Genomic DNA, 141,704 nt, shown 5'->3' with positions numbered 1-141,704 from the left:
GAATGTAACTTTACGGATCCCTTAGTCCATCAATTACGGGATGCACTATCTGTGATGGAGGGGTTGACTAATCTTGGGGGTGAAAACGCTTTCTTGACCCGTGTGCACTATTCGGGGCGTTTAAATACTTTAAAGAAAGTGCTAGTCACACACGTTTCAACTCCGCCACTTTTTGACAAGGAGATCATTCATGCTATTTGAAACAAGATAAGTTTTCATATTTATGATTATGCTTTATTTGTCTTATACGATTGTCCATGTGATAATGTAGGTCCAACATGATCTTTCCAATTCTTGTGCTGTCACTCTATTTGCAAAGAGAAATGGCTAAAACAAAATGAAATAGATGATCAGAAAGAAGCAAAAAATATCATCGTCAATGGCCAAGGCCAGTTTCCTCAAACTGGGCCTCTGTCTAACTAACCTGGCTTTCATTCAAATTGAGGATTGACAACAGATTCGGCTTCTTCTTGACCCAGGAAGGCATTTTTTATCTACACCAGCGTGGCTCTCTGAAGGTGACACGTGGCACTTTTGAGATCCAACGGTTGTGATCCTCACCTTTGTAATCCCAATCGTTGAATCTCGAAAATGCCACATGTTGCCTTCCACAACTACGCAGGTAAACAAAAACTCGTACGATGATCGTCTCTCGAATGGAAGACTTGCTCCAAGACTCACTTTTCTCTTCAAACAATCATGTTGGTTTTTAATTGGTTGCCCATGGATTCAAGAACGAGGTTTTCAAATAATGGAATTGAGGATTGCATATTCTAATCAAATCAACCAATTCAGCAGTCCTTTCTCATAAAATTACCATATGACTGACATCCTGAGAAGTTGCTCACAGTAATAGGTTGGGAGGAACTCTGACAAGAACCAAAATTAGGTTCACTTCCCATGTGAAAGTCCTAAAGTACCAGCAACATGGTTCCTCTCCCTTCGGATGAGATGTTATGGACCCAAGTACAAAACAGACCATTAACATAAAATATTCAACTGAAATAACTGACATCCAGTCCAGTAATAAGAACACAGAATAATCTGGGCAATTAAAAACCACGAAGAACATATATCTACCCAAAGAACAGGTTTGATCAACTACCACTGCTTCCTTGGGAGGTAGGTGCACAATAGGATCATACGTTCTTAATCAAACAATCATATTAAAACTCACAAATTGTCCAGGCTATTTTAACAGTCCGTACATATAGATTTCTTAAGATTGTGAGAATGAATAACTCTTTGTCTCTCTCAGAGACGGTTTATTAAGAATATATAAGATACAACTAAGAGGATACAAAAGGTATTTTACAAGACTAAGGGGGTATATGAGGAATTTCTCTAACACCCTCCCGCAAAGTCAAGGGTCCACATAGGAGCTTGAGTTTGGAACGCAAAAACTGAAAACGAGAAGTGCCTAAACTCTTTGTAAGAATATCGGCAAGTTGATCTGTAGTGGAGAGAAAACGAACAAGTAACTCCCCCTTGGCAACCCGATCACGAACAAAGTGAAAGTCAATCTCGATATGCTTCGTACGAGCATGAAAGATTGGGTTGGCGGAAAGATAAGTGGCCCCGATATTATCACACCATAAAGTGGGAGAGGAGGAGAGGTCTACGCCGATCTCACGTAGAAGAGAGTGAACCCAGGTAAGTTCAGTGGCTGCCATTGCAATAGCACGATATTCACTCTCGGTGCTAGAGCATGCAATAGTGCATTGCTTACGGGAACTGCCAAGAAATCAAATTATCTCCAAGATAGACTAGATACCCACCAGTGGACTTGCGATCATCTGGGCAATCAGCCCAATCAACATCAGAGTAAGCGTCCAGGGTGCATGTAGGAGATGGAGTTAAATGTAAACCATATAAAATGGTACCTTTAAGATATCGTAAAAGAACCTTTAGGGCAACCCATTTCTCATCAGTCGGTGACGCTAAAAATTGACACAACTTGTTGATGCTAAAGGAGAGATCCGGACGAGTGAGAGTAATATATTGAAGAGCGCCAACAAGACTACGATATAACAAAGGATCACCAAAGGGTTTACCACCGGTCTTGGTGAGAGGTGGATTGGTTGCCATTGGTGTCGAAAGAGGCTTAGCATCAGTCATCCCAGCCTTGAGAAGAAGATTGCTAATGTATCATTGTTGCGAAAGAAGATGCCCATTAGTCAAAGGAATAAGTTCAACTCCAAGAAAAAATCGAGCAGGACCAAGATCCTTTAAGGAAAATTCAGCAGATAGAGAAGTCATAAGCGAATCAATGCTTGTAGTAGAAGGCCCAAGTAAAAGAATATCATCGACATAAACCAAGATGTAGAGAAGGCCAGAGTGATCATGAGATGCATAAACAACAAGGAATCTGTTTTGGATCCATGAAAACCCAATTGTAAAAGGTGAGTGCTAAGCCTTTGAAACCAAGCGCGGGGAGCTTGTTTCAACCCATAGAGAGAACGTTGAAGTTTACACACAAAAGAGGAATAGCGTTGATCAACATATCCTGGCGGTTGCATCATATATACATCCTCATCTAAGGTCCCATGTAAAAAAGCATTATTAACATCCAATTGGCGAATATGCCAACCATGAGATACGACAAGAGAGAGGAGAATCCGAATAGTGGTAAGTTTTACTACCGGGCTAAAGGTCTCACCATAGTCCAGCCCATATTGTTGAGTAAATCCTTTTGCCACTAAGCGGGCATTATAGCGTTCAATAGACCCATCAGATTTTCTTTTAATGCGAAATAACCATTTGCAACCCACAACATGACCATCAGGCGGTGGAGGAGTCAAAACCCAGGTATGATTAGCAATTAGAGCATTAAACTCAACATCCATAGCAGTACGCCACTCTTGATACTTGACTACTTGTGAATAACAGGTGGCTCCAAAGTAGAAGGCCCAGCAACCATTAAAGCTAAGGGAAAAGGATGTTTGGTAGCAAACATATTAAAAGGCACCTTTGGAATTTGAGTGCCATCCCGAGAGCGGGTCACCATAGGGTGTGTCACACCCCACCCAGCCGGATCCGGCCATACCCGAATACCTGTGGGGGTGATACACCACGGGATCTAGGTTCAGTGACAATTCCATACAACACAAGATATAGCATAATAAAAGGACAAGAATAAATCAAGTTCAAGTATAAAGTTATCAAACTTTATTGATCAAAAGGTTACAGTCATCCATTATCTAAAATTAATCAAAATGGACATCAGAGTTTGAAGGAAGCATAGTTTATTGCAGCGGAAATTAAACTAAACTGATTCCCTAATGGAATCCAACCTCATAAAAATAGTCTTTGCACGGGCATAAAGCTCCATGCAAGTCTACATTTTCTTCAGTCACTCCTTCAAGAAAGCTTGCCAATGACGAATCCTCCACTTGGAAGGAATCCTCATAATCTACAGAATATTCTAATAGAAACAGACATATAAAAATGAGTGAGTTCAATAGAACTCAGTGAGGTCAACTCAACATCTTATCATACATTCATCCACAAGATTCCACATCATATCATGCATTCCTACACAAGATTCCACATCACACGTATAGCTTGAGTATCGATAATGTAATTAATGATAGTGATATGATGTATGAATAATTATGATATTATGTTCCTAACTCTATCATGAGGTTTCTATGGTAGACACGCATTAAATTTGTACACCAATCCTCTTTGGGCGGTCTCAGTCACTCTCCCTCAACAAGAGAAGTCTATTGGGTTCTCTGCGGTTGTTGGGTAAAGTCCTGTCAAGCCATGGTTGGGGTATAGGTCACCACTCTCTCACATCACCGTTTGGTATAAGATTGGCGCGTATCAAGGATAATCTTAGCCCAGTGCAAAGTCATACGGTCTCGTACTACATATGGTCCGGATATCTCCTCTCATGCCTAGTGCCCTTTTGGTTCAATACCTTTCCACCTACGAATGGAATCCTCAACGGGAGGCATCTGTTGGATCCCATTCCTTAACCCAATGGTCATCCACATATAATGGACAGGATGCTCTCCATGTCCTCTCACGGATCATTTCACCGGTCTTGAGCACCCAGGAGCCCTTATCTATTATATGCAACCCACCTCTCTATGATGATAGTGGGCCTGTTTGATGCTCAGGACTCAGCCACTAACATCACGAGTTAACCGGCTTCAATACCCCTGGCGGAAGGATAGTAGTAATCATGAGGTTACCTAGCCAAATACTTCTAGACACTTAGCATTCATGTACTTAAGTCTAGATGCATACTCATGTAAGTTCACTAGGGTAATGGGCGAACCCACAACCCTAGTTTGAAACATAAAATAAAAAGAGTAATTTAATTCAACATCATCCATATATCTTCATATCAATAATTTAGAATTTGAAAATAAAAGAAAACACTCCATCCATTCAATCTCATCCATCTCATACATTCTTATATTGTTTTCAAAGAATATTGAAAATAGAAGCAAAGATACTTGCTTACCTTTCATTCGTGCAAAGTCCCACACATAATCACAAGATAATAAATATTAAAGCAAGGCAATATATCAATAATGAAATTTAATTACATAATTAAACATGCAAGATAAGGTTAAGTATATTCCTCACCTTTTTAGTTAGCATAAGCTCTCCAAAGTCCCACAAAATCATACTTACGAGTTGGTGATTATAATCAAAATAAACCTAATTATGTAAGAGGATCATTAGACATAATTAGAAGTCAATTGGGTTTTAATAAAGTTCCCAAAATCACCCAACAAAAGCCTAATCTGCCAACTAGTTTCGAACCCACCTTTCTCAACCTAGTTTCGGCGAAAATCAAATTTTCACCATCGATTTGAAGTCGAATTGAAACGAAACTTTGGGAATGTCTAATTGGTAGCAATAGTGTCACATCCTCCCAGCCGGTACCCAATCTGGCATACCCGAGAGTGTGATCCACAGCCCGAAGATCAGGTATCGAGTAATCAACCTCCCACATAAACAATAACATAATCATGAACAATAATAATCGATGTGCGAAAGATAAACCATAGATCCAAATAAGGAAAGAATGAATCATATATAAATCAGAGTACTAAATATAATCAGAGTGTCTAAATCAGATAAGTAAAGTGAGGCGAAATCCCACTCTACAACCAGCGGAAATGTAGTTCTAAAAGAGAAGAAACAGAATAGAATCTAATCCCAATAGCAGGTACAAAAGGTAACTAAATTGTTCTCAATCTTATTGACAATATCCCTATAAGTATAAATCTCATAAATGGCACAAGGGCGCTTCCACTCTATGGTCGGACTAAGCATCGTACGGAGCATAACCACTCGCGGGATCTTCAGTGTAATTGTCGTAACCGCAATCACTTTCCTGGAGATATGCCTCTTCTCCTTGCGCTTCTTCATACGAGCAGTCATGATACTCAGAACCTGTAGAATAGTCTAACAAACATTGTACAATAAGGAATGAGTTTCAAAGAAACTCAGTAAGGCAGTTAAATCCATAATAACATAAATGGCAGGATTACAAAACAAACATATATGCAATGTGGTATGAGACAAACAATGAATGTATGAATCTAACTCTATGTATGCTGGTCTCTAATGGCAGACATGCTTTAAGTCATAACACCGTACTTCTTTAGGAAAGTCTCATTCACTCATCATCAGTTGGTAATGGTCCTTCATCCCTCAGGATATTCCATGGCTGGGGTATAGGTCACCACTCTCTCACATCACCATTGGTCTAAGTACCAACGCATGTCAGGGTAAAGCCTAGCCAAATGCAAGTCTTTTACTTAGTTACATCAAGTCAGATCCAGATACGTCCATTCCTCGCCCCTGGCGATCCTTTCCGGTATCCTTCACACTAGAGTCCTCATAGTCCCTGACTACGGACTCATCAACCCAATTGGTCATCCACATATGGTAAACGGGAAGCTCTCACGTCCTCTCACGGGTTGGTTACCGGTCTTGAGCGCCCGTGAGCCCAAGTCTATCCATATGCAACCCTACCGATAAATGGCCCCCAGAATGTGATTCCTATCCTCTCACGGGTTGGTTACCGGTCTTGAGCGCCCATGAATCCCCATTGCTACCACGGGTCGTTCGGTCTCAATACCCCTCCGATTAGGGTCTGACATAACGGGACATCCTAGCCAAACACTACTAGACATTCCTAAATATGTCATCCAACAGTTTAGGAAGGTGTCCAGAGGGCATCTCCGGAAACATCCCATAATATTCCCGTAGTAGTCCTAGGACAGAAGTGTCAAAAGGACACCTCTCCTTTCAAAACCATACTTAAGCATACACAAGCATCAATTCATAACATCACATATATGGTAACTTCATATATGGAAAGAAATCAATAATTACAATAAACTTGTATATAACTGGTAAGTAAATCATACATGAGTCAATTTAATATAAACAAGTAATGCTACTGATATCAAGACAGTACCACAGTAGTATAACATTATAAGAATCTAATTAAAGAAATAAATTAACAAGATTCAAATATAGAAACTAAGATATGCAATTTATGTTGTTAAGGAAGTAACCATCCTTACCTTTTATAACTTGCAAAGAAATCCTAAGATATCAAGTAAGATCTTGACAAACTTGAGAAGAAGGTCCTAAACAAGTGTATACAACATATTAGGAAAGATCCCTAACAGAAAAGATATCAAAACATCCAAAACAGACCAAATCTGGAGTTGGTGTACTCATTGGTCGATTGGATTGGTCTATCTTGTCCCGATCGACCAATCAGTCGACCAATGGAAACAGTGGCCTACAAAATCAGAGTTTTAAGAATAAAGAACCGAATTTGGTGGTTCAAAAGGGTACTAAACAAGGGGTAAACTACATTGGTAGTATCCTAACATATAGAGGACCTCAAAACACTAATCGAATCAAGTTTTCAAGTTACAAATTAGGAAACAAAAAGTTACCATAATTAGATCAATCATGGTTCTTGAAGAATTCAAGATAGAAATCATAGACAAGAACAATAGGAGAATGAACCATTGATTCTGATAAAGATATCATGGAAGGCATACTTAGATCTTCAAGAAAATAGACCTAAGAGCATAAATCTAAATAAGGAAACAAAACCTACCATAGATGTAACTTTCATGATTCTTGAAGAAAGCATGGTATGGTAGAAGAGAAACAACTAGAGATTGATAGATCATGGATCATGTAAAGAAAACACAACGATTGACTACTAACATGATCAATATAGTAGATCTAAGAAGATCAAAATTTAAATCAAAAGATGAACAAAGACAAGATCATGATTTGATCATGATTCCTTCAAAAGCTTGCAATGATCATGGTTAAGATCATCGCATTAGCCATTAATCCTTAGGAAGATCATGAGAGACAAGTTCAGAGATGTTTGCAACAGAGAATGCAGCATCTCCTCCACTGTCTCAACTCAAAAAGGAAAGAAAACAAGGATAAAGAAGAAGAAGAGAGTGTAAACATACCTTTTTGTGTAAGAACAAGAGTTTTGACGAAGATCCGTCAAGATAAACACCAAGGACGCAAGGGAGATGACTTGCAGAGGTCTTTGGTTCGTTCCAAAGAGTTTGGAGGCAGAAAATACGAAGTAGACTCGAGATTGGACTTAAATAGAGCAAGCAAGACCTAATTACCAAAGACAGAACCCATTGGTCGAGTGGATTGGTCGACTGGTCCACTCGACCAATGAGTCGACCAATCAGTTCAGCAACTTCTAAACAGGGAATTGAAGGCCCATATCAAATCCAACCCTAAAGAGGTTTTGCACACATACCAAGTGACTTACCTAATAGGTAGAAATGCCTTAAAACCATGATAGAGAGCACTCCAAGTCCAACAACTAATCCGATCTTCATCAAGATTCAGTTTCCAAAAATAGAACCTCATCATCAACACTCATGGATTCAAAGCCAGACACCAAGTCCTCCACTGGGATGGCCCAAAGCTGACTTCTTACTTTACTTCGGGTCACTGGACCTACAAATAACAAAGTTTTCGGGTCAAGGTTAGGGCTGGGTTTCACAAATAGGGTCCTAAAACTAAGCTTAAAGAAAAGGGTTTGATGAATCTTACCTTTCCTAACGATTCCGCAAAGATCCGGGTGCCGGCACGCTTTCGAATGGTTAGGAACCTTCTTCTCCCTTGGTTTCTCCTCCTCCTTAAGCCTCAGCCTCGTACTAGCAACATAAAATGCGAGTATGAGTGAAAGAGAGCTTCAAAATAGGGTTTAAAAGGGTAAAACCCGATTCTGCCCCGAACTAGGCTGGGGGCGGTCGACCGGTCGTTCAACTGGCCCGACCGACCTGTCCTGTTGAGGGGCCAAATGAAATACAAATTGAGAGATCTTTGGCTTGTTGGAAAGGTCTTTCGACGCTCTTCGTTTTGATACCTTATTTGCATCAATCGGATTCTCCATCACTGATCTATGGCCGTTCCAAGATCACCCTTTTTACATCATCATGATTAATCTTTTCTCTTCAATTAAACTTTAGGAGAGTTGATGAGTCATCACAAGAGTCATCCACCAACATTGGTTCCATTTCCAACCCTTCGGGCTCCACTTGAATGGCCCACATTTTCCGTCAACTCGAGGCCCGATTTTCTCGATTTTGAAGCCACGGGTTAAAGGGGTAGAAATATGGGGGATTTCACAAGGTGACATTGAGAAGAGGATCCAGTAGGTGCATGAACAGAATCCAAGGTTGCTTGAGTAGCATCAGTCACAAGAGGAGCCATAGTTACATGTTCGGTCAATGGGCCCTTAGGAACATCAGCAACAGTTTGGGACATAGTGGGCCTTATTACATGACTTGTAGAATTATCAAATCTAGTTCTAATTACATTACAATTAGAATGTCCAAATACAGGTTGAATTGCATCAATTTTAGAAGAAACAAGAGGCCCATTTGATGTGTGAATTTCTCTAATAGCAGAACCAGTAGCAGTTGTACTTGCAGATCTATGAGGCCGTGGAGATGCTTCCTGTGACTCAGAGGCTAAGTTGAAAGTAGACATATGAGAATGTGATCCAGAAACAGAAAAAGATGAGGAAGAGGAGGGAAAAAGAAAAGGAGCAGCAGGAAAAGAAGAAGAAGAAGATGATGTAGGAGGCATGGAAGACAAAAAATCTTGATGAAAAGGAAAAAGTAATTCATCAAAAACAACATGCCGAGAAACAATGACAGTTCTAGACACTGTGTTATAACAACGATAACCATGATGTTGAGAGCTATAGCCCACAAAAATACAAGGGGCAGAACGATACTAAAGTTTATGAGAATTGTATGGATGAAGCATAGGAAAACAACGACAACCAAAAGCCTTTAAAAAAAGATAATCAGGAGGACGTTGACGAAGACGAAAGAAAGGAGATATAAAACCAATAGCAGTAGAGGGTAATCGATTGATTAGATAAACAATAGAAGATAAAGCATCAGTCCAAAATTGAAGAGGCATACCAGCATGAGCTAATAAAGATAAACCAACCTCTACTATTTGACGATGTTTACGTTCAACCCTTCCATTTTGAGATGAAGTGTGAGGACATGAAAGCCTGTGACCAATACCAGAGGCTAAAAGAAAGTTTTTAAAACTGCGAAATTCACCCCCCAGTCAGTTTGAAGGAATTTAATAGAATGAGAAAGCTGATTTTCAACAGAAAGCTTAAAAATTTTAAAAGCATTCAATGCATCAGATTTATTAGCAAGAAAATACATCCAAGTATATCGGGTATAGTCATCTACGAAGGCAATGTAATATCTATGACCTTCTCTTGAGGAAACCCGAGAGGCTAAAAGAAAGTTTTTAAAACTACGAAATTCACCCCCCTAGTCAGTTTGAAGGAATTTAATAGAATGAGAAAGCTGATTTTCAACAGAAAGCTTAAAAATTTTAAAAGCATTCAATGCATCAGACTTATTAGCAAGAGAATACATCCAAGTATATCAGGTATAGTCATCTACAAAGGCAATGTAATATCTATGACCTTCTCTTGAGGAAACCCGAGAAGGTCCCCAAAGATCTGAGTACACTAATTGAAGCGGAGCAGTAGTACTAGTGGAACATCGAGAAAATGGCAAACAACAAGATTTTGCCAATTGACAAGAAGAACATACAGAATGAGATTTATTACCAACAGTAGGAAGGAGAAACTAAGAAATAAGTCGCTGAATCACAGCAGAGCCAGCATGCCCAAGCCGAATGTGCCAAAGATCACGAGTAGCCCTTTCAGGTGAGAGAGCAGTCACAGAAGATTGCATAGTTGGACTTCCAGAGAAAGTATAGACACCATCTTTAAGCTTGCCGGATAGCATGGTGTGGCCTGAGCACAGATCCTTTACAAGAAAATGATCAGTAAAGAATTCAACAGAAACATGATTATCAGTAGTCAACTTGCTAATAGAGAGCAAATTATGGGAAGCATGTGGGACATGTAGTACATTCTTGAGAACAAACTGAGAGGGAGATGAATTTAAAATAGCAGTACCAACATGTTGAATGGTCAAAAATGTTCCATCTCCAACACGAACCACCTCAGAACCTTGATAAACTGTAGGAGCAGATAACTGATGAAGATCAGGAGAGATGTGATGAGAGGCACCAGAGTCTGGAATCCACACAGAACTAGGTGAAGTTTGAAGAGCATAATGAGCTTGAGGAGTATAGGAATCAGGGGAATTGTGCTAGTAACAATTCTTGGCAGTATGACCAGGACGATCACATAATTGACATAATAAAGAAGGTCTACCAGAAGCACCACGATGAAATGGGCGAACAGAACCACCACGGCCAAAATTCATACGATTTTGAGAGCCAAAATAGGGACGCTGGTTATGACCACCAAAATTCTGGTGAGAAAAAGGCCGATTGTAACTATTACCCCCAAGATGCTGTCCAGAAGAAGAAGAAATATCAAGTGTTTCAGCCTGAGCAGAGACATTAGTCAGATCTGGAAGAGTAGCAGTTGATCGAATTTCTTCGCACAATAGTAGGCCATGTAGATCAGAGAAGGTAACCGATGTAGCACGAGTTGAAATTGATATTACAAAGGCCTAAAACTCAGGACCAAGACCACCAAGAACATAGAGAACCAAATCCTCATCTGAAACAGGATGATTTGCAAGAGCTAATGCATCAGCAATCTGTTTTACACGAAGAAGATAAGCAGTAACACTATCAGCAATCTGTTTTACAAGTTCTTCTTCAGTTGGGTGGAATCAGAACATGCAACAAGTGATGTTACTGTTGCTTCACCTCCCATGATGGATAATCTGATAAGATAACTTGGAAAAATATATAAACTTGCGAAATTGGGGGAACAACGAAAATGTCAGAAATAGAGAGAAAGAGGGTTTAGCTTCAATTGATGTCGAAAAGTTTAACTAAATCTGTCATCATATTCACCATCTTCAATCTAATTTAGAGATTTGCCTAAAAAAAGAACCTCGACTGCTTAACTCTTTCCCTTTCTACTTGACTTTCTCTACAATGACCATTGGAGGCATTCATAAGATAAATGTTGACTAAATACCAGAGAAGCAACACAATTAGCAGAACTAGGGTGGTTTCCCAGCGGTGTTTTTTTTTTTTTTGGGGGGGGGGGGGTATGAGATGCTGGATGGTTTCCGGAAATCGACCAGTGGTGGGGTAGTGGTAGGTGATCTCCAATAGGGTGAAGGAAGAAGATGGGAAAACATGAAATTTTGGTCATTTAACTTTTAAATCTTGAATCAAAGTAACCGTCACTCATGGTGTTAGACACCCCTAGACCTAGATTTGGGATCAAGAGGAAGAACTGATCATGTCGCTAACCAATCAAAAATAAAATCATATACTAATCTAGCAAGCATAAAGTACGGGGTCGAACTATATGGGGAACTAAAAGGCTAAGTCACTAAGATTGAATTCAACAAAACTAAATTTAAACTAAATCTACCAATTAATGCAAAAATGTTAACTATGAATATGTGAAGATCTTTGGGATTTCGAATCCCCAATGCTTTTCCCTAACCGATATAACTCTACAATTCAAAGTAAATTAGGAATGGTCTTCCTAGATATGCCCTATCTTTGCAAGACTATCGTCCTTCCCGGAAGCTTGGCACGCTTAATTCGCTGAGCTATAAGACATCTTTGGCTAGACTCAAACACAATCAACTAGAAGAGATAGAACAATCAAATTAATGAAATAAGCATGGTTCATCTACATCCCAAAGAAAGGGAACTAGCTACTCATTATCACAAAGTTCATAAGAAAAATAAAGATGAAACGTAGGGAGAGAGAGAGAGAGAGAGAGAGAGAGAGAGAGTTTTGGTCTTCTTCTTCAGCAATGAGAGATGAGAACCGTGTTCGCCGTCTTCTTCCCTTCTCTGTGGTTGGCTTCTCTTTTATGTCCCCCGCACACAATGAATCCCCTCTCTTTACCCGTCGATTTGACCTTTATTCTTTCAGATTTTGGAAACACTCAAAATTGGAAAGTTGTAGATATATATTTTCAATATCGTTCCATAGTGTCACACCCCACCCTCAGTCTCGGTTACCCGCCCGACAACCCGTGGGAGCGATCTGCCACAAGATCCAAGGTTTTAGTCTATCAACAATATTTAAGACAATTAAAGATAATCAAGAGCAAAGAATATTCAATAACTGAATTAAATGAATTACAGGAGTCCAAAATACTCCAATATCAAAGGAAAGAAATAAAGAATAAAGAATAAAACAAAAATGAGGGCAGTGGAATAATTCAAAAGTGTTTATATCAGTTTCTTTCCAGTTTGCTTTTCTAAGTCAATGAACTTAGACTCAAGTTTAATAAGGTGAGGGGTCCTCCAATTCTTCTCTAGTCTCTGTGCGAACTGCCTGACCACTTTTCGCCTCTGACCATCAACTGGTACGATAAGCGCTATCACATCCACCCAACCGGTACCCCATTTGGAATACCCGGGATGTGATCCACAGTCCAAGGATCAATGATCTGAGGTCCATGCCTCCCACATACACGGTAACACAATCATGAACAATAATAATCAATGGTAAAAACAGTTAATACTAAGTATCATGAATAACATAAGATTAACTAAATCAAAGTGCGGAATATAGATAATAATAGAGTGTGATCAAAATCATAAAGGGTGAGAAGGTGTGGTAGCCACCCTCTCAGAGCAGCGGAAAAGAAGTAAATCAAGTTAGTTACATATCCAAGTGTCACCAGAATAATTCAAAAACAAGTTAATTACAAAATCTAAGGTTCCACAAATACACCAGGGGAATGGGGCACTATGCTAGGGTTTCTTCTATACTAATGGTAGTCTCCTCAACAGTACGGATGAAGTAAACCCAACGCTGCCGCTCCCGCACAATTGTGGGGTTAACCCTGGTGCGGATAGTAATCCTCCTCGGCTCCAATATACGGATCCTCACCGACGCCACTACCCGGAGGGTAGTATGTGGAATCATAGTCCGCCTCATAAGAGGTGCCATCGTAATCTTCGGTACCTGGAATGTAATCTAAAACATTTGCACAAAAAGGAATGAGTTTGAAGAACTCAGCAAGGAAGTTATTCCATATTTAGAAATCATACACATTCAGAACATATAATAATGCAATGCGATATGGAACATATGATGCAGATATAAGCCTAACTCTATGAATGCTGGTCTCTAGGGTAGACATGCTTTAAGTCATAGCACCGTACTTCTCTGGGTCGTCAGTCACTCTCCCATTTCCATATCTTGGGAATGCCCGGGGAAGATCGGTAAAGTCATCAAAAAGTCGTGGTAAGGGGATCGGTCACCACTCTCTCACATCACTTGGTCAAGTACTGGCGCATGACACAGTAAAGCCTAGCCCAATGCAAGTCATCTACTCAGTCGGTCAAGTAAGATTCAGATATGTCCATTCCTCGCCCCCGGCGATCCTTTCCGGTATCCTTCACACTAGAGTCAGCGAAATCCCGGATTTCGGACTCATCAACCCTATTGGTCATCCACATATAGTAAACGGGAAGCTCTCACGTCCTCTCACGGATTGGTTACCGGTCTTGAGCGCCCGTGAGCCCAAGTCTATCCATATGCAACTCTACCAATAAATGGCCCCTTTCAGGTATCTGTAGCATGGTTTATGTCCCCTACCGGATTGGCTACCTGCCTAGAGCGCCCATCCAACCATACACTACCACGGGTTGTTCGGTCTCAATGCCCTTCCGATTCGGGTCTGACACGACAAGGATGAACCTAGCCACACAACTAGACAATCCTATGTATGTCATCCAATAGTTCGGGAGAGTGTCGATAGGCACCATCGGAGAACATCCCATACTATTCCCTCCGATGCCCAAGGACAGAAGTGTCAGTAGGACACCCCCCAAATCCCAAGTCATACGTAAGCAATCACACATCCAATCTCATCATTTCTCATGCATCCAATGCATATTCATAATAGTAATCAAATCATGATATTGAAACGAATCATTATAAACATAAGCAAATCAAAATGATAAAGTAACACAACAAGATTATAAAGATTTAAATGCTACTGTTCTAACACATATGTAATAGTCTCATAATGATTGAATGGAAATTTAGGGATTTCATTCTTTAAATAAAGCACAGATCAATATTTGATGACTTGTATGTTTATGGATATAACCATCCTTACCTTGGATGAATTGATGATGAATTGAGAATACCAAGAATAGTCCAATAGAATTGTTAAGGCCCTAAACAAACATCAATAATAAGTTAGAAAAGAAGTCGGGAAGATCGGATGTCATTTGGGTCAAAACTGACCAAGGTTGCTGTCAGCAACAACTTTGGTCGATGGTCTTGGTCAATGGTATCGACCAAAAGGATCGACCAAAATTGTCTTCGGGGCAGAATAGTGGATTTTGGAGATTTTGGTCCGAAATGAGTCTTCCGGTGTTCGGATCAATCTGAAACTTGGAGGTATACTTAACAACAGTAGTAGGACACTATAAATCAAGGAATTAACCCAATCCAATGGTCTAATTAAAAAGCCCCAATTTGAGCTATCAAGTTCAAGTGATAAACATCATGGCATGAGTTGGAATTGATTGCATTGATGAGGAATAGCATGCAATAGTTAGAGGAACTAATAGAAATTCGATTGGAATCATATGGCAATGTCAAACATGAACATAATACACTCTATAGCTCAGTTTGATATCAAATGGCATGATGTTAATAGGTAAATCATGGAATACATATGCTAGGCATGAGATATAAGCATAGCATCAATGAATAACTAAGGAAATCATGGATTAAACATGAGTAGGCACTTGGAGTGGTGGTTGCAAGGTTGCAGCACCATTCCAGATGTCTCATCAGCAAGGTGACAATAGAAAAGAGTAGAAAATGGTAGGGTAGAGAGTGGAATGAGGAGTCATACCTTAGTGTGGAAGATGAAGACAAGAATCAATGATAAACTAAGTGTCTTTGATGAGATACCCTTCACACTAACCAAGGAGCTGCTTTGGGAAGCTCTCCCCACGTTCCCAGGTGAGAAAATGATTGCAAAAGGCTCAAGGCTCGAGGTCATATTAAATAGAAAAGGAATATTCCATGGAATCATTAACTTGGCAGACTGGGATATTTTGGTCGATGGTCCTTGGTCGATGGTATCGACCAAAAGGATCGACCAAAATATTTCAAGCAGAAAACTCAAGTTTAGAATAGCAACTTCAAGTAGGGATTTGAAAGGATATACAAGGTCAAATTGAGTGAGGTTTTCTTCCACAATTCAATCAAGAAGTCTAGTTTCGGGGAATACCTTTGGATTGTGCACAGGAGGTCATTTGGTACATCAACCATATTAATCTTCTCCGATGCGCAGACTTTCGTTAAACACTGACAATGCATTTAAGCAAGGGGTATCATTGTCAATGTCCATGGGCTCGGTCTCCGAATCATGATCATCAATCAGAATGGTCCATAAATCTCTTCTTCCACCGCTTTGGGTCTTCGGACCTGAATACAACAATGGATCCGGGTCAGGGTCAAGGTTAGAATAGGGCTGGATATTACATTCTCCCCCCCTTAAAAGAATTTCGTACTCGAAATTGAAAGCGTACTTGTGCTTCCAAAGAGATGAGGAAACTTCTCCTTCATGTCTTCTTCTTTCTCCCATTAAGCTTCTTCAGGGGTATGGTTTTTCCATCGAATCTTCACCAGATGGATGGTGCGATTCCGCAACTGCTCGTCCTTTCTATCTAGGATCTCGGCTGGTCCTTCATCGTAAGAAAGATCGGCACTAAGTCCTTCGGGTGCTTGCTATAGTATGTGCTCCGGGTTTTCTAGGTATTTCCGAAGCATTGAAATATGGAACACATTGTGAACTCCAGCAAGTGACGGAGGCAAGGCCAAGCGGTATGCTACAGGTCCAACCCTTTCCAAAATCTCAAAAGGTCCAATGAAGCGGGGACTAAGCTTTCCCTTCACATTGAATCTCGTCACCCCTTTCATAGGTGATACTTTAAGGAAAACTTTCTCTCCAATTGGAAATTCTAAGTCGGTTCTTCTCTTGTCGGCATACGACTTCTGTCTAGATTGAGCAGACTTGATCCTTTCCCGAATCATGTCAACCATATAACTGGTAGCTTCAATCATCTCTGGACCTAAGACTTTTCTTTCACCAGTCTCAGTCCAATACAAGGGCGTTCTACAAGTGTTACCAGACAAAGCCTTAAACGGAGCCATGCCTATTGTCACTTGATAACTGTTGTTATAGGCAAACTCGACTAAGGCTAGGTGTTCATCCCAATTTCCACTTATGTCAACCACACAAGACCTAAGCATGTCTTAAAGAATATGAATTGTCCGCTCAGATTGTCCATCAGATTGTGGGTGATGAGCTTTACTCAGATTCAATTGGGTTCCTAAGGCTTTCTGCAGTCCATTCCAAAACCTTGAGGTGAACCTAGGGTCACAGTCCGAAACAATACTCACTGGCACTCCGTGTAGACGAACTACATTGTCCACATAAAGTCTAGCTAGCTTATCCAAAGAGTTGGTGATCTTCATAGGAATGAAATGGGCTGATTTAGTCAACCTATCAACAATCACCCACACAGTGTCATTTCCCTTACTCGTCCACGGCAAGCTAGTCACAAAGTCCATTGAGATATCTTCCCACTTCCAACTAGGAATAGGAAGGGGCTGAAGTAATCCAGATGGGGGTTGGCGAACAGCTTTCACACGTTGGCAAGTTTCACACCTGGCAACAAAGTCTTCAACGTCTGCTTTCAAACCATTCCACCAAAAATGTTCCCTTAAGTCCTTGTACATTTTGGTACTTCCAAGGTGTACTGTAAAGATGGACTGGTGTGCTTCTTTCAATATTTCCTTCTTGATTTCATCAACAACAGGCACACAGAGTCTACCTCTAAACAATAAGGTACCATCCATAGATGTACTAAAAGCAGGTCCATTTCTGAATTCGAGGCAATTTTATCAATCTTCTCTTTCAACTCTTGATCAGAACTTTGCAAGGCAACAATTCTATCTCTAAGGGAGGATCTTGCAGTCATGGCATAGAGAATACAATCCGAACCCTTAGGGACCACTTCCAAACCAAATCTTTCCATTGAGGACAACAAAGGCCGACTCAAAGCATTTAAATCCAACTCTTTTCTTTGACTCTTTCTACTAAGAGCATCCGCCACTACATTTGCTTTACCCGGGTGGTACTGGATGTCACAATCATAGTCAGAGACCAACTCCAACCATCTTCTCTGTCGCATATTCAGCTCCTTCTGGGTGAAGAAGCATTTCAAACTTTTATGATCCGTAAAGATGGCGATCTTCTCACCGTATAGATAGTGTCTCCAAATTTTCAAAGCAAATACAACAGCTGCAAGCTCTAAGTCATAAGTGGGGTAGTTCCGCTCATAATCCTTTAGTTGTCGAGAGGCATAAGCCACTACCTTTCCGTGTTGCATCAACACGCAGCCCAAACCAATTTTAGAAGCATCAGTGTAGACCGTCAATCCACCGGAACTATCAGGTATAGTCAGAACTGGGGCGCTTGTCAATCTAACTTTCAGCTCTTCGAAGTTCTTCTCACAAGAATCGGTCCAGACAAACTTCTCTTCTTTTCTAGTTAGCTTAGTCATAGGGGCAGCCAACCTAGAAAAGTTTTCAATGAATCTCCGGTAGTATCCTGCTAATCCAAGAAAACTTCTTATCTCAGTCATGGTCTTCGGTCTCTCCCAATCAGTAACAGTTTGGACTTTTTCTGGGTCAACACGAATACCCTCGGCTGAAACAACATGGCCAAGAAATACTACACTTGAGAGCCAGAAGTCACACTTGCTAAATTTAGCATAGAGTTTTTTTCTCTCAACCTTTGCAACGTGCAGTTCAGGTGCTCCGCATGCTCTTCCTCATTCTTTGAGTAAATCAAGATATCATCAATGAAAATGATTACAAATTTATCGAGTACATTGTAAAATACTCGGTTCATGAGGTCCATGAACACGGCAGGGGCATTAGTTAAGCCGAAAGGCATCACTTTAAATTCATAATGTCCGTACCTTGTTCTGAACGCTGTCTTAAGGATGTCACTTGACTTCACCTTCAGCTGGTGATATCCCGATCTCAAATCAATCTTTGAAAAGACACCAGCACCCTTCAACTGATCAAAAAGGTCATCAATCCGAGGCAAAGGGTATCTGTTCTTGATTGTTAGCTTGTTCAATTCCCGGTAGTCAATGCACAGACGCATACTACCATCTTTCTTCTTTACAAACAAGACCGGGGCTCCCCAAGGCGACACACTTGGCTGCACGAAACCTCTCTCTAAGAGTTCATTTAATTGAGTTTGCAACTCTTCGAGTTCGGTAGGTGCCATTCTGTAAGGGGCCTTGGATACAGGAGCCACTCCAAGAATTAAGTCTATAGAAAACTCAACTTCCCTATCAAGAGGCAAACCTGACAAGTCATCCTGAACAACATCAGGGAATTTACTGACAACTCTGACTTCTTCAAGTCTCTTCTTCTCTCTGACCTTGCTTCTAGACGAAGCATCTCCCAAAAAGGCATGGACTTGCATTAGAGTGGACAAGGTCTTCTTGCTAAATCTTCCCTTCTCTCCTTGAAATTCAAAAACTGAATTCTCTTCTACACGGAACTGAATCTTCTTTGAGGAGCATAAGATCACGGCATTGTAGAAGGTCAACCAGTCGATTCCCAAGATTACATCAAAATCTCTCATGTCAAACAATACAAGGTTTGCCTTCAGATTCCTTCCACAAATCAAAACAGAACAATCTTCTAACACTTTATCTAGTTTAGCAGCAGACCCAACATGGGTACAAATAGATAAATGACTAGATAAACATCGAGGTGTCAAGTTAGTTCTCAAGGCAAAAGTAGATGATATGAATGAATGTGATGCACCCGTATCAAATAATACAAATGCGGGAAGAGAAGCTACTAACAGAGTACCTGTTACAACATCGTGGCAGGGGTCTTGCTCGGTACCAGATATGCTAAACACTCTGCCAGAGGGAGGGGCAGAAGTAGCAGCAGGAGTACCCTTCACTACAGGAGCTTGAGGTTGCACGGACTTCTTGGGGCAGAAACGAGCATAATGGCCTGCTTGCTTGCAGAGGAAGCAAGTAGTATCTTTCGGTCCAATAGGAGCTGCAGCAGGGGGAGGTCTCTGATAAGCTGGTCTAGGAGTCACCATCCCAGGCCTAGGAGGATAAGTAGCTCCCTGAGGTCTGGCTCCACTGGACTGACCATAATAGCTCACAGGAAGGGAATTAGGATTCTGACCAAAATTTCTCGGCTGAAAGGCGGGTGCAGAATAAGGAGTAGGTCTAGCAAAACGCTGATCAGTGCGGTCCACAAATCCAGAAGGTCTAGGTTGCCAGGGATTCTGAACTCAAGCATTTTCCTTTTCATTTTCTTCAAGCTTCTTCGAGTTTTGAACCACCTGAGCATATCCTTCGAGAGGCAAGACAGTGAGGTATGCCTTAATAGAAGGTCGCAAACCCTTGAAAAACTTTTTCGCCTTGGCTTCTTTAGACTTAATAGATTCGGGGGCGAAGAAGAAAAGTTCTTCAAATTTCTGCTGATACTCAAGCACAGACAAAGTACCTTGTACTAAGGCCATGAACTCGGCCTCCTTTGCGTCCTTTACAGCTTCCGGAAAGTAGTTCTTGCAAAAAGCTTCCTTAAACTTCTCCCAGGTAACAACACCACCATTCAAGGTCTCAAGGATAGGCCTAGTGGAAGCCCACCATGCATCAGCTTCTTGCTGAAGCTTCTGCTCGGCAAACAACACTTTCTGAGCATCAGAACATTGCAAATGTCTGAAGGCCTTCTCCAACTCACGAAGCCACTTGTTCGGAAAGAGGGTGTCCTTGGTCACACCAGTAAAAGAAGGTACTTGTAACTTTAGGAAACTTTCCATCAAACGGGTGTGGGGTGTCCCGGTGAATCTTTCCATAAGAGGGGTTGCGGCTCCAGAAGTTCCAATTCCGGCACGGTTCTCATTGCGAAGGGTAGCAAAACCAGTCATCATTTGATTAAATTGGGCAGCCTGTTGTTGCATCATGTTGGTCATGACGCTGGTGATATCTCTAAAGCTTCCGATATCGAGGGCACCAGGAATGCCATTCGTGGTGTGGCTATCGTCCTGTGTCTGCTGATCAGAGCCCCCAGCAGGGGTTTCTTCGTTTCCGTTGCTTCCGGATCCGACGAAACAATTTCTAAGTAAGACCATTCTGCAAGGATCAAAGATAAGGATACCAAAATTTCAAATTTGACAAAGACAACTTGGCCAACGAATAGGATAACCAAATCATGGTTAGAATTTATCAATATAACAGTCAAATAAATCAGCATTGATCAAAATCCAAAGGAAATGAGTCAAAGAATCAAAAATTCCCAAAATAACCCAATGCAGAAAAATGATGAGTTTTGGTCAATGCTTCTTGGTCGATGGTATCGACCAAAAGGATCGACCAAAATAAATTCTGCGCGAAAATCAGATTTAAAGGGCCCACTTCTCATTTCATTTTCATTTCTCACTCAACCATTTCGAGTTTCGCTCTGGAGAAAGCGATTTTCTAGGGTTTTCAAAAGTGCTAGGACTTGATTCAAGGCTTCAATCATTCTTGATAATCTCACTTGATCATCTACACAAGTAAGTTCTCTTTCTTTTTCTCTTTTCTTGTAAACTTCATTCACCATTGTTGTGTTCTTCAATAAAACTGAATAATACTTGTAGCTAATGGTTAGAATCATACATATAAATGATTAGAAACATGTCTTCATAATTTTTCTAGTAAGATTAAGTTCCAAACACAAGATTGCATCTATTTTGGTTACCAAAACACTATTCATTTCACAAAAACTCAACTTTACAAGCACTTGTCTCATTTTCAAACCAAAAGGAATTTTGATATGAAACAAATTTCTACAACACTGATCTACTAGGGGAAAAGTGTTCCCACTCTCCATTCGGTCAAATTCCAATCTTTTTCAAAAATCACAAATGCAAGCCAAAAGAGGGATTTTTCTCTCTCTTACTTGCTGAATTTTCACTTTGAATATGCCAAAAAGATGAATTTTCAGCAATTAAAGTATTCTAGCATGCTTGTATAGGTCTTATGCATATGTTAGAATGATCAAATCAAAATTTCACCAAAATTGAATTTTCTGAAAATTTACGAAAATGCCCTTCATCTAACAATCACACACTGAGACTAATCCAAACGAGTTTCTTTCCTTGTTTCAACAGATCCACCATTCCTAGAGGAGGGAGACGAGTGGACAGGGGTAGAGGACTTGTTCCCCGGGCTGAGGTCATAGACGAGGAGCATTTCACTACTCCTATGGCGGAGTTTCTATACGAGCATTATTTCCATGATATACCGATCGAGCACGGACGATTGACAAATCATTATCTCCAACCGAAATTTGTTGGGCCCCACATGGTCCCACTTTATGCTCAACCAACTGATCAAGATCTCCGTTCAAATTTTGTTGGGCCCTACTTGTTCCAGTAGAGCAGTCCATGCTACTTGAAGGAGCTTTATCCAAATTCGAATTCAATTCCGAAAATTGTTTGGCCAACTGATCATTATCTCCAACTGAATTTTGTTGGGCCCCACATGGTCCCACTTAATTCTCAACCAACTGATCATTAACTCCATTCAAATTTTGTTGGGCCCCACTTGTTCCAACAAAGCAGTTCACGCTACTTGAAAGACTTGTAACCAACTTCGAATTCAATTGCTTGTTCAAAATCTTTTGAATTTGAAAAGGATCCGTTCCAAGTGAACTAGGGGTCTGCATTCGCACACCTACATTAGGAATCTCATCCACAGTAGGAATTTCTGCTGGAACTCTTGAAGGCTGCACCTGCGACTCATCCACCTTAGAAGAGAACTTACAGTGAAGACCCAAATGGCCTTCCCGATTACGCAAAGAACACCGCTGAATACCATCCTCAAAAATCACCTTCTGAAGAAAACAAAAAACTCGAACAGTCCCTGGTTCTAGACGCTTGATCTGAACCTCATTCGCACTAACAACATCAACCTCCAATTTGACCAAAACTCTAGCATAGTGACCAACAGATCCTTGACAAGTACGTCTATCAAGAGAAACAGGACGACCCACAGACTTTGCAATTGAAAGAAGCACTTTCTCATGCCAATACTCAAGAGGTAAATTAGGGAAATGAACCCAGACCAACTTACCCGCAGGTTGAGGAGACTGGATATTAAAATCCGGCTGCCATCACTGAAAATGAATGTATTGCTTACCTACATTCCAGAATCCTCTATGCCACACCTTAGTCATATCTGCCTCACTATGAAACTGAAAGATGATAAACCCTTTCCCCAAGGAATGCAAGATCACCCCCTTAGACAATTTCCAAGCGCCCCTAGCAATCTCTCGCAATTCATCCATGGTTGTGATGTGAAAATTTGCCCGTCCAATCAAAGAAAACCGGAATTGATTTCTTTGTAATTCATATTCCAGTTGTGGGATTACAATCCTACGAAACCCACACAACCATCCCTGACTCATGAAGATTGGGGAGCTCCCCCACTTCATTATCAAACCTTCTCCAATGAAAAATACAGCCCAAACCAATATAGTTATGTGGACCACACCGATGCATGGCAACATGCATTCTTCTTCCAAAATAAGCAAGATCGCCATTCTTGGTTTTTCTGCTTCAGCCACCAATTCCCCAAAATTACATGATTCCCCCATTGGTTCACCATCTGGTGGGTTACACTAGGACCCCTTGAAGCAATAATACCTGCAAACATTGTAGAAGCATTCACTATTTTCTACCAACACACCACAACTATCCCTACATGCCTGGATCTACTCAAGTTCCTTGTCCATTGCAATCTTGCATGGATCATGTACTGAGAATTTATCTTTGGTGAACGCACAAATGCCCAAAGCATGACTGACCCAAGTAATGAATGGACAATTTCATGTCTTGCTCGGGCCTATCATGTCAAATGGTGGGACAACTGCGACATTTCCAAATGCAGGACTCTTGCCCTTATCAAATCATTAATGGGGCTTGAATCAATCCCCACAATTTATCTAGCTTCATCCAATAGTAGCAAGAAAGCCAAGTTGTTGGCTAAATAGGCTTTACTCGAAGCTTAGATAGACGCCCTTGACGAAGAAGATGAGGACGATGAGGATGATTATGAACAATCCATTAGTGACTCCATGTTGTATCACTGTCATGTTGGACAACATGCACAGGATCCACTAAATGATGAGAAGGAGGACGTTAATAAGACCTTCTCGCTGAATATGTTGCATCCACCCCTTTTATTCATGTTACAAGCAAACACGGATGAGGACGTGGCAATGGACGATATAAAAATACAGCCAATACCACTGGCAAAGGCAAAAAGCCTGCTGCCAATTGATTGCCTGAACAATTACGTCCAGTTCCCAAGACTTGAAGATGGGAAATCGTCAGCCATGACAACATCAAAGAATGGCCCGTAAGCTGTGATAGCAATACCGTCACCCTATTACCCAAGGTAAGATATGGGTTACCGTTACTATTCCGGCCCTGAATAGTTTGATGGGTTCTATCGGTAAGAGGACAACATGTTCATCATTCTTGTTTAAGAATGGTCCAGCCAATATTTGGCTTGGTCAAATAGGATAAACCAATTCAGCCAAAACCCATCTCAGCCGAATCAAGTTAATCATTTTGAACCAAAACAAAGGGGAAAACAATGTCTTTGACACATGGAATGCTCTGAAATAGTTCATCATCAATCATTTATGCATCTTACAGTGCAAAGCAATCATCCCCTTAGAAATGCAAATCAAAGGCCAAGATTCAATCAAGGTAGATCATATCATTTCAAACAATATCTCATCAATACCCTTCTAGGGTCAAGATTCGATCTTCCAATCAGACAGTTAGGAGCAAGGGTTCCAGACAAATTATTATTCATGAATAGTAATCTTATCACAACCTTATCTCACCTTATCCAAGAAGATTACAAGAATATCTCTGCAATGTAATCATGACCATCCATCAAGATTACAGGATTAGAAGAATATTCCATCATTGCCTGTAAATACTTGTGTTATCTATTGAGAAAGGGACTCCCTTTGGACCCTATTTTGAAGAGTTCATTCTCCACTTCTATTTAGAAGTAGGCTTACCCTTCCCCCATTATTTGTATCATCCTTCAATGGTTCTCCATCTATATTTGTAATACTTGTAACACCACGAGAGGTCCTGTCTACTCCGTGTATATATATATATATATATATATATATATATATATATATATATATATATATATATATATATATATATATAGAGAGAGAGAGAGAGAGAGAGAGAGAGAGAGAGAGAGAGAGAGAGAGAGAGAGAAAGAGAGATATTTTAGAGAACTAAATTTATTAGAAATTAGAGACTAAGGATCCATTTGATAACCCATTGGTTTTTTTGTGTTTCTTGTTTTGAGAAGCCAAAAAAAATGACAAAAAACCATTTGATAAAACCGTTTTGTTTTGCATAATTTTTGCAATATTAATTGAAATTTATGAAAAATTTTGCTTCGAGATTAGGTTTAAATGAAGTAGTTTTAAAACAGGTATTTATGAAATTTGATACTATAAACATAACAATGGCAATTTATGTAAACTTTACGATAATTTTCAAATCCCTATGAGCAATGTTGTTATTTCCAAAAGCAAGTTTTATCGTATGCCTAAATGGATGTCTCCTTCTAGAAACGCTCACAACCGTTTCTGAAGCATAAAACACTTGGTGAGTTATCAAATGGGTCCATAAATTGCCTCATCCCTTGCCCCAAGAGTTATTGAAACTTTGTTTTGATGCCTAGTTGGACCTTCTCATTGGCGCGCTCTCTTTTTTTTTTTGGGGTCAAATAGGCGCGATCTCTATAGCAACCAAGGCACCAAGCCTCTCTTGGTCAGGCGTTCTCACTAAAATTTCAATAATTCTAAAATCTCAGAGAGAGGCAGCCATCCTTAGAAATTTCCCATCTCTCTTAACAAGGAGAGAGAGAAAAAGAAGAGGAGAGAGAGAGAGAGAGAGAGAGAGAGAGAGAGAGAGAGAGAGAGAGAGAGAGAGAGAGAAAATAGAGAGAAAAGAGGAAACAACAAGTAGAGGGGAAGCCTTAGCTTCTCCATGAACTGAAATAGCCAAGGATCATTCAGAATACAGGAGAGAGGGTGAGGTTTAACAGAGTCAGAATCAAGAGATGTACATGGAATAAGAACATGTAAGTGATATTGACTAACATATGTATGTTATAAGTGGGTGATTCCACTTAGTAAACATGTAGCATTCACATGTTAATATAAAATGTTAATGGCTTCTGTAAGTCTGGTACTTAGTGTATCCAAATGGGAGGACATAAAGCAAGACTGGAAAGAAAGGAAGGAAATATAAGAATAAAAAAATTAATAAATAAACTGTTAATGGCTTCTGTAAGTCCTGGTGCTTAGTGTACCCAAATGGGAGGGCATGAAGCAAGACCGAAAAGTGGAAAGAAAAGGGAGGAAATAATAAAAATAAAGAAATAAATAAATTGTTAATGGCTTTTATAAGTCCTGGTACTTAGTGTCCCAAAATGGGAGGGCATAAAGCAAGACTAAAAAGTGGAAAGATAGACTAGACCGATGATGACCTCCTGTGGATAGCAACTGGCCTTGTTCCCAAAGACTAAAAAGGAAATCTCTTAATGAGAACCTCTAAGATTGAGACTGAGATGCCACTTACGTGGTTTAGATTGAAGATGTCCTCTCTACAAGTAGCGCTTAGGTTTGGATTAATAAAGAAAAAGTAAAAGGAAAATGAAATTGAAACTGAAATGCATAATGTCATAAGACTTTGATGTGATAATGAATGCATGATGATTTACCTGATTTGCTTACATGGTTGTCCATATTGCTTACTGGGCCCACAAAGCTCATTATTGTAAATGTTAACAAGTCCCCAGATACATGACAAGGGCAACGGTTTTGCCATCCAACAATGCCTTTAAAGTAGAAGATGGAAACCCTTTTTCTTCTTGTTGCAACTGATGTTTGCTTAATTGGATTGTGAATGTATATATTTCTTTTAAGGCTATATGTAATTAACTAGATACCGTTGAAAACTCAAATGTAAACATAACAAGACTTTGGACTATATACATATGTATATGAGAACTTGTCAAATAGGTTATCTGTCTTAGTCCTTGAAGGGTATTTAGTTCATTATTGTTTTTAGTGGCTTTTAAACAGGTTGATACTGAGAGGAACTCTCACGTGCCCTGGTTGGATATCTGTAATATGGGCCCCACCAAGCCTGTGAAAACTTGGGTCGTGATAGAGGTTTATCAAAAATGAGTTTCTATAAGTTTAAAAAATACTTCATTTCTTTTTAATTTTTCTTGGTGATTTAGAACTACTTTGTTTATACATTATGCATGATTTTTTACTGGAAAATTATTAGAGACACTCCAAGATAATTGGTGAAAAGTATAGATACCTAAAACTATGCCAAATTGGGAATCATACCCTTTTCCATTAGAAACTTCAATTAGTTACAAGAAATGAAAAATATATCCTTAGCTGTATTATTCTAAACCTCATAATATAAATGATCAATTAAGTAAGAAAGAAGAATTCATAGAGAAATAAATAAGATTCAATTTAAGATTCAATTTTTTAAGAGCAACATTGTAAATTCACAAAAGAGTAAGGGTACTATGGGAATTATGAAATTATTTTACCATAACTTAATGGAATTTGCTAACGAAGTGTACCATTGTGAAACTAAGAGACATTTTAGGGTGTCTATGCCAATTTAATGTATTTTGGAGATGTCCCTGTTTTTTACCAATTGTCTTGGGGTGTTTCAAAAACTTTTCCTTTTTATTTAGAAATACATTATGCATGATAGAAGATAATAAATAATCATACAAAATTTGCATGGATAATCAAAATGTGTTGTGGCTCTTCTATGTATTTTATTATATTTTAAAACAATGGTTTTTTATTTATATTTTTTTTGAAAAATAAGCTTTGATATACTGGAGGCAATTGAAATAATACCTACCTACAAGAAGAAAATCTTAGGTGAATTTTTATTTCTAATTGCATAACAATATGATCTAAATTAGACTATCTATTTTTAATGAGTTGAATGATTATCCAATTCCTTTGATTACAAAATTTCATATATTTCAATATACATATTAAGTGGTTTTTTATATATTATTTTTTATTAAGAAATTTTTCAGGAACACCTCAAAATAAGAAGCAGAAGTCACAAACACCCCCAAAATATATCAAGTAATATATCAAGTTAGTAGAGATACTACAAAATGTCTTTTTGAATTGGCAACTGCCCCCTTTTCCACCAAAATGGTAAGTGAATTAAAAGGAAAAGATAAATATATCCTTGATAGTATTTATGTACTAAAATTAAATTGAAAATTTATCCTATTCTATATATTATCATTTAAAAAAGACCAATATACCCTTTACCCTTTTTCTTCCAACGTTTTCACTTCTTGAATATTGGTCTTGGAAGATCTGATGAAGACTGTGATGTAAATGCAATACAAGACAGATGATGATAAACACTTGAATAAGAAGAGAAAGAAGTATCATAGACATTCGACTGAGCAAATAAGGAAAATGTAAGCATTAATATCTTAATTGCCTTCAAATTCATTTTATCATCTGCCATAATTTAATTTTTTATAAATATTTTTTATATTACAAATGTTTTAGTTAAAATTTGTTTATACATCCATTGTCGTCCAGTGGTTAGGATATCTGGCTTTCACCCAGGAGACCCGGGTTCAATTCCCGGCAATGGAAAATTTTAAAAAAATGTTCAAACTTATTTTTTGCTTCATGGTTGTGGGGGTCAATGCCTTACCAATCCTAAATGAGAATCTAGAACAGAATCGTTTTGTAATTGATAGAAATCAGATCAAGATTGATGGTGAGGAAATATGGAGGAGAACAAAGCTCTAGGGAATTCGGGGGTGCCTAGGGAATCTGTCTTCTTGCGGTTCAAGCCTCCTGAAGTGCATGTCAATGATGTTGGTTCCACTGTATGTGGGAAAATTTCTTATGCAAGAGTTGTGGGGACCTCGGTGTTACCTGAGATTGATTCCCTCCCATCTCCTATACAGCCGAGAAAGTTTTGTAGGATTATAATCCTACAACAGAAATACGAATTACAACGAAATCAATTCCAGTTTTCTTGATTGGACGAGCAAATTTTCGCATCACAACCATGGAGGAATTGCGAAAGATTCCTAGGGGCACTTGGAAATTGTCTTAAGGGGGTAGGGAATTCGGGGGTGCCTAGGGAATCTATCTTCTTGCGGTTGAAGCCTCCTGAAGTGCATGTCAATGGTGTTGGTTCCACTGTAGGTGGGAAAATTTCTTATGCAAGAGTTGTGGGGACCTCGGTGCTACCTGAGATTGATTCCCTCCCATCTCCTATACAGCCGAGAAAGTTTTGTAGGATTATAATCCTACAAAGGAAATACGAATTACAACGAAATCAATTCCAGTTTTCTTTGATTGGACGAGCAAATTTTCGCATCACAACCATGGAGGAATTGCGAAAGATTCCTAGGGGCACTTGGAAATTGTCTAAGGGGGTAGGGAATTTGGGGGTGCCTAGGGAATCTGTCTTCTTGTGGTTGAAGCCTCCTGAAGTGCATGTCAATGGTGTTGGTTCCACTGTAGGTGGGAAAATTTCTTATGCAAGAGTTGTGGGGACCTCGGTGCTACTTGAGATTGATTCCCTCCCATCTCCTATATAGCCGGGAAAGTTTTGTAGGATTATAATCCCACAACAGGAATACGAATTACAACGAAATCAATTCCAGTTTTCTTTGATTGGACGAGCAAATTTTCGCAGCACAACCATGGAGGAATTGCAAAAGATTCCTAGGGGCACTTGGAAATTGTCTAAGGGGGTGATCTTGTATTCCTTGGGGAAAGGGTTTATCATCTTTCAGTTTCATAGTGAGGTAGATATGACTGAGGTGTGGCGCAGAGGATTCTGAAATGTGGGTAAGCAATACATTCGTTTTCAGCAATGGCAGCCAGATTTTAATATCCATTCTCCTCAGCTTGCGAGTAGGTTGGTCTGGGTATGTTGGTCTGGGTTCGTTTCCTTGATTTACCTCTTGAGTATTGGCATGAGAAAGTGCTTCTTTTGATTGCAAAGTCTGTGGGTCGCCCTGTTTCTCTTAATAGATGTACTCGTCAAGGATTTGTTGGTCACTATGCAAGAGTTTTGATCAAATTGGAGGTTGATGTTGTTTGTGCGAATGAGGTTCAGATCAAGTGTCTTGAACCAGGGACTGTTTGAGTTAGTTTTCTTCAGAAGGTGATTTTTGAGGATGGTATTCAGCGGAGTTCTTTGTGTAATCGGGAAGGCCATTTGGGTCTTCATTGTAAGTTCTCTTCTAAGGTGGATGAGTTGCAGGTGCAGCCTTCAAGCGTTCTAGCAGAAATTCCTACTGTGGATGGGATTCCTAATGTAGGTGTGCAAATGTATACTCCTAGTTCACTTCAACAACCCATCCGTGTGGCTTTAGAGGAGGCAGGTTTGGAGGATTCAGCGGATTCATCCAATGAAGATTCGGTTGATTCAATTTCTAATTTGAATTCAAAACTCAAATCCAATAGAGTGGTTCCTTTTGAGGTGGTAGTTGAGTCGGGTAAGAATTCCTCCTTTGATCATTCTCTCTCTTGGAATGGATCCTTTTTCAAATTCAAAAGATTTTGAACAAGGAATTGAATTCGAAGTTGGTTACAAGTCTTTCAAGTAGCGTGGACTGCTTTGTTGGAACAAGTGGGGTCCATCAAAATTTGAATGGAGTTAATGATCAGTTGGTTGAGAATCAAGTGGGACCATTCGGGGCCCAACAAAATTTGAATGGAGATCTTGATCAGTTGGTTGAGCATCAAGTGGGACCATGTGCCCAGCAAATTTGTTGGCGAAGAAAAATTCGAAATTGAATTTGAAGTTGGTTACAACTCCTTCAACTAGCGTGGATTGCTCTGCTGGAACAAGTGGGACCCAACAAAATTCAGATGGAATTAATGATCTATTAAAAAAAACGGAAAAGGGATCACAGTATTTGAGCTGGAACTTCTAGGCATGTTACACGTCGCTTTCCTTAAGATGTAATTCGCCCTCACATCAAGGTGCTATGAGGTACTGCGAACCGTCTCCCAGGATACAAAGAAGCCCAACTTCGAGTTGAATCTCTCAAGTTTTGCTAAGCACTCGCAAAACTCAAGAACAGAGAAGATTTCGGGATTTTCTCTCTTGTTCTGCTATTGTGAAGCTAGACGGATTTATAGGCATTGAGGTGCCTCTACTGAACAGTTCATGACTCTGTTCGTATGGGTGCACCTCTCTGTAGGGACACGAATGCTGACGTTCAGATATGAGCGGTCAGATACTTCGACCGCACGATCTAACGGTCCATATTGAACCATCAAAACAATATTTATGGATCTACTTCCATAGCCCTAGATCTACCGTTGATCATAACACATGGTTTAGATCTGATCTCGCTCGAAGCAATGCAAGCGTGCTAAGTGCGTGCGCCACAAACACCCACAGCCCACGCCTCGCGTGCGCGTGCACGCTCGAACGGTATACCGTCCTCACTCACACACTGGCGTGTCTCATTATTATAAGTTAAAGTTAATAGGTGGTACCTATTAATTAACCTGGATTCCGACACCTCGGTTTCCAATGTGGGACTATATAATAATACACTTTCCTAAAATAAATAAAGGAATGTTTTCCGCACTTACAAATCCAATAAAATGAAACATATTTTGTTATATTAAAAATAATACAAATGATCTGTTGGTCCAGCAAAATTCGGGTAAGCTCTCATCTACTAGTCTTTCTCTCTCACTTGGAACGGGTTCTTTTCAAATTCAAAAAAAATTTGAATAAAGAATTGAATTCGAAATTAATTACAACTCCTTTAAGTAGGGTGGACTCCCAGCAAAAATTGATTGTAGATAATGATCCATTAGTTGAGCATCAAGTGGGATTGTGTGGAGCCCAACAAAATTCGGATGGTTTGGAAGGCTTTCTTTGGTTGTTCACTCGAGTATGGATGAGCAGTAGCTTTTGAAAGTAGTTCTTTCTTCAAGCTCTCTTCCTGATCAAGTGGAGGGTGGCTCTCTTCGTGGAAAGCCTAGTCGCCCAAGGGAAAATAAGAAGGTTAGAGCAAACTGATATTAATATACCCTGGATAGCATTGATAAGGAGAGAACTTGATTCAGAGGCTACTGGTCGCTCTCGTTTCAGATTTTGATTCATTATCTATGATTATATGAGTTGGATCCAATGAGGTTGGGTGTATTTGGGGGCAACTGATGTTGTGGGTTTGAGGGATGGCACCTTGATAGTATGTTTGTTAATTTTCTTTTCGCTTTTTAATACAAATGACCCTTTTAGCAGGAAAAAAAAAGGTTCAGGACTTTTCTTTATTTCTCCTTTTTGTTTCCCTTCTATACAAAATTTAAACTGCCATTCTCTTGCATAAATTGATTGACACAAAGTCAACTCGATTTATCGTGTCGTAGAGTATATAATAGTTTTGATTGCAAAAATACTAAATATTGAATTATTCTAAAGTATTTTTTGGTTTTTAATGGATAAATAATGAGAGATTGAGACTTATCAATTCATTTGCATTGGTAATTACAACCTATTTAATGAATCACCACACCCTTATGAGAAAGAGAGGCAGCAACAGCAATTGAGCAAGCAATTAGGTCTTGCTCCAAGGCAAGTCAAATTATGGTTTCAAAATTGTACAACTCAACTCAACGGCTTTACTTGTCTAAATACTGAATTTTCTGGCATTGAGGTTTTTCTCTATTTTTATCTTCTTGTAATGTTGAGTGGTAGGAGTGTTGTTGGCTATCCAAGAGCGGCATCGTAAATGGAAATCAAGTGGAAGAGGTCACAGAAATAGCCACTACAAGTAAACCATTATGGATCAACACCCTTTCCGACAGCGTTTGCCTGATTTGCAAAAAAGGAAAAGAAAAGTGAAAATGCCAAAAGGAGGAGAATGTAATTTGGATGTTAAGATATTGATTTAATATTATCCCTTAAGGGTAACACTGTATTTTTTTATTTTTTTTTGGCCAAAAGGTAATACTGTAAAGTTACAAGACATTAAGGACAATTCAGGAATTATAAATTATCTAATAATGACTTAATTGTATCTATTAACTGATTGTACTATTATGCCATTTTAAGTGTCTTTGCTAACTTGATATATTTTTGGAGTGTTCTTGAAATTTTCCCTATTATGAACTACAATTTTGAAGTATTATTTTGCTAAAAGGGTCATTTTATAAAGCGAAGAAGAAAAAGAAAAAAAAAATACAGCAATTAGAACCTTAAGAGGAACCAACCTCGCTCACCCGCAACAACAGTTGCCCCCAATACACCTTTCCTCACTGGTTCCTACTCACATTTGATAACTATTAACCATTAGAACTGGACACTTACTAACATCCACTTTTGGTTCAGTGACACACAAAATGTCTGGTTGATGAGTCATTAACAAAAGTTTAAGAGCCCTCCTCCCAGATGCATTACCAATGCCGCGAATATTCCAAAAGAAAAGCTTCATAGTAACAGTTACATAGCAACATTGTCCTCTCCCAATGAGAGGCTCTTATTTACTGTAGATACTTTCTCTAAAGCTGCATCTACTTTCTCAAATTCCTTTGCCATAGAACCATTTTTACTTGTTAACACTTTCCTCACTGCATGAGCCTTCTTAGGACGACCAGGCTTTCGACGTGGAAAAACAACTTCCAATTGCAGCGTTCTATCACTTTCCAGCCTGGCCGAACTCTGATGGGTCTCACTAGATTCCAAATCATCCTCCCTAGTTGCCACATCAGCCCCCATTGAGCTCCCTCTTAAACACATTCCTTCATTGGCCAAATTTTTAATTACCTTCTCAGCTTCGGGTCCCACCAATGAACACCCCAAAGAAAGTTTCCAATTTGATAAGAACTCTTACGCAAGGACTTTTTGAAATTCAAATGAATTGGCCGAACCACAAACTTCATTCTTATCTGGTCCCACTAGTGAATTCTCCAAAGGAAATTCACCAACTGATTTAGAATTCTTATCTGCATCTAAGGATTTTTGAAATTCAAAAATGTTGGCCGAACCACTAACCTCAAATTCATCTTCGGGGCCACATGAGAACTCCCCAAATGAAGGTTACCAATGTGAGTAGAACTCTTACCCCGCAGCAAGGACTTTTTGAAATTCACATGTATTTGTCGAACCACAAACTTCATTCTTATCTATAGGTCCCACTATTGAACTCCCCAGAGGAAAGTTACCAATTGATTTAGAACTCTTAGCCGCATCTAAGAATTTTAATCTAAGAATTTTTTAAATTCAAAATTGTTGGCCGAACCACTAACCCCCAATTCATCTTTGGGGCCCACTTTATAACTCCTCAAATTAGGGTTTCCAAGTAGTTTAGAACTCTTTCCCGCATCAAGGATTTTTTGAATTTCAAAAGGGTCGTTGTCCTGGGTAAGAGACGAAGAAGACTGATTCGGAGAAGAATCCTTACCCAAATCCGAAACCTCATTAGCAGATAACTCTGGATTTAAAGAGGAATTATCTAAATTCCCATTGGCCGACATAGAATCCACCAAAACCTGCCTCCACTAAAGCCAGATGAACCACTAAAGAGGACAAATTTCTTTCACCCTCAACCTCCAGCGACTTTGCAGTCCTAATAGAAGTAGAACCTTCATTCTGAATATCATCTTCATGTGCCAATTTTTGAGGAACATGCTTCTCTTTTGTATAAGGAACATTAATAGTGCAATTTTGGCCCAAATGGCCTTCTCGATTACATCGAAACCATCTCTGAATAGCATCCTCATAAATCACCTTTTGAAGAAAACTTAAAACACGTGTAGAATCAGGTTCAAGGCGTTCTATTTGAACTTCAGGCACTCACTCTGCTTCCAATTCTAATTCCACCAGAATTCTAGTGTAATGACCCACAGAACCTAGACGAGTACGACGATCTAAGGAAACTGGACGACCTACCGTCTTGGCAATAGAGAGTAATACCTTGGCGTGCCAGTATTCAAGAGGAAGATTAGGGAAGCGAATCCAAACCAGTTTGGCAGAAGGTTGGGGAGCATGAATGTTAAAATCCGGTCACCAACGTTGGAAACGAATCAGTTGATTGCCAGTATTCCAGACACCTCGTCTCCAAACTTCCGTCAAGTCCTCCTCACATCTAAATTGAAAAATCACGAAACCCTTCCCAAAGAATGTAAAAAACTCCTTGATTCAGTTTCCAAGATTTTGATGCCAGATCACGTAGAGCATCCATTGTCGTCTGACGAAAGTTTACCTTCCCAATCAAGGAGAAACGAAATTGAGTACGCTGCAGCTCGTACTCAGTTTGAGGAATAACAATATGCCGATAAGATCCTTGCCTGCATAGGAAATGGAAGGGAATGGATCTCAGACATAATCAAAGTCCCTACCACCCCTGCAAAAGATCTACCACCATCCACCATCTGAGTGAAGCCACTAGCAGCCTTTTCCGAAGGTTGCAAACACAGAAACACTGATGCCTTAGGCGCACCATCTTTCTCCGGAGTTTCTCTTTCCTCCATCTCCTCTCATTCCACCAAAAACTAAAAAATTATGTTTGAATTATTATTATATTAAAATTAACTAAATAAAGTTACAATTTTGTACAAGGTAATCTTGGTTGTATTTAGTTTAACCAATTATATTCAATTATTTTGTACTTATTTTGTGATAACTACCCAGGTCTAAGGTTAAGTTTAGAGGTAAACTTGAGTCCATATTTGCAGCCTGTGAGGATCTAAATTGATTGCAATGTATTGTAAATGATCGGATATGAATTATAACCTGCACAAGTGATATCTGATCAATTGCATAAAATAAATCCCTTGTGAGACTAACCCAAATTAGGATCGGAGTTCTAACCAAGGTTTGAAAAATTGGTCCAAATTCGGATGTTGGCAGCCGGCAAAACCACTAAAATCCCTAAATGTCAGTGAAATATTGCCGACATTTAAAAGGGTTAAAACTTAAAATCATCTTCATTGGAGATGATTTTTGTAGAGAGAGAAGCAGAGAGAAAGAGAATCTTCTTCACTGGAGATGATTTTTGCAGAGAGAGAGAGAGAGAGATTTTCAAATGGGGAGTGAAACAATCTGCCATGACGGAACCACAACCGCCATGGAGGCTTGATCTTGTCGCTCACTCCACACAGCGTCGTTCAAGACGATGTCGTCCCAGGGTTTGCTGGTACTACCTTGCTTTCCTTGGAGGTGGACGAGTAGAACGATGGCGATGCCTAGGGATAAAGAAAAAGAAAATCTTAACTTCTCATCTTGAATGTCTCCTTCTTCCTCTCTTCCCCAACATCCGATCCTATCTTTGAAGCAGGAAAGAAGCCATCGATTCCCTTCTCCGTGCACCCCAAATACAAAGCTTTCTCTCTCAAGTTTGTTGTTTTCATCTCCTTGCCTCCCTCCTCTTTTTCTCTATATACCTTCCCGGCTTTCACTCTGTCCTTTGCTCTTCCTTCATTTCTGTTCTCCATATCTTTCATCTGTACCTCAAATCTATTATTGTGGCATTACTGGAATTAGGTTTTTTCAATCAAGGTTTTCTACAGTCATGGCCAAAGCTCCTTCTAGCTCTAGCGGCAATTGTCACGGGAATGGTGATTAGAGTTCCCGTTCAAATGTTCGAGACCAGGACAGGTACCTACCGATCGCAAATATCAGCCAGATCACCACGATATATTGCTGACTTCTCGATGCTATATCGTCGACTTAAGGAATATATCATTTTGGGTGGGGTTTTCATGTCACCTACGAGCGACATGGCAATATATTGCCTTGTGTTGACGATATATAGCCTTGTATGTAGTTTTCTACTATCAAATTCAAAAAGTAGTTTGAAGAATGAATTTGAATAAGAATTAGAAAGACTAAGGGCCTATTTGGTTACATGAATCTAGAGATTTGAAATCTCTGGATTCACTAATGGGAGATTTATAATCGTTTGGTTGTGTGAATCACAAAATTCATGAAATCTAAGGATTCACCTTTTTACACTAAAAACGGGAATCTGTAGATTTATGGGTATAAGGCGAAATATAGAGATTTCATCCCTACTATAAAAACGTCAAACATTTGAACCATCACTCTCCATAGATTTTTTTTTTAAAGATGAATCTACATATTCCATTCCAAAGATTTAGGCTAACCAAACAGTTCATTTTATGAACCATGACTCCATAAATTTGAAATCACTAAATTTTTGAAATCTCCAAACTCAAGTAACCAAACTTGCCCTAAAAGAACTAATTTGAAATCTTATATTTGAACATTTGAAACCCCATAGATTGGATTTATCTTGAATTAACTCCTTTCAAATTAGTTGTTTTGGATTCTATCAAATTCACAAAGTTGTTTGAAGAATAAATTTGAATAAGAAGAAGAAGAAAGACTTTTAACAGCTTAACAGCATGCCACCACTCAACACTTTCTTCTCATTTAACATTGGATCCAAGGTTCTTTAGCATGACCTTGTGCAATCTCTGCACAAAACAATGAAAACAACGAACAAAGGAGCAAGGTATATTATGACATTTCAGCGAAAAATTGGAATATTGCTCAAAGGCGACACAAAACCAAGCATTGAAATGACAACAACTAAAAGTCGCTGGAAAATCGCTGAACTAGTGAAACAAAATATCAGTAAAAATCGAAACTTATGCTATTTGCGGTGTGAATTCTACTGCTGCAGGTGCTGTTGAATGCCAGAAGAGAGGAAGAGAACCATGGTTTGAAGCTTTCTTCTTCACCTTCTCCAACTCCAACAATGGAAATGCCTTACCACTGCAACTCTTCTCCACCACTGTGGGTCCACAAATACATCTGCTACCTCTTTTCTCTAGTATCTCTCTCTCTCTCTCCCGCACTTTGCCGTCTCTACGATCTTTGTTCACTCTCTGTCACACCCCACCCACTGGTATCAGTCCTGCTCAACAACCCGTGGGTGCGATCTGTCACATGATTCACGGTTTTATCATCAATAACAATAAATGCAAGTAATAATAATCAAGAGCAAGAGTATGTTCAATTAATTAAATAAAAAGATTACAGGAGTCCAAATACCAAAGGGATAAATCAAAGAAATGGAAATAAATAAATCAAGTTCCAAAATTTATTGAGTTCAGCGGAAGCAAAAATTAATCTATTTCAGTTTTATTCTTGTAGCTTGCTCTTGGGCTAAAGTCTTTTCCTCAATTGTAGCAATTTGTAGAGCTATCCAGCTTTGCTCCAAAGATTTCTCAAAATGTTGAGCGATCTACCTCCTTATGCCGTCAATGGGTGCTATAAGCGTACTCCATGCATCCGCAGGAGGCTTCATGATATACATCTCCGTCACCCACTGACGCCACCACATCCTTTTCCCAGGAGTTGCTCCAGTCATACGGAACTTCTCCTGGTCCAATATACCTGTCTGTATAATACAACTTAACATACAAAGAAAGGAATGAGTTCTAACGAACTCAGTAAGGAAAACACATCTCATATACATATCGGCAGTGTATCAAGGTAAACACATGTATAAAGAATGTTATACAAATATATGGATGCAACTAGAATCTAACTATGCAAGTCTCTAATGGTTGACATGCTTTAAGGTATAACACCAACCCTCCTTTGGGTAGGTCTAGTCACTCTAATCCCACATGAACTAGTTACCTCTTTTGGGATCCCGGGAAAAGGGGTTCAGTCCTCGTCAATCAACCATGGCTGGGGTTTAGGTCCACACTCTGTCACCACGACCATTGGCATGAGTACTAACGCATGTCGGGGTTTCTAATTCAATGCAGGGTCATATAATGACATACTAGTTACTACAGGTAGTCCAGATACTTCCTCCGTGGCACCAACCAACTCGGTTCAGGTATCCTTCCCTACTTAGGAATGAGAACCCTCACAGATGGCTTACTGCTGTTGGACTCCATTCCCTAACCCTATGGTCATCCACATATCGTTGGGGTGGATGCTCTCAGGACCCCTCACAACTCTTGGCCGCTCCATGGATGTCCATGAGCCCAAACCCTAACATATGCAACCCTACCGTTGGGGTGGATGCTCTCAGGACCCCTCATAATGCATGATCAACAGTGGACCACTGAATCTCCACACGGATTGGTTGTTGTTGTAGGATGAAACAGAGTCACGTTACTATTATCACTGGTCATTAGTCTTCAATTCCCCTACTGAAAGGGTAGTGGCATGTATAGTACCTAGCCATGCAATCTAGACTCCCTAGGTATGTCATCCAATAATCATGATTGTGAAATCCAGCCCTTTCCTAACCCTGACCCTGACCCAGATCCATTGGTGTTTGTAGGACCGAAGACCCAGAGTAGTGGAAGAAGAGACTTGTGGGCCCTCATAGTCAAAGATTCGGTGTATGACTCAGAGCCTATGGATATTGACAGTGATGCCCCTTACTTGGATACACTGTCAGTGTTCAGTGAGAAACTGCACTTAGACGGGGGGAGCATAGTTGAAGTACGGGATGCACTTCCGATCTCGTTCTGAAGGTATTTATCTATTCTAGACTTGTTGATTGACTTGTAGGAGAAAACCCAACTCAATTTGGATCAGTCTGGCCTTCCATTTCCCTGACTAAAGTTGTTGTTCAGGATTGGTCAACTGGCCAGTCAACCAGTCAGTCGACCAGCAGATTAATAAATCCGAATATCACAAAATTCTCTATTATTTTAACCCTACTTTATGGGAACTCGTGAATAGAAGCCTAAGCTAATCATTGGCACTCTAGAGCTTGAGGAGTGAGCTTCCCAAAGTCCTCTCTTAAAGTTGGTGAAGATTCTTGGTCTCAATCATTGCATTCCCTGTTCATTCACTTCCTCAAGGTATGATTTCTCTCTCTCATTCTCTAATCTACTCTTTCCTCCACTCTTTCTCACTATTGAGACTATGGCTGAAGTGCTGCAACCTTGCAAACACTTAGCCATGTGTTTCCCCTTTCATCTCCATTAATTTCTTTTCATTCTTGCTATGCTATGCATTCAATACAATCAATAGCATTGCATTTCTATGATTCTTGTCATTCCAACTTATCTTATTGATCTAAACTGATGTGTAGATGCATGCTAGGTCTGATTTACTATTGGTTTATGATTCTAGTATAGTTCATATCACTTCCTTAGCTGATTCCCCATCATTCCTTGCCATTGCAACAAATTCCATTTCAATTCTTGATGTTTAGCATACAGAACATAGGGTTTCAATTTGGGTATTCCTAATTGGACCATTGGATCATGATAATTTTCATTGTATAGTGTCCTTATATTGCTATGATCATTCCCTCCAAGTTTCGGATCGATCCGAGACCCGGAAGATCGGTTTCGGGCCCAATTTCCCTATGCTGCCCATTACTGGTCCTCTTGGTCGACTGGTCAGTTGACCAGTTAGTCGACCAAAGGAAAACAGCAACTCAACATTTGGTCGTTTCGCTCCGTTTGATCTCTGATTTGATTGTTTCCTTCTCTAATGTTGCATATATGTTGTCTAGGGTTCAAGCTCTAAGTTGGGGACTATTCTAAGTGGTATTTGCTATTATTCCCGATTCGATTAAGGTAAGGACAGTTATACTTATATGACATGGACTATGTGTTATTCAATGATGATTGGCAACTTGATATGCTTTGCTTATCAATTCTATTTAGACATCATATGACTATTGTAGTTGTCTTTTAACAGTAGTAACATGTTTAATTATCTTGTATGTCATGTCTATTTAATTATTGTTATTTACATTACACTTGAATTATGTGATATTATGATATGACTTTCAATATGATGATGTATCATGTATGTGTGATATGATGAATTGAGAATGTGATTGGATAAGTATAATTTGGGATTGAGGAATGTCCTATTGACATTTCTGTCCTTGGACATCGGAGGGAATAGTATGGGATGTTCTCCGAAGGTGTCCCTCGACACTTTCTCGAATTATTGGATGACATATATAGGACTTGTCTAGGTGTATGGCTAAGATGTCCTTATCATATCAGACCCGAATCGGAAGGGTATTGAGACCAAACGACCCGTGGTAGTAGTATGGTTTGATGGGCACTTAAGACCGGTAACCAACCCATGAGAGGACATAGATCATATTACAGATACCCGAAAGGGGCCATTGTTGGTAGGGTTGCAAATAGTCAGACTTAGGCTCACAGGCGCTCGAAGATCGGTGAGTCATATCCGTGAGAGGACATGAGAGCTTCCCGTCTACTACTTGTGGATGACCAATGGGGTTGATGAGTCCGGTGAGTAATATCCGTGACTCTAGTGTGAAGGATACCGGAAAGGATCGCTCGGGGCAAGGAATGGACATATTTGGATCTAACATGCTATGACTGAGTAGATGACTTGCATTGGGCTAGGCTTTACCGTGACATGCGCCAATACTTATACCAATGGTGATGTGAGAGAATGGTGACCTAAACCCCAGCCATGGAATTGTTCGAGATGGATGCAGCACCCAATTCACACCGGAGAACCTGAGATACCTGATGGTTGAGGGAAGAGCGATTTTGAGACCTACCCAAGGAAGTATGGTGCTATGATTTAAAGCATGTCTACCATAGAGACTAGCATATGTAGAGTTAGAATCATAATTGCATCATCTGTCCCATATCATTTGCATCATGTTATGACTTGTATCATATGGTTTATGTATTATGGATTAACTACCTTGCTGAGTTCCTTTGAACTCATTCCTTTCTGTGCATTTGCTTTGTTATACTATTCCACAGGATTTGAAGAGTCCGATGGCACGTCCTTTGAAGCACCATATGATGAGCCACACTACCTTCAGGGAAGTGGCTTCTATGAAGATTATTGTGAGGGTACCAAAGAGGACTATGCTGCACACCAGGATTAGCCAGACATTAGTGTTGGAGCAGCTATACTGGACTTCGGATATTTATACTTATGAGGATGTGTTTTATGTGACCGAAGAAACATTTGTTTAATGTTACATTTTGAATTCTTATTAAGACCAGATCTATAATTTAATCTTCTTGATATACTCTTTAGAAGTTGGTTCTGTAACTTAACTAGATTTGCTACTTTCTGCTGCCGTATGAGGAAGTGACTTTTGATCACTCTCTTTCTTTCCTTTTGGATTCTATATATATTGGTATCATCTTTATCCCGCACTCAGATTATCTATTTTATCTTATTCATGATTCTTTATTATATGCTTAAACCATGATTATTATCGTTCATGATTGTGTTATCGCGTATGTGGGAGGCATGGTTGCTCGATACTTGATCTTCAGGACTGTGGATCACATACCCTGGTATGCCCGATGGGGTACCGGCTAGGTAGATGTGACAATGATAGTGCTGGGGGCATCAGTAAGCAGTGTCCCAAACCAAAGCCTCTGATATCCCAAGTAATGGATATCCAAATGGACACTAATTCCATTACAATTACATCACATCACCAACTATTATTACATAATCATTCATTTTATATCACAAAGTAATAAAGTAAATATAAACATCATTTACAGCATATATTCGACTACTAATCATTGAATTATACAACTAAAACAAGTTATAAAAGCAATGATATATATACGAAATCAAACAGTTTATCGTAGAGCATATCATCATATATATATAAGAGTGTGTCCTTACTTGTAGAAACGTATAAACTATTGAAATTGCACTTAAACCTCTTAATATGAAAGTCCAGAGAACCTCATAGATTACCTAGAATAGAGTTGCAAAGATACATTGAAGACATGAATCAAATCAAAGCAATAACCAACCCCACAAAGCTACTGTGACCCAGCCGATCGCTTGGGGCAGTTGGTTGGTCAAGCGACCACCTTGTTCCAGATTACTTCTAAGTCCAAAATTCCGACTTTTGATCTCCCAATTTTAAGTCAATTTTGGGATGATCTAAATCCGAATTTCATCCTTAAGGAGCCTACAACACAAGCACGAAACAAAACCTTAGAATTCTAATGATTCAATATTCAAATCATCTCCTTCAATTAGGTCTATCCTTTATTCGAATGGAAAGATCCGTTTTCGGACATGATCTAACCAAGATCACAGATGGAGAATATAACTAATACAGTTAACTCACCACCAACCCAAGGAGGTTGGATCTACATCATTCAAAGAGATGAGAAAAGAATATAGAGAGTGTGAGATCAAACTACCTCCGATTGATGTGCTAAACAAACGAAGGATTGGATCTTCTTCACCAATCACGCTTCTCTCACCTTCCAGCACGTGTTCTTTGCCTCCTAACCTTCCACAACAGCAATCCTGAATAGAATAACGAGTGAAAAGGTCGGGATTTGTTATATATATGAGACTGGGTGAAAATCAGGGTTAAAACCCTGCAAGCAGACCTAGCGGTCGCTTGGGGCGGTTGATTGACCAATCAACCGCCTTAAGCAACCGTCCCCTAGTACTTTCCAGTACTACTTTGCTCAAGGGGTTGATCCCCAGCTCAAGCCTAACCCTATACAACATGTGTGGGTGATCTTACCTTGATTCCAAACATCTTCAAATGCATCATTACTCTGACTGATGATCCACTTTCCTAGTTCATCAAGGTTTCTATGGGTTCTTCTTCGGATTCCAAGCAAAGCAGGTTCTTCATCAACAGAATCCAAATCCATGTACTCAAGGTATGGATCAATCCGGATACTCTACAACTTATTCTGGCTGGACCTTCGCGTTATCAGACCTGCAATACAAACCCTGGGCTAGAATTACGGGGATTGTTACACTCTCTCTCTCTCCCCCCCCCCCTCTCTCTCTTTAGTTTCAGGTGAAGCAGCAGGCTAGCAACAAGATTCCCAACAATTTTATGGAATTCCACTGCAAAAAGTCGTCAAAATATTGGCAAAATGTCGCCATGTCAGTGGTGTTGCCAGCCACCGACACGTGATTTTTGGCTGACATTTTGAACCTTGGAAAGAAGACCCAAAAAACACATACAATACTGGGTTCTGATTTATCTTCTTTTTTATTTTCATTTTTATTTTTCATTTATTGGTTATAGATTAAAGGTAATGAACAACAATGACTAGGCCCAGCTCTGCCATCACTGACAATCTCATTCCTAGAGTTGTTAGGCTCAGATAGCTGATAATGAGAACTGCTTATAGAAATGGACTAGACCAAGATTTGGTATAGGACCAACATCATTCTCTTCGTACCCTTAATAAGTGAACCAATGAACATCAGTTGATCAAACTCATGTTAAAATTCCGAAAACTTCTTTGCCAAGTTTGCATCTTTAGCTTGCAAGCTGGGGGTTTAACAAGGTTACTGTCAGCAAAGTATTCGTAGCCTATCCCTGATTTGTGTATGTAGTGCCATGTAACAGCACTTGCAGCACCCTGCCCTTTGAATGGAATAACCAACGGGCGTTTTAAGTTCTGACTCCGATCAAGAGACAATTAAATGGAAAACTGAAGCGCTCGCCCACTGACTTGCCCAATGCACCTCAGAACCAGATAGATGGTGTCACCGGGGTAACTGGTGAACTGTTATTAACCATATACTGCTCAAGGAATGCCTGCATGAAATCAAGAGACGAATCAAAGCACTAGGGTAAAACTCTTAATTGGGTAATATACAAGTGGGTGGTGAAACAGGTGACACTATATAAGCATATAAGCATATAAGCAGGTCCTAGACAAAGAGTGCAATCCACATTTAAGTACAGAGCTCCAAGAACTTTACAGACGCGAAATTTTTTTCCAGAATGTCTATACATTCTAAAACATATAAAAGTACAAAATAAGGCAAAGGAGCATGAAATTTAAGGTAGCTATGACATTGACAAAGATTGGTCATAGGTTCTGATATAACAAACAAATGAACAAATCTGGCCATCATATCGATTATTGACCCCCATTTTGAGTTTAAATAAGGCAAAGGAGCATGAAATTTAGGCCAGAAGTTGCAATAGGATGACTGCAACTAAAGACAACAAGTAAGTACACAAATGAGAATAAATGAAGATGGAAAGACAAAATGGTATACTATGCTATCATCCTCATACCATATGATGCCTAATATTGACAAGCACCATTAAATATTGTTCGATTCTGTACATAGCCACCATATCCTTTTCAATTTTTTTTTCATGGTAACTGTGCATATATCTCAAATTTTATGGTCACCATTCACCGACCAAAAAGGCAGGCCATGCGGCTGGCACAATGGTCGGTGGATCACAGTAGTACCCTGACATCCTGGAATCAGAAAAGCCTCTCAGCTAAAAACACACTCACACACACACCTAGAAGGAATCAGTAAAAATTGACTGCTCCAGATAAAAAACATTGAGTTTTACTTTAGTAGGTGCTTGTGAGTTAGGCATTTTGACAACACTGGGACAGTTCATTCATCAAGCTAAAGCCATGACAGGCTTCACAAGAGAGCATATAATCTGTGCAAGAAATAGGAACCCAAAAATAGCTAGTATCAAATCAATCTTTGATTTCTCCCATTTTTGACCTGGAAAAACCTACTCCAGTCAGTTATTGAGATGCATAAAATAAAAAAAATAAAAATACTCTGTAAAGTAAATATTTTGGAAACATCCTTGTCAAAAAATTTACTATCATCATTTCTTGGATCCCAAAAATATGCCCAGAAGAACTGATTGGTATTGTATGTCAAACAATTATCTCATTTTATTGTCAAAAGCAATCTTGACTTTGGGTTATGGGAATATGATCCAGATACTAATTTGTTGTCACTTACATGCCGAATCTGACCAGATACTCGAAGATTTCCACCAAAATGCAAAACAAAAAAATGATGCGTAATAGTTATCGAACCAGGTTGTCCTCGGGAGGATCCTGCTCCACTTGGGTCGAGCGTTCGACCCCTTCTTCTTGATGTGTTTGATCGTCCTGGTGATGGTCATACCCAGCGGTTTCCTATCGAGTACGCCCATTGTTTGCTCGTCTCACCATGACTTGGAAGCTGTCGTTCCCACAGACGGTGCCAAACTGATGCATAATAGTTATACTGATGCTTCTCCCGACTAAGCCTCCCTTCAAGCCGAAGACGATGAGTCCTGCAAAAAGGGTTAGATGTGGGCTGGATAGAATACCGGGCAACTGCCTCCGATGGCTAAGTCAGACAGTGAACATACTAAAATCTCATACAAGAATTACACAAGACTATGCTTAGAATGTATTGGATGCTTACCGAAGGGGTATGTCCCTCTTCTTATACTGTAAGTGTTACATTTTATGTATTTGGCAAGTCTACCCGACGGAGGCTGTTGTTTCTCCTGAGATTATGCCTCCATGTAGTTGGTCCCGCTCGATCAGTGACTGGGTTGACCTTCTTCATCGAGAACGGTTGCTATATTAGTCCAGCGTGTGTTACGCCTTGACAAAGCCAGTCGGCTCTTATCCCGACTTAAGGTATGTGGAGCCCCGACCAGGTAGGAAACATCCGTTTCAATGAGTGTTGTGGAGGATAGTCAATCCGAGAGCCCCCTCAGGGTAATGGAGAGCCCATCGGGAAGAATTACTTACACCCCCTCGTAATGGAGAGCCCCTCAGGAAGAACCACCTACACCCCCTCGGGGTAATGGAGAGCCCCTCGGGAAGAACCACTTACACCCCCCTTGCGGTAATGGAGAGCCCCTCGGGAAGAACCACTTACACCCCCCTTGCGGTAATGGAGAGCCCCTCGGGAAGAATCACTTGCACCCCCTTGCGGTAATGGAGAGCCCCTCGGGAAGAGTGAAATATAATGATTTTTTTGCCCTTTTTGACACTATTAAAATGAGGTCGAATTATTTGCTAATGGTTCTATTTGGCCATAATTATTTACAATATTTATTCTTATGTGTTAAAGGCGCGAATTAAACTGGATCAATAGAAAAAGTGCGTATTCCGGTAAACAATTTGTACTATTTGGGTTCGCCGATAAATAACTACACCCAAGGTTTACCTTGACATGCTGCTAAATATAAATAAACAAAAGAAGACGAAAAAAATAATTATGCCTACTACAAAGAACAATATTTACATGTTAGTGGCACCAAGAAGAATTGAATACTTAACATCTTAGTTATAAAATGTTAATGTCCATCAATTAAGTTAACCCCTTACCTTAGGATGTCCTTAAAATTTTCCTTAAACCTAATTCGAATATTTAGGGTACTTTATCCGAAAAAATTGAATATTTTGGTTACCACTTACCAGTAGTAATTATTTGAAAAATACGGGTTAAGATATAATTTTATTCCGAATCCAGTTAGGACTTAGGATTCTACTTAATTACGATTTACGAACACGCTCGACTTCCAATATAATTAGGATTTTATTTCAACCGTTTATACTTTTTCTTTTCAAAATTTGAAAAAACGCGGCGGTTTCATTGCTTGGGATGCACGTTACTTCTCAATATATCCGTCATTCGACGAAGAAAGCCTATCAGCGTTTTGGGAGTTTGGGAGTTTGCAAGCCCTAGCAAGTTTCCTCTATCAATTGCTTTTCGTCTTTTGTTCTCCACGAAGAGATCAACACCAATTTGTTCGGCTGTTCACGCTTTAGAAGATTTTCGTTCTTATTGTTGCTGATAAGAGTTCAAAGACGGGAGATCGTGATACGATTCGACGATTCGACGATTCGATTCGTCACAGAAGTTCTCCAACAAGTTTCGTTGATCGAAGAGTGTTTATGATTATTTGTCTTTCTCCGCGGAAGATCGTCCAGGCAACCGTATCTTAATCGTCAATATCGCTGCAGTTTCTTGGAGTTTCTGTGTATTAGTCCTCGTTGTATCTGTATTTTTAGTTGGAGGTTGTTGAAATTTTGAAAAAGAAAAAGTCGAAGAAAGAGAGGTTAGATTAAAAGTATCTGTAATTCTCTCTCAAAATATTGAACGAAGATTATTTGTTTCTCTGTGCGATTTCCTTCTTCTGAGCAATTGAAAGTGTTAACAGGAATTTAGAGAAAGTAGCAAACAACGAGATATTAATAGAAGCAAAGCAAGTATGACTGGTGTATACTACAAGTTTAAGAGTGCGAGAGATTATTCATCGATTCCCATATTAGGGGATTTCATATCCGTTTCGAATTTAAAGGGAAAAATAAGTGAAGTCCATCGGTTGTCATGGTGGAACTCTCATCTCATTCTTGAAAACCCTAGGAACAATGAAGGTTTGCCCTCTGTTTCTGCGAATCACTATTAATTAATTTGTGCATACGATCTTTCTAGGGTTTTTTTTTTTTTTTTGTTATCATCATAATCAATGTGTTTCTCTGGGTTTTAGATGTTAGATCTTTTATTCTTCTATGGTTGGATCCTTTCACCTAAGCCTGTAGAATCCCAATTCCGGATCCCACGAATAATTGGGTTCGTGAAACGTGAGAAATTTAAGAGTTTTATGAGTTATCCATTTTTACCAGTAGACGTTTTCAGAGTATAGATTCTATTTAGATGGTTCGTAATTATGTTAGATCGGTTAGTAGGGCTTGTGAAGCTGTATTTCTGATGGTTGCCATTTGACCAGTTGGATCATCTCTACTCTACATGGAGTTTTTCAAGCTGTTGTTTAGTTGTTAACACATTCTATTTTATATTATTTCTCAGAGTATCTTGAGGAGAGTACGTTGATACCAAAATATACCTCTGTAATTGTTCGTCGGACTCCTGGAAAGCATAGAATGCCGAATATTGTTGTTGAAAAACCTAAGTACGATTTCTCAGGCCTTTGGTCCAACTTTCATTATTTCTTATATATATATATATATATATATATATATATGTTTTTATTTTTTATTTCTAAGTTCCCAATTAAAGACCTTACGTATATGAAGACTTAGAGATTGAACTGAGGATTGATGAAACTGACTCATCATTTTTGTCATTGGTCAGTATTAATATAAAACAATATGAGGACTCATCAATAGCCTTGACAAACCTCCATCTTTATTTGATTATTTCTACTTCTGCCTCTAGGACAAAGATGGTTGATCATTAACAGTGAGATGATTGCTCTATATTTTACATTGCAGGCCAAAGTCCATGGAGGAAAAGGGGGGCTGTGATACGATACGATCATCCATTGGGAAACTTGTAAGCATTTCTAGCTATATTATTAAATGTTTTTCACCATTAATGTAGACGTATATAATAATTGCTTGATTTAAAATTGCAGCATGAGGAACTGGATTGGGATGATTTTGGTGAAGATATATATGACATTCCAAAAGTATTGCCAACTTCTTGCAGTAACCCTATGGTGGATGTTCCCTTGCCAAGTGAAACCGATGAGGATAGCAGGATTAGGGCACTAGTTAATACTCCCGCATTGAATTGGCAATGGTGAGATGTTCTTCCTACACGGGTTTCATTGGCTGATCAAGTTATAGTAACTTTTTCTTAACGTATTCTTTACGGTTTTATATTTTTTTCTGATTTCCAACATCTGAATTTTTTAATTGGATGTGTAGGCAAACTCAAAAGGATGTCTCCTCTGGTAGAGGTAATGGAAGAGGTACAGGTGGAAGGACGATGGGAGGCTTGGGTTATGGTAACTTTCCCATCTCCCATGTATTAATGTTTAGTCAATAATATTTGTCATTATTTTGTATAAATGCTATTCAATGTATGAATTCTTAGTATTATGATCTGTTTATAATAGGCCGGACTGGGATGGATCAGATGACACCTCCACAAGGCTATGTATGTCATAGATGCAAAATATCTGGTATGTTAATGTTTTTTATGGTTCAACTTTAACCTCCATTTGAATATATGGATTATTTGTAAAATAAAACTCATTCATTATTTTCTATTGACTGTGCAGGGCATTTTATACATGATTGCCCTACAAATGGTGACCCCAACTATGACTTTAAAAGATTGAAACCCACATCTCATCCAGTTGTCATTGTGAATGAGTAAGTGTGTTTTACATGATGCATCTTGTTCCTTAGCTTTTCATGACTGTTTATTACTTGTTCAAAGGGATGGAGATTGACTACTCTGTTGTAAAATAGGGCTGCTTTTGAGAAGGAAATTGGAGTGTTGACTTCCACCAAATCTGTCACCAAACTTCCACCAGAACTCCATTGTCCTATTTGCAAGGAAGTAATGGTAGATGCCATGCTAACGAGGAGGTGTTGTTTTTCGAGCTTCTGTGATAGATGTAAGTGTTCTCAATTTCTGATAAGCTACCTTATTCTTCATTCATTGCTTTTCTTTCTGCCATTTAGGTTCTCTGATATGATTGAATTTGCCTACTTTGACATGGAACTTCAAACAGGTATTCGGAACCATATTCTTTCCAAATCTGTTTGCTTTTGTGGGGCTGCAAATGTGCTTGCAGATGATCTTCTGCCAAATTTGACTGTTAGGGCAACTATTGACCGGTTGTTAGGAAATTCTGGTCACATGAAAATCCAAGGTATGTGTTTCACTAATTTGCAATTCTAGTTAAATTATAACAGAGAAATGGTTATGTGAACGTTGCTGTTTTATTCAGGTTCAGACTCCACTGATTATGAGCAGTGCAAAGTCTTATCTTCCACTATTTCTTTTGCATCAAGTGGAGATAGGACATCAGCACCAAAAAGGGATGAAGCATTATATATAAAAGCAATGACAGATGAAGAAGATGCTATCACCAATGTTCCGCAATCATCTGTGGAGGCAGGGACCGATAGGCCAGTGAATCTGCGAAAGGACAACATACTGAAGTAGAAAAAGAAAACCCACTTGCCAGTTAATGGTTAGTTTATTGCCCCTGGTTATTGTGTTTTATCTAAATCATGTTTTATGTGTTCTGACAGTATTTAATAATGTTTCATGTGTTCTAGATATGTATCACCAGTGGAGTACCCCTCCAAATCTTATACCCGGCGACTGTGCGATGCCATTTTACCCTTATGCATGTCAGTATGGGGCAAACATACCACTTGGAATGGATGGATTAGCTTATTATCATGGTGCCATGTCCCATTCTGGTTATCCTGCTGCTGACTTCAATGTTCCGGTTATAGGATCCATGTTTCAAGGTTCTCTTGTTGGACTTTCAGATTCTTTGTCACATCAAAGGTATGATCGCTAGTAAAAGTAATATTTTACATCCCTACAACCTGATATTTTCTTTTGGGACTTTGATCAGTTATAGTGGTGTCTTAAAGACAACCTGTAAGGGAGGAGACTCATGATACTGCTGGTCACTTAGCAGTCCCTCCTCTCTGTTTTATTATGTGATTTCTTGTCAAAATTTTGCCTTCCTATGAACAGAAAAAACAACCTTATTCTGTTTCTCTTACCTGGAGAGTTATATCTATAAAATTGTTTTCTTACCTAACCATTGTGCAATTCAATTAATATATACAGGTTCCCATGAACTTTCATTGTTGAGCTGTTTTAAACCCTCAATTCATATTGTCCCACATATGTTAGCTTTCAAGTCTGATATAATTTATTTTGCAGTTATCCTTGTTATAGCTTTAGAAGTACTGATATTGTTGCTTTTCCTTTTAAGATGCAATTTCATTTCTTGCTTGCTTATTATTTGAGTTGTTCCATTGTCGTAGTTTTGGGGTTTCAGAGCATTCACACCACAACAATCAGTTCCACCAAACTAAGAAGTCTAGTACAGAGCAAGATCGGAGGCTCTTCCAATATCAAAATCATGAGCATCATCATAGCAAGGCTGCAACAGAGAGGAAACGGAAGAGTATTGAGTTATCTAGTACAACCTTTGATGGACAAGATTTAAGCAAGAAGGAGCTGCTTCACAGAGAGGCTGGTGATCCCTACAAGAAGCATAGCAAGGCTGCAACAGATAGGAAACAGAAGAGTATTGAGTTATCTAGTACAACCTTTGATGGTCAAGATTTAAGCAAGAAGGAGCTGCTTCACAGAGAGGCTGGTGATCCCAACAAGAAGAAAAAGCTGTTGTGTTCGGCAGAAACACTTGTGTCTTGTGGCCAGAGAGACTGCAGAAGCACCCTCAATGGTGACTGTAGTGATAATGATGATGATGATGATCAAAATTTCAAAAGGAAGTCCTCGTGGTATCAATCATCACCGTCCTTTCAAGAGAGATCAATCCCAGTATGAACCAAGGCTGCTATAAGTGAAAAAACAGTATGATGCCTACTTGAAGACCGGCATTTTAACTAGAAACACCTGATGTGCATATAAAGTGGATTGTATTTTTTTTTCCTCCTTTTTTTCCTGTGGCTGAGTGGCTAACAGAAGATAAATCTTGTTATTTCTATTGTAAGTTGCCACCACAAATAAACATTTGTACCGATTTTGTAATGATAATAAAGGTGCTTTGAGTTTCTCAACTTGTTTCTTACAAGGCATTTCTTTTTGAGGTGTGTATTTATTATTATTATTATTTTTTTTATATCTGATCTGCGGTTTTTGGGGTGCACACTAGAATCAAGGTCCTAGATCCTATTCCTGCTGATCCGAATTTAAGCATTAGGGATCTACACGATGATTTGGTGTCAATCCAGATCTAAAGCAGAGTCAGTTTAGACTACGAATTCAGATCCTGATTTTCTAGTTCTTCACTCGCAATTTTTTTAGTTCATTCTTGACGATCTGGTAAAGAAATAACTAATATGTTTGAATTTTGGTCGCAATGCTTATAGTGAGGGCCATAAAAGCTGAAATTTCTATGTAGTGATGCTAGTACAACTGCTGCTCAGGGCTGTTATTTCACCTACATAGAAAGGGCTCCATGGTCTCCCACTCAGGTTCCTGCAGATGGAAGCTATAACAACCATATCGTTCCACTTCCTTATTTAAATCAACTTGTGGAAGTTCTATCAATGGCTAGTCTATATCATTTAGTGATCATAAGGGGTGTTGCAAAAACATCTCTATTTGAAGTTCAATGTTTTTCAATTAACCTTTAGGGCACTGGTGGTGTGGAATATTGTTGATGATGTATTTTCTTATCAATAGTAGCAGAGTCAATGCCCTGCCATAGTGTATCTGGACTTTGGCTTTGACGATTCTACTTTCGAAGGATACTTGAGGGCAAATCCTTCCAATACTACCAATCCGTATCAATACCCAAATCCGATACAATAATGTTTTCCATGTGGATGTAGACAAAGAGAGAAATATATTGCAAATTGGTTGCAGATGACTGAATGTCATTTAAATATGGGGAGATACCTGTATTGGGAGTTTGGTTGGATTCAGATCATAGTAGACCAGTTCCTTGCTGTCCAATTCCACTTCTAGGCAGAAAATTCATCCCACAATCGCTTGTAGCTGACCCAAACTAAGGGTGCGCCCTTGTCCAGCCAGCACTGAGATGGAATGCTGAAGGTCAGATGTAGCAGCAAGTAGTTCACATGGATTGTTTCCAGTGACATAGCCAAGGCCAGACTTGGATTTCACAGACATGGTATGATGTGCATTTGACTTTGGGTGCAGGAGCTCTGCAGGGCTTCCAGATACAAGGGGTCTCCTGTGTGTGGGCAGGCTGCAGAGTGCACTAAAGCCATAAAGTAGACTCTCTATATATCTTTAATAAAAATGGAACTAACATAATAGAACACAGATTGCTGAAGATGAACTCAAGATAGAAGACACTAATAGCAATTGAAGTCAAGCCTATGAATGGACATTTCTTGACTCAAAAGTCTTTTTTTCTCCTTTTCCATTATTTTATATTTTGCTAAGACTCAGCTTCCTCTGAAGATGTTTTCCAAGCCCTGATGCTCCTTTGACTAATTTCCGATGTTGAATAACAATATAAGTTACTGTGATAGTGTGAAGAAGGTGGATATATATTTGGTGTATTACTCTTTTTATGAAGTATCAATTGATTGATTTAAGTTTGTGTCTTGCCTTTCAGTGTTTTGCCACAAATTAGCATCATGGAGACTTCATGGTTCTTTCTCTATGTTGGGTTTCATTGCTTCACTCTCAAAACCTGTCTTTCTAATTGAGCTAGTTCCTTATCTGTTGGCAAGTCTAGACCTTCCTGATAATGGCTGATTTGTATAAAGGGATCGACCATGGCCTGGGTCGACCATAGTCTGGTCCGACCAAAACGGATCGACCATGATTATCTAAACCATAACAGATAAGCTCAATCAGCCAACATGAATGATCAAGAACTCTATACAAAAGAAACTCCTGAACATATAAGAACTCTAAGGATGATCAAGGTTTTTGTCCACAAAGACTCTAGAGCAGATGAGATTGAGGACTCTCCAAATAGGAGAGTTGGGAACGAACTTATCAACAAAAGTCCGAGTAGGACTCCAATACAGAAGGAAAGGTGAACAATCCTAGAATCTATATAAATAGATCTAAGGATGAGAGGAAGGTAAGCAATAGTGAATACATCATTCCTATTTGTTCTTCTGGATCGATCCCTTGCTAACTTGCTCATCGAAGACGTTCCTCGACCATCCCGGTGGAGGAAGTTTTTTGCAGGTTATTCGTTTACATTGGCGAATAGGATTTTGCAACAACAATTGGTGCCGTCTGTGGGAAATTGATCAAAAAGTCATGCACACTAGGTCAAGCAGGTTAGTCAGGGAAGAGTCAAGTGAAGGTGAGAAAGAAATTAACAAGGAGGACGTCACCCTAGGAATTGTAAAAATTCCTGAACAGGATGCCTTCCCAAATCCAGCTGACTAGTTCGTAACAATAGGTCAATTCAACGAATTGCAAAAGCAAATCCTAGACTTGAACGAGCTGATTAGGGCAAGCATTCGTCAGCAGGTGACAACAATACCAAAAACTAGCCCGCAAAGTATTCCCATCAATCTTGATGGCAATAAAGAAGATCAGCGCATGCGACGGAAGGAAGGTCAAGCACAAAATCCCGATCACGGGTCTCAACCATCTCAAAGAAACCAAGAGAAGTGAAAAGAAAAGGTTAGGGAACATTCCCGACCTTCACGTGAGGTAGCGTCCAAGGACCCTCCTCTAGCCGACCATCCTAATTGTAAAATCCGGCCTTATACTAACCCTGACCTGGCCCGGATTTTATACTGTTGCAGGTCCGAAGACCCGAAGTGGTGGTAGAAGAGACTTGTGGGCCCTCTTAGTTGAAGATTTGATGCTTGATCCAGAGCCTATGGACATTGACAATGATGCCCCTTACCTGAGCACATTGTCAGTATTGAGTGAAAATCTGCGCATCGATGAAGATTGAATTAGTTGAAGCACTTATTGGACCCCCGTGATCAATCCGAAGGTAGTTTTTGAAACTAGACTTGTTGATTGACTTGTAGGAGAAAACCCAACTCAATTCGGATCTGTCTAGCCTTCCAATTCCCTGTTCTAAGTTGCTGTCATGCTTTGGTCGACTGACAGTCGACCAGCCAGTCGACCAGCAGTAATGGAATTCGAATTTTTACAAAATCACTTCCCATTTTGCCCCTACCTTTTTGGAACTCGTGAATGAGGACCTAAGCTAATCATTTGCACTCCATAGCACAAAGTTGGACACTCTCTTGGGCTTTTCTTGGTGTTTAGAAATATTTTTGACTCCAATCATTAGTATTGCACATCAATCATCAACTCAAGGTATGATTCCTTCTATTCTTCTTCTAATCTAATGATTTTCTACCAAATTATGATCTCAAGACCATGGTTGAAGTGCTGCAACCTTGCAAACACTTAACCATGAGTTTTCCCCATTCAATCCCATGATTAGCACCCCTTTCTTGCTATGTTATGATTCAATTAGGATTGCTTACATTTCATTACTTTGATTCTTTCCATTTCAACCTTGTCTTGATTCAAAATGGATATGTAAATGCATGATAGGTCTAGATTACTATAAATTCAGGATTCTAATTTGATTCTTACCATTCACTTAATTGATTCCCATCATTCTTTACAATTTCAATCAATTCCAATTCAATTATTGATATTTATCATATAGAACATAAAGCTTCGATTTGGGTATTTTTAATTGGACCGTTGGATCGTCATGAAACTTAGTGTGTAGTATCCTCATATTGTTATAATCATGCCCTCCAAATTTCGTGTCTATCGGAGCACCGAAAGGTCAATTTCGGATCAAGTCTTCATTTCTGCCCATGGTTAACAAGTCTTGGTCGACTGACAGTCGACCAAGCCAGTCAACCAAGATATGATAACACCCCTGTACTTGGCCGAATTGATTTGTTTGACCTCCGATTCGATTGTTTTCTTCTTTGATGTTACTTGTATGTTGTCTAGGGTACCAACACTGATTTTTGGGACTATCCTTGGTGATCATTGATTTTATTTACGACTCGATTAAGGTAAGGACGGTCGTTAACTCAAGTACATTGATTATGTGATCATGTCTATACCTTGAGAATTTAGTAAATATATTTCCTAGGTGTACTCCTTTACTATGCATGACTTTTATATACATTCTTGTCAGTAATAGTAGGTTACATGTCATTTGGAATATCATGCTTAATTATACTTTATGATTTCGTATATGATCAATCATGTTATGATATGTCTTTGTTTATATGATGAATTATTGATTGTGAACGATATGATGAGATTGAGCTTGTGATTGACTATGTATGACTTGGGATTGGGAAGTGTCCTTCCGACACTTCTATCCTTGGACATCGGAGGGAATAGTATAGAATATTCTCCGAAGGTGTCCATCGACACTTTCCCGGGTTATTGGATGGCATACATAGGATGGTCTAGGTGTATGGTTAGGATTTTCCTTGTCATATCAGACCCGAATAGGAAGGGTATTGAGACCGAACGACCCGTGGTAGAGTATGGTTGATGGGCGCTCAAGACCGGTATCCACTCCGTGAGAGGACTTGAACCATACTATGGATACCCGAAAGGGGCCATTTATTGGTAGGGTTGCAAATGGATAGACCTAGGCTCACGGGTGCTCAAGATCGGTAACCAACCTGTGAGAGGACGTGAGAGCTTCTCGTTTACCATTTGTGGATGACCAGTAGAGTTGATGAGTCCGTAGTCCGAGTTGATCGGTGCCATAGGATACGCTGACTCTAGTGTGAAGGATACGGAACCGAGTTGGTCAGTGCCATAGGGAAACTATCCGGATCTGACATGATACGACTGAGTAGATGACTTGCATTGGGCTAGGCTATGCCGTGACATGCGCCAGTACTTATACCAATGGTGATGTGAGAGAGTGGTGACTTAACCCCCAGACATGGTTTGATGAGGACTTTACCCAATTACCCCAGCAGACCCAGGATATCTTGTATGATTGAGGGGGAGTGACAGACGACCTAAAGAAGTATGGTGCTATGGCTTAAAGCATGTCTACCTTAGAAACTAGCATACTTAGGGTTAGAATCATATATCATCATTGTCTCATATCATATTGCATCATATCATGAATTGTATCGGATGGACTGTGCATTATGAAACGACTTGCCTTGCTGAGTTCTTTTGAACTCATTCTTTTTGTGCAATTTGTTAGATTATCCTGCAGGTGTAAACGACTCTGATGGCGCCCTCTACGACCCGAGCTATGATCCCGCATACTACCCTTTGGGTGATGGCTACGATGAGAGTCAGGATTATTGTGCCGAGGAGGATTATGGTTCGTACCAGGGTTAGCCCCACCATGGTGAGGGAGTGGCCACGCTGGGTTCACTTCATCCACACTTACAGAAACATTCATTAGGATAGAAGAAACCTTTGCATAGTGCCCCATTTCCCTGGATGACTGTAAAACTTATGGATATATTGTCTTTAACTCTGATGGAATTATTCTTAATACTGTTTGTAATTAAGTTTGAATAACCATTTTCCCTCTAATTTGAAGGGGTGACTTCTGATCACTCTTTCCCCCTTGAGATTACTTTTATGAGAAGTTGATACTTGATATTTTCGCACTCTGATTGATTATCTTCTATTATTCATTTGATCTGTTTATTGCTTACTTTAAACATTGATTATATTGTTCATGATTATGTTATCGTGTATATGGGAGGCATGGCCGCTCGATCTGGATCTTTGGATTGTGGATCACATCCTGGGTATGCCAGATAGGATACCGGCTGGGTGGGTGTGACACTAATGATCGAGAAAGCAGCTCCCGACCAAAGGATAACATCCATGACAGAGAAAATAATGAAACTTCTTGGGCAGCACGCTGATTACATGAATAGGCGATTTGAAGAGTTGGACAAAAAATTGAAGAAGTTGAAAGACTCGGGGAAGGATGCTTTATATTCAGTTTTAAAGGAAGATCCATTTGTCCAAGCAATCTTAGAGGCAGAGATGCCAAGAAATTTTAAGTGTCCACTTTTACTATGTTCGATGGGACGAAGTGTCCAAGGCATCACATAATGCATTATAAATCTATCATGTCCTCATACAGACATAGCAAAGGGGCCATGTGTAGGATTTTCCCTACCTTGCTCATCGGATCAGCATTTGAATGGCTGTTGGGACTCCAGAATAATACGATAGAGAATTTTGACCACCTTGGTCAAGTTATTTTATCCCGTTTTCAAAGTGGAGTAAACACGAAGAAACGAGAGGACACCTTGTTCGCCATCAAGCAAGGATGTACCGAGTCAATTAGAAGTTATCTCCGTAGATTTAATGATCTAACCATTCAAATAGAAAATGTGGATGAGAAAATAGCCTTTCATGCTTTATATCAGGGACTCAATCATGAGGGACTTTTGGAGCGTCTTTTGTTAGATATGCCTGAAACATATGCAAATCTACTGGAGTGTTGCCACAAACAAGCTGAAATATCTGAAACCATAGAGTTTCGAAAGAAGGAGCTGGCTACAGAAGCAAAATATAACAGGCAAAACAGAAATGCAGCTACAAATCCAAGCAAAGGTGCTCAACCTGAGTCGACCAAACATGAAATGCTTAGTTTTATGGACGCTTATTCAGGATATAACCAAATCCTGATGACGAGAAGTACACCATCTTCATAACCAACAAGGACAATTACTATTATAAAGTAATGCCCTTCAGTTTAAAGAATGTTGGAGCAACCTATTAAAGAACTGTCAACAAAAATTTTGCCGACTAGATAGGAAGAAACATGGAAGTTTATGTGGACGATATGTTGGTCAAAAGCACATCAAAGACTGACCACCTAGACGACTTGGCAGAAGTATTCGATGTACTCTGAACATACAAAATGAAGCTCAATCCAAAAAAGTGTGCATTCGGAGTATCATCTGGAAAATTTTTAGGCTTCATGGTGTTTCAGAGAGGAATCAAAGCAAATCCAAAAAAAATAAAGGCCATTATCAAGGTGAAGCCACCAAGGAATGTTAGGGAAATACATTGTTTGACTAGTCAGGTAGTAGCATTAAACAGATTTATAGCCCGGTCAGGAGAAAAGTGCTTGCCGTTCTTCAAAGCTTTAAAGGGTTTAGTCATTTCCAAGGAAGAAATCTGGAACGAAGAATGTCAAAGAGCTTTTGACGAGCTGAAAGAGAAACTAGCTCATACACCTTTGCTCGTTCGTCCAATTCCTAAAAAAGAGCTGCTTCTATACTTAGCCACCTCACCAACGGCTATCAGTGTTGTTTTAGTTCAAGAAAGTGATAATGTTCAAAACCCGGTTTATTATATAAGCAACGTTTTGATCGACGCTAAAACAAGATATCCTGAAGTTGACAAGCAAGCTTTGGCTCTGATAAACGCAGCATGAAAACTCAAGCCATATTTTCAGGCACATTAAATCACTATTCTAACCAACTTTCCATTGAAGAAGATACTACACCGACTAGACCTGGCAGGCCAGCTTGTAACTTTGGCGGTGGAACTCAGTGAACACCAAATACAGTTTGGACCACGACCAACCATTAAAGGTCAAGCATTGACCTTTTTTGGTCAAGATTCACTATCCCAAACACATTGAACAGGATGCCGAGCAACTTCAAGAAAAAAATTGGATTCTATATGTAGATGGGTCCTGTAATCCACAAGGAAGTGGAGCAAGTTTGTTGTTACAGAGCCCTGGAGGATTTATCATAAAGTATGCACTCTGTTTTAAGTTCAAAACTTCCAACAATGAAGCAGAGTATGAGGTGCTCTTGGCTGGTATTTGATTGACAACAGCCTTAGGGATCCAACACTTGGAAATTAGAAGTGATTCACAGTTAATTGTGAATTAGGAGAATGGAGTTTACAAAGCTAAAGAAAAAAAGAAGTGGAAATTACTTGAGCCTAGTCGACAAGTACAAATCGAATTTTATTGATCTATTGGTTAAACAAGTTCTCAGGAAGGAGAAAGACTAGGCAAATGCGTTATCCCGTCTAGCAAAGGAAGACCTAGATATCACCAGACCAGTGGTGTATTTGGAAGAACTTGCAAGCCCGAGCATCCATGTTACCGACCAAATGCAGATAGTTACCGAACAAGGTTGGATGAAGCCGATCATTCAGTACTTAGAGAATGATCAGCTTCCCGAAGATCAAAAAGAGGCTCGAAGAATTCCGCAAAGATCTGCAAGTACCAGTCTCGAGAGGGGGTGTTTGTACAAAAAGTCGTTAACTCAACCATTTCTACGATACTTAGGAGCTCTTAAGGCAATCAAAGTCTTGAGGGAAATCCATGAGGGATTTGTGGAGCACACATAGGAGCACGAGCATTGGCAGACAAGGCTTTAAGGCAAGGATTCTTTGGCCGACCATGCAGACAGATGCAAAATATTTCATTCGAAAATGTGACAAATGTCAAGTCCATGCAAATGTACCACACAACCCAGCTGTGTCACTGACATCAATTCTGTCACCTGTTCCTTTTGCAAGGTGAGGGATAGACTTGGTAGGGAAACTACCTATAGCTTCCGGAGGAAGAGAGTATCTTGTGGTTGCAGTAGATTACTTCACAAAGTGGGTAGAATCAGAACCCCTAGCATTCATCAATGCCAATCAAATGAAGCGCTTTGTGAAACAAAATATCATATATAGGTACGGAGTACCCAAGATATTGGTTCCGACCACAAAAAGCAGTTCGAGAATACCATCTTTGAAAATTTATGTAAGGAATATGGAATCAAACATCGTCTTTCCTTGGTAGCATACCCATAAAGTAATGACCAAGCTGAAGTTGTTAACAGAATTATGCTCGATGGCTTGAAGAAAAGGCTTGACTAGATGAAGGGTAGGTCGGTCGATGAACTGCCCAGTGTCTTATGGTCGTACCAAACAACTGCAAGGATGACCATGGGAGAAACACTACTTAGGCTTGCATATGGAGCAGAAGCCTGAGTACCTGTTGAAATATAGGTCAGGTCCCTTAGAGAAGAAGAGTTTGACGAAGAGGCCAATATTGAGGGAATGAATAGCAACATTGATCTCATAGATGAGGCAAGAGACAAGGCTAGATATCGTCTAGAAGAATATCAAAGGAGGATTGCCACTTATTACAAAACAAAGGTAAGAATGAGACAATACCTTCACAGAGAACTCGTACTTTGTCGAACAACAACTTTAGATCCGACCAACCAGGGAAAGCTCTTTCCAAATTGGGAAGGACCATACATTATAAAACAGTAGGTCGCCCTAGGAGCTTATCATCTTCGTGATCCAGAAATCGGGCAACTGATTCCTCGATCATGTAACTCAAACAACCTTAGAAGGTACTATCAGTAAAATGGGCCAGTAACCTGACCGAGTAGCTTTACTTTAAAGACAATTTAGATTTTGCAAATTTCTTTAAGGGTAATTTTGTTACAACACTACTTCATCAAGAAAAGTAATTCAGTTATTCTCTTAAGAAAACTATGATATCTTCAAACATATATGTTCCGAGCACATCTATCCGAACATATATCAAAACATAAGGTCTGAGCAAGTGTGTTCGAACAAACATGTTCCGATCACTTATAAATTTTAAAGCAAGTATCTCTGAACACATATGTTCTGAGAACTTATCAAAAGGATATCAATTCAAAACAAGTATCTCCAAACACATATGTTCCGAGCACTTATCAAAAGGATATTAATTCAAAACAAGTATCTTTGAACACATATGTTCCGAGCACTCATCAAAGGATACCAGTTCAAAACAAATATCTTTGAACACATCTATTCCAAGCACATGTTATAAACCAGAATGTCTGAACACATGTGTTCCAATCAAATATGTACCGAGCAAATATTCGAACATACATCAAAATCATGTGTTCGAGCATCAAACAAGGCTAAAAACACCGAAGATCAAAAAGATTTGGAATGGGAGTAATCATGGTTGAGAAAGTCATGCTCATAGTCAACATAATGACTTCTTCAAGCAATTATGCTCGGGGGCAAGGAGAAGAGATAAAAGATGTACAAAACCTTAACAAAGAATGCAACATAAGCAAACGAGCATCAATACTTCCACGATCATAAAGCAAAATGAGCAACAACACAAAAAGAAAAACCTTTGTAAAAGGGGTATCTTCTACCTTTATAAAGGTAAAAACAAGAACTAACTTGTACAACCAAAGGAACAAAGAGAAACACTTACAAAAATAAGTAAAGAAAAAGTTTTTTCTTCACAAAAAGGTAAGTGCAAATAAAGTTAGAAAAGTAAGATTGTTCCTTAAAAGATCAACATTGATCAATATAAATCAAGAAGAGGGCTGTTCATAATCAATATGCTTGAACTGCTAAATCTACTCGGAATTAATTGGGTCGTTAGCTCCCTATGAGGATTCACCGGCATGAGATTCCTCCTTAGGGGCCAGCTCCTAGTTTGACTCGAGAAAATCCAGAACATCCACTTCTTTTGGTAGGGAGAAAACTAGCTTGCCGATAGCCCATTCTGGTCGGGGAATCTTCAAGTCATCAAAGATGCCCAGGTCAATGAACTTCTCAAACTTCTGCAGATCAAGACCCTGAAATTCTCCAATGATACTTGAAAATGCATACCGCCGACCATACTTGAATGCTGGAGCAACCACTTTAGCCATAAACTCATGACATCCCTTGGTAGAACCCATCAATGGGTGACCTTGTGCCTCAGTTTGTTAGAAAGATCTACAAAGGTAGCCGGAGAAGCCTGGGCAACTTGGTCGGTCAAATCTCTAATCACTTAAGCAAAAGTTAAATTTTCCTCTTTGGCAACCACAAGTTCCTTATTTTTGCTCGCCAATAGCTTCTTTTTCTCATCTAACTCAAGTTTCAAACAGACCAACTGTTCTTCGACAAACTTAGTTTGCCTCTCCAGGATCATGACTTTACCCTGTAGCTCGGACTCCCAACTAACCAGTCTCTCATTAGTTGCTTTAAGATTGGATACTTGAATATCCATGTCTTTAACCTTTTCGCTGAGCTGTTGGGCACTGACATGATCCTTCCTAGTAGCATCCAAACTACCCCCCCCCCTATGGCTTGAGTCAAGGCACAAAGTAACTTGACCCAAAAAAAAAAAAAAAAAACCTTAAAAATTAAGGAAAAAAGGGGGTTACTCGCCCATTAAAAAGGAAAAAAGGTCTTGAAGAATATCAAAAAGTCTCAACTTACTTGGTTGTGGCCGAGCCCACCCAAAAATTGTTGGCCGACACGCAACAACACACCAAAAATCCAATCCTAAGCAACTAGAGTTCCATTTTGTTAATTATTTATCGCATAAGAATTAGGGGTGAGCAACCAATAGGGATGAAGGATGGGCGCCTCTAAGGATTGTGAACTCAGCAAAATATCTAAAGAAGGGCGAGGAGGGCTAGAAGGAGGTGGAACACTAGCATCCTCCTCGGAAGAAATAGCTGAAGCTACAAAATAGAGTGAACTCTTTTTCTTATCTGGCCAGAGAGGTAAGTCGGAAGAACCAGGCCTCTTAAGAACCGATGGAACCAGAGTCACCTTACTTCTTGAAGAACAAGCACGTTTAGGCTTCGTCGGGCATCTAGTCTTTGCTTCCTCCATATCTTTGTCCGCCAACGAGCACACTGAGCAGGGTTGAGCAACACTAAGGCAAATATTAAATATAAAGTTAGCACCGAAAAAAAAAAAAAAAAAAAAAAAAAAAAGCAGCAAACTTTTCAGAAAAAAGAGCTTACCAGGGAGGAACCCCAATGACGCAATATACTGGGGTATTCCGGGCAATGGCCATTAACGGAAAATTGATTCTTGTCTTTGGTAGGGAGTCAGAGAATTCACTCCCTGACACACTCCTCAGTTGCAGATAGATCTGGAAAATTGTTTGATCCTCTGGTTGGTCCATGGACCCAGTAGATTGGGAAGGAAGGTTCAAAGGGTGGCCAGACGAAAAAGAATTTCGGGCGCCACTCTTTAGTGTTGGATGGGAGTGTGCCATTCCCTATGAAATTCCCTTCCCAACCACATTGATGGGAAATACGTTTTGAAAGGTAAAACCATCCATCTTGCTCCTGTTTCTTCGCCATAAAAAAAATGAAGGAAAAGCATAAGAGATAGACAGACTTTAACTTGTTCACCCTGACAGAACCCCCAATAGCAGATGACATTGCGCCAACTGTTGGGTGCAAACATGCTCAGGCACATCTGAAAGTGAATCATTATCTCCCTGAACAAAGATTGAACGGGAAGTCTAAGACCATCTTAAGGGCAACTTCATAGAGGCAGAATTCCCCGAGATAAGGAGTGTTTGCCTTCTCATCACTAGTCGGGACCCTAAGAACAAAATCTGATGGTATCTCATATTTTTTACGAAGGAATTTTAACCTTTCTTCTGTCATGTGTGATGGTTGGAATTCAGGTCCAGAGGAAGATGGGTAATAATCTATGTGGTCGGGAGTAAGGTCTTTATTTTGTCCAATCATATACTCCTCAGGAGAAAAACTATCTTTCCACCTCTTTCTCTCGGCCTTGAACTTGACCCTGGCACTTAAGGAGGTCCTATTCTGAGGAAAAGATGAAGACGAAGGTTGGGAATGTGTGCCGACCTCATCACCATCATTACTAGAAGGATCTCGACCAGAGTAAGAAAAAGGATCACTGGATTGACCACTTGAACATTGCTCAGTATCTATCAAGTGTTCGGGATTAGAATCACTCAAGGTCACAGAACCAAAAGGCCTTTCTTCGCTCACTTTTTTGGGTTTAGAAACTATAGTTTTTACCCTCTTTACTAGGACCATGATGTTCTAAGCAAAAGTAGAGGGAAAGGGCAAAAGAAAACACAAAAAAGGAAGAAGAAAACAGCATAAGAAAAACGGTAGAAATCAATGGCACCATCACGTATATTCCATTATAAAGTAAACGAAATGGAGAATAAGGAAAGGAACTTACTCTTTCTTACTTGTTCAAGGCTCTTACTCTTTCTTACTTGTTCAAGGCTCTTCAGAAGAAAACCAACAATGCGTTTTGGTTCTCGTATGCGCAGAAATGAAGTGAGAAAAGAAGAAGAGGGAAAGAATATTTAAACGTCTGTGAAGATTCCAATCCAAGACATTAAAATTATTTCTCTTCAACTATCCAAATGAAAAGCTCTTAAAATATCCTAGAGATACCCATCCAATGGTGGCCATATTCAACAAATGAACGGCTGAGATGAGGAGTCTTTTCATTATCCAACCACATAATTATGTGACATGACCCATTGATGACAATGGCACATGTAGCACAACTCGAGGAGAACATGCGTCAGTTAACACGTGCGATGAACAGCTACCCATTAAAGCGACATTTCAATTTTCGAAGTGGGGAAGATGCACGGGAGCAATGATATAGATACTAACCGAGCACACATGTAACAAATGAAGAAAGAACAGTCCCTCTGGCCGAGCATACAGCTACTGACACCAAGGGACTGGGGGGGCTATGATAACGATTGATCTATATAAAGGATCTACCACAACTTGGGTCGACCAATCTTGGTCTACGATAGTCCGGTCCGACCAAAACAGATCGACCATGATTATCTAAACCATAACAGATAAGCTCAATCAGCCAATAGGAACGATCAAGAATTCTATATAAAAGAATCTCCCGAACATAAAAGAACTCTAAGGACAATCAGGGTTTTTATCCACAAAGACTCTAGAGCATATGAGATTGAGGACTCTCCGAGTAGGAGATTTGGGAACGAACTTATCAACAAAAGTCCGAGTAGGAGTCCAATACAAAAGGACAGGTGAACAACCCTAGAATATATATAAACAGATCTAAGGATGAGAGGAAGGAAAGCAATAGTGAATACATCATTTCTATTCGTTCTTCTGGATTGATCCCTTGCTAACTTGCTCGTCGGAGACGTTCCTCGACCATCCTGGTCAAGCATGTTTTTTGCAGGTTATTCGTTTACACTGCCGAACAAGATTTTGCAACAACAATTATATATTTGGTGTATTACTCTTTTTATGAATATCAATTGAGTGATTTAAGTTTTGTGTCTTGCCTTTCAGTGTTTTGCCACAAAGTGGCATCATGGAGACTTCATGGTTCTTCCTCTCTGTTGGGTTTCATTGCTTCACTCTCAAAACCCGTCTTTCTAATTGAGCTAGTACCATATCTGTTGGCAAGTCTAGACCTTCCAATTGGTGTTTCTTCACATCAAAACAACTACATTGGCATATGGTACAGAAAGATTTGAGAAGGGACATTTGTTTGCTGGGAGGCAAGCAGAGATAAGCCCATTTTTTATAAGTATTCAGTACAGCTGAAACTCCTAGAAGATGGAAGTCAGTTCTCTTTGACTCATCAAAAACCTGCATTTTCTCCACAAATTTGACCACCTTTACATTGAATTCTACTGAGGCTGTGCTTCTTGACTCTGGAATTGTAGTTTTGAGACAAACTAAATTCCTCTGCTGTCATTTGTCAGAGTTCTGAATCACCATACTAATACTTGGTGGCCAGGAGAGAAGCTCGGGCTGAATAAGCTTGGTCAAGGAGACAGCTCCGATCCGAAGCATACACAACTGGGACAATTCAGCACATTAACCTCATTCACCTCCACGGATTTTGCTTTTGTCGAGCACCCACAGGTTGCTCTTCTATGACTTTATGCCAAATGGTTCTTTAGATTGCCATCCATTTCATGACAAAAAGGACATTGAGGTTTTAGATTGGAAATGACAACAAAAAAATCTATCTTGGAACAGATAGAGGACTAGCATATCTACACAAATTAACTGCAGTGACTGTGTTGTGACCTTCAGAAATTGAGATATAGAAAAGGAAGGTTGAGAAAAGAAGAGAGCCTTAGAGAGAGGGGAAAACAGGGGATTGAGGAAATAACATTTTTCATTACCTTTTAGGGTTCCTCTTACCAGCTTTATACAGCTCCTTACCACAGTTAGACATAGGGATTGAAATTGATCCGACAATCATTGCAATGAAACCAAACACAAAACCAAACAGTGAAATAACTAACCAAACACAAAAAGCAAAAGCAAATGAGTAACAAACAGCAGGGGTTTGTTCAGCAGCAGATATTCCCTTATTCTCAATGAGCATAACTCTCCAGGTACGCTGGCTTCTTTCCCCTTCTATCAGACCGATGTGGAAGCTCAGTATTATGGTCCTCTTCAGTTCCAACTTGTCTTTGTGTGCTGACCTGTCCTTGTCCAGATGGCACTCCCACTGTGTTCATATCAGACTGCATCATACATTGTGATGTCAAGCCTGAGAACATACTTTTAGATTGGCATGACAAAGCTTGGTGAAGAATTCAGTTGGATGTTGACAAGCATAAGAGGGAGTGAGAGACCATTGGATATTTTGCAACAGAATGGATTCAGGTGCACCTAAGATGATGAAGCTCATAGGCCATCAATGGGACTAGTGTCTCACATGCTTGAAGGGCTAATGGATGTTACTCCACCTTCATTTCCTAAAACTCTCAAAGCTTTAGAGGAATCCTCATCTAGTTGGAGTTTGTGAGCATTTACTTCCCAGACGAAGAGCACTATGTTGGAAACAATATCCAACACATGAATAAGCTGAAACTGTTGGTAGATATTTCATCAATGGATTGACCAGTTAGAACAGTACTGTGTAGGGTGTGATCATGGTTCATCACCATACAGATATACTATACAGTAGAAATCAGGGACCAGTCAATCCAAAACAGAGCTTCTTTAAATCAAAACAGAATTATATTTCTCTCATACCTCAAATCCATATTATACCATAGGACAAACCAACAAGATTTCCTAATTTCCACTTGGAACTCATACCAAACTAGTGAACTAAGATACAGGAACCTCCAGAACCACTGGAAATTGTTGGTTTCTGAAACTCAGATCAATGGAAGTAGTACATTAATCTACCTAGTAGAGAACCATGTATGGCTAGAGATGGCAAGTATTCTATGAGATCTACTTTAATTGGTTGATCTATTTTATTTTCATTATCAAAAAAGATGTCTAACCATTCAAGAGCTAAAAACTGCCACATTAAGGTAATCTATCATTTTCTTCCTCATTGATGGAGAATCATTCAGTTGTGTCATCCTTGATCCTCCATGGCTGTGCTCAGTTTGTAGGCTCCATCTTAGCTCAGAACCACAAAACTGATCCAGTATTGATGGTGCTATCTGTAAACCATTTCAAGCTTTATCATTTCATCAATATTGCAACCAGTCTTGATAAAATTTTAATGGTCACCATCCTCGAGTTCATCTCCACTTTTTGATCTCCTAATGTAGAGATTAGGATCTTTCCAATTCTTGTTCTGTCAGAGAGAAAGGGCTAAAACGAAATGAAATAGATGATTAGAAAGAAGACAGAAGAACAAAATATCATCTTCAATGGCCAGGGCCAGTCTCTCGAATGGAAGACTTGCTTCAAGACTCCTCATTTTTCTCTTCAAACAATCATGTTGGTTTTTAATTGGTTGCCCATGGATTCAAGAACGAGGTTTTCAAATAATGGAATTGAGGATGGCAGATTCTAATCAAATCAACCAATTCAACAGTCATTTCTTCTAGAATGCTTTCTCTTTCTGCAGTAGCCTTTTGGAAATAAAATGGTAAGCGTATTATTAAATATTGTTTCAAAAGACCATTTCAATCTTATCAAAATTTTATGAGATTTCAAAATCTGTATTTTTCCTATATACAGAATTGAACAGTCGCAGAGAATTATCAGAATCAAAATGACGGGAATATCCAAAATTTCGACAAAACAATGCATTCTTTACATTAAAATCTCCCACAAAAAAAATCTTCAAAATATTGCATTTCTTTATTCTGGCATGGCAGCTTGTTTCTGCGAAGGTGAAATATTCAAATTTTTATCTACCCAAAAAGGTTAACCATGGTACAAAATTCAGTCGAAATGTGACCGAAATTTCGCATAAAGAAACTCATAAGGACCGAAAAAAAATCCTCAGTTTCAATCCAAACTGACGAAACGTAGTCGAAACTTGGTTCAACCCAGTTGGACCAGCTGGTTCATGAGAAAAAAAATTTTCCAAATTTCGTGGAAACTTGGAACTTTTTCCTGCAAATTTTCAATTTTTTTGTTTATTTCATGTTTCCCCAAATACCACGACGAATACCCCCTCCATCAGAACTTCCCTATCCAAAGTGCGTATTCCCTTAAGCTAGTTATCTTAAGCATGTTGATGACCAGACTCATAAAGTTACAGCTATCGATTACCTTAACAACCATAGGCATAAAATGTCATGGGATGTCTATGTTTGTTAGTTGGTGGAGAGGATGTTACAGACAAAGTACTACTCAGCTCACATGATGAATCCACTCTTGGCACTCCTCTTAGCACTAGGTTGTATTTTCCTTTTATTGTCAACTATTTTGATGTTAGAAATTATATATTGAATTTTATGTACTTAAGTAGTTAAGTTTATAATGTACTTTTTGGACAACGCTACATTGATGTTATGTACATTAAATAACATATCTATATTGATTTTTTTAGCAAAATACAACCAATGTGTTCTTTATACTCTAATTAGCTTAAATACAGAAGAATCACCCACCCCAAAATAATCTCTAAAATCAGTCAAAACTTGATGTCGAATCTTGTACGGAAAAGTCCTCGGTTTCCTCAAAATTTCCCAAGTTTCCACCTAAGTTTCCCATTTTCACCTGGTCAAAACTTGAGTTTCCCTCGAATTTTTTACCATGAAGTTAACACAAGATTTTGAAGTAGAAACTAGATTTGGAACAATGATCATAAGTAATATAATTACCCTCTTCTATTGCCATACATCTGAACCTTCAACACTCTTCTTACTTCTCCAAAGATCCTCAGCAGTGTTGAGATTAACAAAATATTATCTCAAAATTTTGTTAAAAGGCTATAAAATAGTAAGATTTGGAAGCCACCGAGTCCTGTACAAACTACATAGCCTCCCCCCCTAAATCTATTTTTGCTGCTACAACTGTACATAAGAAGAAGGGTCTTTACCACATTCGAAGTCTAGCATGGAAAGAATAGATTAATTCGCTAGACATGTGCAAGAGCGGCGAGAGGCCTAAAAGAAGGAGTTGTTCCAGTCGTCAATCTCGGTAGCGTCCACAAAATTCATGTCTTCTGCAATCTCAGAATTTAACTCATGTTCGCAAGTCTCAAGCCACTTCTCCAAACAGAAGTCTGATGAACCAGGATTTAAGTCCCCAGCATACAGGGGAATTGCAGCAATACCCATTGGACTTCCATTCTTGTGCAAACTCTGGGCAGGTTGCAGATTGGAGGTTGGTTGTACACTTCGAGTTTGGGGTCCTTTTGCAGGCAAAGTTTGAATACTCTGGATTGAAGGGTCTATCCATCCCGAGTTGAAGGCTGATGCACCAGGATCTGACAAAGCTGGAGCTGGATTCCCATGTTGATACAAAGTTTGATAATCAGCCGATTGAGGAATTGGCTGACTAGAGAGCTGGGGTTGAGAATTACCATATGACTGACATCCTGAGAAGTTGCTCACAGTAATAGGTTGGGAGGAACTCTGACAAGAACCAAAATTAGCATCACTTCCCATGTGAAAGTCCTGCCACCCCATATTGAGTTCAACGTTTTGCATTAACATCGTATGTTGGTTCCTCAGTAGCTGGGATGTGTATCTGTTTCTTCTGTCAGATGAACCATAATTTTGTCGGTTCATTTGGGAAACTGTTGGTACATATGGCCTCTTGAACAACTGAGGCCCCAAAGTAGCAGCAACATGGTTCCTCTCCCTTTGAATGAGATGATTTGTACCAGGCATTGTTGGTAATCTCCTTAAATTATATGGGTGTCTGTTTCTGCTCATGGTGTTACTTCTAGGTACAGGAAAACTGTTCATTGATGGGCAAGCATGGAGTGGCGGTGAAGAGACTGAATGTACTACAGAACCTCTATTTCGGAGTTGCATTTGATTGGATGCTAGTGGACAGTTTGCGAAGGAAGGAGTCATTGAATGATTGGTCACAGGAAGCTTCTCGGCTGGCCTCAATGGTAATGCGCCTCGCTTACTTTTCCTCTCTATCTGCCAAATTTCCTCTTTATCGGTGGAATGACAATGATCAATAGGAGAAACACCTGTGCCCCAGTAGCAGCATGGTGCAGGTGAGTCACAAACATAACAATGGCACTGCAGTTTTGAGAGACTACCAAATCAAAAAAAGGGCAAAAAACTATCATATTTGAATAAAACAGTGAGACAAACAATGAAACAGCAATACAAAGTAAAGGTCCTTGTTTAACCTTAATGAGTAAAAGAGCATACCAAATCACAGTACGTGTCATGTGGAGTTGAACTGAAAGGATATTTAGCACACAGGTGTCGTGGGTGAGGGTAGTCTCTGCACGCTAACTGCCATAATATGGAAACAGAAATCAGAGAATCAGAGCAACTTGCTGAGAGAGAGATATGATAGAGACATCCAGATGGGAATTGCTTCAGGAGTTTCAAAACAGTCCTAAATCATGCTAGGAATAGCAAGGAACCAACATCACAGGTTTCACAACAGATGGACAAAAATAGTAATGGTGATGCCAAAGATGTCGCAACTCTTAAAATCAAGTGAATCATGCTAGGAATAGCAAGGAACCAACATCACAGGGAGCAAATATAAGATTGCAGGTAATTAGGCTGAAAATTTCTAAGCATGAGACAATACAAACATACACATTATGAGAAATGTCTCTCATGATGTGAAACATTTGTAAGACATCAATAAGCTCTTTCTGCAAATCACCCATTGCTCACTGGGAGCAACTATCCAGATAATCACTAATAACCCTATCCTTGGAAGCTATAACATGCATTCCAAATGCACAAGAGGGAATCAAAATTTTAAATGTAGCTCAACAACTCTAATCATTTCATCTCTTAGATATCAAAGAAGTGGACAAGTTTGCAGGTAATTAGGCTGAAAATTTCTGAGCATGTGACAATACAAACATACAAATTATGAGAAATGTCTCTCATGATGTGAAACATTTGTAAGACATCAATAAGCTCTTTCTGCAAATCACCCATTGCTCACTGCCCATGGAAAGAATGGAATGATCCACTTCACTTATAACAGGACTAGTCAAATATTTACTGTGTAGTAAAGAAAGCAGTCAGTTATGTTGAGGTTCTTAATGCCAATCCAACAATAAAATATCTTTTCTAAAAACATTTAATCAGAAAGGGAAGGTGAAGGAAGGCCACCAGATTTTTCTTCCCAGCCAAGATGACAATCTAACTGCCATTAGGAGTAAAAAATGGGATGGTTGGGCTCACTACAGGCATTCCATGGATCCTTGACGCATCCCAAACGTCCCTTTCAACCACTGCAAACTACCAAGGATCACATATCCATCATGATCTAAGTCAAAAAATCAGATAGCATAAAAGTCATTTTACAATGAGACCCAAGTGGTAACCAATCAGGATAGACTAAAAGCTGGCAAACCATATAGGAGCTTTGTAGAATTCCGAAGAACAACCACTCTGGTCCGAATTTGATTAATTGACTTAAGAAAATCCTAAAATCAATTGTGAATATGAGAAATATTGCCACAGATCCTTAGTAGCAATCCAGTGAATATAGCAATGTGTAGGATGACAGTTTCTTGGTGAAATACTTGTGCTAAGGACAGAAGGGAGCAAATAAACAAGACCACTGGAGCCAGAAGTCACCATGCACTGCAATTGTTAGCAGAGGACTAAATTAACAATAAACAACCTGAGAGCATCAAGGTCTTTATTATCAGGATACACAAAAAACAAATAAATTTTTTTACTTGAAATTAGTTTCATCAGACATTTGGGTAAACACATTCTGGTAAATAAGGTTGGGGGCTTGGAGCTTTAGTAGATGGGTCACGCTCTAGATCACCCCAATCCATTCCCAACCCCTTTTTTGTTCTTATTCCATAATTGTTCTTACCCAAGCAGACATCTCCCTGCAAAGAAACACTCTTTCCACTTTTTTGAAACTAAAATGCATAAAAAAGGAATCCAGAACCCATTCAAAAGCCAAATAAATAAAAACACTAATCTACACTCAAAAATTGTTGGGGTAAGGCTGTGTACGAAATTTGGATGCCTACCGTGGGTTCGCCCTTTACTTATACACACACAAAAGGAAGATACTTTTACACTGTTTTGAAACTAAAAGTTCATCCAAAAAAATTTAGCACATATACGGTGAGCTTTAGGCGTTTGCGTCAGGCTTTAATCACTCCAATCGATTCCCATCCCTTCCTTACTCGCTGTTCTTACATGAGCAGGCCCCCAAGAGAAACACACTTTCCCACTGTTTTTTAATTAAAGTTAAATTAAACAAAGAAAAACGAAGAATACAGAATCCGTTCAGAACCAATTAAATGAGAAGACTCTCCCTCTAAACCCTAGGGAAGCACATCTTTACACTGATTTGAAACCAAAATACATCAAAAAAACAAAAAAGACATAAATCAGATTCCACTAAAAAACTAAGTGGAAACTCAACTCAGATACAGAATGTGATACCTGTCCCTTCTCACCGACAATGAGCAACTCATCCGATTCATCGGCCGATCTATTTACAGATGCAACTGGGTTATCAGGGTCACCATCCAATACAGTACAATCATCGTCTGAATCATCTCCAGAGACCAGTTTTGCTTTGGAACTCTGCTTCTCGCCCACAAATTCCACACCATCAGAATCCTCAGTTTCACAACCACCCGGATTAAACACTTGATAGATCCAATCAAGATTATCGAAACTGCGGTCATCCCACCCACAATCTTCTTCAGAACTAATTTCAAGGATTTCGGAGTTAGGTTCCATGAAAACTCTAAAAAGCAGGAAAAGGTCGACAAGATACTGAAGCTCCTTCCTTGGGATCTCAGAATAACAAAAAATAATGGGTTCAGCAGCAGTTAGACTCAAAATCTGCCATGCCCAAAAACTCACTAGGGCTTTGGACTGGAAGGAAACAATAGTTTCAGACGGTATGTTCTTGGTGCTTGGGTTTCAGAGACGACAGATATAGTGAAACATAAGAACAGAAGAAAAAGGGAAACGAAAAGTGAAAATAACTAGGAAGTTTCCAACAGATGAGTTTGTTCACTTCTTGCCGTCACACTCTCTCCTTCATCATTCATGAAATTCCTTGAAACTGCAAAGGAAAGTGCACAGTTTTTCTTGATTATGCAAGACTGATTTCTCAAAACAGAACACAGGGAATAATTGCCGACTCTGTAACTTTGAAAGGATTCTCGACAATGGCTGTGGCTGGGTTAATTAACCACAGAATTAGTGTGAAAGAGGTAACGGCCATTTTGGTCATTGTAGGCTTGTAGCCTTTATGTGTACCCCATATCAACATGCACAAGATTTGGCCGTACAAGATTTGGCCGTTTGAGTCAACAAACGTGATTCAAAATTATTCTTGAAACTGTTTCTTCTTCTTCTTTTTCTTTTATTTATTTATTTATTTTTATTAAAATCTGACGTTTACTATTATTCGCTAGCTTATTTACTTACAAGATTCCACTTTCTATAAAATTACTGTTTTCTTAATTAGAATTTTACCGTTGAATGTTTAGTATCTATTTTGCTATTTAAGAATTAAGAAATAAGAAAAATATTATTTTTATTTATAAAAACATATAAAATATCAATTTTAGCTTAGTAATCTTGTTATTTTGTATTCAAAAAAGTTGGCTCTTAAATTTTGAAACTAGATGAGGTCTTTTACTAAGGAAAAAAGGTGAAAAACATACAAAAAGAAGAAGATGATGTGTCAGGAGACACTGTCAAACGTGGCGTAACATACTTAATAGTTTTCTTCTCCTTACAATGCTCAATAGAGGGACCTAGAATTAGGAACTTCTTAAAATTGATAATGTCAAATTGATAAGCAAATCAATAAGAACCATACTTTGAAATCTCTTTCTCTCACAATAGCTTAATAGTGAAAATTACATATGCTGAATATATGAACTTCGTAAAATTGATGTTTTGAATTTCCTAAAATTGACAACATCAATCTCTTTCTCTCACAATAGCTTAATAGTGGTGATTGACACTTCTCAGTGAATAGGTCAAATGTTCGACTTTCCTTGTGGTATACGAAATAGTCCCCACCCTGAACTTATTCTCTGTTTACTCTAGTCAAAACTTTGACCTCCAATTTCCCAAAAAGTTGAATTCTTACTTCTCATTCTTCCATGATATTTTAAAGGTATAATTACTGTTGCCCCCTTTCTGTTTTAGCTTAATTACTACTTTATCCTCTATATTTTTTGAAATTATTAATTCAACTTTAGATTTTACCTATAATTATTGTTGTCCTCCCTCCTCCGTTAGTTATATAATGACATAACAGTTTTTATTTATTTAAAAATTCCAAAATAACTCTTAGGTTTTGTTTTACTTATTTATATTTTATTTGGTAGTTCTTTTTTTTTTTTTTTTATATTTACTTTTTAATTTGGTATTATTTTTTAGATTTTGTTATTTACTTTCCAATTTGACATGTCAATTTTATGAAGTTCCTATCTCCATTATGTTTTCATTTATTTACTATTTAATTTGACGTTATCAATTTTATGAATTTTTTAATAGAAAAAAACAATAATTTAGGTAGTCATTTTTTTAAATTCAAAATGATAAGAATACAAGCAGGGAACTTAGTTTCGGTGAAATATCACCGAAATTCGCCCCCTGGCGAAACAATATCAGGGGGTGAAACAATATTTAGCATATATTGCCGAGAAATTGGCGATATCTCGCGATATATCGGAAAAATCAATTGTTTTTTTTTATTTATTTTTTATATGTTTTTTTTTGCATTTTGAGGTGATTTCTCTCGCGATTCTATCACAATCTTACCAATTTTATCCCAATGATTCAAGACTCAAAAGTTAATGTGCTAAATGTAATTAGGAGGAGAATCTACATAGAATAATTTATAAATAGAGAAACATTTTATAGCAAAATCTTCAAGATTAATGAGCAATCTTACCAACTATATTCTAGTGATCTAGTCCTCAAAAGTCAACATGCCAATGTGGTTAGAGAAAAGTATATATACATGAAATAATGTATGGAAACAATTTAAATTATGAAGGGATTTTGTAATAGAATCGTCGGTTAATCATTCCAACTATGTCCAAATGATTTAGGCCTTAGAAGGTAACACGTTAAATGTGGCTAGGCAGGAGATTTAAATGGAAATATTTATAGGAAATAATTTAAATTTACCACATATTTGCATCAAATTAGGATAGGCATCAAATTTGGGCTCAAAATGACAAAAAATACCCCCGAAACTGGTGGGCGAAAATTACAGAAAGTTAACATGCCAAATGTGATTAGGGAAGAGTGTATACATGAAATAATTTATGGAAACAATTTAAATTATTAATGAATCTTGTAATAGAATCTTCATAGTGATTGGATAATCATTTCAATTATGTCTGAATGATGTAGACCTCAGAAGGTAACATATTAAATATGACTAGGTAGGAGAATTTAAATGGAATAACTTTTAGGAAATAATTCAAATTTACCACATATTTGCATCAGATTAGGATAGGCATCAAATTTACTAAAATTATTGAGTAAAAATACTCAAAAAAATTGGGGCAAAAATTTCTTTATGGGGGGCGAAATATCGCTGACATCGCTCGGTTCGTTGAATCAGGCAACGAACCCAGCGAACCGGGCGAAACTTCGTTCTTCGAATACAAGCACAACAGACGAAGACAACAGTAGTTTCATAAAAAGGAAGGTCATTTTAGTAATTAAACTATAACACATGGGACAACAATAATTATCCCTATTTTAAAATAACAAAATTACTCTTTGTTTTGATCCCTTTAGTGGACTAAAGCAACTTTGTTTCTTTTTCTGATTTTCTCTCTCTTTACCCCCCAAAAAAAAATCTAATATATTTGATTAGGTGTGTTTTTACTTATTTATTTATTTTTCCTTTCTCCCTCTTTCATAAAAGATTTACTTTTAAATCTTATCTATTTTTTTATTTCCTTTGATGTATTTTTATAAAAGAAGGAGAAATTAAGAAAAATACCCCCCATCATCATATGCTTAATGAATTGTCAAAAAAGATGGAGCAATAGAAAATTAACATTAATCACATTTAATGGTTCCTATAAAAGAAAACAGAGAAAAAAAATCTTCTATAAAAGAAGAAAAACAATATATAATCATACTACTATTATATAATCAAGAACTAAGGGATATGGCTTTTTTTTTTTTTAACCTAAAAACTCGACATGTTTAAAAGATGTCTAAAAGTGTAACTTTACATTTTACATTGAATAAGTATTAACTAAATTAATATTAGTATTTATTCAAAAAAGTTGAATTATGTTATAAATAATATTTATTATGAATGTCCATTACCCCAAAGAGATTATACTTCCAATTGAAGATCTCAACTACCTCAGGATGCAATATTGGTGAAGATCACAACCATCTCATTACACAATGTTGACAGTCAATATTTCCATTCTATGCACATTCTATCTTGGGTGGCAATTTATCATTCCATATCAAGATTATCTTATTGTGTATGAGAATCATATATTATATTTCTTTGTAGACTCTGATATTACCATATCAGAGAAGATGTTAGTTCCATTATAAATATGTAATGACTAACTCAATAGAAGGGCTGAACTGATCTTGTCTTTCTTCTTTGTATTCTATATTTTCTCTTTATTTTATAAAACGTTATCAGCACGATTCTGCTCGAAGTAATTGTGAACGATTCCGCTCAAAGTATTGTGTTTTGAGAAGAAAGACAGCAGACTATGTACCTCCTCACGCGTTTTTGTAAACAATGGAGTTTACCTTCTCCATCTTGAAATGTAAGTGCATCGTGATAGAAAGGTATGTATTTTATTGAATATCAGAATCAAATAACATATTGTTGGTGCTAAAATTGCCGATAGCCTCGAACCGCCACCTTCGCACCGAACTCCTCATATCTAGATTGATCTGGTTTGCTCTTCAGTCAATCAACCTCTCGCTCCTGAACAATAGAACACCAGTGAGAAACGGAGCCGATCGTCTTGATCGGGGTCGCGTCTCCGACGGTCTAGTCAGAATGGTGAAGACGATGCTTCAGGGCTCGAGAGAGCTTCTAAGGTGTTCTAATGGAGTAAAATCAGAGAGTATCAGTGTTCAGGTTGATCTTAGAGACTTACCTTCTTATGAATCCTCCTTTCCCTTTTATATAAACTTTCCCGCTCATAATACTTTCAATCATGACTGTTGGATCATCGTTTTTGATTGGATGGTGCTGATCATCCTTTCTTTATAATCTTGAACGGACCCATAGATTCTTTCATCTCATCAGTTGAATCCGGTTGAACCTGGTTAGACCGGTATAAACCGGAAGTGGATATTTTAGTCACAACACAAGCCCCCAAGCCTACTGATCAGGTTGAACTTGTATGAGACTCTGGTCAGGAGGTTTGAACTTTTCTAACAAAATCATCCAACATACCCTGTTCAACTTTTATGTCTTTTCTCAAGGTACTTTATGATTTCCAAAAAACTATGACGCCAGGTCATCATATCATCATTAACTTGAAAGTTGATCTATGGCTCTCCCCCCTTATAAAATCATAACTTTTGTAATAGTCAAACCATCTTGCGTGATTATTACATTTTTGTGCTCAGCCCCCAAATCATCCTGTAAACCAGCTGAAATCTCCTTCTTTTCAGACTTTTCACAAATTCTTAAATATAACTTTTCATCTTCCTTAACGTTATCTCCTCTCGCGCCGTTTGATCATAAATTTTGTCTCTTCCCCATGTACAATCATCATGTCCTCCCTTAACTCTCATACATCATCCTCGTATTCTCAACTGTAATTCCTCTAAATCCACCGATTGATTCCACGCGTCGGTTATGAAAAGTAATGACCATTGATCTTGGAACATCGTGTATTTCCCCCCATTTTTCAAGAAACCTCCTTTCGCCTCTCTTCATTCTTTATATATTTAACTGTCAACTGTCACCTACTCTCCTTCGTACTCTGTCCTCCTCTTTCAAGAATATCAACTATACTCATCCGCCATTTTCTATCACTTCTCTTCAAGTTTCATCCTTCGAATTTTCTTCTTCTTCCTTTCTTGTTTCCACCATGGATCTTGCTTCCAACCCTTCAGCACCCAGTACCTCCACACAGTCCATTATTCCTCCAAGCATCAAACGACTGAAAGGTATGTCTGGTGCCTCTTCTTCTCATCAGAATCCTTCAGACTGGAAACCCTCTCCGTATGCTCACGACGAAGCCATCGTTGCTTATACGCCTGTAGACATGTCCAAGGAGAAGATGGACCCAAAATATGCAGGCCCTAAGTGGTATCCCACCAAGGTAAAGAAGTCTCACCTGGCTTCTTATTTGGAAAATTATCATTTCCCCTCCGATGCCAGAATATGGGTTCCTTAACCTTCTGACCGCCCTTATACCGTTGATCCAGGAGTCATCACCATTTATCTTGATCATCTCGATTCAGGTTTTAGAATTCCTTTAATCCCTATAGTTCAGTCTTTGCTGGATTATTATCATGTTTGTCCTTCCCAACTCACTCCAAATAGTTGGAGGTTGGTTTACTGCTTTTTCGCCTTCATTCTTAGAATGAATCGCACCCCCTCTGTTGATCTTTTTAGGAACTACTACACTCTAAAAGTATCCCGCGAACGCAGTTACATTCATTTTGCTAGAAGAACCTATATTGTGAATGAACTGGGCAAAGAATCCCAGATTTTCATTGACTCTTCCATCCCCATGATAACAAACAGTGGCGAGAAAAATATTTTTTCTGTGCCATTCCAAATCCAAATTTCCGCTCTCGATGGTGTTTACATTCCTTGAACTCCCTGTTTCCTTTGAATAAACATTCAGAACTCAGTGAATATGACCGAGAAACTTGGGGCTTGATTCCCTCTGGAACTCCAATTGACGCAACTGACCTAAAACATATGCAGGCCTAGTCACTCACGGTCTCTTCCCAGGTAAGGATAATAACAATGATATACCTTTCCTCCTTTTACTGTTACTTTTCCTTTAAACCTCATCTTCATTTTATGCATATACATAAACTATTGCTCATCCAATTCCCAGTGTCGCTGAACTTTGAAGAGTTGTCTTAGAAGAAGAAAAATCCGATTCCAAGCTTGTCAAACCCACCAAGAAAAGAAAGCACATTGCCCTCCGATCTTCAAAAAGAAAGTCTACTGAGAAGGAATCTTCCCCTGGTCAGAGAAAGTTGACCAAGCGCCAGAAGGTTCTGTCAGAGAAAACCCTAATGTTCAAATTGTGAAGACTGTAGCCAGTAAAACTCTTGGTCCCAAGATGAGGACTTCCAGAACTTCCAACACCCTGAGATGTAGACTTCGGTCTACAGGTCCAGCTTCTGGTCAGGGGTTATCTGGTTCCAAGAAAAAGAAGAGAAAAGAATCCAATTCTGGTCCCATTGAAGCCCCCATTGAGGAAAACAATCCTCCAGAAGAAATCCCTACTGCCATTGAAACTAATGTTGAAGAGAACAGAGAACAAATACTGCCAAACATATCAGCTTAGTTACCCCATGACACTTCAATTCTCCCAGAAAAGATGGTTGAGGATGAAGGTCAAGGTAAAATTTTTTGACTACCCTCTTGATCATCTGAAGAAAATCGCTGAAGATAAACTCATTCATGCTACAGGTGATATTATTGAAGAAATTGCTGATCAATTATGTGATGTAAATGTTGATGTTTCCAAGCCTTCTTTGGAAATTGTTGCTGAAGAAAGTACTTTTGTGAATGTACCCTCTACTTTCTCCCTACCTTTATCAAATCCTGCTATGGATGATGTCATTCCAGACATCAATATAGCCCCTGTTCTTGAAGAAAACAACCAGAATGTTCCCCCACCTGAAGAAATCCCTGAAGTTGCTCCCCAAGAAGCCCATATAGCAGTTGATCCCCAGATTGGTCTTGGAGATCAAGAAAATATTGTGGCGAGGATTTTGTTATGCAGGTCGATTCAAATGATGCTGCCTTGAATGTTGATCCACAAAATATGATTGAAATTGCCGATCTCCAACCAGTCCCTGGTCAACCAGATGAGACCCACAGTGTTGCTGATTCGGGAAACCCTTTCAACCCTGGATGACTTTTGAAAGAGAACCATACAGCCAGCCATAATTGGGAGGTTGCTAGAGAATGGGGAACCAAAGGCAGGATTCCTCGTGACAAGAGAGAAACAGCTCGAATGTCTGACCCTGAACTTTATTCTCATGGATGGGGGTAAGGAACAAATCTCTATTTTTCCATTAAAATTTGATTTATTATTGATTTTATGTATTTATTCTATTTGGTCTTTATTGATTAACCTACAGATGTTTTGGAGCTGCTTTCAATGCTTTTTCTGAAGTACTGGAAAGAGAAAAGACTTTATCTCAGGAAAATGACAGTCTGATTAAGAGGAATTTTGAACTGGTTAATGAGGTACTAGAACTTCGAAAAAGTTTGAACTCTTCTGAGAGAAAACTTACAGCCGCTGAATTCAAAGAAATAGATTTGATCAATGACCTAGATGATTTGCAAACTAACTATCAACTCTGCTCTGATTTGCAGGAAGAGGTTTCCATGTTAAGGGATGCTGTTTTGAAACATAAGGATGAGCTTCTTCAGCTCGAGATGTCAAAGGATAATGCCCTTGAAAGGGCCAGAATTGTTATTGCTGAGCGAGAAGATTTCAAAGAAAAATTAACCAGAGCCTTTTCCTGGTCAAAAGATGTTGAGAAAGAGAAGAATGAACTTCTGGAAAAGTTCAAATAGATTGAAAAACTGAATGCAAATTGGGAGTTGGCTCAGGAATATCATGTTAAAGCCTTTAATTGAATTTTGCAAGAAAAGTCTATTTTGGAAAGTCAAAATGATAGTTTGGGATTGAGACTCTGCGAGGTTGCAGCAGAAAAAGATAATCTTAAAGTTTCCTTGAGTTTGATATCACAAGAGAAAGAAAGTTTACATGCTCTTTTAGATGAAACTCTGAAAGACAAAGCTTTTATGCTTGAAGATATGGAAACAGAAAGGAGACGATTTGAGTTAGAAAAGAAAAGAATACAACATGAAAATCAAATTGTCCTCAGTTCAGTTACCTCATCTATAAAGGAAGTTGGAGATAACCCAGCTTTCTTTGGATTTTGCAAGAGTATGGTAAAGGACTGCTCTAACCAAGTCTTCTCGGAAATCCTCAAGATTCTCCCCAACATAGATTTCAAACTGCTGCCCCCATAATTTCTCCCATCCAGAAAATTCTTTGATCTCAGGAATTTGAAACACCCGAACTTAGATAGTTCATCAGAGGATGATAATGATGATGACAACAATGAGTCTTCCAGTTCTGGCAATAATCACTCCGCCAGCGATCAAGATGATGATGATGACTTACCCTCTCAAGATGATAAAGAAGTTGCTCCAGATGATGATCCACCTGCAAGTTAAAAATTTAAGAAAACATCTCTTTTGCTTTTCAATTTACCTTTTTGTTAACCAACTTTGTCAATCTTTCATATCAATAGAATTTCCTTTTCTTCTCTTTTGTTCCTTGTGGTTTTGATAAAATAATACTTTGAAGAAATTCTTTATAATGTTGACCACAGACATTAAATGACCACCATCCTCAGGCTGTTGTATACCTAATTAGATATACCCTTAGTTAGCTTCCAACGAAATATTTCTGAGGAGAATATAGCTGACGAGGGCCTTAATAACTGATCAGATGCCTTCAGAGAAAACTGCTGATGAGAGCCTCAATAGTTGATCAGAAGTCTTCTGTCCTTAGACAATAGTTGAAGAGAGTTTTAGCAACTTTGATTAGAATCTTCAAAATAATCTGCTTTGTGAGAAATTTTATTGATCAGCTCCTTTACTCTCAATCAAAAGGCTGCCTTAGAAAGCTGGCTACTTGAGCCTGACTTACGTAAAGTCGGAACCATCCTCGGAAGGAATGATTCATGATTAAGCTAGCATGACCAGGCCTCGGAAGGCTAGCTACATGAGCCTGACTTACGAAAAGTCGGGACCACCCTCAAAAGGAATGATCCATGATCAACTTCGAAAAGCATGACCAGGCCTCAGAAGGCTGGCTACTTGAGCCTGACTTACGAAAAGTCGAGACCACCCTCAGAAGGAATGATCCGGGATCAGCTAGCATAATCAGGCCTTGGAAGGCTGGCTACTTGGGCCTGACTCGGAAAAGTCGGGATCACCCTCGGAAGGAATGACCCTAGATCAGCGTTGAAAGGCATGATCAGAAGACTGGTCCGCCAAAAATTACCTTTTGAACTAAATGAAGAAGAATCTTTTGATGACAACGATTAATAAAATGATTTCTTCAAGAATACTAGAAAATCCTGTTTCCTTTCTATTGATAATACTTCTTGAGATGAATTACATTCCACGGTCGTTTCAAACAGCTCCCATAAGCATTCTTAAGCCAACATGTATTTCTGCTTACAGTTTTTGTCACCACATATGGTCCTTCCCAGTTTGCAGAAAGCTTTCCACAGTTCCTTGGATCTGATGCTAATTTCTTTCTCAAGACCAAATCTCCCACTCTAAAAGATTTAGGTTTGACACGAGCGTTATAATACGCCGCAGTTCTCCTTTGGTATTCTATATTGCGATATAAAGCTCTCTCTCTGACTTCATCTAAAAATTCAAGATTTGCCCTTAACCCCTCTTCATTAGTCATCGGATCAAACCTTTCCGATCTGTCTGATCCCGCTGGAGCCAATGCCTCGGACCCATATGCCAGCTTAAAAGGCGTTTCTCCTGTTGGTGTTCTGACTGTAGTCCTATACGCCCACAGTACATGAGGTAATTCATCGATCCATAAGCTGTTTGCCTCTTCCAATCTCCTCTTTATTCCTTGTAGAAGTGTTTTGTTGGTTACTTCGATTTGACCATTGCATTGAGGATACGCTACAGAGGAGTTCTTGCATTCGATATGATAATCTGCATAGAATTCCTTGAATCTTTCATTGTCAAATTGAGTTCAATGATCCGTCAGTAAAATCTTCGGCATACCATATCTAAATATAACATTGTTTCTGAAAAACTTTTCAATTTGGTTTGTGGTGGTCATGGCTAAGGCTTCTGCGTCCACCCATTTTGTGAAGTAATCAATTGCAGCTACCACAAATTTCTTTCCTCCGGTAGTAACAGGAAATGGACCAAATATCCATCCCCCACATTGCAAATGGAATGGGATTGAGAATTGATGTCAGTTGTTCTGCCGGCTGGCTCTGAATTGGTGCATGAATTTGACATTGATGACATCTCCTTACATATTCAATTGCTCTTTATAAGCCAAAGCCTTCCCGCCTAGATGACTTCCACAGATTCCTTCATGGACCTCTGCCAGAGCATATTGTGCATTAGATGGTCCCAATCATTTCAAAAGTGGTCCAGAAACTGTTCTTTTATATAACAGTTCATTCTTTAGAATAAACTTGGCAGCTCTTCTTTTCACAGTTTTGGCCTTTTCTCTATCCTCAGGAAGAATACCCTCTTTAAGATATTGTATAATAGGATCCATCCAAGATATTTCTGCATCAATTTCCATTATCTCTGGCTCTGAATATGCTGGGATATCTAGTTCCTCAATATATACAGCCTGTGGTAAAGAGGTAGACTTTGCAGATGCTAATTTCGCCAGAGAATCTACCTCATTGTTTTGATTTCGGGATATTCTCGTGATCGAGAATTGTCAAAACCATTCTTTACATTCCAACACCTTCTTAAGATAACTGATCATCCGATCATCCTTCGCATCATACACTCCTGTAACTTGGCTGACCACCAGCTCAGAATCACTTCTTACTTCAATGCTCTAAACACAAAGGGATCTGGCCAGTCGCAAGCCTACAATGAGAGCTTCATATTCTGCCTCATTGTTTGAAGCGTGAAAATTAAATCGAAGTGCATTCCGAATTACAAATCCGAACGGACTTTGTAAAATCACACCTGCTCCTGATCCCTGAGAATGACTTGATCCATCTACATGCAGAGTCCACTCGATAGATATTTCATTGAAACCTTTTTCTTCCTTTGGTGGTGAAATACTTTCAGCAATAAAATTAGCTAACACCTGTGCCTTTATCGCAGTTCTAGGTTTATAATCTATATCATGTTCTGTCAACTCTACTGCCCATGATAGCATTCTCCCTGCAAGATCAGGCTTATGTAATATTTTCTTTAAAGGCCAGTTAGTAAGAACAATAATTGGATGAGCCTGAAAATAGGGCCTAAGCTTTCTAGCCGCTATTATCAAAGCTAAAGCTTGTTTTTCAAATTCTGGATATCTAGACTCTGCATCTAACAATGTATGACTTACAAAGTAGATAGGATTTTGGATAGTACCTTCTTCTCGAATTAATACTGCACTCACTGCCGCCTTCGAAGAAGATAAATATATCTGCAAGACCTCTCCTGGCTTTGGTCGAGACAGAACTAGTGGACTGGTCAGACTCCTTTTCAAGTCTTCAAATGAACTTTGACAATCTTCTGACCATTTGAATTCATTAAGTGTATTTAGATTTTTTAACGCCTTGAAGAATGGTGCGCATTTGTCTCCTGATTTTGATATAAATCTGCTCAATGCCGCCACTCGTCCTGTTAAACTTTGGATTTCCTTTACACTGCTGGGTGCTGTCATATTCAAGATGGCCCTAATTTTCTCTGGATTCGCCTCAATACCCCTCTGTGTAACCATATAACCAAGGAATTTACCAGACGAAACTCCAAATGCACACTTTTCAGGATTGAGTCTCATTCCATTCCTTCTGAGTACATCAAAGCACTCCCTTAGATTAGTGAGATAATCAAATCTGAATTGACTTTTTACGAGAAGATCATCTACATAAACCTCCATATTTCTTCCAATCTGGTCAGCAAACAATTTATTCATTGCCCTTTGATATGTTGCACCAGCCTTTTTTAATCCTAAAGGCATAACCTTATAACAATAGCTTTCTCGGTTTGTCATGAATGTTGTATGGGGTTGGTCCTCCTTTATCATAAGAATTTGATTATAACCAAAATAAGCATCCATAAAGCTTAACATTTGCTGACCTGATGTGGCATCGATTAACTGATCAATTCATGGCAAAGGGTAACAATCCTTAGGACATGCCTTGTTCAAATCAGTATAATCTACACACATTTGCCATTTGCCATTATGCTTCTTCACCATCACAACATTCGCCAGCCATTGGGGACATTCGATTTGCTCAATAAACTTAGATTCTCTAAGCTTTTCCACTTCAATCTTAATCGCATCATGCTTTTCTGATGAGAAATTCCTCCTCCTTTGTTTCATCGGTTTGATAGCTTTTTCTATCCAAAGACAATGTTCTGCCACTTCTCTGCTTAAGCCTGGCATATCCTGTGCTGACCAGGCAAAGACATCTACATTTTGCTGAAGAAATTCTTTTAACTGGTCCTTGTCTTGATTGCTCTAATCAGCCCCAATCATGGTTCCTCTATCTGGATTTTCAAGGCCGAAACAAATTTTCTCCAGCTTTTCTACTGGTTCACCTCTTTGAATTTTTTCTTCATCCCTGTTATCCATGACCTCCATAGTAAGAGCAAGAGCTTTACCTTGTGCCTTTGAATCTTTTATAAAAGTTGTATAGCTTTGCCTTGAAGTTCTCTAATCAGACTTGCATTCTCCAATACCTCCTTCAGTTGGGAATTTTACTTTTAGATGTCTCGTCGAAACTACAGCTGCATTAGCATTCAGTGTTGGTCTTCCCAAAATTATATTGTAGGCCGACAGATTCTTTATCAACAAGAATTTCGTAACCGTAGTTACTGTTTGTGGATGTGCCCCCAATGTGATTGTTAACTCCACAGTTCCCTCTACCGAAGTAGATTCTCCAGAAAATCCAAATAATCTTGTCCCACAAGGCTTTATCTTGATCGTATCCATTTTCAACTGTTGGAAGGCTTCATAAGACATAATGTCTACAGAAGACCTCGTATCAACTAGGACTCTGTGAATATCCCTATTTGCCACCTCAATGACTACCACAATGGCATCATCATGTGGCTCTTGAATTCCATCCATCTCCTCCTCTGTAAAGATTATCTCTTGCATCTTTTTGATTATTTTAGGAATAACATGAGATTCGACAACATTGACATACCTGGCGTGTGCCTTAGACTTTGAGATTGAATTCAAATCTAAACTCCCCAGGATGGTCATGACAGGAGACTGCTTCTGTTGAACCTGTTGGTTTTCCTGATGTTTAGCATTTTCATTTGGAGAGTTAGATTGAAAATCCCTTTCGCCTGATCCTCCCTTGCTGGTAGCTGGTTATTCCATCTTCTCGACTGATCAGCAACATTTCTCTGGTTACCTCCATTTCTCCTTTGAACATAATGATCCAGTCTCCCCTGACTGATTAATCGTTCAATCTCATTTTTCAAAATTCTACAATCATCAGTATCATGACCATGATCCCTGTGATATCTGCAAAATCTGTTTGGATTCCTCTCATCTGCTTTTGCTATCATTGGTAATGGCCATTTTACAATTCCTTGATGTTGAATTCACATTAGAATCTCCGACCTTCTAGTATTAAGAGGAGTGTAATTTTCTTGAAATGGCCTCGGAATATCCCTTTTGAATTGACGATTAGGGCCATTTCCCGGGAAATTTCTGTTATTCCTTTGATCCCTCTGGTCAAATCTCACGACCCCATCTTCTTTCCTTTTGCCTCCATCGCCATTAGTCTCCTTCCTCGCCTAAAGGATGTCTTTCATATTAGCATACTGATTACAGCAAGTTGTCAATTCTGCAATGTTGGCCGGCTTGCTCATGATCAGGAATTCTAACAAATGGTTATCCGTCAGACTGAACATAGCATCGTATGCTACTGCTTCATTTAAATTCTTTATTTGAATTGATTCTTGATTGAATCTTTCCATATAACTTCGAACTGATTCTCTTGATTTGTGACGAATTGCAGCCAAATTATCCACAGTTTTACTACTCTTCATACTACTTTGGAATCTCGACAAGAATATTTTTGTCAAATCTCTGAAATCTTTAATAGAATTCGGTAATAAACTGAAGAACCAGGTTGTTGCAGAACCTTTCAATGAAGACGGAAAGGATCGACACTTTAAAACATCAGAATTACCTGCCAGCATCATAAGGGAATTGAACTGAGCCAGATGCTCCATCGGATCGATGCTTCCATCATACATCGTGAATACTTGAAGCTTAAAATTGCGTGGCAATGGTGCTGACATGATATCTTTAGAAAATGGATTTTGATTCATCGCTTCTTCCACTTTTTCTCCATTATCCTTGTTCGTCAATCGTTGAATTTGATCATCCAGGATACGAAATCTTTTGCTGATTTCTGATCCATGAACTTCAGATCTGCTATCTTCTGACCTCCTTGTTTCTCTTTTATCTCCCCGATCTCCAAGACTTCTACTCTTTTTACTTTGAATGTGGCTTAATCGATCGTCCTTGGATTATCCTTGATCTTCAGATTCCAGAGGAATATAATTTGGATCGACACTTTCTCCTGATCCTTCTATGAGAATTGATCTTCTTTGGCCTTCTCTTGACCTTTGAATCTGAGATTCGGAATAGAGATCGCCTTAGCTCGAGAAAGAGTTCGAGATATTCTAGCTGGTGAGATCGGAACTCTTCCTTCTGGATGAATTCCAATTTGCTTGATGAACGTCCTCATCAGATTTTGAGTTTCCAGTATTTGATGCTGCATACTTTCAAATCGTTCAGTAATTTGATTTTGATCCAGCTCCAAATGAGACGCCGTCAACGTATCTGCGAGTTGCTTCCCCTATCTTTCAAACATCTCAGCAAGATGAGGTGAGCGATCTTCAGTCATTCTCTGTCTCTGCCGAGTCTGCATCGTCGGAATTTGTAGTGCTGGAAACGCTTCTCTGGTTCTCCTTTTTGGATTTACTCTCCTTGGTTCCCTCTGGCTTGTTTCTGCCATTTCAGTCGGTAATACCTCCTCTCGCTCAGGTGATTGAGCCATAACTTCCACTTTGAACTTGTTCAAGTTCCTTTTCCCACAGACGGCGCCAAAATGTTGGTGCTAAAATTGCTGATAGCCTCGAACCACCACCTTCGCACCAAACTCCTTAGATCTAGATTGATCTGGTTTGCTCTTTAGTCAATCAACCTCTTGCTCCTGAACAATAGAACACTAGTGAGAAACGGAGCTAATCGACTTGATCAGCGTCGCGTCTTCGACGGTCTAGTCAGAATGGTGAAGATGATGCTTCAGAGCTCGAGAGAGCTTCTAAGGTGTTCTAATGGAGTAAAATCAGAGAGTATCAGTGTTCAGGTTGATCTTAAAGACTTACCTTCTTACGAATCCTCCTTTCCCTTTTATACAAACTTTCCCGCTTATAATACTTTCAATCATGACCGTCGGATCATCGTTTTTGATTGGATGGTGCTGATCACCCTTTCTTTATAATCTTGAATGGACCCATAGATTCTTTCATCTCATCAGTTGAATCCGGTTGAACCTGGTTAGACCGGTATAAACCGGAAGTGGATATTTTAGTCACAACACATATTAAGTTACCTTAACAATTGTGGTTTGTCATTAACCAATCTAAAAATAACGGTTTTATTTATTGTACATAGTGGTTGTTAGTCTTGCACCACAAATATTGTTAAATGCACCTGAAGTTGCAAGATTTGAAACTGTAAATGAATACAGTTCTATAGATGCAGATGAAGTTGCAAGATTTAAAAATGGAAATGAATACAGTTCTGCAGATGCACTTGAAGTTGCAAGATTTGAAACTGTAAATGAATACAGTACAGTTCTGTAGATGCACTTGAACTTGTAAGATTTGAAACTGTAAATGAATACAGTTCTGCAGATGCACATGAAGTTGCAAGATTTGAAACTGTAAATAAATACAGTTCTGTAGTTTTTTAAATTAATTCTCTATTCAAATTATAAGAAGAAAATATTATTCATGAAAATATGCCAGCAAATTTTCAAGTTTTAGATTTGTTGTTATAATAGTAATATCGTAAAAGGGGGTTTAAAAAAACCAAAAAAAAATATGCCTTTTTGGGGGGGGGAAAAAAAAAGGGGAAAAAAAAAAAAAAAAAAAGGGGGGTCTTTTTTTTGGTTTTTTTCTTTGGGGGGAATGAAAAAATTATAATAAACGCGAAAAAAAAAAAAAAATTTTTGGGTGGGGGTTTTTGGGGGGGGGGGGGGGGAAAAAAAAAAAAAAATTTTTTTTTTTTTTTTAAAAAAAAAAAAAAAAAAAAAAAAAATATTTTTTTTATTTTTTTTTAAAGAAAGAAAATATTTTTTTTTGGTGGGGGGTGAAAAATAAAAAAAAAATTTTTTTTTTTTTTTTTATTATTATTTTTTTTTTTTTTTTAATTAAATAAAAAAAAAAAAAAAAAAAAAAAAAAAAAAAATTTGTTATAAATAATATTTATTATGGATATCCATTACCCCAAAGAGATTGTACTTCCAATTGAAGATCTCAATTACCTCAGGATGCAATATTGGTGAAGATCACAACCATCTCATTACACAATATTGGCAGTCAATATTTCCATTCTATGCACCTTCTATCTTGGGCGGCAATCTATTTTTCCATATCAAGAATATCTTATTGTGTGCAAGAATCATATATTGTATTTCCATATCAGAGTAGATGCTCCTTCTACTATAAATATGTAATGCACTCAACTCAATGAATTAGTTCTGATTGAACTCATCTTGTCTTTCTTCTTTGTATCTAATATATTTTCTTTTTATTTTATAACACGTTATCAGTACGATTCCGCTCGAAGAACGAATCCGCTTGAAGTATTGCGTTTTGAGAAGAAAGACAGCAGACTATGCATCATTATGTTTTCTATTCCAAAGTGAAAAGAATGATCGACCTCCTCGCACGTTTTTGTAAACAATGGAGTTTACCTTGTCCATCTTGAAACGTAAGTGCATCATGATAAAAAGGTATGTGTTTTATTGAATCTAAGAATCAATCAAATAATAAGATATTATGTTGCTTTAACGATTGTGGTTTTATTTATTGTGTATAGTGGGTGTTAGCTTTGCACCACAAATATTGTTAAATGCACCTGAAGTTGCAAGATTTGAAATTGTAAATGAATACAGTTTTACAGATGCACATGAAGTTGCAAGATTTGAAACTGTAAATAAGTATAGTTCTGCAGATGCACTTGAAGTTGCAAGATTTGAAACTGTAAATGAATACAGTTCTGCAGATGCACATGAAGTTGCAAGATTTGAAACTGTAAATGAATACAGTTCTGCAAATGCACATGAAGTTGCAAGATTTGAAACTGTAAATGAATACAGTTCTGCAGATGCACATGAAGTTGCAAGATTTGAAACTGTAAATAAATACAGTTCTACAGATGCACATGAAATTGCAAGATTTGAAACTGTAAATAAATACAGTTCTGTAGTTTTTGAAATTAATTCTCTTTTGAAATTATAAGGAGAAAATATTATTCATGAAAATATCCCAGCAAATTTTCAAGTTTCAGATTTGTTGTTACAATAGTAATATTGTAAAAGGAGTTTTAAGAAATACTCTGAATGATATCATGCCTATTTGTGGCTGAGTAAAATAATGGACTATTAATGAAAAGTCATGAAGCTCGTCTTATTGGTTCTGTTCCATTCCCTGAAGTGAATGCAACAATTCATGATATGCCTGAAAGAAGGCAAAATTAAAATTATGGTCATGACTGTGGAAGAGGATGAGATAAAAGACGGAATAATTACCGTCATTATTATGGAAATAAATAAGAGAATAATAAGGATTCTCAATATAACAATTCAAGGAGTGAAGATAATATTTGTTACCAATGTGGTATGAAAGCCATTAGACATATATCTGTCATACTCCACAATATTTAATTAAGTTTTGTCAAGCCTTAATTAAAGAAATAAAAATAATGTGGAGATAAATTAGATTTTTCAAAATCATGATACTTGAGCAATTTTTGCCTATAAAAGGAATGATTTTGATGGCCTCACAGATACTACACATCTAGATGCTGCAAACTTCTTTGAAAATAATAGTTGAAGATTTGATTATGTAATTCTTTTCTCTTCAAATATCATCTCATAAGTTAGTTTATCATAAATTTAATCTTTTTCTTCTATTATTTTTTTTATTGACTTTCTATATATCTTTTAATATATTTTGTTTCATTTTTTATGAAGAATGTGAATATTCTCTTATATGCTGTGACGCATATTATACTGAGAGAAAAAATATATATATTTCTCTTATTTAATGATGTGGAAGCCAATGTTCATATAAAATCGGTAGTACAATATTGATTGGAAGCTCTAAAAGAGCTAATCTATTATTATTTGGGAGATAAAATTGGCTATGAATAATTCATTATTTTGTAGTAAGTTTGAAACTTATTAAGTTTCAATGCTATTTGCCAAAATGATTATCAAATTGAGACTACAAATAATGGTATAAGTAAATATCTATACAAAGGTATTAGATATTTCTCCCAATTTGTACTACACGAATATCGCATGATTGAAACACATGCTTGGGTAAATCAAATGAACATTGATTCCAATAATTTTATTATTTGGCATGACCGGTTGGACCATACCGGATCAAGTATGATGCGAAAAATTATTGAAAATTCAATTGTCATCAATTGAAGAACCAGAAGATTCTTCAATTAAGTGAATTTTCTTGTATTATTTGTTCTCAAGAAATATTTATTATTAAATATTCACCAGCTAAAGTTGAGATTGAACATTCTACGTTTTTTAAACGTATAGAGGGTGAAATGTATGGGCCCATTCACCAATTATGTGGACCATTCAGATAATATATGATTTTAATAGATGCATCTATAAAGCGGTCACATGTATGTTCATTATGAACTCGCAATTTGGTGTTTGCGAGATTGTTTGCTCAAATAATGAGATTAAGAGCATAATTTATGAATTATAAGATAAAGACAGTTTGTCTTGATAATGGTGGTGAATTTACATCTCAGGCTTTATGATTATTGTATAACAACTGAGATCACAGTTGAATAACCTGTTACTCATGTTTATATCCAAAATGGTTTGGTAAAATTATTTATTAATTGTCTCCAATTAATTGCTAAACCATTGTTTATGAGAACAAAGCATCATTTGTACGCATCAGGCCAAAAGGTTGTCATAAATTCTCCCTATTACAATTGGCTTATGGTCAGAAGTCAAATATTTCTCATCTTAAAATTTTTGGATGTACGGCTTACGTTCCAATTACTCCACCACAGCGCACAAAGATGAGTCCCAAAATAAAGTTGGGAATATATGTTGGATATAAATCTCCTTATATAATTCAATATATTGCTAAGGATAGGAGATTTATTTAATGCAATACTTGCTGAGTATTATTTTGATGAATTAGTTTTTCCAACATGAGGGGGAGAGAATAAACAGTTGGAAAAAGAGATTGATTGTATGCATTATCATTATCTCATTAGATCCTCGCACTGAGCACTGTGAACTTGAAGTTCAAAGGATAATGCAATAAATATTATAAATCAACTGCCAGATTTACTGACCTGCTAAGAGTTACTAAATCTCATATTCCAGCTGTAAATGCTCCAATTAGAATTGATGTCACAGCAGGACAATCTATCAGTGCAAATGAAATTAAACCACATTTAAAACGTGGAAGATCAATCGGTTCCAAGGATAAAATCCTAGAAAAGAAAAGGAGCAAATGATCAAGATGGTCATAATATGGAGACAATTGATTATGAAGATCCTGAAGACATAACTTTCTATAAAACCCCAGAAGAGGTTCAGGTACCTGAAAATAATGAAGAGATCTCGATTAGTTATGTCATTGCAGGAAAAAGATGGAACCGAAAAGATAAAGTTGTCGACAACATTTTTTATTGTTGAAATAATATATCAAGACGAGGATCTTGAACATAAATTTGTTGATGAATATAAATCAAGAAATGATTGGCCAAAATGTAAAAACGCAATTCAAGCAGAATTGAATTTGCTTGCAAAATAAAGTTTTTGGACATGTAGTCCAACATCTGAAGGTATAAAGTCAATGGGGTACAATTGAGTTTTCTGCGAAAAAATGAAATGAGAAAAAGAATGAAATCGTGATATATAAATCATGAATTATGGCACAAGAATTTTCGCAGATGCCTGGCATTGATTACATGGAAACATGTTCTCTTGTGGTGGATGCAATCACCTTCAGATATCTTATTAATCTGGCAGTATATGAAAATTTTGACATGCGTCTAATGGATATTATTAAAGCCTATTTATATGGCTCACTCGAGTGTAAAATATATATATATGAAAATCCTTGAAGGATTCAAAATGACTGAAGCATATAAAAATTCCTAGGAAGTTTGCTCAATAAGGCTTCAAAGATTATCAAGGCATATATGGTAATCTCCTTAGTGGATATTTACTAAATGAAAAGCATAAAAATGATCCAATTTATTATTGTGCCTTTATTAAAGGATATGGATCTAATTTTAGTAAGTATATATGATGATGATTTAAATATCATCGAAACTCCTGAAGAGTTTCCAAAAGCAGTAGATTATTTTAAGAAAGTTGAAATGAAAATCTTGGAAAGACAATGATTTGTCTTGATTTGTAAATTGAGCATTTGACGAATGAAATATTTGTTCATCAATCAACTTATATAGAGAATATTTTGAAGAGATTTTATCTAGATAAAATACATCCATTGAGTACCCCAATGGTTGTGAGATTGTTCAATATAAAGAAAGATTCATTTCGACCCCAAGAAAACAGTGGAGAATTTCTTGGTCCTGAAGTACCATATCTTAGTACAATTGGGGCATTAATGTATCTTGCTGATAATACACAATCGAATGTAGCATTTTCTATAAGTGTATTAACAAGATTTATTTATTCTCCAATACGAAGACACTGAAATGTTATAAAACATATATTTCAGTATATTTGAGAAATTATTGACATGATATTATTTTATGAATGTGGATATCAACTTACTAGTTTTGCAAATGCAGGATATTTATCTGATCTATATAAAACTAGATCTCAAACATGCTATTTATTTTCAAGTGAATGTTAGCTATTTTATATTTGGTTAAGATCAATGATACAACACATTCATGAAGCATGCAATCTTCTACTAGAAGAAGGGAATTTCAACAATATTGTATGAAGATTATACTGCATGCAAAGCTCAATTGAAGGGATGATACATCAAAGAAGATAGAACGAAGCATATTTCACCAAAATTCTTCTTCACTCTTGATCTTCAATGAAATGGTGAAATATATGTTCATTGAATTCGTTCAAGAGATAACTTGACAGGTTTATTTATTGAGGCATTGCCTACTTCAAATGTTGAGAAGTTGGTATATGATAATGGAATGTACGTATTCAAAGATACTCAATGATGTTATCATCAGGGGGAGTAAAATACGTGCTGCACTCTTTTTCCCTTAACCAAGGTTTTTTCCCACTGGGTTTTCCTGGTAAGGTTTTTAATGAGGCGACTACCAATACGTATTATTTAGATATGTATACTCTTTTTCCTTCACTAAGATTTTTTTCCCACAGGGTTTTTCTTAGTAAGGTTTTAACAAGGTACATTATCTATTGATGGACATCCAAGGGGGAGTGTTATAAATAATATTTATTATGGATATCCATTACCCCAAAGAGATTGTACTTCCAATTGAAGATCTCAATTACCTCAGGATGCAATATTGGTGAAGATCACAACCATCTCATTACACAATATTGGCAGTCAATATTTCCATTCTATGCACCTTCTATCTTGGGCGGCAATCTATTTTTCCATATCAAGAATATCTTATTGTGTGCAAGAATCATATATTGTATTTCCATATCAGAGTAGATGCTCCTTCTACTATAAATATGTAATGCACTCAACTCAATGAATTAGTTCTGATTGAACTCATCTTGTCTTTCTTCTTTGTATCTAATATATTTTCTTTTTATTTTATAACAGATTTTTCAAAATCATGATATTTAAACAATTTTTGCCTATAAAACGGATGATTTTGATGGCCTCACAGATACTACACATCTAGATGCTGAAAGCTTCTTTGAAGATAATAATTGAAGATTTGGTTATGTTACTAGAGTTCAAATAAAAATAGAATTGATATTATGTTACTCTTGTAATTATTTTCCACTCAAATCCCATCTCATATGTTAATTTATCCTAAATTTAATCTTCTTTTTTTTTTTTTTTTTTTTTTGTATTAATTCTCCATATATCTTTTAATATATTTTGTTTCACTTTGATAAAGAATGTGAACATTCTTTTATATGCTACGATGCATATTATACTGAGAGGAATATATATATATATATATATATATTTATTTAGAGCTAATCTATTATTATCTGTGAGATAAAAATTGGCTATAAATAATTCATTATTTTGTAGTAAGTCTTAAAGAAACTTGTTATGTTTCGAAGCTATTTGCCAAAATGATTATCAGATTGAGACTATAAATAATGGTAAAAACGAGTAACTATGTATTACTACAAAAGTGTTAGACATTTACTCCCAGTTTGTACTTGATACGAAGGAAATATGATTGAACCTGGTTCGTACTCGGTTTGACCATCGACTCCTGTCGAGGCGCAGGGAATCGACTCGCTTCCGAGCGAGCCAGGTCCAGAAGATAGCTTGCTGAGGAAGAAAACTAAATCGGCAAGAAGCAAGCCCTAATCCGACTTATGGATTAGGTTATTTACCCTAATGATGGCAAACACAACTTGGCGGCTGTCACTTATCATTATTGAAGGGATAATCATTGGATAACCGTGAGGTTATCTCAGGAGTCCTCTACTAGTAGAAGTCTATCGCTCAACGGATCTAACTGTTAGGATCCAACGACTATCGGAAGAAGGCTCAAATGCATCCAACGAAGAAGATTCGAATGTACACTCTATATAACCCTTACTTACCTACGAGGTAAGGAGGACTCAGATCCATATACACATTGATAGACGTAAACTATCAGAGGCTTACGATCTAGATCACTTTCCCAGTTTTTCATTTCTTAGCTCTGTGTCTAATAGAGCCTTTTGTGATTAAGTTCATCAACTGACTTAGCCTTCGGAGGTGGACTCCCGACCCCAGCGGTCGGGCCACATCTGATGCTTTCGTTTTGCAGGTCATCACTAGGAGATCTAAGGGCTGAGCAGATTTTGGACGCATCAGTACTACACGAATATTCGCATGGTTGAAACACATGCTTGGGTAAATCAAAAGAACATTGATTCTGATAGTTTTATTATTTGGCATGACTGGTTGGACTATCTCGAATCAAGTATGATGCGAAAAATTATTGAAAATTCAATTGTCATCTATTGAATAACCAGAAGATTATTCAATTGAGTGAATTTTTTTATTCTGCTTGTTCTCAAGGAAAATCTATTATTAGATATTCACCAGCTAAAATTGAGATTGAACATTCTACGTTTTTAAAACATATAGAGGGTGAAATATATGGGCCCATTCACCCATCATGTGGACCATTCAGATAATATATGATTTTAGTAGATGCATCTATAAAGTGGTTACATGTATGTTCATTATGAACTCGCAATTTGGTGTTTGTGAGATTGTTTGCTCAAATAATGAGATTAAGAGCATAATTTATGGATTATAAGATAAAGACAGTTTGTTTTGATAATGCTGGTGAATTTACATCTCAGGCTTTATGATTATTGTATAACAACTGAGATCACAGTTGAATAGCCTGTTGCTCATGTTTATATCCAAAATGATTTGGTAAAATTATTTATTAAATGTCTCCAATTAATAGCTAAACCATTGTTTATGAGAACAAGGCATCATTTGTACACATCAGGCCAAAAGGTTGTTATAAATTCTCCCTATTACAATTGGCTTATGGTCAGAAGCAAAATATTTATCATCTTAAAAATTTTTAGATGTGAGGCTTATGTTCTAATTGCTCCACCATAGTGCACAAAGATGAGTTCCCAAATAAAGTTGGGAATATATGTTTGATATAATCTCCTTATATAATTCAATATATTGCCAATGATAGGAGATTTATTTAATAAATTAGTTTTTCCAACATGAGGGGGAGAGAATAAACAGTTGGAAAAAGAGATTGATTGTATGCATTATCATTATCTCATTAGATCCTGCAACTGAGCATTGTGAACTTGAAGTTCAAAGGATAATGCAATAAATATTATGAATCAACTGCCAGATTTGCTGACATGCTAAGAGTTACTAAATCTCATATTCCAGCTATAAATGCTCCAATTAGAATTGATATCCCAGCAGGACAATCTATCAGTGCAAATGAAATTAAACCACGTTTAAATCATGGAAGATCAATCGGTTATAAGGATAAAATCCTAGAAAATAAAAGGAGCAAATGATCAAGATGGTCATAATATGGAGACAATTGATTTTGAAGATCATGAAGACATAACTTTCTATAAAACCCCAAAAGAGGTTTAGGTACCTGAAAATAATGAAGAGATCTCGATTAGTTATGTCATTGCAAGAAAGAATGGAACTGAAAATATAAAGTTGTCAACAACATTTTTGCATATTATGTTATTATTGAAATAATGCAACAAGACGATGATCTTAAACACAAATTTGTTGATGAATGTAAATGAAGAAATGATTGGCCAACGTAATGACGCAATTCAAGCAGTATTGAATTCGCTTGAAAAATTAAAGTTTTTGGACCTGTAGTTCAATATCTGAAGGTATAAAGCCAGTAGGGTACAAATGAGTTTTCGTGCAAAAAATGAAATGAGAAAAAGAATGAAATTATGATTTATAAAGCATGAATTGTGGCACAAGAATTTTCGTAGAGTCGTGGCATTGATTACATGGAAACATGTTCTTTTGTGGTGGATGCAATCACCTTCAGATATCTTATTAATCTGGCAGCATATGAAAATTTTGACATGCGTCTATTGGATATTATTACAGCTTATTTATATGGCTCACTCAAGTATGAAATTTATATGAAAATCCCTAAAGGATTCAAAATGACTGAAGCATATAAAAATTCTTAAGAAGTTTGTTCAATAAGGCTTCAGAGATGATCATGACGTATATGGTATAACCTCTTTAGTAGATATTTACTAAATGAAGAGTATAAAAATGATCCAATTTAGTATTGTGCTTTTATCAAAGAATATGTATCTGATTTTAATAAGTGTATATGAAGATGACTTAAAATCATTAGAATTCCTGAAGAATTTCCAAAAGCAGTAGATTATTTGAAGAAAGTTGAAATGAAAATCTTGAAAAAACAATGTTTTGTTTTGACTTATAAATTGAGCATTTGACGAATGAAATTTTCGTTCATCAATCTACTAATATATAGAATATTTTGAAACGATTTTTCATAGATAAAGTAAATCTATTAAGCACCCCAATGGTTGTGAGATCACTCAATATAAAGAAAGATTCATTTTGACTCCAAGAAAATAGTGGAGAATTTCTTGGTCTTGAAGTACCATATCTTAGTGCAATTGGGGCATTAATTTTTCTTGCTGATAATACTCAATCGGATGTAGCATTTTCTATAAGTGTATTAGTAATATTTATCTCTTCTCCAATACGAAGACACTGAAATGTTATAAAACATATATTTCAGTACATTTGATGAATTATTGACATTATATTATTTTATGAATGTGGACATCAACTTACTTATTATGCAGACGCAGGATATTTATCTGATCTATATAAAACTAGATCTCAAACATGCTATTTATTCACAAGTGAATGTTAGCTATTTTATATTTGGTTAAGATCAATGATACAACACATTCAGGAAGCATGCGGTCTTCTACTAGAAGAAGGAGTTTCAACAATATTATATGAAGATAATGCTGCATGCATAGCTCAATTGAAGAAATGATATATCAAAGGAGATAAAGTGAAACATATTTCACCAAAATTCTTCTTCATTCATGGTCTTCAATGAAATGGTGAAATCGATGTTCAACAAACTCGTTCAAGTGATAATTTGACAGATTTATCTACTGAGAAGTTGCATACTTCAAATCTTGAGAAGCTGGTATATGATATTGGAATGTACGTACTTAAAGATACTCAATGATGTTATCATCAGGGGGAGTAAATACGTGTTGCACTCTTTTTCCCTTAATCAAGGTTTTGTCCCACTGGGTTTTCCTAGTATGGTTTTTAATGAGGCATCTACCAATACGTATTATTTAGATACGTATACTCTTTTTCCTTCACTAAGATTTTTTCCCACAGAGTTTTTCTTACTAAGGTTGTAACGAGGTACATTATCTATTGATGGACATCCAACGGGGAGTGTTATAAATAATATTTATTATGGATGTCCATTACCCCAAAGAGATTGTACTTCCAATTGAAGATCTCAACTACCTCAGGATGCAATATTGGTGAATATCACAACCATCTCATTACACAATGTTGGCAGTCAATATTTCCATTCTATGCACCTTCTATCTTGGGTGGCAATCTATCATTCCATATCAAGATTATCTTGTTGTGTATGAGAATCATATATTGTATTTCTCTGTAGACTCTGATATTACTATATCAGAGAAGATGTCAGTTCCATTATAAATATATAATGACTAACTCAATAGAAGGGCTGAACTGATCTTGTCTTTCTTCTTTGTATTCTATATTTTCTCTTTATTTTATAACAAATTAATATTAATGAAATCCCTCTTTTTGAAGATCATAGTTCATAGTTTCATTCATTCATTTTCTTACCTGAAAAAGCTTAATAGACATTATTAAGGGTAATTTCATATGGACCCCTTGAGGTTTGGTGTATGTCATTTTTAGTCCAGAAAAATTGAGACTTTGCATATGCCTCCCCTATGCTATAGAAAAAAAAAATCAATTTAAGGACAAATTCTCGTTTCTATGACCAATTTGCCCTTATTCTTTTTTTTTGGGGAAAATTTTCATTTGGACCCCCTAGGGTTTGGTTTATGTCATTTTTGTCCAAAAAAGTTGAGACTTTGTATTTGCCTCCCCTGTACTATTGAAAAGGTCAATTTAATTACAAATTATCACTTTCATGACCAATTTACCTTTACTCTTTTGTTTTTTAATTGAAATTTTTTACATATACATCCTGTACGCCATAAAACTCGTGACTCCCTTTTTAGTCCAGAAATTATAGAAAAGTCTTAAAATTCAAATAAATTTTAAAATATGACCAAAATACCTTTATATGTTAAAATCACTCAAGTACTCCTTAGCTTAACCCCTATTTTTGGACTAAAATGAGAATCACGAGTTTCATGGCAAATATGATGTATATGTATGAAATTTAAATTAAAAAAAGAATAAGGGTAAATTAGTCATAAAAGTGATAATTTGTCCTTAAATTGACATTTTCTATAGTATAGGGGAGGAAAATGCAAAGTATCAGCTTTTTTGGACTAAAAATGACATAAACCAAACCTCAAGGGGTCTAAATGAAATTTGCCAAAAAAAAAAAAAAAAAATAGAATAAGGGCAAATTGGTCATAGAAACGATAATTTGTCCTCAAATTGATTTTTTCTATAGCACAGGGGAGGCATATGCAAAGTCTCAAATTTTTTGGACTAAAAATGACATAGACCAAACCTCAGGGGGTTCATATGAAAATTACCCCATTATTAAATGACGTCCAAAAATGTAATTTTACATTTTACATTTGATAGGTACATATTTAATTATATTTTTAAATCATAATTAATAATCTCAATTCATAATTATATTTAAATAATATTAATATATTCATTTTGCAAAGCCTTAAAAATAGGAACCAATGTCTCTTCACTTTCCTTAGTCTTTGCACAAATCTTACTTTTTTAATTGTTAAATCTTTTTTTATTTTAATAATTATAGAAATCCACTCTTCCTATTCTAAAAGAATAGTTACCATCTTAATCCCTTCTTTTTTCCAATCAGCTCTTAACAAATTTAACTCTTTACATTCTAAATGAAAAGTTTTATTTTGAACCAGGGATTCTCTCATTTTCCCATAAATCTCTCACCAATTTAGGGGGTAAAAATCATGAAAATCTTTATAAATGTAATTAGATCTTCTTTGTCTTCTGGAGTTTCCATGCATTGGTTAAAGTTACTATTGATTGGGGTTATCTAAAAGAAAATACTCATTTATGACTTAATTTGTTTTTTAGTTCATACTTGTTAATTTATTTTTTAGTTCATAATTGTTTCATCTTTCTTTCTCTCCTATCTATATTTTATTCTAAAGTAAGAAAAGTAAAATGTAACTTCCTAAATTTCATCATTTTTTTTCCTCTCAAGATGAAGAAGAACACAATTGTTAGAGGTGTAAATAGGTAACTGAAATTCGCTTTCCGAATTCACATCCACATTCGTTTAGGGTATCCAAATCTGTTCGATTACTAATAGGATGTGAATATGGTATACCCATTTCTTACCGATTATTATCCGTCTGATAATATTATCTAATTAAGTTACTTATTTAGATTTATTTTTTATTTTTATAGATCTTTTACTTGAGATATGTGACTATTTTCTAGATTCTCTACTAAAATAATTACCAAAATTGCTAAATTCTTAAATTTCAAACCTAGCCCTCACAAATAAAAAGGTAAAGATGTGAATTGGTAGTTGAAAAGTTGCATTTAATTTGTATTCATATCCATTTAGAAGAATCTACTTAGGAAAATAACTATCAGACTATCATCTGAATCCAACTAAATCCGTCCTAAAACTGATAGGATATTATTCAAATCTGTTTGAATATAATAGGATGTGGATATGATATTAACACTATTCGATCCAAATCTGATCCGTTTACACCCCTAATCACTACCAAACTAAAATCCTTGTCTACCAAGAGCAATAAGAATCTACCAACAACGATAATCATGGCATGTGTCATATCCCCTTAGCCGGTACCCTAATTGCAATACTCGAAGGTGTGATCCACAGCCCTGAAGATCAATTCTCTACAATCATCCTCCTACATAGTACAATAGTATAATCAATAGCAAAGAATAATCATTGTATAAATATAATTAACGGAACAATTAAAGATGATCACAACGAATATCAGAGTACGGAATAAAAGATACCAATCAGTAAATCAAAGTATAGAGTATAGTGGAAATAACTTTATAGTCAAAGCAGAAAGGTAGATCAAAACTCTAATGTATTACAATTGATAAAAATAAAGGAAGTCTATATCTAATCTCTATCTTCCATTGGTTCTTTCTCTTCTTCTTCTTCTTCTTCTTCTTTGACCTTCGCCTTTTTCACCTTGGGCTTATACACTTGCATCTTAGGATCTGCATCTTGCTCACTTTCCCAACAACGAAGAAGATGATGTCTACTACTGTTAATAGGTGCCATCATAGTAGCCTAGACCAGTGTCCGGGTTAACCACTAGTCACCAACTTCTCCCAATGCTTCTGCAGCTGCATCATATATGGAAGGGTCCTCCGCATAGGAGCTCGAGATCTCTTCCGTACCTACATAGTCATCTAACAAACATTGTCCCCGAAGGGTGAGCTCAAAAGAACTTAGCAAGTAGTTCAATCACAAATAACAACTACAAATAGTTCAGAACAAGCATGATACATTATGATATGAGACAGTAATGCAGATATGCTTCTAACTCTATATATGCTAGTCTCTAGTGGCAGACACGCATTAAGATAGAACACCATACTCCTCTGGATAGTCTCAGTCACTCTCTCTCAACAATCTTTGTATCTTGAGTTCTCCGCAGTAGTTAGGTCAGGGCTTCCATCTTAGACATTCTATGGTTAGAGTTTAGGTCACCACTCTCTCACTTCATCATTAGTATGAGTATTGGTGTGTGTCAGGGTTATACCTAGCCCAATGCAAGTCATCTACTGAGTCATCAATCTTAGAGTTGGATACTTCCCTTTCGTGCTCTAGACAGTCCGTTCCGGTATCTTTACCTCCTTTCCGTGCCTAGGCAGTCCGTTATAGTATCTCCTTCCCTAGAGTTATTGTATCCTATGGCACCAACCAACTCGGACTATGGACTCTTAACCCTACTGGTCAACCACATATAATAAACGGGAAGTTTTCAAGTCCCATCACGGGTTGTCTACCGGTTCTGAGCGCCCATGAGCCCAGGCTTATTATGTGAGACCCTACCAATGAATGACACCCACAATGTGATTGTGTCTTTCACGGGTTGTCTACCGGTCTTAAGCGCCCACAATCCCCATTGTTGCCAGGTCACTCGACCTTAATAACCTTGCCGATAGGGTGAAATATAACAGGGTTTCCTAGCCAAACACCTCTGTCACACCCCACCGCCGGTCTCGGTTACCCGCCCGACAACCCATGGGAGTGATCTATCACAGGATCCACGATTTTAGTCTATCAACAATAATATATACAAATAAAGACAATCAAGAGCAAAAATAGTTTAATTAATGAATTTAAAGGAGTACAGGAGTCCAACTCCAATAAAATAATCAATAAAAGAATAATAAATCAAAATGAATACGAGTTCAGCGGAAGCAATCAAAAAGAGTTAAATTATTTTCTTTCCAGTTTCCTTTTCTAACGCTAAGTAATGTTTTTCATGAATCTCTAGAAAAGGGAGTCCTCCAGTTCTTCTCCATTCGTTGAGCGAACTGCCTGGCAACTTGTCTCCTCCGCCCATCAATGGGTTCGATAAACGCATTCCATGCACTCGCAGGAGCTCGTGCACAGGCTATCTCCATTTCCCATTGTCGGTGCCACATCTTCTTCATACGGGAAGGTTCCTTCATAGGAAACCAGTCCATCTTCCGACATTTCCTCCATCTGCGCAGACTAATAAAACATATACAAATAAAGGAGTGAGTTCTGGAGAACTCAGTAAGAACAATAACAATTCCCATCCATATATCCAACAAATCAGAATTGCATAAATAATATGAATGAGTGCAAAGTATGAATGATACTATGATTCTAACTATGCAAGTCTCTAACAGCTGACATGCTTTAAGATCTAACACCAGCCCTCCTCCGGGTAAGTCTAGTCACTCTGATCCGGCAAGGACTGGGTTACCTCTGTAGGGATCCTGGGTAAAATGGAAAGTCCACACCTGGCTCTCAAACCATTGCTGGGGTTAAGTCAACACTGTCACACCCCACCCGCCGGTCTCGGTTACCCGCCCGAAAACCCGTGGGAGTGATCCGTCACAAGATCCACGGTTTTAGTCTATCAACAATAATAAATACAAATAAAGACAATCAAGAGCAATAACAGTTCAATAAATGAATTAAAGGGATTACAAGAGTCCAAATACTCCAATAAAAATAATAAATGAAAGAATAATGAATTAAAACGAATACGAGTTCAGTGGAAGCAATCAAAAAGAGTTATATTATTTTCTTCCCAATGTCCTTTTCTAAGGCTAAATAATGTTTTTCATGAATCTCAAGATAAGGGGTCCTCCAGTTCTTCTCTATTCGCTGAGCGAACTGTCTAACCATTTTCCATCTCTGTCCATCAATAGGTGCGATAAGCGCACTCCATGCACTCGCAGGAGCTCCCGCACAGGCTATCACCATTTCCCATTGCCGGTGCCACATCTTCTTCATACGGGAAGGTTCCTTCATAGGAAACCAGTCCATCTTCCGGCATAATTCCTCCATTTGTGCAAACTAATAAAACATATACAATAAAGGAGTGAGTTCTAGAGAACTCAGTAAGAACAATTACAATTCCCATCAATTATCCAACAAAGCATAAATGCATAAATGATATGAATGAGTGCAAAGTATGAATGATTCTAAGATTCTAACTATGCAAGTCTTTAACAGTTGACATGCTTTAAGATATACACCAGCCCTCCTCTGGGTAAGTCTAGTCACTCTGATCCGGCAAGGACTGGTTACCTCTGTAGGGATCCTGGGCAAAATGGAAGGTCCACACTTGGCTCTCAAACCATGGCTGGGGTTAAGTCAACACTCTCTCGCCACGACCATTGGTAATGAGTACTGGCGCATGTCGGGGATTCTAATCCAATGCAAAGTCATACAGGTTACATGTCTACATGAAGTCCAAATACATGCCCTATGGCACCATCCAACTCGGTTCAGTATCCTTCGCAACCTAGGAATGAGAATCCTCACGGACTGGCTACTGCTGTTGGACTCCACTCCTTAACCTTATGGTCATCCACATATTATTGGGGTGGAAGCTCTCATGACTCCTCACGACACCCGGTCCATTCCTTGGACGTCCATGAGCCCAACCCTACCAACAGTGGACCAACATCACATCACTGTCATCACGGGTCATTCGGTTTCAATCCCCCTACCGAAAGGGTAGTAGTAGCATGTGGGGTACCTAGCCATGCAATTCTAGACTCTACCTAAGAATGTCATCCAATAGTCATGATAGTGCTGGAGACATCAGCAGGCATGTGTCCCATTCCACAGCCTTCTGATATCCCAAGCTAAGATATCCCAAAGGAATACCTCATCCATCAGAACCTCATACTATGCATCATCAGTATATCACATTCATAATCATCAAAGTATATATGTAAACAAGATGAACAACATTAATATAACAAGATCAGTATGTAAAACATGATTACTACAGCTTATATAATGAAAGACTAATTCTAACAGACACTAGACTAGCATGTTTAAGTCTATGCATAAAGATAGGATTGAATGTCCTTACCTGCATATAAGTAAATTGTCCGTAAAAAGAGATATGTAAACTATTATAAAACTTTCTCTTCAAACAGAGAACACCTAAACACAGGGTTACAATAATGTATAAGTCAATTGAATCAATGTGAATCAAAACCAAGAGTCATTTGGTCACTGTTTACCAGCCGGTCACTTGGGCCGGTCGCTTAGGTTGAGCGACCGCCACTAGTGACCGCCCCAAAAACAGAGAGTTTCAATCCAAAACTCAGGCTTCTGATCATCCGTTTTCAATCCGGATTTCGAGTGATCATGGCCTAAATCTCAAATCTAACACTCCTATAGCCAGTGGGTGAAGGAACCCTAACAATTACCATCATTGGATTACCCAAAACTCTGCCCTTGACTGAATCTATCCTTTTCACGAAAGCAGGGTTTCGTTTTCGGATGAATCACATCAAGAAGATTGGAAAGAGAGTTACGATTGATCAAAAGGGTAACCACCATGATGAGAGGATGGGTTAACACGAAATTGAAAGACAAAGGAGATAAAGGATGAAGGGTGAATCCATTACCTCACTTCAAAATACCAGAAACAGGGAAGGACTGATTTCCAGGATCACTGCCAGCACTTCAGATCCGCTTTCGGCACTTCTCCGCAACCGTCTAACCTCCAAAAATTGTAACCACGAATAAAATATTCGTAAATTGGATGAGGGTTACCTTTTATAGAAGTCAGGGGGAAAATAGGGCAAAACCCCGAAAACAGACCAGGCGGTCGCTCCAGGCAATCGCTTGGTTTGATCGACCGCCACTAGGAACAGCACCCATGTATTTTGCCATACAAGGACGCATCTTGGGTTAGAAATACGGGGGTTGTTACAAACACTCTCTCACCACAACTATTGGCAATGAGTATTGGCACATGTCGGGGTTTCTAATCCAATGCAAGGTCATACAGGTAACATACTACATGAAGTCTAGATACATCCCCTATAGCACCAACCAACTCAGTTCAATATCCTTCGCAACCTAGGAATGAGAATCCTCACGGACTGGCTACCGCTATTGGACTTCATTCCGTAACCCTATGGTCATCCACATATTGTTGGGGCGGAATGCTCTTATGACTCCTCACGACACCCGGTCCGTTCCTTGGACGTCAATGAGCCCAACCCTAACATATGCAACCCTACCATTTATATGACCAACAGTGGACCAACGTCACATCACTGTCATCACGAGTCATCCGATTTCAATCCCCCTACCGAAAGGGTAGTAGCATGTGGGGTATCTAGCCATGCAATTCTAGACTCTACCTAAGAATGTCATCCAATAGTTATGACAGTGCTGGAGACATCAACAAGCATGTGTCCCATTCCACAGCCTTCTGATATCCCAAGCTAAGATATCCCAGAGGAATACCTCATCCATCAGAACCACATACTAACCATCATCAGCAGCAATATAACAAGATCAGCATGTAGAACATGATTACAGCAATGTATATAATGAAAGACTAATACTAACAAACACTGGACTAACATGTTCAAGTCTATTCATAAAGATAGGATTGTATGCCCTTACCTGCATATAAGTAATTCGTTCGTAAAAAGAAATCCGTAAACAACTATAAAACGTTCTCCTCAAACAGAGGACACCTAAACACAGGGTTACAATAAGGTATAAGTCAATTGAATCAAATCGGATCAAAACCAAAAGCCAAATGGTCACTATGTACCAGCCGGTCGCTTAGGTTGAGCGACCGCCACTAGTGACCGCCCCAAAAACTGTAAGTTTCAGATCCGAAACTCAGGCTTTTGATCACCCGTTTTCAATATGGATTTCGAGTGATCATAGTCTAAATCTCGAATCTAACACTCCTATAGCCAATGTGTCACATCCACCCAGCCGGTATCCTATCTGGCATACCCGGGATGTGATCCACAGACCGAAGATCCAGATCGAGCGGCCATGCCTCCCACATACAGATAACATAATCATGAACAATATAATCAACGTATAAAGTAAACAATAAATAGATCAAATGAATGAGAAAAGGGTCATTAATCAGAGTGTGGAAACATTAAGTAACAACTTCTAAGTAACAAAATCTCAAAGAGAAAGAGTGATCAGAAGTCACTCCTTCACAATCAGCGGAACAGTGGTAAATCAAGTTAAGTTACAACCAGTGTTATGAACAAATCCATAGGAACTAGAGAGAGAATATCCAAATGATTACAGTCATCCAGGGAAATGGGGCCTACATATAGGTTTCCTCTATCCTAATGATATCCTCTTCAAAAGTATGGATGAAGTAAACCCAACGTGGCCGCTCCCTCACTAATGTGGGGCTAACCCTGGTACGCACTATAATCCTCCTCGGTATAGCAATCCTGACTCTCCGCGTAACCATCACCCGAAGGGTAGTATGCGGGATCATAGCTCGGGTCATAGGACGTGCCATCAAGGTCTTTTGTACCTGCAGTATAATCTAACAAATTGCACAAAAGGAATGAGTTCAAAAGAACTCAGCAAGACAAGTCGTTTCATAATCCACAGTTCACCCAACACAAGTCAAAATATGATGCAATATGATATGAGACAATGATAAAATATGATTCTAATCTTAAGTATGCTAGTCTCTAAGGTAGACATGCTTTAAGTCATGGCACCATACTTCTTTGGGTCGGCATTCACTCCCCCTCAATCATAAGATATCTTGGGTCTGCCCGGGAAAGTTCAGTAAAGTCATCTCAAAAACCATGGTTGGGGATTTAGTCACCACTCTCTCACATCACCGTTTGGTATAAGTACTGGCGCATGTCACAGTAAAGCCTAGCCCAATGCAAGTCATTTACTCAGTCATATCATGTCAGATCCAGATACGTCCATTCCTCGCCCCCGACAATCCTTTCCGGTATCCTTCGCACCAGAGTCAGCGTAATCCTGGATTACGGACTCATCAACCCTATTGGTCATCCACATATAGTAAACGGGAAGTTCTCACGTCCTCTCACGGGTTGGTTACTGGTCTTGAGCGCCCGTGAGCCCAAGTCTATCCATATGCAACCCTACCAATAAATGGCCCCTTTCGGGTATCCGCAATATAGTTCAAGTCCTCTCACGGAGTGGATACCGGTCTTGAGCGCCCTTCAACCATACTCTACCACGGGTCGTTCGGTCTCAATACCCTTCCGATTCGGGTCTGATACAACAAGGAAATATTCTAACCATACACCTAGACAATCCTATACATGTCATCCAATAACTCGGGAAAGCGTCGATGGACACCTTCGGGGAATATCCCATACTATTCCCTCCGATGTCCAAGGACAGAAGTGTCGAAAGGACACCTCCCAATCCCAAGTCATATGTAGTCAATCACAATCTCAATCTCATCATATTATACTAAATCAATGATTCATCATATAAACAAATACATATCATAACATGATTGATCATACATGAATCATAAAGTAAAACTGAACATGATAAGAAAACACATAACAATCATGTATAGTAAAGGATTACTCATATGAACATAACCATTAAGTTCCCATAATGTAAGCATGTTGGTATAATTAACATACTTGAGTTAACGACTGTCCTTACCTTAATCAAGTTGTAAATAGATTCAATGATTTCCAAGTATGGTCCCAAAATCAGTGTTGATACCCTAGATAATCATACAATTAATGTCAGAGAAGAAAGCAATTGAATTGGGGTTCAAACGGATCAGATTGGCTGAGTACAAGGCCTTAACAACTCTTGGTTGACTGGCTTGGTCGACTGTCAGTCGACCAAGCAGTCGACCAAGACTTGTTATCTTCAAGACAGCAATGGAAACTTGATCCGAAACTGCCCTTCCGGTGCTCCGATCGTCATGAAATTTGGAGGGCATGTTTATAACAGTAAGAGGATACTACACACTAATTTTCATGATGATCCAACGGTTCAATAAAAAATAACCAAATCGAATTTTAGGTTCTATATGATACTTAGTAAGAATTAAATTGGAATTTATAGAAATTGAAAAGGATGATAAGAATCAATCAAATGAGTGTTAAGAATCAAGCTAGAATCTTAATTTCATTATAGTCTAAGCTTATCATGCATATACATATCAGATTTGAATCAAAATAGGTTAGATTGAATAGAATCAAAGTGATGGAGTGCAATTAATCTCATTTGAATCATAGCATAGCAAGAGTGGGGAAGGATTAAGAAATTGAAAGGGGGAAACTCATGGTTAAGTGTTTGCAAGGTCGCAACACTTCAGCCATGGTTTCAATGATCATTAATTGATAGAAAATGAATAGATTAGAAGAGGAATAGAAGAAATCATACCTTGAGTTGATGATTAGTGTATACAATAATGATTGGAGTCAAAGATCTTCCCAAACATCAAGGAATAGCCCAAGAGAGTGTCCAACCTTGAGCTCTGGAGTGCTAATGATTAGTTTAGGTCCTCATTCACGAGTTCCAAAAAGGTAGGGGCAAAATGGGAAAAGATTTAGTGCAAAATCGAATTCCATTACTCTTGGTCGACTGTCAGTCGACCAAGCACTCGACCAAGCTATGACAGCAACTTTAGGAGTGGATTCGGAAGGCTATACAGGGTCAAATCGAGTGGGGTTTTCTCCTACAAGTCAATCAACAAGTCTAGTTTCAGAAAATACCTTCGGATTGATCACGGGGTTCCAGGAAGTGCTTCAACTAATTCAATCTTCATCGATGCGCAGATTTTCACCCAATACTGACAATGTGCTCAAGTGAGGGGCATCATTGTCAATGTCCATAGGCTCAGCATCAAGCATCGAATCATCCACTAAGAGGGCCCACAGGTCTCTTCTACCACCACTTCGGGTCTTCGGACCTGCAATAGTATAAAATCAGGGCCGGGTCAGGGTTAGGATAAGGCCGGATTTTACACAATGGGTGAAAGGAAACCTAACAATCATTATAATTGGATTATCTAGAAACCTTCCTTTGATTAGATCAGCCCTTTTCATGAAAGCAGGGTTTCGTTTTAGGATCTGATCTCACTAAGATTAACAAAAAGGTAGGCGATGCAATAGAAGGATTAAGAACAACCAAAGATGAATACTAATGTACTTTAATCATAGCAAGTGGTGGAGCATAAGTGAACAGGGAATCACTTACCTCAACCAGATCAACTATGGAAGTTAGTAGAACCTTCTGGGACTCCAACAACACTTCAGATCTGCTTTTGGCACTTCTCCACAGCCGTCTAACGTCCAAAAATGGTAACCACGAATAAAATATTCGTAAATTAGGCGAGGGTTACTATTTATAGAAGTCAGGGGGCAAAATAGGGCAAAACCCCGAAACCAGAACCAAGCGGTCGCTTGGTTCAATCGACTGCCACTAGCAACCGCCCCCATGTATTTTGGCACACAAGGGTGCTTTTGCCAGAGGGTTAATATCCAAGTACAACCTAGCCCTAAAGAAGAGATGGGTGAGATCTTACCCTCATTCCGGACATCTCCAGACATCACTTGCCTTCCAGAAGTCCAACTACCAAGCAAGGCAGGCTCTTCAGCCAGAGAATCTAGATCCATGGGTTCAAGGTATATATGGATCATGGACTTCTGTCTGAACACTCCACAAATTTACCCCACTAGACCTTCGGGTTCTCGGACTTGCAATACAGATCCCGGGTTAGAAATACGGGGGTTGTTACAACCTTTAGACAAGTCCTAGTTATGTCATATACTAATCATATAAAGCGTCAAGGGGCAACATAGGAAAGCATCCCATACCACCTCCACTGATGTCCCGAGACAGAAATACTGAAAGACATTCCCCACTCCACAATCACACTTAGGCAATCACATCACAATATGATTCCGAAACACATATAATATCATGGTCCATTCACAAATAGAATCAATCACATTCTTACAAGCATGCAAATTAATATATGAATCACATTATGAAATTATAGAGATATATCAATAATGAATAAGTCTTAAGACGTTAGTTAAATAATGCGTACAAGTCCTATATAAATAAGAATGTAATCATGTCAATTGTGAATGAACGTAATCACCTTAAACTTGATTCGTAATTCTGAAGAAAAGAGATCAAAGGGTAAGTTCAAAGTCACCAAAGAAAACATAATCAAACAAGTAATGAACATAAGGAACAACCCTAAATGATCAGAGATGAAAAGCAACCAAAACAGGGACAATTGTTGTCTTTGTGCCCTCTGGTCGCTTGGGGCAACTAGGCCAATCGACCAAGGCTTCTGTGTACAAACAGAAAACCCAAGTTTTGATTGGAAACTCATCATTTGAGTTTCGAACATTTTGAAATAAATAGGATAATTTTGAAATAGTATAAGGAGACTATCTATCATGATCTAAGTATCTAACATGGTCAACGGAGTAGAAATCCAATTAATCATATAATAGGCTTAATCCAAAATTAGTCCGTAGATTTCACGGATAAACTAGAGTGATTGGGAATTCACCCTAGAGATAAGAAAACATTAGATCATGGTCAACAAATAGCCTAAGAATAGATAGCATAGACTAGAAATCAAATATTTCAAGTAAGAATAAGATCATGAAGAACATTCTAGGTTTATATTGAAATCACACTGTGTTGATCATGGAAAGAATAGAGTGAATCCCCATTCACTCTAAGAATATGAGGATACAAGAATAGGTCATTATAGTAGCATAAGACCTTCCTCACAATCACATTAATGGGTAGAAACAGAAAAGAGAATAGGTCTTGAGAGAATGAGAGTGATTACTAACCTTGAAGAAGAAGATTCGATAGAGGAATCTCTCACAGATGCTTGGGGATCTTCTTTGGCCTTGAAGAGAGAGCTTTATGGTTCTTCTCACGTTCTCCACAAGCTTAGAGGAAATGTAGCTCGAATTAGATCGAAGTTTGAATATATAGAGCTTCGAAAACCTAATTTTCCAAAAATACCCAAATCTGTCCCAGGGAACCTTTGGTCACTTGGGGCTACCAGCGCAGCAATCGACCAAACTGTATCCCTTTGAAAAACAAGGTCTTTGGTCTCCGAATGCCCTCAACTCTTCTTGGGTCCTTTTCCAACTTAAGAAAAGGACCTTCCAATGGTATCATCATTGTACTCATAGTCCATCTTCCAAGTTTGTTATCATTCAAGTTACATCTTCCTCCAAAGTCAGATAGGGTTTCCATAATAGGATCTTCATCATCAACCTCTATTGGTTCTAGGTCTGATCCAATGGGTTTCAATGGAATGGCCCACAGTTTTCTTCTTCCTTGACTTTGGGTTTTCAGATTTATACAACATACATTTTCGAGTTAGGGTTTGTGTGAGATTTCCCAGCATGTCTATAACAAATGACGTCCTACCTCATGCGAGAGATCTCTGTAGTTTTTTCTTGACATCAATGACCATTCTGCTGCTAATCATAATAGTATCTTCAAGTTTTATTGTCAACTTTACAAAGAGAAATTTCAAAACATTGTCATCATCAATTCCATTATTCAATTCGGTCAGAGAAGAATAGTCGAAGTTAGCCATCACCGAACTCTCCCACAAACTCATTTAGACCACACAAAATATAGATGATGCTAGTTTCAAAGCATGAACGCTCAAGTAATCCATGGTAGAGTTGGAGAAGAAGCTCAACAGCTTCACTTCTACTACCATAGCCTAAAATTAGGTCTCTAGGTATGCTTATCAAATTTTATTTTTAAAACAGAAAAAATTAATGGATAAAACTTATTAGTGCTTATTTGAATTTATTCTTGAAAAAATTCGCTTGGTATCACCCTAAAAGTAATACCTATATCTCTACTTGCCACTCTTGAATTGCACATTTGCACGTGGAACTTTATTAGTACTTTCAAAAATACATCCAATTATAGATTCCTACAAAGAAGGAGAAAAAGAGTAAAATATTAACAAAATGTAGTTGAAATAAAAATAAACACAACCCGTTAAAGAAGTAAAAACAAAGAATAGTTTTGCTATTTTAAAATATCAATGGAGAAAGAGAGGTAAAAATTCACATTTTTGGAAAAATTAAAGGTAAATCTATGAGTTTTTTTACTGAATGGAGAAGGAGAAGTAACAATTCACATTTTTGGAAGAATCAAAGATAAATCTATAAGATTTTTTAACTGGTGGCTCCATGGGGTGAAACTTAAGGCACCTCCCTTGGTGGCTCACTCCAAAATTACTATTTTTTTTTTAATATATAGTAGAAGTGAAACATATATTAAAGATCTTTCAAAACAGTGACATTGTTCAGCTATTTCCGTTGAGCTACTCCTACTACTACAGTAAGTAGTAGCTACCATAGTTGCTACATTAGCAACTATATTAGTAAAACAGTTAACTAGAGTGGGGGATCTAACATTGCTCGGCCTAGGTAGAACAGAGCAGTTGCTCACGATTGCACCATACTTCTTGGATGATTATGTTGAGTAATTTAGCTTGTCAAGTCCTCCTTTTATCGCCAAAAGCACATCCCCACGCTTATTGCCTTTGTCCCATCTTGCTGCCTTAAAGTATTTGATTTTGTCATTTCATATTATCCCCACATTCCATTCCTTTCTTATAGAAGTTCATTAGATACCCTTGCACACAACAAAATAGGTGAATGAGTTATGCATATATGATGCTTTGCATCGCAAAAACATCTGTAATTTCCTTGTCAAATACAGAAATGTGAGCTTCCTTTACTTATGGGGTTAAGTTGGAGGTCACCCATCCACCTATAAAAGTATATGAAAGAGATAGTGTATTTATACCATTGAAGTCACCATAAAACATCAAGAATCATACCCGAATTGTTTTTTTTTTTGGTTGAAATCCAAATCTGTAACTCTAATCTTAACTAATCAACTACTTATTTGTTTACTGAAAAAAAAAATCCCAAATTTAGTGATAGTTTTGTTGAGTTAGTAATCCAAAGATCAAATTCCTCCACCTTTGTCTCTCTTCGTGTCCATTGCAGCAACGAGGATCCCTGGCAAAACCAAAGATAACCATTTGTTTCTCTCTTTGAAATGTGGATCTCAACCATCTTCATCCTCTTCTCTTGCTTTAAATTAACCTTCGCTGAGTTATTTGACGCATATACATCGACCTCCTCCCCCACCACCATGTGCTGTCTGTGGGATTTGGTGGGTGAAGAAGACTTAAGGTGCTCAAGGCAGCATTAGTGTTTTGCCTGGTCTACCTAACTCAAGATTTTCTATCTTGACATTGACCTTGACCTAGACCTAGACCTTGACCTCCATCTGATGACTTACTAAAAAATAAAAGAGAAGACTGATTGTGGTGACTTTTAGTTGATTTCTTGATGTGTTTTAATTGTTAGTTGGTTCTCTTGGCTGTAGTGAAGGTTTTGATAGGGATGGTGAGCCATGTATCTTCTTACCATCTTTAATTTATCATCATAACAATTATTGTATCCCGGTTGTTGATACAATAATATTGAAGGTAATAACAGTTCTAATCCTTCTATTATTTGAAAAATCATGTAGGACAATTAGGACAATAGCAAAAATGGGATCGTTGTTAGTGAGTAACCAAGAACCAATTACAATTCCTAATCCAGACCTCATAAACTAGATCAATGTAGATCAGATTTAATATGGTGAAGTCTTGAATCTAGACACGTAACCATCTGTTCCAATCAAATACTCGCATCAAGGGTTAAATTTTTTTTTTTTTATCCTTTAGACCAAACAAAAGTTTAACCTAAAATCTTAGGAGGTCTGTGGTTTGATCCTCTATTCCCTCCACATCTCTAACTGACTTATGAGCCTCCAGTCATGCTTTCCACTTAATATATAGGAAGAAGATTGAAACGATGTTCTTTCTTTACTAGGGTTATTTCTTGTAGTTATATTTCTAGAGTTGGTAATGACTTTGCTGATTTCCTTGCAAAGGGTGCTTGCAGGTTGTAGATTCTTCTCGATTGTATAGGTCCTATGACCTAAACTCTTTCATATAATATATTTGCCGCTTGTTTGTTTTGGCCAAAAAAAAAAAAGAAAGAAAAAAAAACCTAAAGCACTACAGTTTGTTGGAAGCCTCAAAATATCTATGGTTCAAGATTTGTAGCATATTTCAAAAAAATATTAAGTGCCGGAATTTCAATAGGCCTGACCGGTTTATTATATTTTGGTTTAACAAATTCTAACCAATTTCATCAGTTTTAATCAGCCCATGACATATTTTTGGGTGGCTTTCTAGCATTCTTACAAAAGTCAGTCATAACGGTAGTGAGAAGAATGGAATAAAAGAAGATGATTGTGCTCAAACGTGTGCTCTTGAACAGTTTAATTGCCCTCGTGGTCTGAACCTATCTTGTCAAATTCTAGTTTGAGGGTGGGCGAGGATAGATTCGGTTGTGTTGTACATTTTATGGTTCAAACTTTGAACCCCGAATGAACCACATGATTAAAAACGCTTGGTTCAAATCTGGTTCACAATGTTCATCAGGCAAACCTTTTCGGAAGGACACTTCTCAGAAGAATGTTCCCATAATAGATGATGATGACTTAAAAAAAAAGAAAACAACGTGACAGATACTCCAAGCCTCGTATCCAGCAAGAAACGAATATTGAATGTTCTATTTGTAAATGACTCCACACTGACCACACACCTGTTTATTTGTTGGTCAATGTTGATAGAGAATGAAAGTTGCGAAGTCCCCAGAGGTTTCAAGTTTAAATAAATAAAAATCATTACCAAAAGAAAAAAGAATATCCATAGATGACCAAGAAGGTTGATTTATCTGTTACCACTAGAAAAATCTGTTTGTTGCAATAGGACTTTAGGGCCTACCTGACCTCAAATTGTACCAACTGGCCTAGCCAAACCAACAAGTAGATTAAACTAGTGTTCATACATGTAAAGTTATTGGTTCTTGTCCACTTAGCTTTGAGTGTGAATTCGAAATTTGGGTCTTACTTCAATGCTATACAATTAATGTGCAGCACCTCGCAACATACGGTCAATATCGAAATCTCAATCGAACCTTCATTTTGCAAAAATGTGAAATAGACGGTCGAGATTGAGATCGAGATCGACCGTAAATTGTAGGTGTTGCAAATTAATTACGCAGCACCCATGCAGCGTCTGTGAAATTTTCAACAATTAAACCATAACTGTGACCCTTTTTATTTGAGTGTATAGTATTCCAATACTTTTACATTTTTCCATCATACATTTATGAGAAGAGATTCACTTCTGAGGAGTGATAAGATAGTGGATCCCAACTTGTAAGCCATAACTTTAGCAAGAAAATTTGTAAGCCCGAAGGCATCTGCTGATGTATCAAATTTTCAGAAAATGGTCCTCTTTCACGTAATTTTCCGAAAACAAAATTCTTCTTTCACTTTTGAATTGCTGCAATTTTAAATTAATTAAGAATAGGGTATGAAATCGCTGTGGCTAATTCATGGTTGGAGAACTTCTCCTCCATTACTCTTTCACCCCCAAGAAACTTTCAGATTCAGCTTTTGGTACATTCCTGGAAACATCCACCCACCATGACCCACCCACTAGAGACACGGAAAGCAGTTTCGAGTCCAGAGTGGTCTTTCTGGGCAGGTGAGAAACTTAACTTCAATTTTCTGGACAGAAACTTATTTCACATCATGCAGGTTGACGCGCTTCCATTCTATATAAATCTACAAAACCCATATAAAGTTTCTCACATCCAGAGTTACAAATTAACCAACCTCTCTCAGTTCCTGTTTACACTCTTGGCTGATCTATCTCAGCAATTTCTTGAATCCAGCAATGGCGAAGTTCGTTTCCTACTCTTTGGCATTAGCTAGACTTGTTGGGTTCCTAATATATCATAGAATTCTTATCTGGGTCTTTGAAGTTCAAAGGTTCTACCCAACTTCTCTTTCTCTTTTCCAATCCAAACATAACCTTGCACTTGAGCAACCGAATGACTCCAAGGTTTGCGCTGAGATGATAAACCAGAATCATGAATTTTCAGGAAGCTGCCTTGGCTTCCACACAGAGAGAGATGATGCAAAACTTTTCAGGGGAGAGGTGGAAACAGTGATGGAAAACTTGGGAATTTTTGTTAATAAAGATGAGAAGAAACTCCAGGAGAGCTTGGGTTTGGAGGAGTTTTCATCCATGTTTGAGGAGGATCCCAGGATAGAGGAGGTGAAGGAAGCGTTTGATGTGTTTGATGAAAACAAAGATGAATTCATAGATGCAATGGAGTTGCAGAGAGTACTCTTTAGTTTGGGTTTCGCAGAAGGATCAATGATGCAGGATTGCAAAAAGATGATTAGAGCTTTCGACATGAACGGAGATGACAAGATTGATTTTAGTGAATTTGTTAGGTTGATGGAAAACAGTTTTCAATGAATATTTTTCTTTCGGACCGTAGAGTCTCAAAATGCTGCTTGATTTAAGTTAATTTTTTTAGGTATCTACTGTTGCCTTTCTCTCTTTCTCTCTCTCTCTCTTTTTAGGGCAAAAGTGAGAGATGGACATGTTAACTAACCACTGATTAAAAAGCGATCATTCTTTCAGGTCCGAAAGAGAAACTGTCTCCACCATGCAGGTTGTTCACGACCATTCTTTAGGGCCCGAAACAAAAAAAGTCTTCCCGGTAAACACTCTACTAGGGTAAAGAGAACCTGGATCAACCAGCTTCTCTCTGCCACTAATTTCCAAACACTAATGTTGCTTTGGATGCCTAAAAGCCAGTGCAGTCGGATACTGGGTGTACGTTACCCACAAGGATTATTTTCCCTTTAGAAATCATATTTAATCATTTACCTCCCTGTGTAAGCCTATTTTCCCATAAATTTCTCCAAATTTATGAATTTACTTGGTATTCCTAGGTGTACTCGAGTCCACATTTTGTCACCATGAATAGTGATGGGACAGGGATATTTTTCCACTAGGTTACCAACCCCATTAATTGGAATTTTACTTGTTATTATTGTCTTAGCGCCTGTTTGATTACATAAATTTAGAGATTTGCAAAATTTATACCCGTTTGGTTGTGAAAATTCATGGATTCATGAAATTTAGAGATTTATCTTTTTACACTAAAAACGTGTATCTATAGATTTTTTAAGTGTGTGTAGCAGTTCATGTGCAATGAGGACATTGTCTGAGATCTGGTGCTTGGGGACAAAGGCGCTCTCATAAGGTGAGATGAGGGATGGTAAAAGAGGCCGTAAATGGTTGGCGGTCTTCATCGACGTTGTTTTTCGACCGGAAGACCGAGAGCTAATTATATAGACTTTGGGTTATCAGGACACATACTTCGTGAAATGGTTCATGCATCTTTGTTGCCGAGGGACCCCTGTAGTTCAGTAAAGTTCGTGTATTCGAATGCTTTCACCTATTGAATAGAACGCCCCAGACCACTTATTCAAATAGTAAGAGGTGATTTATTATTCAACTAAACATGAAAGGTAAACGAGCTCTAACGCGCCCTATGGCGCTGCTACTGTGATGCTCGGTGGAAGGTATTCCGTCAGGGCGGCTGCTGCTTCGATTTCGCTTCTTTCAAAGTGCACTGCACTGACTAGACAAACGCTTTGGTATGGAGTAGAATCCAGAGATTCACCCCTACTATAAAGCGCAAACATTTGCTCATTCACAAAAATCACGTCCGCCAAATAATTTTTCTGAATGAACATATTTCATTCCACAAATCAGGTTAACCAAACAGTTAATTTTATGAATTATGACTCTATAGATTTGAAATCACTAGATATTTGAAATCTCCAGACTCATGTTACCAAACAGGCCCTTATATTGACATTTTCTTTTTATATTTATTATCTTGTGAAGAATTAAAATTATTTGTCTCCTATTCACATTTATTTAGATCGTATACACGCTTGGGGGTGCAAATTTAGTCTTAATGGCTCAAACCTGCTCCTAGGCCAATTAGGGGTTGTGCTCAATATTCCATCCCTAAAAGGTGGATTACAGCCAGCCAAATGAGGCCCTAAACAGGGTTAGGGCTGGGTTAAGGACTTAAGGTTGAGTATTTGACTAGGTCTCATCCACCCGACCTATACCTACGACCTTTTACGTCATCTTTGGTAAATGTAAGACAACAATATGGAATCATGCATTATCTTATTGTTCTGTGGTTAGAATCCGGATCAAGATTATGTGTTCAACATGACCCTGTTCAACCCAGCCGGCTTGGCCTAGCCTTGGTCAAGGTCAGCAGAGCCTTGCCTAGGGAATTTAAGAATAGAGTCAGGATTTTAAAAAGCCTGGTCTGACCCAGCTCTATACAGCCCTAAAATATGCCGTTACAAAGAAGTGAAAATGGTTGAGAGAATGAAACTCATGTGTGGCTTATCTAGGCCACTTCCACCTAGATATGCAACAATGGTTGGATTTGTTGCATCATTCTTCCAATGAGGTAGGAAAAGATAACATATATGGTCATGATGTAGTTATCAACTCACAAGTGGACAAGAAGATTTTCAATTTGTAAATAATAGTGACATAATACATCCTATCAAAAAAAAAAAAAAAAAAAAAAGGAAAGAAAGAAAGAAAGAAAAGGAAAAGAAAGAAAGAAAGAAAAGAAAAGAAAAGAAAAGAAAGAAAGAAAGAAAAGGAAAGAAAAGGAAAGAAAAAATCCTATCAAAAAGAAAAGAAAGAAAGAAACACCTAACACAGTTAATTTGGTTGAGAACTATGCAATTTGCTTAACACCTGATGCCTTACATAGTAAAGCAACACAAACAAATAGATCTATTATAAGGTGAGAATTGCCATATATGCACGACCTTTTGTTATTGAATCCACTTATGCCTGCTCATAGATTGTTTAAGCAAACTGCATTTTAATTTAGTATAATTTAGGACTGAGAAAGAACTTGCAGGAGAAATGAATGAAACCTTTACAAAGCTATGATAGAGATATAAGTGAAGCAATGTGCAGGATGGTGAAGTGACAATTAACATTAACATGTAAAAGGTAGGAAAGGTGATGGAGGCTGGTGATCAATATTGCTAGAGATGAACATTGAAATGATCAAGGTAGGGAAACTAGTAGTAATATGGTGGTGGATGCGATAAAGAAGGCAATTGGGCATTTGTTATATTATGGAGGAAGGGAGGAAGGTGATCATGGTAGGGTGGGGAACTTTAATAGTAAGATGGAGGAGACAAAGATGGAGGACTGGTGACTTTTAAAGGTAAGGAGGTGGTGGGGAAGGAGATGGTGGGGGTGGGGACTTGTGGGCATAAGGAGGAGGTGGAGAATCTGATGGTGGAAGTGAAGACTTGTAGATGATATCTTATTCAACTTCCATTTTTAGAGACAAATTCAAAAGTTAAATGGAATACACTTTTTTTTAGTAGATTCAATTTAATTGCAAATTGAAGATTAATTATTAAATTAAAACAAAAGTGAACAATTGCAATTAACCACAACGCAATGATTTTATAGTGGTTTGACTTTAGAAGTCTACGTCCACTTCTCTCTTGACCTCAAGAGAGTATTTCACTAATGATTCTCTTTCCATACAATGGGTAGAAAGTAAAACCCTTACAATCTATGTTAAATCGGGCAAGAGAACCCTTTACAAGAGCACTCTTTACAAATAGGGCAAGAGCACTCTTTACAAATCTTTATTTATCCTAGGCAGTGGCGGACTCACTAAGGGGCCGGGGGGGAGGGGGGGATGCACCCCCCCATTTTAAAAAAAAATGTTAATACTTGTAATATCTCCTTGTTTTTCTCTTTTTTCTTGTAAAATATCAATATTTGCCCCCCCCCATATTGGAAACAAATTTAAACATTAAGATGAAGGATTTATTTGTCATTCTAATTTTCTATCTAAGGGTTATGTTTAAAATCCAAGGAGGAAATTATTAACTCCTAATTGGAAACTAAATTTCTCCCTATTTATTTTCTTTTCTTCCTATTCATTCTCTCATTTTCTCACTCTCTCATCTTCTTTGACGCACGACTAAAGAAAAACTTTCTTTTTCACACAACTTTTCTTTCTCACACAACTTTCTTTCTCCCTTGATTTCTTTTCTTTGATGCTTTTACTTCTTTTTTTATTTTATTTTTTTAATGTTGAATACTTAAATACACGCTTAATGCTTTCTATTTTTTTTTTAATGTTGAATATGTATTGCATAAAAGTTTATTGCATTTTTTATTAAATTAATTATTTTTATTTGTGGTTGATTTGAATTTATTAAGTTTATTAGGTATTAAATGATATTATGCCATTATTGTAAAAAAAATTACAGTTTTAGGCATAAATTAATTATATACACTTATTAGTGATGGTGGTTAATTTTGGAAAACAAGGAAATTTTTAGAAAAACTTGAGAGGCATATAGGAGAGAAAAATAAAAGAATCCAAAGAGATTTGGATTTTTTTTTTTTAATAGTAGATCAATGAATCTTTTTTATGTTTACTTATTTCATGGTTGATTACAAGTTTAGAAGAAGGTTTTTATTCAACTTTTCAAATTTAACGATCAATCAAATCAAATGAATATAGGAGAACAAACCACTTCTACGATTTCCTTGGAAGTGAATCGAGTGGTGTAGTGGTAAAAAATAGAATTTGTTTAACCATGGGAAAGAAGTCTACCATAGATTCTTTTTTCAAAAGAAAAGGCGTTAAGAATGACATGGTTTATGCATCATTGCCTACTTCTATTCCTGAGACCTCAACTTGTGAAAAACGTCCTAAACAGTCTCCAATAATTGAAAGTGAGCAAAATAATTATTTTGAGGGTGATCTAAGGTTGGGAAAACAATTTTGGGATTATTCAGTTGATCAATGTGATGAAATTAGGCGTCGTTAGCTTAAAGCTAGACCATATCAGCCTATTCTTCAAGAGTATCCAAAATCTAGGCCATCAAAGGTTAAAGCATTGGTATTGAGTATCATTTTGGTTAAGTGATTTTGAGAGACATCGCCTCATATCAAATATTGTATTGTATTGGCCAATGTATTTTAGTGCAACCTAATAGAGAGACTTATTGATATGTATCGTATAAGTTGCATCCAATATGGATACGCATCAGCTAGTATCGTATTGTATCATGGGATACTTTAAACCTTGCTTCAGACTATATCAAATCTTTATCTATCTATTAAGAAGTGGGAGCCTGTCTTCGACTCCAGTAAGGCTGAACTGAAGAAGTTAATTGTTTGTTAAGGTTCACAGGAGTTTCCATTGAATACTTTGAGAAGAGGTTTCTCTTGAATTTGGGTAATCAGGTGGGAAGAGTGATCAAAGTCAATAACACTATCGAGCAAGCTACAAGGGGGGGGGGGAATTCGCAATGGTGTGCGTGGAAATAGATCTCATGAAGCTCCTCCTCTCAAACTTTAGGTGTAAGAAAAAAGTCCACCATATATTGTATGAATTGTTGCACCTCTTATGCTATGAATGTGGATGCTATTGTTATCGGATATTAGTCTTTCAGTATAACATAAAGACTAATAGTCCCACTCATTGTAAAGTTCCTTTACTTGTAGAACTCTACTCATTGTAAAATACCACATCATGTACACTACCATCTCTATTTAAAGATAATGAAAGCTCTCCCCAGAACACAGTTGATTGGGGATTTTACCGTGGACGTAGACTTCACATTAAAGATCGAACCACGTTAAAATCTTGTATTCATTCTGAACCTGGTATCAAAGCATACCTTGATTTGTTCGGTGTGCGCTCGTTCTTGAAGCATTGGCATCTGCGAGTCTTTCTTGCACGGATTTTTAATCTTTGATTTCGACTTCGTTTCTGGATCTAGGGATCGTCGCTGGCCATCTTTCTCCCCAAGATTCAGTTTTGGGATACCTGCAAGGAATTAAAAATCCGGAGACGTTCTTGCACGGTTTGTACCTAAAATCCAGCTAAGTACTCAACCTTTTTCCTTGTTTCTTTGTTTTGGTTACCAAAAAAAAAAAAAAAAAAAAACAAAAGCACTTTTTGGGTTTCACGTGGATACTTTTGGGTTCATTAGCCAAATTGGTGGAGGCTTTTGGGTACCTGTGTAAACCTTTTTTATTTTTTATTATATTTTTTTTTTTTTGCCTTTCTGCTTTGGGTTTAACGTGTAAACTCTTTGTCATTCTGATTTTGTTTCTCCAAATAAAAAAAAGGGAAAAAAGAAAGGCAAAACATCTCTTTAAACCCTTTGCTTGGTTGTTGATTGGTTGTTGCACGGGTAGAAGTATTCATCATGACTGATCCAAAGGTTTCATACGATTCTACTGGTCGTCTTACCTCCACCTTACTCAATGAGAGAAATTTTTTGACTTGGTCTCATGCAATAACCGTTGCCTTAGGTGGGCATTCTAAAATTGGTCATGTTAATGGACAGATCAAAGCTCCTGATATTGCTGACCCCAAATATGGTGAATGGTTTGCCAATGATAACCAAGTTATGACTTGGCTTTTTAATTCCATGGAACCTCAGATATATGAGATTTTTGCTTACTCTGAAACGGCTAAATCTCTGTGGGATGCCTATGTATGGACAAGCTGATAATTCCTCTAGAATCTATGAACTGCAACAAGAGATTGCTCATGTTGAGCAAGGATCTTCTCAGTCTTTTTCTGACCATCTTGGAAACCTTAAAAAGAAATGGGATGAACTTCGACAGTATCGTCCGCCAGCCCAAACTATTGATGAATATATGAAGAGAGATGAGCATGACCTTGTCTTTCAACCTGTTAGCCGTATTCGACCTGAATATGAAGACTTAAAAAGAATATACTTATGAATTCAGAAATTCCCACATTCACTACTGTTTGTGCCACTATTCAGAGAGAAGAGACTAGAAGACGTGTTATGCATTTTGAAGCTAAAACAGGGACTGATCAAAGTGAGACTACTGCCCATGTTGCAAAAACAAATATTTTTCCTAATTCTGGCTCTGGAAATCAAGTCTCTTATGGTCGTCAATGTGGGAAAGGTCGTGGAACTCGACCTACTTATCATTGTGATCATTGTAATCGTGATGGTCATTCTAAAGAACGATGCTGGCCGTTGCACCCTCACTTGCGTCCTTCTAAAGATCAAACCCCCACTAAAACATCAGATCCAAAAATTGTTGCGCAAGCAGGCTCTTCAGATTTTCAGGGTTCTCTTGAACTTATTGCATCTCAACTACAACAGTTCCTTCAGTCAAATAGTTCTGTTCGCTCAGTAGTTGAATCAAGCAATGTTGCTCACACCACTGGTACTCCCCTTGCCCTTTCCACTTTATCTCAGAATTATTTTATAGTGGATTCTGGTGCAACTGACAATATGTGTCATTCTTCATATTATTTATCTGATTTGAGTACTAAGAAAGTGGATTCCTTCCCTCCTATTACGGTTGCTAATGGCACCACTGTTCCTATTCAAGGACATGGGAAATTGAATTTATTTTCAACTAAAGCAAATGCATTGTTTGTGCCATCTTTGTCTATGAATTTACTATCAGTTAGCAAGATCACTAAAAGTTTGAATTGTCATGTGATATTTTCCAAGGACAAAGTAATATTTCAGGACAGCAGAACCGGAATGACGATTGGTGAAGGTCGCCTGCAAGATGGTCTCTATGTGTTGGACTCTCCAAATAATGCTTTGGTTTCTTTGAGAAAACCTGAGAAATCCCAACTTTGGCATTGGCATATGGGCCATCCTTCTGATAGGATTCTAAATTTTTTGAAATCATCTTTCTCTTTTGATTTCAGTTGTTGTGATGCTTGTCATTTTGCTAAACAATATAGCTTGCCTTTTCCGAACAGTACTCATGTTTCCAGTACGTTTTTTGAGATTGTGCATTCTGATGTTTGGCACTCTCCTTTGGATTCTAGAGATGGTTTTAAATTATTCATTAGTTTTATTGATGATAAATCACGAGCCACGTGGTTATATTTATTGCGATCCAAGAATGAAGTTCTGCAGATATTTCAAGATTTTTGCAAAATGGTTCACACTCAATTTCAGACGAGTATTAAAATCTTGCAGACAGATAATGGCACAGAATATACAAATACTCCTTTCTAGTCCTATCTTAGAAATATGGGAATCTTGCATCAAACATCATGTGTTGACACACCTCAACAAAATGGAGTTGCTGAACGTAAGAATAGGCATTTGCTGGAGGTGACCCGTTCTTTACTTTTTCATGGAAATCTTCCTAAAATTTATTGGTCTGATGCTGTTCTTACAAGTTGTTATTTGATTAATCGTCTTCCAAGTAGTGTGTTACAACTCAAGATTCCACTGGAAGTTCTCTATAATCGTCCAATTACAATGACTCATCTTAGAGTCTTTGGTTGTGTTGCTTATGTTCACTCGCAGCATGGTAGCAAACTTGATCCTCGCTCTCAGAAGTGTATATTTTTGGGGTATTTGACATCACAAAAGGGCTATAAATGTTATAATCCTTCCACCAAGAAAGTTTTTATTTCTCGTGATGTTTCCTTTAATGAAACTCACATGTTTTATCCTGGCAGGAGTCAAATTCAGGGGGAGAATATGGATAATTATAATGAACTTGTTGTGCAGGAATTTGCTCCTACCCCATTACCAAGTATGCCAGATAGCTCATCAATCGACATTGAGCAACAAAATCTTGATACTCAAGAAGAACCACAAATATTGGTTCCACTTGAGAATGAGTAGACATCATCTATACAAGTTCGAAGGTCAACTCGAGTCTCTAAACCTTCCATCAGATTGCATGACTTTTCAACATATCATGCAGTAAAATATCCCATTCAATCTCATATTTGTTATGATCGTATTTCTCCTCAATTTCTTACATTTTTAACTGTCATTGATGATCATAAGGAACCAATTAATTACCTTGAAGCCAAGAATTCATCAGTATGGATGAAGGCTATGGAAGACGAACTAAAGGCTCTTGATAAGAATCATACTTGGGATATTGTTCCACTTCCAAATGGTGTACACCCAGTTGGTTGTCGATGGGTCTATAAAACCAAATACAACAGTGATGGTACAATTGAAAGATACAAGGCTAGGCTTGTTGCCAAAGAATATACCCAAACATATGGGGTTGACTATAAAGAAACTTTTGCACCAGTAGTGAAGATGAACACTGTAAGAGTGTTAATGTCAATAGCCGTCAATTGTGAATGGCCTCTCTTTCAAATGGATGTTAAGAATGCATTCTTACAAGGAGATTTGCTAGAAGAAGTATACATGGAAGTTCCTCCAGGTCATCCATTAAAAAATCAAGATGGTATTGCCTGTAGATTGAAAAAGGCAATATACAGTCTTAAGCAATCACCACGAGCATGGTATGAGAAGTTAAGTACAGCCCTTATAGTTTTTGGATTCAAAAGAAGTGGATCAGACTCTTCAATGTTTGTCAAGAAAACTACTTGCGGTATAGTTGTCGTCTTAGTTTACGTTGATGACATAGTTATCACTGGAGATAATCATCAGGAAATTACTACTCTCAAGCAATATTTGGATAAAACTTTTGACATCAAGGATCTGGGAAAACTTCGATATTTTCTTGGTATTGAAGTTGCAAGCTCTAGTAAGGGATTGTTCATTTGTCAAAGGAAGTATACTCTTGATCTTCTAAAAGAAACTGAAAAAATGGGTGTGAAACCAGCTAATTCTCCCATGGACTATAATAGCAAAGTGGTCAATGATTCTACTCCTCTGCAAGATATTGGTTGTTTCCAATGATTGGTAGGACGGCTAATTTATCTTACTATTACTAGACCTGATATTGCATATTCAGTGAGTTATGTGAGCCAATTCATGCATGCTCCTACCGAAGGACATATGGAGTTAGTAGACCGTATTCTATGTTACTTGAAGTCATCTCTAGGACGAGGTATATGGATGAAGAAAAATGGGAACACTATTATTGAAGGATTCTCTGATGCTGATTGGGCGGGTAATCCTATAGATCGAAAATCAACTACTTGCTTCTGCGTATTTGTTGGAGGAAATCTAGTCACTTGGAAAAGTAAAAAACAAAGTGTGGTTTCACGTTCTAGTGCTGAAGCTGAGTATAGAGCAATGGCATCTGCAACTAGTGAATTGGTATGGATCAGATCTCTTCTTCAAGAATTAGGATTTGACAGTTTTAGTCAACCTATGAAGCTCTTCTGTGATAATCAAGCAGCTACTCTTCCAACCCAGTATTTCATGAAAGAACCAAACACATTGAGATTGATTGTCATTTTATTCGTGAGAAAGTTCAAGATGGAACTATTGAAACTCCATTCATAAGAAGTGAAGAGCAACTTGCAGATATTTTCACAAAAGCTTTATCCAAGGGAACATTCCAAAAACTATTGTCCAAGTTGACCTCAGATGTTATCTTCGATCCAACTTGAGGGGGAGTGTTATCGGATATTAGTCTTTCAGTATAACATAAAGACTAATAGTCCCACTCATTGTAAAGTTCCTTTACTTGTAGAACTCTACTCATTGTAAAATACCACATCATGTACACTACCATCTCTATTTAAAGATAATGAAAGCTCTCCCCAGAACACAGTTGATTGGGGATTTCACCGTGGACGTAGACTTCACATTGAAGATCAAACCACGTTAAAATCTTGTATTCATTCTGAAGAGCTATAGACATCAAAGGAGAAACTAGAGTGCTGTTGAGAAGAATGGAGAAACCAACCAGAGTGAAAACATGGATGACAGTTCACATGGGGAGGTTGGAAGAGATCATGGAAAAAATCGTTGAACTCCTCCGGTAGACATGTACAAGATACAAAAAAGACCAACGGAAGCCGCCGACGTTGGAGCAAGTAGGGACGATGCCAATATGGAAAGGTGAACCTTAACTTTAATGGAAATGGATAAGGAAAACTTCCTTTAACGAGGGGATTTGCTTCCAGATTTGATGCGTTGTAGGAAGAGAATATTGAGGATGAAACCGATGATATCAATGGGCTTAGTATGCAAACTTTGCCTGATGGGTTCACTCAAATCATATGGTGTCCCCTTCACAGTTTTGAGCACTCCTGTGGGGATGAGTTGCTTGTCGACAGGAGTGATATGGGATGAAAAAATGAGATTAATCTAAGGGAATATGATTTTTTTTTTTTTGGGTACAAGGGAATATAATGATTATGGGTATACCAAATATAAAATCCAATTTTAAAATCACAAAGCACCATTGGTCTAGTGGTGTAAATCAGCGGGGATAGCTCAGTTGGGAGAGCGTCAGACTGAAGATCTGAAGGTCGCGTGTTCGATCCACGCTCACCGCATTTTGTTTGCTTTTTTTTTTTGTTTTAGAAGACCCTCACTTCCTTTTAAATCACCCCTTTCTAAATGTCGATACTAGCTCATGATCACTCGGGAAGAGTGAAGTGATTTTTGCAGTTGCTTGGGGTTCATTGGATTTGAATATTTTAATGTACGAGCTTCTTGGATTAGAGAGCATATATGCTAGGGTTGTAAGTTCTTGGCAAGAATACAAAATCAGCCAATGGAGGAGTAATAGGATAGTTAGGAACCTACTTCTCAGTGGAGAGGTCATGGGTTCAACTCCTACCGGTGGCATATGTAATATCCCTATCCCTATATATAAAAAGCGCCTTTGTACCAAAAAAAAAAAAAAAAAATCCAAAATCATGCATTGCCTTATTGTTTTGTGGTCAGAGTCAAGGTCAAGCTTGCATGTCTAATCTGGCCCTGTCCAACCTGGCAAGCCTAGCCTAGCCTAGCCCTTTTCAAGGTCAGGGTTAGGGTTTTAAAACGCTTAATGTGACCTAGCCTAATGCAGCCCCAACATCTGCCATTGCACAAAAGATGAAATGATTGAATTAGAAAATGAAATTCATATGTTGCTTATTTAGACCACATACATACAGATATCTGGCCCATGGTTGGATTTGTTGCATCATTCTTCCAGAGAGGTAAAGTAAAGAAAATACAATTACAGTGAAATTATCAATTCAAATGGGACATGAAGATTTTCATTTCTTAAAAGAATAGTTGCCATAACACATAGTTAATTTGATTGAGAAATATGAAAGTTGCTGAAAAATACATTATGCTTACATAGTAAAGCAATACAAACAGATACACATCTATTACAATTTGCTAATAACCTGGTATATTTGTTATAGAATCCACTTATGCCTATTCATAGATTGTAAAAGCTCTTGATTAATCTAGTAGAATTTGGGATAGGGAAGGAGACTTGTAGGAGAATGAATGAAACCTTTTCAACTGGTAGAGACTTGTGAGGCCATAAGCAGAATGCATGGTGAAGTGACAATTAGTATTAACAAGTAAAAGACAAGAAAGGTGATGGAGGATGGTAATCATTAGTGATACAGATGAACATTGAAGTGATCAGGGTGAGCAAGACTAATAGTAGTACGCTGGTGGATGTGCTAAGAAGGCGGCCATGTGTACTTTAAGTATTATGGAGGAAGGGAGGATGGTGATCAAGGTGGCGGTGGAGAACTTTAGTGGTAATTAGGAGGTGAAGAAAATGGACGGGGTGGTGACTTGTAGAGGTAAAGAGGAGGTGGAAAAGGAGATGGCGGGGGCGGGGAGTTGTAGGCGTAAGGAGGAGGTGAAGAATGTGATGGTGGGAGTGGGGACTTGTAGAGGTAAGGAGGAGGTGGAGTAGGTGATGGAGGAGGAAGGGAAGCAGATGGTGGCAGTGGGGACTTGTAGAGATAAGGAGGAGGTGGGGAAGGTGATGGTTGAGGTGGAGACTTGTTGGTAGGGGGAGGCGGTGGGGAGAGAGATGATGTAGGTGTTGACTTGTAGATGTAAGGAGATGGTGGAGGAGGTGACTTGTTTGCAAAAGGAGGAGGCGGGGAGGGTGATGGGGGAAGGTGGAGACTTGTAGATGTAAGGAGGAGGTGGGGAAGGTGCTGGTCGAGGTGGCGACTTGTAGACATAAGGAGGAGGTGGGGAAGGAGGAGATGGTGGAGGTGGTGACTTGTAGATGTAAGGAGGAGGTGGGAAAGGAGATGGTGGGGACGGTGACTTGTAGATGTAGGGAGGAGAAGGAGAAGGAGATGGTGGAGGTGGTGACTTGTAGACGTAAGGAGGAGGTGGAGAAGGAGACGGTGGAGGTGGTGATTTGTAGATGTAAGGAGGAGGCGAGGAAGGTGATGGTGGGGGTGGTGACTTATAATACTGAGGAGGTTTTGGAGTTGGTGATGTATCACATGGAGGTGATTTGTGCTCCCATGGACGTGGTGAATCCCCCTCCGGTGGTCGATCACTGTGATCCTATTCAGCTGGGTACTTCTTACTGTCTCCAATATTAATTTCTGAGCGGGCGCAATATTGATTAACAACAATCACATTGGCTGCCATCAAGCAAAATGCTAGAGCATATACTAGAGAATCCCATTGCCCATTCATCTCCGGCAATAACCCCCGCCTGAAATATAAGAAGATTGCTTTGATCTACAACCTTTTGAGTTGAAATTGGAAGGTGCATCACAACCTTATATAGTAGTTCTCCTCTGTGAAGAGGTTCCATTGTTTAGTGAAGCTTGCAAGCTGGACCTTATCTCAATTCAAATACTTTATTATTGTAGCATTTTTGGAAAAATCATATCACAATTCACTACAACAAAAACCCCTTATAGCTACAGATAGTTAGCTATAGTTTTTTTAACCGAAGCTACAAGTCTCTTATAACTACAGTTTTTTCATGTGTAGTAATATAAAACAATTATTGTTGCAGTATGTTACATCTGTAGTAACAAATATATTTATAGATGTGCTTGTAAAAGTGTAGCTAAAAATTGTAGTAATATGAACAATTTTTTACTACAGTATTCAAAACCATAGTTATATGTTACTTCTAACTGCAAAAATATAATTACAGTTATGTATTGCAGTAATTTAAAATATTTTTAACTACAACATTCAAGACCATAGTAATAAAAAAACATTGTAACTACGGAAACAAAACTACAACTAAAAATTGTAGTAATATATGGAATTTATTACTATGGAAATTAAAGTGTAACAATATTAAATTTTTTAGCTACTAAAATAGAACTACATTTTGAAATTGTAGTAATATAGTTTATATAATAACTGCAATATTTAAAATTGTAGTAACAACTTCTTTTTAGCTGCGGATATAAAACTGCGGTTAAAAATCATAGTAAATACATTCCCTCTAGCTACAAAAATATAATTACAGTTATGTATTGTAGTAATTTAAGATATTTTAGATTATAGTATTTAAACCACGATAATAAAAAAACGCTATAACTACGACAACAACACTAAAGTTAAAAATTGTAGTAATATGATAAACTTATTGTTATGGTAATTAACAGTGTAGCGACATCAAGTTTTTTAATAACTAGAATAAATTACAATTCGGAGGGTGGAACCCAAGCCCGACCCAACCCTACCAGGGTCAAGTATTATGTAACCCTAACTCACCCTTCAGGTCGAATTTTGCCTGTGATTAGGGGGTTAGGGCCGGGATGGGTCAACCGAGCTTTATTAACACCCCTACATTTCAAACATGGAAAGAGGGTCAGAAGAAAATTTTAAAATTTTTACAAGGGAACGGGAGAATATTCAAAAAATTTAAATTTTTTAGAAATTTATCCTTTTTGTTTCCATTTAAATTATAAACCTTGTTACACTTAGACCTATAAATGGATAGCCGAAATTTGCCTCTGAATTCGCATTCGTATTATTTTAAGTGTGTACGTATCCAGAAATTTTCTTACCGAAAAATATTTGTATCCATCTGCTAAGCAACCGGATTCGGATTATTGCTTATCGGATCGGATAATATCCGGAAATTTTTTTTCTTGGATAAAGTAAGGTAAAGTATTCAACATTATTTTCTCTAAAAGTGGATGATAATTGGATTCTAAAATCGGTAATTGGTAACCGGATAACCGAAAATCAGCAATTATCCGGTTAAAGTCAAGTATTAAACATTAATTTTTCTAAAAAAGTGTTGATAATGGGATTCGGAAACCAGTAGTCAGTAATTGGAAATTGAAAATCGAAAATTAAAAAATTAAAAAAATGACAATCACCAATCAATAATCGGATAGTTTATCGGATATCCGATAAAATTCCGGATTTGAATTCGGATGCCTTTTCTAAATTTCCATTTGATTTGGATTTAGATAACGGTTTTGTTAATTGGATTCGGATATTGGTGTATCTGAGCCAAATCCGTTCCGTTTATCGGTCTAGTTACACTCACATACCTAATTATTTAATACTATAATTAAGGGTGCAAGTTTGGCCTTGACCAACAGAATCCACCTTGGTGAATTTTATTTATGTAAAATGTTATTTTTGAGTACAGAGACACTGTAAGAAAAGACACAATTGGTGACCCTTTTAATTTTTCAACAGTGGCAGTTTTATGTAAATCGTCATGAATAGACAGAACCTTGCGAACCAAATCTTGATACTATAAAACACAATACATCAGTATCGGTTTATATAAACCGCCGCTAAGTATTGGATTATTAGTGGTGTTTTTTGTAAAGCACCACCAATTGTTTATGTTTAGTGGCGGTTTTTTTATTTTGCCGCTGTAAAACACGATAAGGGGGTTTGTCTCTTGGATTATTAGCCACGGTTTCTGGAAAGGGTCTTGTTGTCAAGCCATGCATTTGGGGCAGACGAATTGAAATTTTTGTTGAAATTTCGATCTTGACCATTGAAATTCAACTGTCGAGACCGAGATTTCGGATCCGACCGCCGAAATCTCGGCTTGACGGTCATCCAAGCTTTTTACTAGTGGAAAATACTTTTTGTCTTCCCGCTTATACTTTTCGTCTTCCAGCTTAAAGGTTTCTCTCTCTACCACCTCTGATGGCTTATACGTTTCTCTCTCTCATTCTCTAAAGCTAACGCTCATTTCAAAAACCTATTTTCAAAGCAAGGCGGTGAAACGGTAGAGCAGAGTGGAACAAATCACTCTCGGTCGAAGGCAGTCAGTTGCAGCACTATGGTTGAAACATCTCAATCCCTAAGTTGGCTCCCAAGCTGAGGGTTGAAAGAACAGGTATGTCTACCGATCTAGTTTTCCTTGTTCTTGATCTCGTTCTTGACCTTTCAATGGTTTAAGGGTCTATCAATTTCCTCTGATTACTGGTTAATTCCGTGCCATTAATCTCTATGTTATCCCCCATTTGGTTTTTTAGTTTCTTACCTCTTTGGTAGCGATGGGCTTCCCAATCCTACAAATCTTTCTTCCTAAAACCCATCTCTGTTTCCTAACTTCTTTAGAAATTCTATCCCCAAAAGACCTTGGGCTCTGAGAGTTTCCATCCCTAGCGGACACAAAACCGACTTTGCATTTGTTGAAAGTCCTGTGGTCAGAGAGCGATGATTGCTTATAATCAATTCGATGAGTGGTATCACTTGGTTGCATTAATCTGTGTAACCTATGTCTGCCCTGCATATAAGCCACTGACTGAAGAGTTGATAATTACTCAAGAAGATGCAGCTTTTAACATTTTTTAACTTTGATGTGGTGATTTTCTTCATTCCTTGTCAAATAGATCATGCATCAAGGCAGTTTATCTAAGATATGTAAGGGTTCGCTGTAGATTATATTATGTTCAATATATTTGTAATCAGTTTTAAGCTTTGGTGATTGACTTGGAATAAGTCGGCATAGCAACTGAGGTTAGTGGACTTCCATTAGTTAATTTCAGTTAAAGCAAATGAGTAGAGCAGATTTCATTGTTGAATTCATACTCCCATATAATCTTATTCAAAAATGAACCTGACCCTATTAAATCACAGACCATCTTTTCCAACAGAGGCAGGTTTGGTTAGAGACTATGCCATTGCACCAACAATGGTAGATCATGACAACGAATGAGTGAGGCCATTCCTGGACTTGATGTAGTCTGAATATAATAATGGTTCTACATCCTTCATGGTTTTCTAGATTCCATCTGCATGCTATTGCAGCAGTGCCACCAATTTCTCATTCAAGTTTATCTTTGTCTTCACTGTTGAAAAATGTACTTTTTCGGTAGCTTTTGGCTCATAATCCAGGCAATAATCCAATAAGGGATTCAATATGGAATAAAGCGCCTGCACATGTGTGGAGATCCTGCAATGGAACAGGTGTGGAGATCCTGCAATGGAGCAATTTTCTTTTGCAAAAGGAGGGGACCATCCAACAGAAAAGAGGCACTGTTTCTGTTACTTCATGTTTTAAGTATGTGATTCTTCATTCTAACTCATCTTGTTTTCCCACTTCTGCCTTGAATTATGCTGTATGTTTTTGCATGTTTTTTGCTTTACTTAAACAGTTGAATAGGAAATCAACCAAAAAAGAAAAAAAATAAATATGGAATAGGTATAGGCTACATAGATTGGTATTTTTGCATGGTGTGATGTCTCCTCCTTTTGTGGTAAATATTTGTTGTCTAGGCCTTGAACTTTGTAGCCTTTTTAAATTTAAAAAGAAAAATAGGGATGGTATGAAACCCCAAACACTACACCTTGGCACTCTGAATCAAGGAAATTTCTTTGCACTTTAAAGAAGAAAGGTGGCCTGGGATATATCATTAGAAATGAAAGAGGTAAGCCAATTGCAGCAGTTTCTCTGGCCAAACAATTTGACTCAATTTTAGGAGAAGCTTTAAGTGTGGGAGAAGGTATGTTGGAAAGTATATCTGAAGACATCAAGCACTTGTGGGAGGAATCTGATTGCTAGGCTGCAGTGCGAGCCCTTAATGGGCTAGATCACTCCTTAGATTGGTCCCTTAAAGCTTCTCTTCAATTTTGTTTTGTCTCTAGGTCTGAAAACTATTTAACAGATCATCTTGCAAGATGTTTGAAGCATTTTGGGTTATCTAGATGTTGATGGTCTTCACCTCCTTTTCCTGTAAACAATTCTGTTTGTGCCTCTAGCAATATTTATTTGGAGAGCCTAATATAATAATTTCTTTGACTAGAAAAAAGAAAATTGATTGTCAAAGCAGTGACTAACATGCTGAACAGAAAATCCCCTGTTCCTTATGGGGTGAGAGAGGTTATTGGAAGACATCCAGTTCTTAGCTTCTAAACAGGCAGTTTGAATGAGTACTCAAAAAATGAACATCTCTTCAGCACCTAGCAGCCTGCAGGAACGGAATCACAACATTACCTGACCTACTGAATTGCCTTAATAAAGTTTTATAGGAATCATCACGGAGAGGTGTATATGACCTCATTCTTCATTGGGAATTCACAATTAGTTAGTTTTATAGGTTTCCCACTGCAAGTGAGAGTTTCAAACAGTAGATTATTTGGGTTAATTTGGACTTACCCAATAATGGGAAACTAGTTATCTAGGGGCAACTCCCTGCAAAGGATTGAATAGAGGAGTTGCTACACTTACAACAGGTTGTTAGCCCTTTTAATCAGCAGTATAGCAGATAAAACTACCTATGTAGGTCAAGCTATTATCATTAGAATTGGAGTACTATTGATAGATAATCTTCTTTCTACATGTAATGCGGCTGCTCCCTTCATATTGGAAGTATAGTGTTTTGGCATGCAAGAACTCAAGAGTCTTATGCTTGTATTCTTCCCATGTTTCTTCATTTTCTTTTGGACAGGTGCTACAACCACTTACCTAAGGTTATTTGTTGAAATAAAGAACTATGATAATGGAGTTGTGATTTTATTGTTTCAAATCATTATAGCCTAATTAGATAATTGTAGATGGACAGGGGTGTGCTATAGGATGCTTATTTGGTTTTAAAATTCTTTTATAATAATTAATTACTTATTTAGTATTTTTGCTTGTAGGGTCGTAATACAAGAAACAAGAATATAATCGTAAAAATCAAGGTCCACCACATACTGCAGGTCAGAAGAGTTTTGTATGAATCCGCCATGAAAATGTAATATTTGAAAACGCTGACTATAGAACTCTTACATTTTATATATTCATAAATATTGTAGTATCAAATATTTAACAGTGATATTTACAATGTTAAAACAGCTGAAAGAAATTGGAGTACAACTAGACTTTGCTAGTTTGTACATAGTCACTCATGAACATGCAGATGGACGTCCAGTTCATGAGATTGCACGAAAAACAATTGTATGTTTTCCTTCGTTTAATTTTTTTTTATCAAAATACCAACCAACTAATTATTTTTCCAAATAAAATCAAGCATAATAAATGTGTATGATATATATATTTATATGTTAGTTGTAGGAAAAAAATTAAGGGAAAGAAAGTAGAAATAGATGCCTCTCAAGGCAATGACGAGAGTAATAATTGAAACACTGACATCTTTTTTCAGGTATTAAGAAAGATAAACGTATTAAGAAAGATAAATGTAAACGCATTCAAGGACTAGGATTGGGAGCTAGGCTTGCCTCTAAGGAAAATAAAAGAGAAGATGATCCTGAACAAGTTACTTTCCTGAAGAATAAAGTTAATATGTTAGAAGCTCAAGCCACCATAATTTTGTCGTTTATTAAACAATCAAATTCAGGTTGTCAGACGAAGATTATTCATCTGAGGAACAGGTAATGTTACCAAAATTTTATCAATCCCTAAAGTTTCTTTTATTCCTTAAACTTTATGATTTTTATTTTAATTGATTTTGCAAATATTGTATCTTTGTGATAGGAGCTTAATCACTTCAATAGTTACGAAGGAAATCACTCTTCTAGAAGAAATTATGCATTTTGTTCTCATAAAGGTAATGCGATACTCTAAGCTATGGGTTTCTTATGAATTTTTATGACAGTATTATTAATTGTTATTTTTTTTTTATATTGATTGCAGGATGATTTATTAAGAAGTGAAGTTAACCACCGCAGAGTTCCACATAGCATAAAGCATAGATGCTTAGATCGACTAGTTGATTCTTGTGTTTTTTTTTTAAGTACACTTTGAACTTTAGCATAGACTATTTATCTAGATTTAAGTTTTAATTTGCAGTTATTCTAGTTTGAATCAGTTGGATTACAAATAATTTTTTTATTTTTTTATTTTTAATTGATATGTATGGATTTCAGATGATGATGAATTCAATAAATGTATATTTTGTTTCCATACATTTTTTGCAAATAAATGTATATCTATTAATTCGTGCATCTATAAAGAGTTTGTAATTATAAATTTTATAAGACAATACACACTAATATTGGTACCAATAGATGACTTGTGAATACATTTGTAAAATAAAATATGCAGCTACATTTTCATTGTGGAGGAAATACCTACAAATAAATTTCCACACCTATAGTATTGTAGCAAAAATATTTGTAGTTAATATACGGAAGCTATAAATTAGCCACGGAAATGTCAGTTGCTACAATGTGTATACCAAGAAGTGAGATGCAAAAACATCCGCAGCTAAAAGATATATACCTACGGAAACATCTGGCGCTTCAATATGTGTAGTTAGAAGTTAGCCATGAAATATCCACAGTTATAGTTTTCGTAGCTATAGGATAGCCGCAGTTACATATGTAGTTATACTTTCCGCAGCTAGAGGATATATAACCATGGAATTATCTGTCGCTACAATATGTATAGGTAGAAGTTAGATGCGAAAACATCCATGGTTATGTTTTTCGTAGCTATAGGGTAGCCCGGAAACATCCACCAGTTATTTTTTCCGTAGCTAGATGATATATAACCACGAAAATATCTGTCGCTTCAATATGTATAGCTAGAAGTTGGATGTGGAAACATCTGTAACTAACAATTCGTAGCTATAGATATAGCTACAGAAATACCTATAACTAAAAAACCATAACTATAGACAACCTTGTACATGCAGTATTTTATGTGTAGTTACTGCGTTTGCGACTGAGCTTGTTGCGACAGATAATAAACCGCATGTAATCCGTAGCCGCATAATTTATTGCAGTTCCCGAGTGATCATGGGCTTTATTTATTGCAGCATTTTTGGAAAAATCAAATCACACTTGTTCCAAGAATTTGGTTTCTTTTTCTATTTGCTACCATTTTCAACTCTACAATAAGCATCAGCACGTCTTTCTTCTCTTACCTAACAACAATTAACATTCAATATTTCTGCTGATCATCCATATGGATGCAATTCAACGAACAGTTAGTGGTTTCTATAAACAAAATCGAAATGATCGAGCTTGCGACCTTGATAGTTTATTCTTGTGACCTTGATAGTTTATTCTTTTTTTAACATTTTCCCCCCTTTTTCCAGGCAATCATGAGGCATTCGTGATCAAATTGAGCTGGTTTTGGGATGGGTAGGTGGGTGTAGACTCGGTTCCATTTGTGTTATATATTTTATTTTTTTGGTTTATAAGAGACAAATTTAAAGTCAAACAGAACACACTTTCCTGTTAGTAGACGAGTCTTCAATATATACTACTTTCCTTTACTTCTTTTTCCTCTTTGTGGGATGAAAAAAACGAGATTAAATCTAAGGGAATATGATTTTTTTTGGTACAAGGTATATAATGCTTATGGGTACACCAAATGTAAAATCCAATTCTAAAATCATAAAGTGCCATTGGTCTAGTGGTAGAATAATACGTTGCTACGGTGTAGACCTGGTTTCAAATCTTGACTAGTGCAATTCTGCGGGGATAGCTCAGTTGGGAGAGCGTCAGACTGAAGATCTGAAGGTCGCGTGTTCGATCCACGCTCACCGCATTTTGTTTGCTCTCATGATCACTCGGGAAGAGTGAAAAGTGATTTTTGCAGTTGCTTGGGGTTCATCGGATTTGAATATTGTAACGTGCGAGCTTCTTGCCATAAGATGTGAGATCTATCAAGTTCATATTTGGTTCGAACATTCCTGCTTCAGCTCAAATGATCATGGGGAGTCTACGTCCTCAAGTTCATATTTGCTTGGACTCTCTAGCTTTAGTTCGGATGATCAAGTGGAGTATTATGTCCTCCTTGGTAAGCTTTAGCACTTTTGGAGGATATCTCAAAGCTTTCAGCGAGATTCGTTGCTTGTATCTCCATGCATCACATGAGAGAGACCAATCATTGCTCTAGTTTTCTTGTCGGGCTGGTGGAAATGGAGTAGGAGTTGAATTTTGATTTGTAGTGCCTGCCTGAGACCCTTCGTGGTTATGTTCATGACGAGTAGGAGTTGAATTTTGATTCATAGTACTTGCCTGAGACTCTTCACGGTTATGTTCATGACGAAGTTGGGGGTAAAAGATTTTTTCATGTGCAAAGCTCTATTTTGCATTATTTATTTAAAATTACTATAATATATATTCTTGCCTTGCTCCTGAATTGGTGTTACTTTAATTTATGAAAATTTGAATCCATCTGATTATTAATAACATGCAGATTTGATAATACCCGTTTACAAATAATATCGTGTCACACAATTTATTCAATTAAATGACCTTGTTGGCTGGATTTGTTCTTCTATTTATTGTGTACTTTTTTCTTTTGGTAAAGGTAGCTTGTATTAATGAAAAAAAGTAAGGGTAATTTTCATCTGGACCCCCTGAGGTTTGGTCCAGGTCACTTTTAGTCCAGTTTAAGTTTCCTTTTGCATATGGTTCCCCTGTAGTTTCAATAAATGATTAAATAAGGACAAGTTTAACAGAAACTGTTAATTTAATAAATTTGGTGACAAAAACACCCTATTTTGGAATTTTTTATTTTTGTTTCGTCCCACAAAGGCTTCATCTTCATCTTCAAATTTTCAAGCGAGAGGGAAACCCTAAGAGCAATAACTTGCTCTTATCGTTCTGAATTCAATTCAAATCACAACCTCTCAAATCCTAAAAAACATCAAAATGGAAGTCATGAGGAACAAATTTCAAACTTCAAGTCCATTCTGATATGAGATGAAAGATTATTTGTCAGA

The 141,704-nt window shown here is 37.8% G+C and overlaps 2 protein-coding genes, 3 non-coding genes and 1 pseudogene across 5 annotated transcripts; 5 read left to right on the top strand and 1 right to left on the bottom strand.

Annotated features, from left to right (window-relative positions):
- Nucleotides 1–28,327: 28,327 nt before the first annotated feature.
- TRNAE-UUC (transfer RNA glutamic acid (anticodon UUC)) lies at nucleotides 28,328–28,399 on the top strand. The gene has a single exon. It is a non-coding gene; the product is annotated as a tRNA-Glu (tRNA).
- Nucleotides 28,400–46,433: 18,034 nt separating this feature from the next.
- LOC148999485 (E3 ubiquitin ligase PQT3-like) lies at nucleotides 46,434–51,845 on the top strand (annotated as a pseudogene).
- A 17,665-nt stretch (nucleotides 51,846–69,510) lies between these two features.
- On the bottom strand, nucleotides 69,511–74,360 carry LOC148999484 (uncharacterized). Its single transcript, XM_089140670.1, has 3 exons — nucleotides 73,579–74,360; nucleotides 71,341–71,427; nucleotides 69,511–71,205 (listed from the first exon to the last, which is right to left on the bottom strand). The coding sequence occupies exons 1-3, from the start codon at nucleotides 73,879–73,881 to the stop codon at nucleotides 70,111–70,113; spliced, it is 1,485 nt and encodes a 494-aa protein (XP_088996796.1). The 5' UTR covers nucleotides 73,882–74,360; the 3' UTR covers nucleotides 69,511–70,110.
- A 44,251-nt stretch (nucleotides 74,361–118,611) lies between these two features.
- LOC148999483 (putative calcium-binding protein CML46) lies at nucleotides 118,612–119,268 on the top strand. The gene has a single exon (XM_089140219.1). The coding sequence runs from the start codon at nucleotides 118,678–118,680 to the stop codon at nucleotides 119,266–119,268; it is 591 nt and encodes a 196-aa protein (XP_088996345.1). The 5' UTR covers nucleotides 118,612–118,677.
- A 10,804-nt stretch (nucleotides 119,269–130,072) lies between these two features.
- TRNAF-GAA (transfer RNA phenylalanine (anticodon GAA)) lies at nucleotides 130,073–130,145 on the top strand. Its single transcript has one exon. It is a non-coding gene; the product is annotated as a tRNA-Phe (tRNA).
- A 10,303-nt stretch (nucleotides 130,146–140,448) lies between these two features.
- Nucleotides 140,449–140,521, top strand: TRNAF-GAA (transfer RNA phenylalanine (anticodon GAA)). The gene has a single exon. It is a non-coding gene; the product is annotated as a tRNA-Phe (tRNA).
- The last annotated feature ends 1,183 nt before the right edge of the window (nucleotides 140,522–141,704 follow it).

The sequence above is a fragment of the Hakea prostrata genome, chromosome 11, assembly GCF_041222555.1.
Source record: "Hakea prostrata isolate BN-2017 chromosome 11, UWA_Hpros_2, whole genome shotgun sequence".
Taxonomy (NCBI): domain Eukaryota; kingdom Viridiplantae; phylum Streptophyta; class Magnoliopsida; order Proteales; family Proteaceae; genus Hakea; species Hakea prostrata.
The sequence above is the reverse complement of the archived record's forward strand: the minus strand, read 5'-3'. Positions and strand labels throughout refer to the sequence as shown.

Bases quoted from the DNA above. Each gene is read 5' to 3' on its own strand.
- LOC148999484 (XM_089140670.1), bottom strand. From the start codon at position 73,881: ATGGAACCTAACTCCGAAATCCTTGAAATTAGTTCTGAAGAAGATTGT. The intron at 71,428-73,578 runs GTATCACATTCT...ATATTATGGCAG, and splicing joins TTGTCGGTGAGAAGGGACAG to TTAGCGTGCAGAGACTACCC. The intron at 71,206-71,340 runs GTATGCTCTTTT...TCAAAACTGCAG, and splicing joins ATGACACGTACTGTGATTTG to TGCCATTGTTATGTTTGTGA.
- LOC148999483 (XM_089140219.1), top strand. From the start codon at position 118,678: ATGGCGAAGTTCGTTTCCTACTCTTTGGCATTAGCTAGACTTGTTGGG.